This window comes from Macrobrachium rosenbergii, chromosome 5, assembly GCF_040412425.1.
Source record: "Macrobrachium rosenbergii isolate ZJJX-2024 chromosome 5, ASM4041242v1, whole genome shotgun sequence".
Classification (NCBI taxonomy): domain Eukaryota; kingdom Metazoa; phylum Arthropoda; class Malacostraca; order Decapoda; family Palaemonidae; genus Macrobrachium; species Macrobrachium rosenbergii.
Window position 1 is genome coordinate 66,004,184 of NC_089745.1, and position 144,179 is coordinate 66,148,362.

Sequence of the window (144,179 nt, forward strand, 5' to 3'; positions counted from 1 at the left end):
GTTCCCACTCCAGAATATTCAATGTGTGTCATCTAAAAGGATTTTTCCCTTATGATTATTATTGATCAGTATATTGTGCATTTAAGGTAGTACTCCCCCTATTTTTTATGAAATGGACAATTAAGTGCTTTGTGCAGATAATTATTACTTTACTGTAGTTGTTCTTTGGCTTAAGTGTTATTTGGAATTGTTTTTGTTAACTTTTCATGTGGCATCTTGAGTTGGTTTAGGTTACAACCTTGGTTTTCGTTTTTACAAACGGATCCTGGAAAAAAGGAAGAGTACATAATGAAATTTATTTCCTGGTGTTACAGTGACTTGTATATTTAAAAGTTATATTGATTCTTACTATAGCCATTATCTTCCATAATATTAGTTTCACTTACTATACTACTTTACCATTTTGCATGTTTAATTCATGAGAAAAATTTTATTCAGTCTCCAACTTCAATTATTATTTTAGCTGTCCATTGTCATTTAACATACCAGTGAGAGATCACATCGTTCATATTGCTAAATCTGCCTGTAAAAAGTTAGTAATGTTTTGTCATGGACTGGTATATTCTTATTTTAGGTATTAATTGTTCCAGTGTTATGCAACTTTATATTATGAAGATTTTTGTTTATAAGATTACAGCTAGCTTGGAAGAACTGCTAAAAATGCCCAGCAGTAAAATTCTCTCGTAGATATGAATAGACTGGAGTGTAAATTGATCCTCATCTTTTCCAGCAACCAACCAGTGGTTTGTACCTCCAGTCAAAGGTGACGTACCACCAGGATGTGCTGCATATGGGTTTGTGGTGGATGGCACACGAATTCTTGTATTTGGTGGTATGGTTGAATATGGCAAATACAGGTTTGTATCGATTACTATTTAACTTACTTTAGAAGCAAATGCAGTACTTAATGTGTTTTATATGGTGCAGGAAGAACTGAAGAGTTAAACTTTGAAGAAGTTGTAGCTTCTGGGCTTAATGTAAATTTATACTTGATCAAGAAGGAAATTAGAAAGTACAGTTGGATATAAATATATCATTGCTTTTTGATTTGACTTGTTCTTCTAGCTTCCTGGACTATTGATAAAACTATGACAGACAATACAAATCTCAAGTAAGGTAGTTTGATAGAGCATTTGCATACTGTATTAGAAACTGAGTGTTATGAAAGGGTATTGTAATTTAATGATGCACAGCACTAATTTCTCTGGGCATGTGAAGTAAGGATGCTCAAAAGTCTCCAGCTGCTTTTATTACAAAACCATTGAAAACAAGGATAAATTGGGAGTTTTATATAAGTAACTTACCAACAAATTACATAGCTATAGTTTCTGCTTGATGTGGCAGCTCAAAATTCGAAATTCGTGATAGTGCTCTTTTGTTTTGGGTGTAGGTATGCTGCCCTGCCCACTATCGGGGGAGAATAGGTACGACGTAGCTAAAGAGCTCAATATATTTGTGCTGGTTAATGACTGAACACCAGTTATTAGCAGCTCTTGATTCTTTTTCGCCTGATGGTCGGAGTGAAGTACTCTTTGCTTTTGGTAGTGCAGCTATTTAGCTTAGGCAGAATTTGGATTTATATCTTCGATTGTGACTTGTTTTGACCATAATGTCTGACTAGTTTATCCAGCATTAGGTCTTGCAGCAAAGGCTGCAAAACTGGACTCACTTCTGCAAAATATGACTCATACCATTTGTAGTACTTGTAGGGGACAAATTTGTTCTCCAGATCTGAATTGGGACGAATGTAAGGACTGGGATAGGGGGAAATGGAAGACTTTACAAACACACTTGGACAAATTGCAGCGTGACCGAATTAGAAAAGCTACATTTAGGGCTGAAGCTAAGGCTTCCGCTAGTACAGGTCATTCTCCAGGGGTTGTTATTGACACCTGCAATAGCTTTCTCTCCCATTTCCAGTCCTCCAGCTTTTCCTGTCACTCCATTACCTAGCTCTCATTTTGCTGAACCCAATGCCACTGCCAGCTTAGAAGTACGGGTAGATAAAAAATTGTTTACTTTTTAATACTGTTTTCCCAGATGGGGAATTCTGTTAAGGTCCTGATGGACAAGTTTAATAGTGTAGTGTCGAGTGAAGTATCAGTGGAGGTGGCGACTGTTCGTCCCACCGATGCTGCTAGACCAAGGTCCCTGCTAAACTCCCCTTGCTCACATGGGAGGAAGCAAACTGGCAGTCCAAGGGAGGTCGGTGGGGTTTGCCCACGAGCAGTCGTCGCCTCATCCGAGCCTGTTGTTCGATCCCAGGCTGCGGAAGAATGCCATTGGAAAGATGTCCTAATGGATGTGCATGCCCTATCCTCAAGTGAATCAGATTCTCCCGCATCAAAGAAGTGCGCGGGGACGTTTCACGAAAGTATCGAGGCCATTGAAAAGGCCGGGTGCTTCCTTGGATTCAGATTCGCCCATGCCTCGAAAGTGAGCGGTAGAAAGATAACGTAGCCCTCTCCCTTCTTGTAGTTTTTGGGAGTTGCTAACGAGAAATTCTCGCTCCCATTCAGGTGCGAAAGTGCGTTCTAACCCCAAAAGAGTGTGTGCCAGTCTGTCTTTGCAGTGCCAAGTGTCCGAGCGGTGCCCAGTGTCCGAGCACACACTGTATAAGCGTACTTCAGCTGAGCGGCCATCGCATTGAGCGTGCAGTTTCTGCCTTCCCAGTCGGTGAGTGCCCAGATTCCAAGTTAGAAGAACCAGTGTATAACAGCTCAGAGTTTCAGCATCAGTTCGCCGAGCGCCATCTTTGGGGTGCCAAGTGTCCGCAAGTACCCCAACTGCTTCAAAGGAGTCGCAGGAGTCAGTGTCTGCTTTGACAGCGCCCAACGCCCATGCGTCCAGCCTCTGGGGGCGCCTTTCTCGAAGCTTTCCCTAGTGTTGATTCTTCAAGAGAATTTCTGTCTGTGATCCAAGATCCCTCGTTGGCACCGCTTCAGCTCTGGCTTGATAAAGTGTTGAACCTTCTTCAAAAGCCAACTCCCATAGTGCAGGAGACCGTGGAACCCCTAGGATCACCTGCTTTGTCTGTTGAGGAACCTGTGGAAGAGGAAAAGCCCACTTCCTGTTACTCGGCACTACTCAGGTTTTTTCCTAGTCTGCTACCTGTCATTCTTCTCTCCAGCTGTCCCTTCATCACCGGGTTCGGCCTACTTGATGCGACAACCACCAGGTACAGATAGACTTCCATGTATGGTATTATCGTCTTCGTCAAAGAATGCTTTCGCTTGAATGAATGCCTGGTTAGCAGAGAAGAGAGAAGTCCGAAAGGCAGTGTTCTGTTCTTCCCCCTCTCATTTGATAAGGCATAAGTATCTGTCTTATGCAACTGGAGAAGCTCTGTCCTTGGGAGTCTCTGCCTCCTCTCAAGGGACTTCTCCAGTAACCTAGATGCTTCTCGTCGTTCTGCTTCCTCGTCGGCCAGAATTCTCTTCACAGCCTCAGAGTTGGATTATTTACTGAAAGACATCTTTAAAGTCTTCGAGGTCTTCAGTTTTTTGTATTGGACGGTGGGGGCTCTAGCCAAGAAAATTGAAGACTGTACGTCCCTTCAAGAAAACTTCGCATCGGATTGTCTGGGAGTGCTGGGGTGCTCTGACAGAGCCGTAAGAGATGGAGCTTAGAATTAGCAACCATTTTCATGACAGGAGTCCTCAAGAAACGAGGCTTATGGTGCTTGTTTGCAGCAAAGGGAGTCATCCCATCACAATGGTCTTTGCTTCTGTTTGCCCCCCTGGACAATAATAGTCTGTTTCCGCAGGACATCCTGGAGTGGGTTTCAGTAGGGCTACGGAAGAATTCAACTCAGGACCACCTCACTCAATCCACCAGAAGGACTAAGTTCCCCTCACGAGCCACTACTTCCAACACTTCTACCTGAATGTCGTCACCCTTGCAGCAACAGCCCTTTCGACGTGCCAGAGGCCGTTTCCAGTCCCGATCTAGAGCCAACCTCCAAACTTCCAGACCAGCCAAGAAGCCCATTAACAAGCCAGCACCTCGAAAATGAGTCTTATGCCCTCCATATTCCAGTGGGAGCAAGACTTTCCCATTTCTGGACAGAATGGAACAAGAAAAATGTGGAGCCGTGGGTGCTGAAAGTATTGAAAGAAGGCTATGCTATCCCTTTCAGGGAGAAACCTCCCTTAGTAACCTCTTCCATCAGCTTGACAGCCTACTTGGTAGACTCACAGAGGTTTGCTGCCCTATTTCAGGAAGTATCAGCCCTTCTAGAAAAGAAAGCTGTGGAATTAGTCGAGGATGTGAACACGGGGGGTTTTACAACCACCTCTTCGTGGTTCCCAAGTCATCGGGAGGATGGAGACCTGTCCTGGACGTCGGTGCCCTGAACCTCTTTGTTCAAACAACGAAGTTCAAAATGGAGACAAGTCAGTCAGTATTGTCGGCCATCCATCAGGGAGACTGATGGTTACGATTGACATGGAAGATGCTTACTTCCACGTTCCAGTTCACCCGGACTTCAGAAGGTACCTGAGATTCGTGTTCCAGGACAGAGTCTTCCAGTTTCAGGTCTTTGCTTCAGACTCTCCATGGCCCCTCAAGTTTTTACCCGGGTACTCGCTCCCCTGGTGAAATGGCTACATCTTATGGGGATAAACATCTCTCTGTACCTGGACAACTGGCTCCTACGCTCCCCCTTGAGATCGCAGTGCACAGAGGACCTACAGAAAACTCTTAGTCTCTCTCAAGAATTAGGCCTTCTAATAAACTTCAAGAAGTCAAAGCTAGTCCCGACTTAGTCTGCTTTATATTTAGGGATAGTGATAGACTCTCTGAGTTTTCGGGCTTTTCCATCCCAACAAAGGATCCTAAATTGTCGCAGAAAAGTCCATGACTTTGTAACTCGCCTCTCTTGCTCAGCCAGCGAGTGGATGGGTCTCCTGGGAACCCTTTCTTTCATAGAGAAGTTGGTCCCATTAGGCAGACTACATACAAGAGTACTGCAATTTTACCTAAAGGCAAATTGGAAAAGGAAGTTGTTCCTGGACTCGTTCGTTTTCAACATCACTCTCCAGATAAAAGAGGACCTTCAGTAGTGGTTAACGGAGAATAGATTTGCGACAGGAAGGTCTCTGGCTCCAGCGAACCCCAACCTAACGTTATACTCAGATGCTTCGGATCTGGGTTGGGGAGCTATTCTCAACGATTTGGAGGTTTCAGAAATATGGTTGCCTGCAGAAAGAAACCTCCACATCACCGTAAAGAAATTAAAAGCGATTCATCTAGCACTGCAACTTTGCAACACAAACCTTCAACAAGACAGTGGCGGTCCATTCGGACAGCATGACCGCCCTGGCTTATATTAAGAATCGAGGAGGGACTCATTCTTGTACACTCTACGAAGCGACAAAAGATATTCTTCTATGGGCAAGGAGCAACAAGACCCAATTAGTGACCCGCTTCATTCAGGGCAGGATGAATGTCCTTGTGAACGAATTGAGTCGTGGCAAACAGGTCTTACCAGCGGAATGGACACTCAATCCACAGGTGTGCTTTGACCTGTGGAAGCTGTGGGGAAAGCTGTTGATAGACCTGTTTGCGACGTCAAGGAACCATCATCTTCCTCTGTATTGTTTGCAGTCTCCAGATCCACAAGCATGGGCAACAGATGCAATGCTGCAATACTGGCCGAACCTCAACCTCTATGCCTTCCCTCCCTTCAGCATGGTGAGGGAAGTATTAAAGAAGTTCAACGCACACAACGTGTCAGTAACCTTAGTAGCTCCCATTTGGCCACACAAAGAGTGGTTCCCCGATCTGCTGAGCCTTTTGACGAACTTCCCAAGGCTGCTTCCTCAGAAGAGAAATCTTCTCAAACAGCCGCACTTCCTCCGATTCCATCAAAGCTTATCCACTCTAGCTCTGACAGGCTTCAGACTGTCAGGGAGCTTGTCAGAATGAAAGGATTTTCAAGAAAGGCCGTAGAAGCTATTGCTAAGTGCAGGCGACATTCTTCTTCTGCAGTCTACCAGGCCAAGTGGACAGTTTTTTGGAAGTGATGCTGGGAGTGAAATATCTCCTCTTCTCAAACGTCTGTAGCCCAAATCGCAGATTTTCTTTTACATCTGAGAACATCGAAAGGACTCACAACATCTACCATCAAGGGTTACAGAGCGATGTTGAGTTCAGTTTGTAAACATAGAGGAATAGACCTGTCTTCAAACCAAGACATCTTCAACTTAAACATCTGAATACTAGTAAGCAGGCAAAACCCTTGGGAGTAGCTTGGAACTTGGACATGGTCCTCAAATGGCTGTCAGGACCGCCATTTGAACCTTTGGATTCATCGTCCCTTCGGAATCAGACGAAGAAGACCTTATTCTTGATGGCACTGGCCACAGCCAAGAGAGCCAGCGAGGTTCATGCCATCGATAAAAGGATAGGTTTCTCACAAGGCAATGCTGTTTACTCACTAATTTTGGATTTTTTGGCCAAGAATGGTGATCTGGCTAACCCTTGGCCTCACTCCCTTTCAATCAAAAGCGTCAGAAGTACTAGGCCCACCCGATCAAGAGAAAGTCCTCTGCCCAGTAAGAGCTTTGAGAATATACCTTGAAAGAACCAAAAACTTTAGAAGTTTGGCCCCTAATCTTTGGTGCTCTATTAAAAACCCCAACCATCCTTCGTCCAAGAATGCATTATCATTCTTTTTAAGAAACGTCATTTTGGAAGAACACTCTGGAGTTCAAGATGATTTACTGCCCTTGGGTAAAGTAAAGGCTTATGAAATAAGAGCCTTGGTGACGTCTTTGGCTTTCAGACGTAACTTGTGTCTCTCTTCAATTTTGCAAGCAACATTTTGGAGGTGCAAGTCAGTGTTTGCCATGTTTTACTTATGGGATATTGGAACAGTGTACGAAAAATGCAGTACTTTAGGTCCATTCTTCGCAACTGGCATGGTATTTGGGGATGAAGGATAGAAGGAACGCCTTCTTTTTCCTCTATCGACTCTCCTTGAATAAGGATAGTTGCACCTCTTGGGAAGTCTGGTGAGCACTGAGTCGTGAGCGTCACCCATCAGTGTTTTATGGGTTTGGTTAATATTTTATGGTGGTGTAGGTTAATTTTATCTGGTCTTTGTTGTTCTATTGTACTGTGCCCAGGGCAAGGGCATATCCATATATTGATTATATGTGGCCATGTTTGGATTCTAAGCTTTGGCAACCTGCAATTTACCTACTATGTTGGAAAGCACCCACTCAAGTAGAGGCGATCCTTGGCTCTACCGCCACGCCGCTACAGGGCGAGAGGAGCAACGACCAGAGGCACGACCTGTCTGCCGTTGCTCCCTCACCAGGTAAGGTTACAACAAGCATTTCAAGATGCCAGCTAATTTGCTATTCCAAATTATCCTCCATATTGAGTAGTTTTTTGGGTAGCATATGTCCATTCATCCCACCTCCACCCAGTGTGGGATTCAGCTGTGTAATTATTTGATAAGTTACTTATATAAAAATTACATTTTTATAATAAAGTTTTATACTTACAAAATAATTACATGATCAGAGCCCGCCCTCCTCCCCTCTCATGGACATTGAGCATAAACGAATTGAGCTCTTTAGCTACGTTGTACCTATTCTTTCCCAATAGTGGGCGGGGCAGCATACCTACACCCAAAACAAAAGAGCGCTACCGCAAATCTCGAATTTTGAGTTGCCACGTGAAGTAGAAACTATTGCTATGTAATTATTTGGTAAGTATATATAAAACTTTATTTTATCATAAAAATGTCATTTTTCAGATCTGATAAATTTCTTTAAATATGAACTACTGTATTAGTTTATGAAAAAAGTGTTTACTGATATTTTCAGCAATGAGCTGTATGAACTGCAGGCTTCCAGGTGGGAATGGAAGAGAGTTAAGCCTCGACCTCCTCGCAATGGTCCCCCACCATGTCCAAGGTTGGGCCATTCATTCACCATCATTGGCAATAAAGTTTATCTTTTTGGTGGTCTAGCAAATGACAGTGAAGACCCAAAAAATAATATTCCAAAGTAAGTAAGGCTTGACACCATGTATCATAAAGTTATAGTTTTGTAATAAATTCTTCTATTCTTATAATGGTAGAGCATGGTTTAGGTGATTGTATGACTTATCAGAATTTTTAAGTACAGTATTTGATAGGGAAGGTGTGTTGGAGAAATGGGGGGAGACCCAAGGGTAGGTGGATGGACTGCATCAAGGAAGGTTTAAGGGGAAAAGTTTTAGCAGAAGTGGAGGTGTATGTTGAAGAGATATTGCATATTATTACACTATTGTTATTATTAAGTACTGTAGTTTAACCAGACTACTGAGCTGATTCATTTAGCTCTCACAGGGCTGGCCTGAAGGATTTGCCTTGACTAAAAGTAGTTTAGATTTTATAAATTAAATTATAGCTTTTTAAAAAAATTTTTAAATGGATGATTGAAAATGGAGAGCCTGATGAAATTCCTTTAATTGAGTTGTTTCCAAAACTTGACATTCTTTATCAATTATATTTTGGACATTCACGTAAAAAATATTTTAACTGTTAGTGTTACTCTGTATTTTTTACATAAAGGGATTGGATCATCTGGGTTGTTCGTCAGATATCCATGAATCAAATGAATGACCAAATCTAGTTGGATCAGAATTACTTGAATTTGTTATTGTCAGGTTAATTATTCCATATACTCTGCCATATACTTAGTGTAATGGATTTCAGAAATATTATTTAATCACTGATAGGAACATCTACATGTGATCTTGTCATAGTAGTTGCAAGATAACACTCAGATTTATTGTTGTTAGTTGCTTTGATCAACCATGTTTTATTTTTTGTTTGTCTAAAAGTCATTTCATTTGCTGAATGTCTGTTGGTTTTCACATTGTAGTATAGAACCTTGATCAGTTCACATTTCCAATACTGAATTTAGCTTTTCTAATTGTTTTTGTTATATCAGAAGCTTTTAATGATAATACAGTTTCTTTTATTTTTATTTGAAATACAATTTATTTTATTTTTTATTTGACTGGAAGAATCCAAAGGGAGAATCAAGGTCATGCCAGAGGTAGGAGGTATACCATAAAAATAAAATTCATTTAGGATAGGTCCCCACTGTCCAGGGGAGCCCTACATGGGGAGGGCAACATTGCTCCTTTTAAAAAGGCAGCAGTCCTAGAGAACCCATCTAAATATAAACTTTACCCTCAGTGCCAAGGGTCATCAATCACTCTAGACTGAATTCAGTGCCAGGTTTGAAAGTAAAGTTTCCCCTTGCTTTGTCATGTCAGGTACTTCAGTTTTATAGGTGGAGAGGCGTGATGTCGGACCCCACCCTCCATCAAAGTTTCAAGAGATGAATTTTCTATAATCCTAATGGTTTTTTATTCTTTGTCATGAAGTTGTTTTGAAATAAGAAAAAAAATGAAATTGTTAATAAGAGAAAAAAAAAAGACTAGCAGTTAAGGTGCAAGGCTTCCTGGGCCTTGATGGTTAATGTCATCAAAGCACTGGAACATTGCTTCTTAGCTGCCATCCCCTTAAGCCTGTAGGCAGTGGGTCAAGGTTCTAAGGGGGATGAGATTACAAAAATTGGTCGGAAACATCAATCTTGCATAAAACTGGGAAAAGGTGAAGAGAGGCAGAGGTGGTTAGAAATGTTGTATGCATATAACAGTGAATAAATGGGTCAATCTAGAATACTTATAGTATATATGCCACTTTATCAATTCATCAGGATTAAATGGTTTTTATTGTCCCTCATCTAAAGCAATACATCTCACAACAAGGCTTTTGGTATACATGCGTAAGCAAGATATGTGGAGACTGGTTGTTTTCCTGGGCAATGCAATCCCCCCCCCTTTAGTTAGTAGCACCTTATATTGGTTGGATAAATCAGAATAGCTAAAGTATGACCACTGTAGCTTCATTTGGGGCAGATATAAAATCCTCTTCTGCTTAACGCATCCACAACTGTATCTTTTTGTATGAGGCGTGGTTCCTTCAACTTTGAATACATAGTCTTCTACAAGGCAGTGGAGTGCACTTGAGCAAGGGTGGCTTATAGGTTGTATATGGTGCCCAAGGTTTATTTGCAGGTGGTTGCAATATGAGGTAACATCATTCTAAGCTAGGCTGACCACTGTAAGCATAGCTAGGCATCAGATCCATTTCCTGCCCTACTTAAAACTCTATGCGCAGTTGAGTGCTTTCTCTGTGAATAACTGCAGTAGGAGGTTTAACAAAAATCCTTATTTCTTATATAGCTTTTTCTTGGCAAGTTTCATTAGTATCTAGGCTTAGCTGTCTTCTGTAAGTTAAAGCTGGGCTTCAACATCCATTCCTGCTGAACCAAGCACTCTGCTTGCAATAGCCCTTTCTTGCTGTTAATAACTTCAGCAGCAATCCAGAAAGAGATTTTTATCAGAAGGAATATTGAGACAACCCATAACCGGCCTGGGTTGTGATGGTAACTTATAATATGGATTAATGAGTAATCATCTCGATTCCATGAATTTTAAAATTGTTTTAACAGTAGGAGTAGTTGAAAAAGGTTAAATATTTTTCAGTTGTGAAGTAGCATAAACATTTAAGTTTAAAACCCATGTGAAAACATTACAGTACTTAGTATAGATTCAGTCACAAGATTTAAAATCCAGGTGGTTGAAGTCTTTGTATGCTGTCTCAAGGCACTTTAAGTCTTCAGTACTTGCTTATCATTAAATAATTTCATGGCTTTAGAATTCCAAATTAATAGGGAAATTATTGCATTAACAAAAATTTAAGTATTTGTACCCTGACATTTTGTGTGGCTTCTTGCTTCAAAATTGTAATAGTAATTACTCTTAATGCATTTGTCCATTCTTTAAGTGTTGTAATACTAAAAATGAACTCTTCAATACCCAACTCAGGTACCTGAATGACCTATACACTTTGGAGCTGCGGCCCAATTCCAGTGTCATGTCTTGGGACATCCCTGACACTTATGGTGTTCCTCCTCCACCGAGAGAATCGCACACAGGGGTTGCATATATGAGTAAAGAGAAGCCTAAACTTGTTATATATGGAGGAATGAGTGGTACCAGATTGGGAGATCTTTGGATACTTGATATCAGTAAGTAAATTAATTTTGTTCTTGTTGTTCTTGCTGAACAATAAGGGCACTGGCATTGTTTTGTTTCTGGTGACAATTAAGTTGGTGTCAATTAAAATATAGTAAGTCTGAAAAAAACTACAAGGGCATATAGTTAATGTTTCTAATGTTCTTAGAAGTGTCTATTTTTTTTTAGAGATATGTAAATATTTCTCTCTATAGTTTTGACAATAACTAACATTAGAAAAAAAATTGCCCATGGTAGTGTGTAATGTGTTCCAAAATTATACTAGAACACTTTTACCTAAACAAGCCAATAATTAACTGAGTAGGCTGTTCAATTACAGTACTTTGTAAAAGTCAACCAACCCTATAAGAGCAAAGATTTTCAGCTCAGTGGTCTGGTGAAAGAATTTTTCATTAATAAATCCTGCACTGTACTGAATGTAAAAAATGGTGGCACCAAAATAATAGGATTACAAATTATACAAGGCATTAATTTTTTATGCCTGAAGTTTATTAGAAGATAAAATTAGGAATAGAGGAAAGTGAAAAGCCATGTTGTAGATGGTCGGGTCTTAGAATAGGTTAAACATTTCTGGTATTTTTGGGACACACTAGACTATGAAGCAGGGATTGAGAAGAAGGTACCACAAGAAAATTGTAGCTGTAGCTAAGATGAAATGGAAAGTGATACCTATAGTACTGTTAAATTAAAATATCCTTGTTAGTATAGAGAGTAAAGACTAACAATGTGTACATGAGGCATTTACTGCTCTATGCAGTGGAAAATGGGTGCTTAGAGAGGAACTGGAAATTTTAAAAGTTGCCAAAATAATTTTTAAATCTGTGGCTGAAATGCTGTGGGAAGATCATGTTACAAATGAGCGACCCTCCCCCCCAAAAAAGATAATTTTGTTGAGATGGTTTGGGTGTGTGATGGGAATGGATGAGGACCAGTTATTCAGGAAAAACAGTGTACAGTACTTTGTAGGAAAATAGCTGGGTGAATATCTTTAGGAAATCAGGGAGATGGGGATTAGGTGATGACCTAGATACGGCAGAAAGGACTCTTTAACAGAGGAAAGAGGCAAGAGCTTGTTTGACCTTTAATCGCTAAAAGGAAAAGCTGATATAAAATTGGCAATGGTGATGATGGTAACTATATTACCTGTTGTAAAATAAGAGTAAACTTAGCCTTAATTCATGAACCTTTTCAATTTTTTTTTTTTTTTTTTTCTTCATATTAAAAGATGAAAAGACCAGAATAGTTCTTTGCACACTGATTTAGATAAGCTGTGGTGGTAAAATAATGATTCATAGGTTCTGTACTGTATGGTGCAAGTAATGTAACTTTATTTGTAAATAATGAAGTATAATTTTACTTATAGAACTTACCTGGTAGTTACATATAGCTGTCGTCTCTGACGTCGCGGCAGAATTTTAAATTTCGCGCTAGCGCTATAAACACCTAGGTGATCCCTCTACCAGCGCCCTCTATAGGTAACAAGGAACTATCCCAACAATGTTCTAGAACCCATTAAGTTTTCTGCCGAGACCAGCAACACGGTCTCGTTTTGTAGTTGAATTTTTGTCTGCAATTTATACTTAAGTATTTCTTTGTGGTTTTCTGCTAGCTAGCGCTTTGCAATTTGTGGTCGGAATTAATTCTTTGTACAATATGTCTGATTCTGGTTCTCAGTATAGATATTGTGCTTTAGGCTGTAGGACTCGATTGCCTAAAGCGACTATCGACCCCATTCAGTTTGCTCTTCATGTAGGGGTAAATTTTGTAATTCAGAGAATACATGTGAGGAATGTATGCATCTAACAATGGATGAATGGTCAGCCTTAGAGAAATATCTATGGAAGTTAGAAAAGGACAGAGTTAGGAAAGCTTCGCAGAGGTCATCATCTGCTAAGTCTGTAGGGCAGGTAATTCAATCTGTTAACCCCTCTCCTATTAACTCTCCTTTGTCCGATCCTGTTGATCCCAATCCTATCACTGTGTCAGAGTTAAAAGTCCAGATGGACACTAAATTTTCAGCAGTGCTTTCGGCCATCCAGACGATGGGCCAAGCCATTGAAAAGTTGGCTCCTCGAAGTGAAGTGTTAGTGGAGGAGGTGTCTGTTAGCCCACTCGTTCTCCCAGGTCTAGACCTCTGTCGGACTCCCCTGGTTCAGGAGAGGGCATGTCGAAAACTGAAAGGAGGCGAGTGGGGCTTGCTCCCGAACAGTCACCCCCTCAAGTATTCCTGTTGTGCAATCCCAGGATGCTTCCACGCACGCCATAGAAAAGGCGCTGCTGGGGATGTGTCTTCTAGTGGTGATGATTCTTTGACTCCTCCTCAAGTGGGCGCTTCAAGCATTCTTCTCGCCCTCTCAAGAGGTCTCGCGCCGTCTCTCCTGCAGCGATTCCTAAGAAAAGATCGTTGACGGATCCGCAGCGGGCTGTAGCTTCTGGGAGGATCCTGAAGCTTTTCCTCCTCCTCTTCAGTGGATCAACCCCCTCGTCAGGAAGGAACCTCGCGTACTATTGCTAGTAATAAGCGTGTTTTCGTACCAGGAGCGTCTACATCTCGTCCAGCTTCATCGCAGATAGTGCCTCCTCCTACTACCGGTCAAGTTACGGACAAATTGACGGCTCTTATTCAGTTCTTTTGTGGCGCTCGTGCTGCTTTGGGAGCACCTGTTGTGGAGGCACTTCCTTTGAATGCGCCACAAGTCTTGGCGCAAGAGCCTCCCACTTCGCATGCACCAGTGAAGAGCTCAACCAGGCGCTTCAGCATTCTTCTCTGGCTCTGGATACGCCACGTTCTGTTGGCGAAGCGCCACTTCAGCTTGGCGCGGCGCCACACCTGACGGATTCGGCGCCACATTGGCATGGTCGCAAGACTTAAGATTCCGTGCGACCTACGTTTCGTCAGGAAACTGTTCCTGTACACCAATTGTCTCCTGTGTCTTCTGTAGAAGAGGAAAATGAAGATGATGTAGAAATAGAAGAGGACTTTCCAGGAATCAAGGAGAAATCTTCGGGTTATAAGGAGTTACTCAAGTTTTTCGTGGAGAACTTTGGGGACTCTTTTAAGCCTTCGACTCCGGCATCTCCCAGATCGCAGTTTAAGAGGGATAACGCCTCGGATCCAGCTCCTTTTACACGCCTAGTTTTGGCGATTTCGGCCAAGAAGGCTATCAAGAAGAGTAATTCCTGGCTCTCAGACAAGAGAGAGCAAGGCAAGAGTATGTTTTGTCTTCCACCCTCCAGATTGGCTCATCGCAGCCGCATGTGGTACGAGACTGGAGAACGTTTTTCTTTGGGTGTGTCTGCCTCCGCTCAAGGGGACTTCTCCAGTCTAGTGGATTCAAGTCGTCACACAGCTCTTCAATCAGCGAAGATCTTTTTCACGCAGTCGGAGTTGGATCATCTTCTCAAGAGTATTTTCGCTGTTGTGGAGGTCATCAGTTTCCTTGATTGGTCAGTGGCGGCTCTGGCTAGGAAAGTCAAAGAATTGGACTTTCGGATGCGCAGTTGACTTTCACTTGGTGTCGACTCCATAGACAAGGGAGTATGCGATTGTGCCTTGGAGCTAACCGGTTTTTGCAACCGAGTTCTGAAGAAAACGACAACTCTGGTGCTCTTTTTTGGCGAAGGGTGTTTCCCGCAGCCAGAGGTCTGCTCTCCTCTTTGCCCCTTTGTCGAAGGACCACCTGTTCCCGAAGGAATTAGTTCGAGAGACTGCTGAAGCTCTCACAAAAAAGCAACACAGGACCTGTTGGCTCAGTCAGCAAAGAAACCGAGAAGACTACTCCTGTAACTACTTCCGCCAAAACTTGGTGTTTTGGACACTTCCAAGACGTTCAGGGCAAGTCTGCTTCTCGGCCCTTTTCCAAGTTTAGTGGGAAAGGAAAATCTTCTACTCGACCTTCCAATTTTCAACAAAAGAAATGAGTGTGCTGTCCTCCACATAGCAGTAGGTGCCAGACTCTGAAGTCGTTCTCGGAGGCCTGGCAAAGGTCACTCAAGATCCTTGGACCTTACAGGTGATCCGGGAAGGGTACTCCATCCCATTCAACAAAAGCCCCCTCTGTTGGACGCTCCAGTCGCTTTTCAAGCGTGCTCAACGACTCTCAGAAGTTTTGCGCCCTTGAGAAGAAGTAGAAGCACTACTAAGGAAACAAGCCATCGAATTAGTGCCGACCCCATGCTCTCCGGGGTTTTACAACCGCCTCTTTTTAGTTTCGGCGTCAGGAGGTTGGAGGCCAGTTCTAGACGTGAGCGCTTTGAACGTTTTTGTAAAAAGACGAAATTTTCGATGGAGACGACAGAGTCGGTGTTGGCATCTCTTCAACCTGGCGACTGGATGGTCTCGATAGACCTCCAGGATGCGTGCTTCCACGTTCAATCCATCAGGAATCAAGGAAGTTCCTGAGGTTTGTTTTCAAGGCAAAGTTTTCCAGTTCAGAGCTCTTTGTTTGGACTGTCAACTGCACCTCAAGTGTTTACAAGAGTTCTGTCAACGGTGGAGAAAAATCTTCACTTGCAAGGAATAAGGATGTCAATGTATCTGGACGACTGGCTTCTGAAAGCACACTCCAAAGCCAAATGTGTGGAGAACCTAATAAAGACATTATCTCTGGCAAAGGAACTAGGTCTACTAGTCAATGTTCCGAAATCGTCCCTCTCACCATCACAACAGATGGTTTATTTGGGAGTGAGGATGGACTCTCTGACTTTTCGGGCTTCTCCATCAATACGGAGAGTAGAGTCTTGTCTAAGCATGATAGACGACTTTCTACATTGCGAGGTTTGCTCAGCCAACCAGTGGATGAGCTTGCTGGGGACCTTAGCCTCGATGGAGAAGTTCGTAAAACTGGGGAGACTCAAGATGAGGCCTCTGCAGTTTTATCTACAAAGCCAATGGCCACATAAAACCCATCCAGATTCCTTTCTTTTCAAGATCTCAGATCGGATCAAGAAGGAGCTGTTCTGGTGGAATTCAAGAGAAAGACTAGAGGAGGAATTTCTCTTTTATCAAGAACCCAGACCTCACACTCTTGTCAGACGCTGGATCAGGGGTGGGGAGCGACTTTAGACAACAAGGAATGTTCGGGCCTGTGGCAAGAAGAACAGAAAGAACTGCACATAAATGTGAAAGAACTGAAAGCGGTACATCTAGCCTGATGCAATTTCAACAAGAGGTAAAGGCAAGGTAATTCTAGTTCAGTCGGACAACACGACAGCTCTTGCTTATATCAAAAGGCAGGGGGCACTCATTCCTTCTCCCTGTATCAGACGACCAAGGAACTTTTAGAATGGTCGGAAGAGAACGAGGTCACGTTATTGACCAGGTTCATAAAAAGGCGAGAGGAATGTAACAGCGGATCTCTTAAGCAGGAAGAATCAAGTCTTGCCCACAGAATGGACCTTACATCCGCAGGTTTGCAAACAGTTGTGGAATCTGTGGGGTTGTCCGCTAGTAGACCTGTTTGCAACAGACAGAACAAAACACCTCCCTGTATATTGCTCCCCAGATCCGGACGACAAGGCACTTTGGGTGGATGCAATGACAATGAGTTGGGATTGCCTGGAACTTTACGCTTTTCCACCTTTCAAAATTATCAGGAAGGTCTTGGAAAAGTTCAGGAACCACAAGAACACCAAGATGACACTAATCGTTCCTTTCTGGCCATCGAGGAGTGGTTCCCAGATCTTCTCCTCCTCCTGAGATTTTCCGAGGATCCTCCCGTCAATGAAAGATCTACTCAGACAGCCCCACTTCCTGAGGTTCCATCAGAACTTGTCCGCTCTCACGGCTTGTCGCCTGCAGACTGTCGGCGACTCCTCAGGAAGAGAGGTTTTTCAAAGGAGGTTGCAAAGCGCTATTGCGCGACCCAGAAGAAAGTCTTCGGACGCAGTATACCAGGCAAGATGGAATCAGTTTAGAGACTGGTGCAATAGACATGGAGTTTCGTCTTCTAAAACCTCTCTAAATCAAATAGCGAAGTTCTTGCTATCCCTTTATAAGGAAAAAGGATTGTCTTTGAGCACAATTAAGGGTATCGATCAATGCTTGCGTCGGTATTTAAGCACAGAGGTCTAGACATCTCGAACAATCAGGATCTAACGGATTTACTTAAGTCTTTTAATACCTCGAAGACGAAAGTTCCTAAACAAATAGCATGGAATTTGGACATCGTTCTTAAATGGATTTGTTCAGATCAATTGAACCTTTGGCAAATGTCTCGTTGAGAAATTTGACTAAGAAAACTATTTTCTAGTAGCACTCGCAACAGCCAGGAGGGTGAGTGAGGTTCATGCCTTGGACAAAACTATTGGTTTCTCTCAAGGAAAAGCTGTATGTTCTTCTTCTCTTAAGTTCTTAGCGAAGAACGAAGATGCGTCCAGACCATGGCCAAGGTCTTTCAGCATTAAGAGCCTTTCAGATCTTGTGGGAGAAGGAGAACAAGAGAGATTGTTGTGCCCGGTGAGAGCCTTAAAGTTCTATATTCACCGAACAAAAGGTATCAGGGGCTCTTGGAGAACTTGTGGTGTTCTGTGAGAAACCCGTCAAGACCACTTTCTAAGAATGCTCTTGCTTTCTTCTTAAGAGAAGTTATTTCAAGAAGCCCATGTGAATTGTCAGGACTCAGACATGGGAACTCTGAAAGTGAGAGCACATGAGATAAGAGCTGTAGCTACTTCTTTAGCTTTCAGGCACAATCTCTCAGTTCAAAAGATTGTGAATTCTACATTTTGGCGATGTAAGTCGGTCTTACATCGCATTACTTGTCAGAATTGAAGACAGATTTTGACAATGGCAGTACCTTAGGGCCTTTAGTAGTTACTGACACGGTGGTGGGTGAGGAGAAAGAGGGCAACCCTATGCGACTAACATTTTCTCCTTGAAGTTGGAAATTGAGTTTGGTTGCATCGTCTGTAGGTACTATGTTTGTTGGTTTAGGAGTACCTACAGTCTTTTTAATTTTGTGGTTGAAAGTTTTAATTTTTAATATTATGGTGATAGAGGTGATCCCTTATTGTTAATTTGGTACTGCGCCCAGAGCAAGGGCATACTAAGTCTTGTCCATCACGGCGTTGTCCTCTCGGCAAGTACTAACAGATTGTATCTGACACCCGGATCCTTTATATCCTGTCTATACAATCGAGGGATAAACAGACTACAGAGGCAGTAACCGCTGAGTCAGCAATCCTTCAAGGTAAGGAACTAAAATTCATGTTTTGATTTCTAACAATATATGTGGCTGACATGGTCCCACCTCCTCTAAAGGTGCCAATCAGCTATATGTAACTACCAGGTAAGTTCTATAAGTAAAAATGATATTTTTATGATAAAATAAGGTTTTACTTATACTTACCTGGTAGTTACATGATCCCTCCCGCCCACCCCTCTCATGTCAAGTGGGCTTAAAACTTAATGGGTTCTAGAACATTGTTGGGATAGTTCCTTGTTACCTATAGAGGGCGCTGGTAGAGGATCACCTAGGTGTTTATATAGCTAGCGTGAAATTTAAAATTCTGCCCTGCGACGTCAGAGACGACAGCTATATGTAACTACCAGGTAAGTATAAGTAAAACCTTATTTTATCATAAAAATATCATATTAGTAATGTTGGAGACTAAAGATAACCAGAAAATAAGCTCTGCATGAGTGAAATATTTAAAAAAAAAAAAAGACTTTTTCCAATCACAATGAAACCTTTCAACTGGGTGAAGCAGGTTAATCTGGTCATTATTGTTGATTCATTTACAAATACAGAAAGCTCCTTGCTTATTAAATTTCACACACAACATAGCATTCTCCAGCATTAATATCTTTTTTTTTTTCATTGTCAGGTTTATTAGAATGCAGAAAGCTTTTGTGCTTGTTGCTTACTTGTGGTAATAATACAACTGTAACATTATCAAGAATTAATTGGACCTGTTTCTCTTTTCAGATACAATGACGTGGGAGCGACCTACAGTCAGTGGTGCACATCCCCTTCCACGATCTTTACACTCTGCCACTCTATTAGGCAATAAAATGTTTGTTTTTGGAGGATGGGTTCCACTTGTTTTAGAAGAACTGAAGGGACCAAACAACGAAAAGTCTGAGTGGAAGTGCACCAACACACTGGCCTGTCTTAATTTAGGTAAATTTATTTAAAATTAAGTAACGTAGTGGCTACATTAACTATGTTTGTTCAGAGTTGATTAATGAGAGTAAGTCGCACTGCTTGATGTTAAGCCTTAATTGAGCAGTCAGTTCAGTGCAATTGAGCTCTAATGACCTCTGAATAATTAGTAGATTGTAGATGGATAGTTTTCCTGTAATTAAACTTTTGCAGGATAAAAAAAAAATCTCATATTTATATGCTTAAGGTTTTGCCGTGTTTGAAATGAACATTTTTAAACCAGTAATCTCTTGGTCATGTAAGGTTAAACAAGATGGGGAAAACATTTATTTTACACATGATGCTGATGATTTCCATGTTGTTCCGTGTCAAGGGTGGGGAACACAAAATGCAATTGCTCTAGCTAACCTTTATTGCTAATTTGGGGACGTCAGTCGTAAACTGATTAAGATTTATGAAATATGGGGAAGGTCACCAAGTGACATGCACTGGGTGTGTTAAATTTAGTATATTTACATGAAATCAACAATCAAGAAACAAATCAGCTCAACAACTAAAGGTAATCACTGTAATAATTAAGGTAGTAAATGATGCAATCTTGGACCCCACACTGGGTCTGGTTTACCGAGGTGGCAGTTTGGGTCAGATGAAGTGAACACAGCTCAAAAAAAAAAAAAAAACCTGAAACAGAGATGTACAGGAATTAATATTAAATCTAGCATGTATGCAGTAATTAATTAATTAATTAAATAGCCTGAATTGGCTGAAAGCTGAAGAATGGGCTGGATATAGCTAGATAAAGATTAGGCTCTTATAGGGGTTCCCAAGATGGCTCCCTGGATCACTTAGGAAATTTACTTAGTTTAACATTTAATTTAAGACAAGTAAAATGGCGGCCAGTGACAAAAGGGAGTAGGACGTGTTACTTGAGAAAAAGGGAATAGTATGGAGAGAATAGTAGGGTGGGGAGGATGGTACTGAATACAGAAGGGGACCGAGACCTGTCACAACCAGACACTAACCTGCATTAATTAATGTATGTGCTTCTAGCACATTTCCCATGTCGAATGTCCAGTGAAGGCAGTAGGAGATGGCTGTCAGTCTTTGATCACACCCCAAGCCATGTGTGTGATGGTAAGAGCATCGTCCAAGTAAGCGCTCCGGTAAAAGAGAGGCCAGAGGAGTGGCTTGCTCTTCTCTTGGCCAAGGTTGAGGGAAGAAAGACTGACCTGGTTACAGGGCATCTTTCTCTCACGTCAGCTGGGCGAGATAATGCCATCGCCAAATCGTCAGGAAATGCCTGGAAAGTGAAAGGGTCTTGGCAGAAACTGAATACAGTAGGGTTAAAAGTGAGGTCAAGGTTGGACAGCTGGCATCTCTGCGTTTGCTCCCATAGCGGCTGCAGATTCAAATGTTTTACTGTACTTTGAATTTATACTTACGAAAAGTGGCATAAGGCTGAGTTCATGACAATGTGTTATTGAAAACAAGTTTTGGCAAGTATTGTACAAGAAAGTTGATTTCAGGTAACAGTAGTGGCCATTAATATATCAAAATATTGCACTGGCACTTCAACTTGAATGGATCTCAGCCTACTGGATTTTGATACTTATTGGGTGGATGTACTTTTGCATTTTTGGTTTTGCAAATAAAGTGTATGGTTATTTTTTCTTGTGTGTTAAAAGTTCCGAGTACAGTGTTCAGTATAGTTTCATAATGTAATTAATCTGCTGTACATTAAATTTATGCTAAGAAATGAACCTTTCGCTTAAAAAGTGACTTTTTAAAATCAGGGTTCACTTTTTTTTCATCTGGTAATCACGCACTCAGAAATTCTGTGAAGTTTGGCTGAATAACCAGTTACAGTACTGTAAATCATTACGAATCAAACATAATAGCAATTCCTTACATGATTTATTGAAGTGATTTTGTTTCATTGTGTGACCATGTGCTCTGAAATTCTAAGATCTATGGTTAAAGAAGTGTAATTGCACAGTATGTGTACTATAGAAAAGAAATCATTGTTAATCAAAGATGTAAAATCAGCTCCTAACTTGAATTTGCTTAAAGTGTTGCACTATGCTTCTTTGTTTCATTGTGTTGGCATGCACTATGAAAATCTTAGGATTTGTGGTTAAAGGGAGTTCAGTTGCCTCAGCCTTCCACCTCCACTCACTTCGTTTGAAATATTGATGTCTGCACCATTACATACCAGAGCAAACACAACCTAATTGGGGCCCCTTTACTTGTCTCTACACATGTTCATGTTCATTCTCTCTCTCTCTCTCTCTCTCTCTCTCTCTCTCTCTCTCTCTCTCTCTCTCTCTCTCTCTCTCTCTCTCTCTCTCTCTCCCTTTCCTTAAAGGAAGTGCAGTTGCCACAGCCTACCACCACTACATGCTCTTGAGTTTGAAACAGCTTTCTGCACCATTACATACTTTAGTCACCACAACCCAAGTGGGGCCTCATTTCCTGTCCATATTTTCATGAGAATTGCATTATGAAACACCAGTTCAGCATCGTGTTTAATACAGTGATGCAACATTACATAAAAATATGTTTTTCATTTATTAGTGTGTGTGTATAAGTAAACACATGCAGCGCATTAAGATAAACAAGAAAGTGTGCATTTGCTCTTAATATTCTTGATCAAAAAACTAAAATTTTAACAGCTAGAGAGAAAGGCAAGCAAATGTATGGTAGTTGCGTAGTTCATGTCAGTGTGATGTGCGTGTATGCCTATTCATGAACACTTTTATATATGTGATGCTACAGTACAGTGTTAGGTACAATCCTATACTGCACTGCGTTGAACACGTCAATAAAAAGGCACAACAATAAGTGCGTAGGTTACCTTCATGCTATGATACGTGTATATATGCACATGCACACATACACAGACTTGAAAAGATAAAGATGTAACACTACATTGCTGTATTAAGTATAGTACTGTACTACATTAAACTAAGAAATTGTTTCTTAATGGGATGCATATATAAATATAACAAGTATACAGACTGAGAAAAAAAAAGTATATCTTAGTTTAACCAGACCACTGAGCTGGTTAACAGCTCTCCTAGGGCTGGCCCGAAGGATTAGATTTATTTTTACGTGGCTAAGAACCAACTGGTTACCTAGCAACGGGACCTACAACTTATTGTGGAATCCGAACCACATTATGACGAGAAATGAATTTCTATCACCAGAAATAAATCCCTCTAATTCTTCATTGGCAGCTCGGAGAGTCGAACGCTGGGCCAACAGCGTGCCAGTCGAAAGCTCTACCCACCCCTCCAAAGAAGAACTTTATATAACTGAAAAATGAATTTACATACAGCACAAAAGTGTATTAAACGTGTCATTAAAAATCTCAAACCACATTAAATACTTTGTATACAAAATTCGTGTAATCTTGCCTTTAAGACGACAAAATATTAACAGTGCAGTAGATATGTACACATCAATTAAATATCAAGCTGTATTTGATAAATATGGAGTAAATTTTGTATAATCTTAATCTTGAAGACAACGATAATTGTACATATATTAAAAAAAGGGAGCATGGCAAAATCCCTTAAAAAATTAAAGTAGGAACTTTTTATGTTGATTTAACGATAATAGTAGTACTGTATTCATATAAATGCAATTACACTTACTTTAACCCAGAATTTTAGAATTTCAGAGTGCATGCTCACACAATGAAACAAAAAAGCTGGGCATTATCACTTAAATAAAAATTTGCCTAAGGAACAGTTTTTATAAGTTCAGTTAACAATGATTTGTGGTTTGTGTGACTTCCTATTCAGATATACACTTTATTTAACTAACATCTCAGAATTAATGAGCACATGATGCCGAGATGAACGAAAAGTGAAACTCCCTCTAAAAAAATTTTTTAATTTAAATTTAATAAATTTGAAGTACAGTGTAGTTAGATTAACTCATGGTTACAATAGCCACACACATTTTAGTAACAAAAATAAAACACAAAGATCACATTGATACAGAGCACAGGTTCTATATGTTCAAACAGGAATGTATTGGTTGCGCACAGTTGTTCACTCTCTGATAATTCTAGTGTTCTTAGTTGTTTATTCTATTAAGTATGAAAGATCTTGTGCATTTAGTACAGCAGATAAGTAGAAAAATACTTCAGTTTGTGATATAATCATGAAATTTGGCACAAGTGCTCATTTTAACCCCCTCTTTTGAAAAATCTGGTGTCCACACAAAATTTCAATATGGCCACCACTTTTCAAGATGGCTGCTAGTTGTTTCGACATCTGACACTTTGAGTAAATCATTGTTGAAATAAATACATCAATCATTATTCAGGTAATATCTTCCTGGGTAGAAGAGTTAATTGAAGATATCACCAGAGCTCCTACTACTATATTTACCATTGTGATAAAAATGGCGTACAAAATGGCTGGCATGAAACATTTTCCTTGATAACTCTGCAACTAAGAAAGATAGACACATGAAATTTTTATCTATGCCATTTATGAGGTCAGAGAACCTGTTTCTGGCATTTCTATTGGGCTGTTATCAATATTACATCTTGGAAATGGACCCGATAATGCAACTGAAAAGTATACAAGCACAAGACTGTAATGGAGTATGATAACAAGGTATCTTATCTTTTTCGAGCACTGTCTCAATGTCTTTTTTTTTAAGTCTGAAATGAACTCAAGATTTTAAAGATGCATGGTGTCACCCTTTAGTGTGACGAAATTCTCAATCAGATGCACTGTATCTGAAACATCATTTGCAAACATTACAGTTTTACTGCACATTATGATTACACCTCACATTTGCAACTACACAAAGCTGTGCATGTAAGCCCAATCCTGTAGCATTTTTGACCTTGAAGGAAGTAGGGGGAATATTTGTGAAGAGTTGGGTAGCTCGGATACAGATTTTACCCTCTTTGGCCCAAACTGTACTGGCTGACGCTCTTTCAGGTTGTCTTTGGCAGGGTGCTGGAATACCGGTTCCACAAAAAGAGGTAGTAGCTGTAGTTGCTGAAGGGTTGTGATTGATGTTGTCCATGACCGTAGTGGTAAACAACCCCTTTCTCAAGACAGGTAGACAGACTACACCCTTTTCCACATACTGTACTTGGTGACAGTGGCATCTCCCAGTCGGGCTGATATCTCCAGCACCCTGTCATAGGAAATGCGCACGCCATGATCATGAAGCATTTCTACCAGGTTTCTCCTCCTGGTTTTGGCATAGCTAGTCATGCCCATGAACACTGGAAAAGGAATTTCCCTATCCTTTGAGTGTCAGTGTACACTTGCAGCTTCCTTCTGTACTGCAGGAGTTGAGCAATAGCCAGGTCTGACTCTGATGAGCCAAACTTTAGCTGTGACTTTATGTCTGCTCCATGTTTGACCATACTGGTGAACTGGAGCAGACTGAGGTATGGCATCGTTGATGCATCCTTCACCAAAGGTTCCATCAAACCTGGACTGATAATCCAGAATACGCTTCCTCAGTATCTGTGCTACTTTAGCAATCGCAAGTGTATCTGAGTAGTCAGATGCCTGAGATAGGGCTAAAGCTACATCTATTTGCAAGGCAAGTAGCACACTTCTTCCTTTCTTGAGTGCTTCTAATTCAGGGATTTCTGCTAACAATTTATCCTTTGATCTTGTATTTATAGTGGGTGAGGCAATGCCCAATTGTTCCAGGCGCTGCTGTTATAATTGGGGTATTTCTGCAAGAGGAAATATGGCAGGACCATCTGAACTCAAGCTGGTTTCAGTGATATAATTAACCAGCTCTGATGGAACCAGTGGATATACATCTGGCTCTTCACTGTGACATTTTTCTTTTTCAAGATTTCTAAGATGGGACCTCTCCCTGTTGTAAAGGCCAGGGAGACATACAAGATGGTATTTCAGCTCTTGTGCAATTGCATCACCTGCACCTAGTTATGCCAATAATTTAATCATTAATCGGCCGGTTTCCATCATTAATATATAGTGTTTGTTAAAGGATGCTCATGTAGTCTCCTGGGGAAAAAAATTTTTGTTCAGTGACCTTAGGTTTTGTACTTTTCAAAAATGGCATTTCAAAATGCATCTCAGATGAGATTTGCCACACATATGGACCTTCGATAAAAAATTTTGATTTTTCAATTATTTTTCAGATATGATTTTTTTTTTTAATGAAATTTTCAAAAAATTACAGAAAAAAATTGCCAAAAATCAGAAACTCAAAATATTAAAAATCCTGTGGCTTTGTTTTAATCTACCATGTTTCATGTTATATTTAAATTTCATTTAGATTGGTCCAATACTAAGGGAGGAGATGCATTTTAAAGTCAAGTTTTAGTTACATAAAAAAGTAAAAGGGACTTCAAAGACTGTGACCCTTAATTCTATGGTTTTAATTTTTATTTTTGGTATAATTAATGCAAAATGATTATAAATAAGAATATTAATTGATTATTTATGTGCCTAAGACACATTCTATAAATTTTAGGTTCCTGGTCCCCTTGATCTTGCTGCAAGGTATTACTGGGTATCATAGTTAACTTTTTTTAGTGTCTCAATCCATCCCTTGCCAAATGGATCCTGGGAATTACTTTACCACAATTATGTTCGTGATTATGATTCATCAAGTCTTGCTTCACTTATTATGATCATTTTATTTTCAGGATCGTCTATAATATCAGCCTAAACCTTTCATTTTCTTATCTTTGCCCTTTAGTAGTGACAATAAAGAGGCAACATTGGTTGGTCTCTGGTCAGTCAGTCTTCTGGGCTTTTAGCCTCTCTCTCTCTGATTCCCCTCTATGGCACTAATTTCTTGAATTCTTTCTTCTACTTCTCGCCTGGACTTTTCCACTTGGCTTTTCGGCATTCTAGAAGCATGAAGTGAACTCTTGACCTTTCAGGCACGGTGAAAAACAAAAACACCGGGAAAATACAGAGTTCAGTCAAGGCTAGCGGCGTGAAAACGTTTTCTGGCACAACTTAAGTCTGGTATGACACATTGTCATGTAGGAATAACTAAAAGGTGCCAAGTAGGGATATTATTGACAATATATTTCATTTCAAAGGAAGTTTTCGGTCACCCATCGCAAAAACTATACCAGACTAAATCATTTGAGCTACTGGTGTTTTATGGGTATATAGTTATTCATTTGAGGCCATAACTAGAGAAATAAGGCAAATTTTAGCATAATATTTCTGCACATTCTTGAACCAGGCCATAGAATTTTTTCAGCAAATCGAATTTTTAAAGATTTTTGGGCTTTTTACTTACCCCTTAAGCTGTGTGAGCTCTCATGTAGTCTCCTGTTGAGATTCATGGTCATTACTTGTCAAACATCTGATACAGATGCCACTTTTTCACAAAAAATGTCTAACATGATTCTATCAGCATGCTTTTCCTGTATATACCTTTTTCTTCACTTTCATGCACAGCAAGTTAATTGATTATTAAACGTGACCCTATTAGATTTTTTGCATTTTTGGGATGTCACTGCCTTGAACTCTTGCTAAAGTTAATCACTTGGAACAATGGCTATTGGTTGAAATCAGCGTTATGATGTACAGAGGCAAGATTAAACTGACATTTTTCTTGTCTTCCTGGCAAAGGCAACATTTGCTCCAGTCACAGCAGTGAAGAATTTACACATAATGAGCTCTTGACTAAGGCTGAGGGCTATCCTTTACCACCTTAATCATTCACTTGGTTAAATAAAACTAAAGTTAAAACCACACCTAAATTATTCATCCAGTGACTTGCAAACTCCCGTTGATCTGCACACCAGGTAAGACATTTTTTCCATGCCCCACTACTGAATCCTGAGATGCTGATTAATTCAGGTTTTTGGTGCTGCCTAACTAGATCTATCAGCTGGATACCATCTAATTGATATGGGGCTATTAGACAATTTGGGACACTAAACTACTAAACTACACTTTTCTGCTAGGTACAGCGTAAGTAAAGCAAGATTAGCTGACACTGAACCCCATGCTGAAAAGCAGTGAAGTCACCAGTGTAACATTCAAAACAAATGATAAAACCATAAATTAACATGACCAAACTATTGTACTGAACAGTGCATTTTTCCATGCCTAAAATCCTGAGATGTGATTATTTAGTTTTGGTCATCTTGAAAAATGGCAGCCATTTTGAAATACATTTTGTGCTTGGTGACTGCCTAAAATGGTATAACCAAAACAAATGTTAAAAAAATGACCAGGTTATGGAAAAATATAGTGGCCATCTTGAAAAATGGCAGCCATTTTGGAATTTTGAGTGGACACCCAGTAATGTTCAAAAAATGGGTTATGGAAAGGATATGTGCTAAATTTCATGCTTGTATCATTAAGTGAAGTATTTTAGTGAAAAAATTATTTTATCTGCTGCACTATTTGATGTGTTCGTTCCATTGTCCAGTGACTCTAGTGTACTCAGGAAATTATTTGATTTAGTATGAAATGTTTTCACTTTTACTGACTGATGAGTCTTCTAAGTAATGAAATCCGATAAGTTGAGGTACTTAAAGTTAAGGTGCCACTGTACCACCCTCCCAGAGGATTATGGTGGAATTTAAAGGTACAGGTGAAACTGTATTGCTGCTTCATTGAAATGCTAGCAAGGAAAATGTAAATAAAAAATTGGAAATTATTGTCAAGTTGTATGGAATGGTTACGACCCAGTTTCATACCAACCCCCATATTTAGTAAAAAGTTCTCTTAGAAGTATTTTTAAACAGTAAAGATATTGAAAGAATGAGCAAACAAAATCAGGAAAGAAGTAGATTGCCTAGTATGATGAATATGAAGTGGGGCTTTTTAGCCAAATGTGGCTACATTGAGGGAGTTGGTGTCACTTTTAAGGCTGACACATTGAGTGAGTTATAGCCTATGGGGGTTGGGGGAGGGAGACTAGATGCCATGCTTGCAACAGTACCAGATGTTCCATGGAAAACTGTAGCACTTACAGGTTGTTTCATTATTGACCTCAGTGTAACAATACATAAATATGCAAAATCTTTTTTATATACAAATTACCCCATTATTTATGAGGCAATTTTGCAAAGCAGGTATACCAATTAAATTGAAGTGAAAAGTGCTGTTATTCAATTGTAGCAGTTTGTTTCCAATACATACTGTATACAGCATTTTTCCTTATATAACAAAATATAAATTTCCAAAACCTTTGCCATTATCTGAACATTTTTTCTGATGGGAATATAAAACTATGGTTTTGTAAATGGAGTTCGTTGTGCAAGGTGCGCTTTGGCTGTTACCAACTCAGAAAAATAATATCCTATTGCATAGGCCAGTACTCTCATGTGACCTCAGGTGGCTTAGCCTGTCCACTATGTTCTCAGTTGTCACTGCATGTCTCCTGTTTTCATTGCTGAGATTTCCTTTGTGCGTGCCACATGTGGGAGAAGACTGTTCTTTATCTTCCCTGCTAACTGTGATTTCAAGCGCCTTACAGTAGCCAAAGATAGCTGATGCTGTTCAGTTGGCTACATTTTTAGAGGGAAAAGAGGTCTTTTTGGTGCTTTTTCCTTTGGGTTTGCAAGCCCCTTGGTCAACCTCCCTTTGTGTGTCTTGTTCTTTGTGTGTGAGCCCATGTGTTTGGTATGGCTACAATGGGAGATATTAAGCCCGAGTTTGGGCGTTGTGTAGGGAAAGAGAAGCCTTGTAAATTATGTCCCCTTTAGCAGTTGATCTGCATTGTGGGTGTCGTGTGTGTGAGGGGGAAAGCGTGTATGAGAGAATACATATGATGAATGTGAAAACTCAGCAGTTTCAGAGGACCCTGTATGAGAAAAGGAGATGGAAGAAGAGGCTAGGTCTTCCAGAGAGGCTACTATGAGCCCTTTTCCAGTTCCTCTTCCAGTTCCAGCATCCCCTTAGGACCCCCCCCTCTTTTATGCCTCCTACGACTGTGACGCTCCCCCCATCATCAGGTAGTGAACCCCCTTTGGGAGAGGCTATATAGCAAGTTTTGAAGTGTGGCCAAGCAGGGCCAGACAGGTTAGTTGCCTTCGCTAGGAGATGGCCAACTCCCTATTCTGGTTCTTGGCAACTGGAACCTAGTTCTGTAGGAAGAGTCATACCCCTTGACTGCAGCAGTGAGAGGCTTGAAACAAGAAGGTTCATCACCATCCAAGAAGAGGTTGAGAATGGACTCGATGACATTCTCCTCTCCACTATCAAAGTATCAGCGTCTGGAGTGAGGACTCTTGGCAGCAGCACTGGAGACAGGTTGCTGAGAGAGGGGTCGCCATCTATTGCTTCCACTACCTCGTCGGTCATCTATTCTATGGCCTTCCATGCTGAGGACCAGTGGTGTATGGATGTTTTGTCATCTAGGAAGGGCCAAATGGTAGACTGGAGTAGACAGAAGTGTATGTCAAGGGACAGCGTGTGCTCTGGCCAAAATGTTGCTGACAAAAAACTCAAGAAATATAGGCACATCACACCCAAGATGAAGATGAAATATAAATGTATTGTAAGTGACACAACGCTTACAAGGTGCCCTGAAGAATGAATATTAGTCGAGTATTTGCAAGGATCAGGGGTTTGGCTAAATATGTGACTGGAACTGTTTTCTTTGAAAAGTTTGTTTTTGTTCATCTGGATGTGTTCATACTGTTTAAAGCTATTTTGTGATTATTGGTACTGTAATAAACCATATGATTTTTATTGATAAATAAAGTCCTAAATATCTCACTCTAGCTTCATGATAACCCTGGTTGAAGAATTTAAAAACTTTTTTATGAAAAACAATACATTATGGTTTATGTAAAATTTTAGATTGAAAACCTGATTGAAAGTTATATATTTTGTCATTGTTAATTGCTTTATTTCTACCTAGGCAGTTAAGGAAATTGTAGTAAGACCTGAGTAAGTTTGTGGTTTTGGATTTTTTTTTTTTTTTTTTTTTTTTTTTTTTTGAAGAAAACATGTCTTGGGAAAATGCAATGATGGAGAAATTTGAAGACCAGATGCCTCGCGCCAGGGCTGGGCACTGTTCAGTTGGCATTCACTCGCGTCTCTTTGTTTGGTCGGGAAGAGATGGCTATAGAAAAGCTTGGAACAATCAGGTTAGATCCTTCATTTTTCATATTGTTAATTTTTCATTCAAGACAAATCATTTAACCAAGTTAGTTCTTAGTTGTGTGTTTTATTTTTAAAGTACCATCCTTACAGAACTGTTTTATTTTCTGTTCATCCCCAGCAGGGCTTTATAGTGAGGGAGTGTGAAATTGTATGGCAATTTTGTCTTTGAGAACAGTTGTCTGTTCGTATATTGTCACTTACCTTAATACTGATTATTAATCTGCCACCGAAGGTTGTTGTGTGTGTAGTTGGACTTCTGTGTTTATATTGTATTTTGGTTATATATCAAATTATGAGCATAATGGTGTGATTTATTTCTTTTAGTTGCCTTATGATTTTAACAGATTGAGTCATGGGCTGTTGAAAATCACTGTAAATCTGAGAGATTTACTTACTTTAGACACTTGAGACAAAAAGCAGTTTCTCTTAAGGAATGCAATTACTTTGTTAGCTTTCATAAATAGTAGGTATGTTTGTGTGTGTGTGTGTGTTTTTTAGTATGTGGTTATAAGCCCAGTTGTGACTGTATTGTGCTTGTTGGTGTTGGTCTTTTGCCAGGAACATGCATGTTCAGTCTTTATTAGCTTTAGTCTTGGGTGTACTGTATTCTGAAGAGGTTTCTCTTATGTACTATAGTAGTATCCTTGTCCTCCAGGACACAATTGCTATTATAGTTAACCCTCACGTTTTGCAAGTTTTGAGTTTGTCTTTGATAGTGAAATTTTCATCTATGATTGAAATATTTTTTTTTTGAGGCTTGTGAACTTTTGACTAAACCCACAGGTGACTTGAATAGGTTGGAAATGTAAATAAAACAAAAACTTCAGGCCATGAATGCATACTTCATTCAAAAGAATGGCAGTTTATATTCTGGTGAGCTTATACTGCACCTTCTCAACTTTTCTCATTCCAGCAGGTAAAAATCATAAACCATTTATTATCCCTATGTTTCAGTAGTCTATGCTGCAATTTAAAAAGGGTGAATGGCACCAAGGGTAAGTGCATGGTTTATTTTTACCAGAAAATGGGTTTACAGAGGAAGTAGGTGATTTTTGATTGGATGATCACATCTGGGGAACTCTCCTATTAGCTGTGAGTCTGGCTGAGCAACAGAGGCACTGATTGGCTTGGGGGTTAGAAGGGTTCTGCTCGCTTGCTGCTTGGAGAATAGGGCAGCTGTTGCCTTGTCTCATGGGTGCTCCTTGTTGCTCTCCTGGCAGCGGTCAGGAAGCAGATCTGGGTAATGTTAAGTGTGGGTTTCCACCGAAAAATATTGATAACCTCCTTGTGGAGTAGGCAGCGATGGTCCTTGTTACCATTAAGGATTGTGTTGTTCCTCATGATCTGTTGGCATGAGGGTACTGTTGTGTTACCACATGCAGTGTTTATATGCTGCCCTTTCATGCAGATGGACTATGAGGAACACTGCAATCCTCAACAGCAACAAGGATTGCTGCCTCGGCTGCAAAGAGACCCTCGCTATTCTTTGGTTGAAACCCACACTTTAATGTTACCCAGGGGACCCTCCTCCTTCCAATCACCATTAGGAAAACAATGAGATGCACTCCTGAGGTAGTGCAACAGCTGCCCCCTTCTTGAGTGTCGAGCCCAGCCAATGAGTGCTTTCATATCTCGACCAAACTCAGCCAATAGGAGAGCTCTCTGGCCCTACTCATACAATAAAAAATTGGCCTCCTTTGTAAATCTGTTTTTGTATATGTAACTTACCAAGTAATTACATTATTTAAAGTTTCACTTGCTGGTGGCTTAAAAATTTTGAAATTTGCTGTAGTGCTAGTTTCAGTGTAGGTGACTAGACCCAGCCAACTTTCAGGTTAAGAAAGGAACAACTTCAGCAGAGTGCAATTGTTTTCTTCCAGCTCTCAACTGATGTTCAGTTGTGAGCAGTCAGCGTAGATTTTGATTTTCGACGCTTTTCCATTTGAGATTCTTCTTTTGGTGAAGTATTGGTAGCCTATGGCTCTGTATTTATGTTAGGTTCCCTTAGCAAGACCATTTTTTCACAATTTAAGACTTTTTTTTTTTTTCTTCAGTCTGACATCAATACTCCTGTTGTTGGCTTTTCAGATTTAGTTTGTCTGACTCTTGTGAAACTAGCTTACATTATTGCAGCAAAATCTGCAATACAAGAGTTACTAAAGTGAAGTATGACTCCCACACCATATGTACAGAGTGTAGGGGACAAGAGTGTGCAATTGATCGAACCTGCGACAAATGTTCAGAGTGGGATGCTAAAAAATGGAAAGTTTTGGGGGCCTCATTTAGCAAAACTGGATAGGGATAGAAAACGTAAGGCGGCCGCTAGAGCCGAGAATAAGACAGTAGACAGCAAGACTGTAGATAGTTCTGCAGTCTTCTGATGAGAATACAGTCGTTCCTCACCATATTGCGGTTCACTTATCGCAGTCTCACAGCATCACAGATTTTTTAATTTAAGATATGTAAATTTGTATCGCAGGATCTTGTGGCATTTATTATTATTATTTTTGTGGTAAAATAAGCATTTTCTAGCCTACATTTTTATTTTCATGACTAAATACATTTTTTATGATAAAAAATGATTTACTAATATTCTATATATTTTTTAAAAATTACTTACTAATTTTCAAATATTAATATTAATGTAAACAGCAAAAAATATGTAGAATGCTATAAATGAAAAGCCCACTGAATCACAAAACAGCCTACCAATGTACATAAACACCCCTGTCTCTCTCTCTCTCTCTCTCTCTCTCTCTCTCTCTCTCAGTACAATCTTTTTAATGAAGAAACAGCAAAATTTCAATAAAACTTTAATTCACTTACAGAATTAACTACTGTATATTGATCTATTATTATTGTAATATACTGTATGTATAAAAAACCATTGTCCCAACATCTGTAATTGTTTTTACTGTAGGTTCATGTTGCCATATTTTTTTTCTTTCTCAGATTTACTGAACCATGCTCCGATACAAGTTTAGTAGTTGACTCTATGATTATTTCACATGTGACAGTACACAAGAGAATATTTCATCATTGTTGAAGTTTCATTTCTAATCACTGTAAAAATATTTAAAATCCAAATTTCATACACAAGCAACCCAAGGTTACTATATACTCTGTCATCCCCAGCTTGTCAAGTCAAGACTTAGTATCATCCCAAGCTACTGTGCTGAGATTTCGTTTATTCGTAGTAAACACCAGTTCTCTCTCTCTCTCTCTCTCTCTCTCTCTCTCTCTCTCTCTCTCTCTCTCTCTCTCTCTCTCTCTCAGTGATTGTTTTATCGTAAACTTTTATGTAAAAAATTCAAAATAATAATTCCATTAATAAATTTGTTTCTTTTAGCAACTGAAAAATTATTTTCCTAATTCTTTCAGTAGTAGTGAGCAGCTTCAGTCAGCAGATTCTCAGAACATAAACATTACAAATGTGGGACAGTTGGTATTTTATGTATATTACGATGATAGCACATCAAAATAGTAATACAGCATGCTAAATGGATTCTATAAGTGAAATTACATATTATGTGTTTACATTAATATTAATATATGAAAATTAGTAAATCATTGTAACTTACTACATACACAAGAGAATTTTTATCACTGTTGATGCTCTGTTCCGTGAACTATTACGTAGGTTCAAGAGTATAGAAAATGTTTAAGTGCATAGGAAGTGTTTGTAACAGTGTGGGAAAGGCTAATAAGAGTGTGGGAACATTTTATAAAGGTGTTGGAAGGGTTTCTAAAGCCTTAAAATTATATACATACAGTAATACCCCGAACTTGCGTGATTCGAGTTGCGCAAATTCACAGACATGCGAACTTTTCATCGGAACCTAACTAATTGTCATACACGAGTTTTTCTGACACAAAAATTTTTGAATACTGAGAAACAATGCAAAAGTGTTAATGTTTAATTTTTTATGTAATTTATAAGCTTTCAAGCTTTATGTAAATTAAATATTAAATAATATAAAAGTAATAATTTCTCTCTCTCTCTCTCTCTCTCTCTCTCTCTCTCTCTCTCTCTCTCTCTCTACTGAGATGAGAGAACTTTTATGGTACATGTATATGTTTGTTTGTTTTTATGATAAATAAATTTTTTACCTAACAATAAGTACTAATTTTCAGAAAATAATAATAATAATAATAATAATAATAATAATGATAATATAACTGTACAAAATTTGTATGTGATATGCATTTTAAACAAACAGATATTTTTCCCTCATCTTCTGTAAGAAGCTCTAAGGCAAAAAGCTGTCAGACATGTCACTTTAACATGACAAGAAGGGAGGGTTGTTGCTGATTAGCGGTCAAAGGTTTCTTGTAATTCTCTCTCTCTCTCTCTCTCTCTCTCTCTCTCTCTCTCTCTCTCTCTCTCTCTCTCTCTCTCTCTCTCTCTCTCTCTCAGTTCTTCATTGGAGGGGTGGACGCTCCTAGACAAAGGTCACTGGCGTACTCTCCTACACATGGAGTAGTCATAACAGAAGCCCAAGGGAGGTCAGTGGGGCCTGCCCACAGGCAGTCGCCCCTTCAGTGGACCTGTTACAGCGTCCCAGGTTGCGAGAAAGGATGGCCGTTGGAAAGGCATCCAGATGGGAGTGAGTAGGCTGTCCTTGAGTTCCGAGGCTTCCAGCCCTGAGAAGAGGCGCCAGTGGCACTTCAGTGACGAATTGCAGCCACTGAAAGGCCTGCGGCGGATAACGGTCCACTCCCCTCCAGTGCCTTACAAGAGATTTAGAGAGCCCCTGCAGAGAGCAACCGGGCTTCCAGCAGTGTCCGATAACTCAATAGCACCCGAATGCTCAGTAGCACCTAAGCTTCTAGATACACCCAAGCGCGCTTTAGTGAGCAAGCTCCTGTCGGTATCCGAGCCCCCTACAGCGCCCAAGAGTTCAGCACCCAGACGGACTTTGCATGCTTTGGAATACTCGTCATATTCTCCAATGCGTCTGGTGCCAGATGGCAAACGCTTGGCCACAGCTATCCCTTCGATTCCTGCGGCTGATACTATGGACCCATTGCTAGCACCGATTCAGCAACAGCTGGCTGACATCGTAAATCTTCTTCTGTTCAGGCCCCTAAGGAGTTGCATCTACCCCATTTCTTGTTGGACGGGTCGGTATAGTTCTCGGCTAGCACTCTGCTGGGATCACTTTCGAGTCTCCGGACGGCCAATGAAGAATTAGAGGAATTTATTTCTGGTGATAGAAATTCATTTCTCGGTATAATGTGGTTCGGATTCCACAATAAGCTGTAGGTCCTGTTGCTAGGTAACCATTTGGTTCTTAGCCATGTAAAATAAGTCTAATCCTTTAGGCCAGACCTAGGAGAGCTGTTAATCAGCTCAGTGGTCTGGTTAAACTAAGGTATACTTAATTTATTCCTGTTTTATCAGATGAAGAAGGTGAGGGAGATTGGGGCTCCCTCCATCAGCCTATGCAGCCTTATAGACGTACATACTTGCTGCAAAACTTTCCGGGATTCTTCTTGCCTGTGGCCCCGACCTCCCTGTCTTCAACTTTCTTCATAAGTGACAAGCCTGCTGACTTCTCCAGGCTGCAAAAGATGGTGCTCTCATCTTCTGCTAGGAGGGCTCTCAGTGAGCTGGACAGCTGGCTCTTGAAGAGAGAGCAGGGAAAATCTTCATTTAGTTATCCTCCCTCCCATCTTGTGCGTTGGAGGTATTCTTTATACGACACCGGGGAAGCTCCCCCTCTGGGACTGGCTGCCTCCTCCCAGGGAGACTTCTTGGGACTTACTGACTCATCTCGGAGGTCAGCCTTCGCCGTCGCTAAGGTGATGTTCTCCCTTACAGAACTCAACCACCTTCTCATGAATCTTTTTAGAATTTTTGAAGTGATAAGCTTCTTGGATTGGTCAGTGGGTGCATTAGCCCGAAAGATCAAGAACTGCTCTTCGTTACCTGAGGAGATCACAGCAGATTGCTTGAATATTCTGTCATGCACTGATAAGGGCATCAGGGATGGCTCTCAAGGGTTAGCCTCTCTCTATGCCGTGGGAGTACTGAAAAAGAGAGAGCTGTGGTGCTTGTTTACCACGAAGAGTGTCACTGCTTCACAGAAGTCTGCCCTTTTGTATTCTCCTCTTGACCGCTAGCACCTCTTCCCTCAGTCTACATTTAGCGACATTTCGCAGACATTTCCTCGGAGCTTCAGAAGAAAATCACACAAGACCTTTTAGTTCATTCATCTAGATGCCCCAGGGACCCTTCGTCTGCGAGTACCATGACCATTTCTCTCCTTAGCTACTGCCCATTCGCAGTAGCAGATCCAGAACCCAGTCAAGACCTAGGATGAACCTGCGATTCTCATCTTGACCTTTTAAAAAGTCCTCCCCCAAGCTCTCTGCATGGAAACAAGTCACTCTGTCATGTCGTCCATTCATTGGGGCGACTGGATGGCAACCATAGACATGCAGGATGCCGGTATCCACATTCTGGTACACCCGGAGACCAGGAAGTACCTAAGATTTATGTTTCACAACAGAGTGTACCAGTTTCGAGGGTTATGCTTCTGCCTGTCGACCACTTACATCTAATGGGGATAAACATCTCTCTCCTTTTAGATGATTGTCTATTTTGATCACCATTGAAGGAGAGGTGCATGGAGGACTTCTGAAGACCCTTCGCTCAGCACAGGAGTTAGGCCTGCTCATCAACTTCCAGAAGTCCTAGCTGGTTCCATCACAGATGATTCTCTGTTTGGGGAGGATAATAAATTCTCAGAGTTTTCAGGTTTCTCCGTCCCCCAAAAGAATTCCGTCGTGCCTGAAGAAAGTCAACGAATTCCTCGCCCATCAAACCTGATCGGCCAACCAATGGATGAGCCTTCTCAGTACCTTAGCCTCCATGGAGCAATTTGTCTCCCTAGGAGGGCTCCATATGAGAACTCTTCCAGTTTTACCTGAGGGCCAGCTGGGACAGAAAAGCCCATCCAGACACATTTGTCTTTCCGATCTCACAAGAAATAAAGGAGGATCTCCTGTGGTGGAAATCGGAAGACAGACTGTCAGAGGGGAGGTCCCTTCTTCCTTTGAACCCCAACCTAGACTTTCATATAGACATGTCAGATCTAGGTGAGGGGTACTTACAGGAAACCAAGAAGTGTCCGGAACATGGTCCCAGGAGCAGATTCACTGGCACATCAACTTTAAGGAACTGACAGCAATTCGGCTGGGCCTACAACATTTTGCGACACTTTTCTAAAATCAAGTAGTGACCGTACATTCAGGCAACACCACGGCACTGATGTATTTAAAGAAGCGAGGGGGGGGCTCATTCGTTCTCCCTTTTCGAAGCGGCGAGAACTCTCCCTTTATAGGCGGACCACAACCAAACCAAGTTGGTGACTCGGTTCATCCAGGGGAAACTTAATGTCCTTGCAGACGGGTTGAGCCGTCACAGACAGGTGCTGCCCACAGAGTGGACTCTTCATCTGCAGGTGTGCGAGGATCTGTGGAAGCTGTTGGGGAGATCTCTTATAGATCTGTTTGCGACATCCAAAAATTATCGTCTCCCAGTATTTTGTTCGCCAGTCCCAGACCCTCTAGCATGGATGTCGGACGCCATGCTACAAGACTGGTCAGAAAGATCTTTATGCCTTTCCACCATTCTGCATGATATGGGAAATTCTCAAGTCTGCAATCACATGAACTTCGTGATGACTCTAGTGGCCCTGTTCTGGCCGTGGCAAGAATGATTGTGACCACAGTGGCCAAGTCTGCCCAGACAGCCCCATTTCAGGCGATTCCACCAAGGATTGTCCACTCTGGCCCTGACAGGGTTCAGACTGTCAGGAAACTCCTCAGACAGAAGGGGTTTTCAAGAGTGGCTTCAAAGGCAATTGCAAAGTGTAGCCGCCCCTCCTCCAACAACGTCTATCAAGCCAAGTGGGCGATCTTTAGAGCCTGATGTAGAAGACATGACATCGCCTCTTCTAAGACATCTGTAGCAGATACTACAGACTTTCTTCTGTATTCGAGGACATCTAGGGGCTTTTCCTCTTCTACGATCAAAGGATACAGGGCAATGCTGGGTTTGGTGTTTCAGTACAGAGGAAGGGATCTTTCTGGTAATCAAGACCTGTTGACCTCATAAAATCCTTTGATACCTCCAAATCTAAGGGACTAGAGGCTGTCTCATGGAATTCAGACTGGTTCTGAAGTGGCTCTCGGGACCCCGTTTCAAGCCTCTTCGTTCTGCTTCGCTATGAGACCTTACTAGGAAGACCCTCTTTCTTTTAGCATTAGTGACCGCCAAACGGGTCCGTGAGGTGCCTTATGCTCATTCACCCTGGGCTTTTTAGCTAAAAACAAAGACCCAACCAAACCCTGGCCTCATTCTTTCACTGTTTAATGCTTGATGGAAAAACTGGGCCCAGAAGAGGAGGAGGAGAGAGTTGTGTGCCCAGTGAGAGCACTTAGGTAGTACTTGCACAGAACGGAGAAGATTCAAAGTCCTATGAGCAATTTATGGTGCTCGTTTAGAAATCCGTCTCGTTCCCTGTTGAAAAATGGCTTGTCATTCTTCCTGAGGGATCTGATCACCGAAGCCCATTCTCAGATTGGAGAAGAGGTCTTAACATCCGTCAGAGCCAAGGCTCACGAGATCAGAGTGGTCTCCACGTCATTAGCCTTCAAACGCAACCTGTCTCTATCATCAATTCTCCAAGTGGCTCATTGGAAGTGTAAATCTAGTTTTGCCACCCATTATCTTCGTGATATGGAAACCATTTTCGATAATTTTAGTACTTAGGGGCTGTTGCCTGTAGCTGGCTGGCGTTGGGGGAGGAAGCGTGGGAAGCTTTTCTTCCCTCCTTTTCTCTTCGCCTTGAACTAAGTTATTGAGTTGTAAGGGGAGCCTGGGGGTACTGTGTACCTGGAGTGCCCACCAGTCTTAGTTTTTAATGGGTGGGTGATGGTTTTTTCATTTTATGGTTTAGGTTATGTTCATGTTTTTAAACCTGGTCAATTGGTTGGTTGGTACTGTGCCCAGGGCAGGGACAACTGACCACTTGTATGCTTTGTTAGTCACTGGGTTCATCCCCTGCTGCAAGCCCCCACTGATGTAGAGGTGTGTCTGATCAGTTTGCCACACCCTACAGGGTTAAGATGAGCACCAATTAGAGGCAGTATCTACCTGCAGCAGCTCTCTTACCAGGTAAGGAACAACAAGCATTGTACCAATGCTAATAATTTCTATTCTGTAACTTACTATCATCCATAATGTTTTAGGGTAGAAAAAATCCATATACCCCACCACCGTGTCAATGTGGGATTCAGCAGTGTAACTACTTGGTAAGTTACATATATAAAAATGACATTTTTATGATAAAATAAAGTTATATATATACTTACCAAGTACAGGCAGTATCCGGTTATTGGCAGCCTCGGTTATCAGCGATCCGGTTTTACAGGGCTTGTCTAGCAATGAAGATAACTGGATTTTCAGTGCTGATATTTGCTGATCCCAGTTATCAGCAATGATAATCCCTGGTTATCGGCGCCGATAACCAGGGATCAGCGCTATTATCACTGATTTTCGGTTATTGGCGATTTTCAGTTATCGTTATGCCGTCGGGAACGGAACCCCTGCCAATAACCGGGGACTGCCTGTAATTACGAATCAAATGCCTCCCTCCTCCCCTCATATGGAAAGAAGGGCAAAAGCAATTGAACTCTCTGCTGAAGTTGTTGCTCTCGTACCCTGAGAGTGGGCGGGATCTAGTCACCTACACCAACATTAGCGCTACCACGAATTTCAAAATTTTTAAGCTGCCGGCAAGTAAAACTTTAAGCAATGTAATTACTTGGTAAGTATATATAAAACTTTATTTTATCATAAAAATGTCATTTTTGAATACAGCATAAATATACCTTGTATGTACCCCGTGTTCCATTCACCTTTTGTAACTTATGTGGACCACTGAGACATTGGGATGCTAAATAAACCTTGGTCAGCTACTGTAAGATTTACTTGCTGAAAAGAAGACACTATGTACTCCAAGTTGAAAAGGAGCAGTTGAGCTCAGTGGCATACATATTGCCATTGTTTTCAGTGAAATATGTTTCGGGGAGGGTCTTCCAAGATTTTACTGTATTTAGTGGTAAAATAGGCATTCTGGTCCATTTTTAATACAGTACTTTATATACAAACTACTGTAATCAGTAAATAAAATCCCAGTGCCTGGCTCGCAGACCCCAGACATCACCAACAGTGGAGAAAAATGTAAACAAAGGTAAAGCTGCAAGAGATACAATGTAGAGGAAACTACAAAACATTGTAAATACTTAAAAATATTTCTTTACAAACATGGATATTACTCAAGCTTACTAAAAAATCTTAAATTCTTAAAAAGTTCATTCACAAGAGAAATGTGGATCTGTGCACTTTGTTACGGGAATTCTTAAAAAGTTCGTTCACAAGAGAAATGTGGATCTGTGCACTTTGTTACGGGATCCCAGCATCTGTGTCTCAGCCCCTTGCTTCACTCATGTTTGTTTCACACTGTGATCAATACTAGTTTTTGCAGTCCTCATAACTTGGCTGTGATACAGTTGGTTTTTATATCGTTAGTGTGAAATAGTTGTAAAATCATCAATTTGTTCATTACTTGGAACCATAAAGCTCCTAGTGCTTTTAAAAGCGTTACCAGGGAGCCAAAGGAAGTGAAGACCCAGTGTTAAAGAGTTGACTGTGAAGTACATAAATCTCTCTCTGTAGGAGGAGTTACTTGTCTTTGGGTACAGGATTGCAATAAAAAAGGCATCATAATAGATTCAAATGCTATTTGCTATTTGAGGAAAGGCCATGTCATGTGAATCTGTAAGACAGATAGAAAGTGAAGTGTCTAATTCTGCTGACCTCAAACCTAGCAGAGTTTGGTTTTATTATTCAGAAGGTGGTTTGACTGCCAAATGTAAAAATTACAGAAGCAGCTTCTGCCAACCAAGCAGCAGCTAGAGTTACCAGACACCAAGGAACTTAGAAGAGCAAGAATTTACCAGAACCTGTATTCAGAATTGATGGAACTGTTCAGTTCTGAAAAAAAAAATGCCACAGACTATGTTTATTAGCTAAGAAGGAAGTTGAGAAAGGGGTTTTAGGGCAAGAAGAGACATGATTGATGCTGCTGTTTAGTGCTCATGCCATCAGGTTGTGAAAGGGCAGCGCAGGTTTATAAAGCTGCTAATTGACGAGCCTTGACGGGAAAAGTTAAATTTCAATTGTCAGTTTTTTGGATGCATAACAAGAATACCAGAACGCATGTTGAGTAGAGTGGTTTCATTGGTGCTTTGTCTTGGATGGCCACCCAGAATTCCATGAGCTCCACACCAAAGGTGTCGAAGTCATGCATTTGCCTCAGGTATCTCTAATTCAGCCTCTAGATCAGGTGATAATAAGGACTTTACATTTGGTACTCTATGGATAGAATTGTTCAGGCTATGAAGATGTGGTAAATGTAAAATTGCTGGTTACATTGATTCACTGCTAGTTTCATAATATTGTCCCTTGATGGTACGTGCCTTGAAAGTGAAGGATATGGTAGAGGATCCTTCCACCCACTCCACCCCTGCCATTATATGGAGCATATTGATGAAGAGGATGAAGATCCTGAAGTTCCACCTCCACTAAAGGGAGTAAATGATGATAATGCCATAGTTAATAAACATTTGTGTGTTGTGTGTGTAAATGTCATAAGTTTAATAACCTTACACCAAGAACTGCATCTGCAGGTTTGTGGTGTATCATCATTTTTATCATCATCCATTATTGTGTAATCATCGTTTGAAAGACCTAAGTGGGAGTGTTCATGAATTAGCGTATCCTAACATATGCTAAATGAATGGCTTTTTTAAGATTAATGTTTTGCAAGTCAGTGTTGTCTCTCAGATTTACTTATGCACAATAAAAACATAATCTAACTTACACAACAAATAATGAACTGTACACATACTGTAGTATCACAGTATGAGTACCACATATATTCGTGTAAGTGCAATCTCGCTTATCGTGCAACCCCCAAATTTTCACCCTTAAAAAGCGATTTTATCATGTATCGTGTATCGTGCAAGTTCCTTTTTTTGAGAGACCAAATTACTGTACAGTGTTTTCACACTGGTAAAAGATATATACGTAAAGCTTGTATTATGATGAAATCAGGTGAAAAAAGTGAATGAAATCTGATGATTTTTTTTTTTTTTTTTTTTTTTTTTTTTCACAAAAAACATGCCCCCAGCACCATCTGTTAATGAAAAAAATAACTAAATTTAATTTGCAACAAGACATATTCGTCATATTTCAACTTAAAACTCTTTGTATAACGAAAATTAACATTGTCTCATATAGAGGCAGTCCCCAGTTTATGACGGTGGCTCTGTTCCTATGCTGCGTCATAAGCTGAGACAACATCAAAAATTGTAAGAAAACCTTTAAAAAACCTAACTTTTAATCCATTGGGCATCTTGAAAACAATATAACCTGCATTTTTATTGAGTTTTTAATAAAAAAAAAAAATTGCATATTTTGATAATTCTGCCATTTTGGAGCCATATTTCTTCCGTCAGATCGGCGTCATAAGCACCGTAACCCCGAAACATGTTGCATTACTTTCTATCCTTTACCTTTTATCCATTCCCTTTGGTTGCTTTCCACCAAGCTGTTTAACTTCATTTTTATATTGTTCTAATTGTTATTTTCCCCTATAAGTCTCAAAATATGATTGAGGGTCTCATTAGACTACTGTACATTTAAATAATTCACTGAAGAGGAAACTTGGAGTTAATCAGCCTTGTCTGTGGTGACCCAAATTGGCATCATCTATCTTTGTGTCAGGCTTGTCTTTGATTCCACCACTACTAACAGATGATGGTAGATTGGTTACTGGACCTAGGGAGAAGGCTGAACTGCTTTATCGAGCTTTTGAAGCTAAGCAATCAGCCAAAGATGTCCCTTTCCCTGATACTGTCATCCAGAACCTATTCTTACAAAATTTGTATTTAGCTCTAGGGATTTTAAGAAAATTCTGGTCTCTTTCCTTTCTTTTTAAAAAAGTTTTTAGTGTTGTCTCCCAAGAATAGTAGATTTTATAGATGTGGATGTAGTATCTTTGTGAGTGACATCTGCAGACTGCAGTAACTATAGGCCAGTCTCTATTCTCCCTGTGGTCTCCAAAGTTGCTGAAAACCTTATTTTTAAGCTACCATATAAGTGTGTGGAATCTAAAGGATTGTTAGTTGATAGTATGCATATAGGAAGCAGTTAGGTATGGTACCTGCAATGCTCTTTTAGACATTTGCAAAGGAACCTTGATAAGTGTTTTGAGTGCAGAGGAATTCAGATGGATTTAGTGCTGCTTTTGATTTAGTAAATCACAAGGCACTTATTTATAAACTTCAGAATCTTGTAGTGTGTGGATATATTGCTATGGACAGGATCTTTAGTGAACCAAGACCTATTGTTTCTGGAGTTCCACGGGGTAATGTTCTTGGTCCACTGTTATTTTAAGTGTATACAAGTAGTATGGTTGTTGGCCTGGAAAACAAGATTGTTCAGTATGCCAATGATGCAACACATGTGGGTGTAGTCAAGTTTCCACTTATGAGTAATGAAGCTGCCCGCAGCCTCAATTGAGACTTGGTCTGGATCTGGTGGATGGAATTTTGCTGAGTAGTGTGAAGCTTCAACTACTGTAGGTGTAACTTTTGACTCCCATCTTACTTTTGAGAAACATATATTGAAAGTTTCAGCAAATGCCACAAAAAACTTGGGTATCGTTAGTAAGGCCTCATATATTTATCAGTGATAAAATCAGTGTAACCCGTTTTAGGTATTTTGTGCTTCCTTTATTACAATACTGTTCTCCAGTGTGGATGTCTATTTCTGCCAGAGATTAACCTCTTTTAGATAGAGAGGTTCGTGGTGGTAGATTTCCGTTTCCTAATAGTAGCAGTTGTGACTTGGATCATCAACAGATGGTCTCATTTGCCACTTTTTCATAGGTTGTATTTGAACAGAGATCTTTCACATTCACAATTGATCCCTGATCCCCTTTACCTGCTGAGAGCAACCAGATTCAGTGAAAAGCAGTAAATGTGCCTCACTGTTGAATTTCTGAGTTCCTGAGACCCTTTATTTCTCACACTGTTGAATTTCTGAGTTCCTGAACATTTCCACTGTTGCAGGGGATGCTGTGGGGATGCTGTGGAACTTCTCTGGTTCAAGCTACGATGCAATGCATTACTACCCTAATACTATTCTCCCTGCATTTTAATACATTTTTATCTGTTTATTGATTTATTAATCTATGTTTGCTTTTCTAATAAGTGGGATCTCTTCTTTCTATATTTCCCTTTACCTCCTCTTACTTTTTCCTAATGAACACCATTTTCTTTGGAAGCTTGAATTACAAGTCAGTGGCCCCTGTGGGGCTTGTTCCATATGAATAGGATTAATTTTCTGAATAACAATGATAATAAAAGTAGAACTGCAATATGGACTATTTTTCTGTTTTTATTCATTGTTAAAAAATAATACACGTGATATCTTGTCTTTCTGTCTACAAATGCTTAAACTCTGCAGTGACAGTGTGATATATTTTTTTTACTGTCTCTAGTTGAATGTACATAGCTATAAAATAATTAATTATATAACCGAATACAACTTGGAGAAGCTTGGTGAGGGGCAAAGCACAAATGGAGCAAGGTATTTCATTATTTCTCAACTTTGCTTTTAGGTATGTTGCAAAGATTTGTGGTACCTGGAGACAAGTGTTCCTGGGTCACCTGGTAGAGTACAACTTGTAAGAGCATCAACTACCACTTTGGAAGTCTGTTGGGGATCTACACCTACTGCAGATGCATATCTGCTTCAGGTAATTTTCCCATTTGTGTGTGATTAAAACCTTATTAGATTGGGTTGTCAGATGGTGGCTTGCCTACCTAAGATTTGTTACAAATTTATTACTTGAAGGCAATTAGCATAAGTAGGTCAAATTTCTTAGGATAATTTGGTCCAGTTCAAGATTGCACTTGTAATGTTTTCTTGAACATTTTAAATAAAGTACACTTTTAAAAACCAGTTGGATCAATAAAATTTCAGGAAGGTTTGGATGTCAGTCGCAAGGGAACTTGAATTACTCAAGAGCAGTATGGTTTACAATTTGACAGATTGAGTTATTTTTTATGGAGACTGCTCTGTCACTTAGGTTTCAATTTTTTCTCCCCCAACAGATTCAAAAGTATGATATACCTACACCTGTAACAACCATGTCCACACCAACAACCCCAACCAGCTCACCGGCTACTCCTAGTATACCTGCGTCTCCGGCCAACAAACCCATAACTCTAACTCAAACAGTTTTGAGACCAAGCACTCCGGGTGCCATCACCTCAATGACACCCACGTCTCCACAGACTGTAAGAGGTAGGTAAAGATATTTTAATATTTTAGGTAACACACAAAAAACCTTTTAACACAATGGGATGTGATTATGCGAAGCTGGCTCAGTTTTGCTCTCTTGGACTGTCGATTATTTTGAAAGCTAGAACTACAATATACCATGCTGGAGTATTGTTTTGATCTAAGCAGGCTTTGACATGTAATAAGACAACTACAAGCTGCTTACCTAAAGTGATATGAAATCATATTAGCAATTTAATCTAACTTTTGAAATTTGCTCCTCTGGCAGTTGATAAGTTAAAATTATTACCACCAATGGCAATCTGACGTCTTGTGGGCAACAAGCAATTTGCTACAGTTATTTTCATAAGACGCTTTTGATTATTCATATGAAACTAGCATATTTTAGAAATGCATTCTTTTAAAGTTTTTTGTGTCTTTTATGTTTACAAGTTTAATTTTTAATCCTAAGCACAGCATTAAAACTGTCCTTCAGGAGAGGTTTTGCCGAGTCAAAAGTACAATATTGTATACATATTTAGTTATTTATCATCAATGTTATATGTATAAGTATAAGCACACACAGGCAGTCCCCGCTTACCAGCGCCATCGGTTAACAGCATTTCAGTGTTGTGGCACTTGGCTAGCAATGTCATTAACTGGATTTTTGGCGCTGATCTTTGGTTGACAGCACTCTTAAGTAGGGATTTCGGTGCCGATCTCCGGTTAACAGCACCGTTAAGTGGGGATTTCGGTGCCAGTCTCTGGTTAATGGCACTGTTAAGCAGGGTTTTCGGCACTATAATCGCCGATTTTAGGTTAGCAGTGATTTTCAGTTAGCGGCGCTCGGCCAGGGACGGAGCCCTTGCCATTTACCAGGGACTGCCTGTATTGCTTTACTTTGCCTAATTGCACAGTTGAAGGACTCCGACTTTTAATTGGCAACCAGGAGTCCGACTTTTAATTGGCAACCAGGAGAAATTGTCTAAATGTATAACCTCAAGTGACTCTGACAAATTACTTATTAGTTTTGGAGACATTTCTTGACTTTTTCATATTGCATGTTCTAAGATATTTAGCAAGATTTCAGATGTAATTTACCACAACTTTGTCTGCTCACATAGTTATATGAATGAATGTATTTGTATTTTTAATGTTTTTTAGTACACTAGTCTTTTTTTCTACCAGACATAAAAGGTACTGTGTTCATGCATGCACCATCTACAGGTATGTTTCAATCAATAACCTCACTTGTGGAGAACCTGCATTGCTGTTAACAGGTCTTTACACAATTCCCCAGGTATTTATTTTGAGATTAGTGCTATACCACTGTTAATTACTAATTCGTTCTCCATTTCTACCTGCTACTTTACCTGTGCACTCTTCTCTTGCATTGACTGTATACATGGCCTGGCTTAAGGAAACTATTTCCTCTTTGACAGGCCTTATGCAGATGCCTCCGAAACACGATGATTATAACTTTCTGCCATATTCCTGCACTAGCTGCTCTTCCAATGACTGTATCTTCAGCAATGCTTGTTGCACCAATGACTGACAGTGTATTTACCATAATTGCAAACCCAGGTGTTAACAGACCTGCAGCCACAGCTGTACCCTAGCATTTGACCTGTGGATATCTTACGAATACCCAACATGATCCAGTCCCTGTATGTACAGAATTTTAAGTCAAACTAACAGTTAAATTTTTGTGTCCAAAATATAATAGAAAATGTATGTTCAATTTTGAAACAAATTTTGTCAGAATCTCCATGTCGGTAAATGCGATTATAACATTATGAAAAAGCTGTAATTTCATATAAGTAACTTACCAAGTAATTACATTGCTATAGTTTCTAACTTGCGCGGTAGCCTTTTAAAAATCGCGGTGGCTCTTCTATTGTTTTTGTGTAGGTGACTAGCCCAGCCCACTATCATGGAACAGTAGGAACAACTAAGCAGAACAACTCAGTTCGTTTCTGCTGGCTCTAGACCAAACATCGGGGGTTTGCTTTAGCTTTTTCATCAGGTTTTTGGTCATTCTTTACTGGAAATTGGTGAAGTATTGTTGCTTTTTTGAGTAGCCTTCAGGCTTTTTTAGCTGACAGTCAACATTGTAGCTTTTTGCATTAGATTATGTCTGATTCACATTCATCTGGTATTTGCTACTGTAGCGAAGGTTGCAAAACCAGACTTAGTAAATCCTCTTGTGATTTGCATATTATTTGCAGTAAGTGTAGGGGCCAGGTATACTAAGGAGAATACTTGTGTTGAGTGTAAGGATTGGAATGGGAAAAAGTGGAAGGTTCTTAAATCTCATCTAGGAGGGGATAGGAAGAGAAAGTTGGCGTCTAGAGCCAAGAGTAGAGCATCTCTTAGCCTAGATTCTACGCCTAAACCTAGATCAGAACATAGTCCTGCTATTCCTTCTTCCCTATTCCCACTTTTTCTCCTGTTCCTAGCCCTCCGACTATTAACCCACCTACTCCTGTACCTGACTCCCATGCTTCTGACCCTGATGCCATTGCCAGTCTCAAATCCAGGTTTGACAAGAAAGTTAACCTGGTAGTGCATACAGTAGCAAAGATAGGGGCATCCCTGAAGGCCCTAATGGACAAAGTGTTTCAAGATAAAGTGACAAGTGACAGTGTTGTGCAAGTGGAGGAGGTGGCTACTTGTCCCGCTGGTTCTCCCCTAAGCCTGGGAGAAGACATACTGGAAGTCCAAAGGGAGGTCAGTGGGGTTTGCCCATGCTCCAAGGATTCCAGCACTGAAAGGAGGCGCTGCAACCGCTTTCACGATTCGTCTCAACCACTGAAGAGGCACGCAGATGAAGTTGACTGCTTTTCTTTACTACCTGTTAAGCTATGTAAGGAGGCGACTCGCAGCCCACAGCCTTCCTGCAGCTATGTTGTGGATCCCTCTGTCTATGCCTTGACCCGGCTTCCTCCTTCTGCATGGGATAGTCTGGAGACATTCTCTCTTGAATGTCCAGCTCTTGAGTGCCCTTACTTGGCTTCCAAGCACCCAACGGACCCTCTCGGATGCCCGTCGACTTTGTCTAAGTGACCAATCCTCCTGAGCGTTTGGCATCGCTTCCTAAGTGCCCCATGCCAGCTCCCGAGTGCCCAGCGCCAACTCCAGCACCTGTCTACAGCTCCTGACCACCAAACGCCTGCTTTGGGCCAAGACCTTGCTCCTCCTTCAGCCTATGCAGCTCTTCATAATCTGTTGGCAAGCTTTCCTTCCTTTTTTGCACCACCTGCCCCGGTCTCACCTGCATTGACCTTCCTGATGAGGAGCCTCCCAGATGACATGTCTAGGCTCCCAAAGATTGGTCTTTCCTCGTCATCTAAGAAGGCGCTCAAGGAGATTGGAGATTGGCTTTCTGCCAAGAGGGAGCGAGGTAAGGCTTCCTTTGCCTTTTCCCCCCACATGCTAAGTCCATAGGAGATATCTTTCCTACGCCACTGGGGAAGCTCCTTTGAGAGTCACTGCCTCCTCCCAAGGGGACTTCTCCAACCACATCGATTCTTCGCGTTGGTGAAAATAATGTTTTCGTCAACAGAACTTGACAACCTTGTCAAGGACCTCTTCAAAGTGTTTAAGGTCTTCAGTTTCTTGGACTGGACAGTTGGAGCGCTTGCCAAGAAAATTGAAGACTGCAAGGGCTTGGAGGAAAGCTTTGTTTCAGACTGGCTAGGAGTCCTGTCATGTGCAGACAAGGCCATCAGGGATGGTTCTCTTGAACTTGCAGCTCTTTTCTCTTTGGGGGTTCTGAAGAAGAGAGAATTTTGGTGCTCCTTTACCACTAAAGGAATCACACAGACCCAGAAGTCAGCTCTCTTATTTTTGCCTCTGGATCCTCTTCACCTCTTCCCTCAGACCATAGTGAGGGAAATTGCTTTGGACCTCCAGAAGTCCACTCAGGATCTTCTGGCACAATCCTCCAAATGCCCCAAAGATTTGTTGGTGTTCGTTCCTAAGACTCTCTCTCCTCTCCAGCAGCATCTCTTTCATGGAAGTAAACACAAGTCTCAGCCTAGATCCCACCCCAATGTCCGGTTCTCAGCCAAAGCTATGAAGAGGGGCTCTTCCAAGTCTGTGCCTAAGAAATGAATAAGTAGTCCTGTGTGTGCCAATGGGAGCCAAACTTCTCCATTTTTGGGAGAAGTGGAGTATCAGAGGGGCAGAAAAGTGGATCGGAAAATCATTCGGGGAAGTGCTGAACAAGTTCCAGCCACATCACTACATTATGATGACCCTCATAGCCCTTTCTTGCCCCTGAAAGAGTGGTTTCCCGGACCTTTTGTGGTTATTGGTGGACTTCTCAAGACTCCTCCTCCAAAAACCATGGCTATTCAAACAGCCTCATTTCAAGAGATACCACCAAGTGTTGGCCACTCTTGCCCTGACAGGCTTCAGACTGTCTCGAAGTTTGTCAGAGCAAAAGGATTTTCAAGAGCAGCTGCAGAGGCTATTGGAAGATGCAGATGCCAGTCATCTTGCAGCATCTACCAGGCCAAGTGGACAGTTTTCTGCAGACTGTGTCTCAGACATGTCTCTTCTTCTGAGACATCTTTAACCCAAATAGTGGATTTCCTCCTTTATCTGATGACCTCTATGAGTCTGTCGCCTTCCACCATTAAGGGTTACCTAGCCATGCTTACCTCTTTGTTTAAACAGAGACCTGGATCTTAACCTCATCAAGACATTTGACACGTCTAAGCAGAAGGTCGATTTGGTCTCTTGGAACCTAGACATGGTGCTGAAGTGGCTAACAGGCCCTTCTTTTGAACCCCTTGTTCCGCTTCCCTAAGGGATCTCACTTGGAAGACTCTTCCTTGTACAGGCTTTGGTTACTGCCAAACATGTCAGTGAGCTGCAGGCCATCGATAAGAGGGTAGGATTCTCCCAAGGAGATGCAGTTTGCACCTTTACCCTAGGTTTCCCAGCCAAGAATGACAACCCATCCAAGCCCTGGGTTCCTTCAACATTAAGAATTTAATGGAAATCCTTGGCCCGGAGGAAGAAGAAAGGGTTCTTTGCCCCATTAGAGCCTAAGGTATTACCTCCACAGGACTGAGAAGATCAGAGGGCCATCCAGCAACCTCTGGTGTTCTGTTAAGAGTCCTTCCCACCCTCTTTCTAAGAATGCATTGTCGATCTTCCTGAGAGACCTGATTTATGAGGTGCTTTCTCAGATTCAGGAGGACATTTCACCTCCTTTCAAGGTGAAAGCACATGAAGTCCAAGCAGTGGCTACCTCTCTCGCTTTCATGCATGTGTCCCTTTCTTCCATTCTGCAGTCAACCTTTTGGAAATGCAAATCAATCTTCATGTCACACTACCTGAAAGAAGTTGGAATAGTGTTTGAGAATTGCAGTACCTTGGGGCCATTATCAGTGGCTGGCATGGTATTGGGGGAAGAAGCATAGGAAGCACTCTTTTTCTCCTCTGTCTCTCTGTCTTGATGTAGGATGTTGAGTTTGGATAGCCTGGGAGTACTTTGTACCTGGGGTACCCACCATTCTTAGTGGATGGGTTGCAGTTTTTGTCAGTGTAGGTGATAGTGTTGTCTGGTTATTTTTTATGTTGGTACTGTGCCCAGGGCAAGGGCACTTGTGTATGTCTTGTCAGCGATCAGGCCTATCCTCCGCTTACGTAGAGGCGACCTCTGGCTCAATCACCACACCACTACAGGTTAAGATGAGCCCCAAATAGAGGCAGTATTCACCTGCAGTAGCTCTCTTACCAGATAAGGAAATAACAGGCCTTGTTTCAATGCTAGCAATTTTTCTATTTCAAAGTCATTACCATACCTTAATGTTTTGGAATAGAACATGCCCATGTATCCCACCCCCATTCAATGTCGGATTCAGATATGTAATTGCTTGGTAAGTTACTTGTATGAAAATTATATTTTCACAAAATTAAGTTTCATATATACGTACCAAGTAATTACAGAAGCAGAGCCCACCCTCCCTTCTATGGACATAAGGTCACAAACGAATTGAGCTCTTCTGCTTAGTTGTTCCTACTGTTCCCTGTTAGTGGGCGGGGTTAGTCACCTACACAAAAACAGAAGCGTTACTGCGATTTTTGAAAGGCTGTCTCGCAGGTTAGAAACTATAGCTATGTAATTACTTGGTAAGTATATATGAAACAATTTTATTATGAAAATATTTTAATAAGTAAAATCTAAACTTGATTACTAATGAAAAGTCTTGCAGCCCAGCCTTATGAGAGTTAAGTAAGAATTAGCTTAGTGGTCTGGTTAAACCAATTAATAATAATTTGGTTTGAGGACACTTCACTACCTAGCCATAGTAGACAACGGTTACCCTCTCAACTTCTCGACAATGGTCACTGTACAGGCAGAGATCCATTTTCAGCCAATTTGAGGAATTATGAAGAATTTGATATTCTTCTCTTCAGTCTTACTGACTCCAACTTGCACCCACAAGCCGGGAAAATACCAATTGTGATGTCTTCAGATATTCACATTGTGACAGTCACTGTTCCAAGACAGCATCCTTCAGAAACCTCATCGGAGGCTTTGACCACTCGTGCAGTTGAGGGAGAGTGACTGGGATCATGGCAATAGTGACTGTGGGAAGACCTCTGATGATGACCATTTCTCCTTACTCAGTGGCTTGTATTGCACTGTGAGTTCTTATGCCAAGGATGTTGGCAAGAGCACGTTGTCTTCAGCCTGAGATGTTGCGAGAAGCATGGTGATAGCAGTTGTCCTAAGGACCTTGAGAGAGATTTACACTTCAGCTGACTTGGTTTGTATTCAACTTGGGTCTCCTACCATGCAGAAGCAGTCAATTAGATCCTCAACCAAGAAGAGTTCTAAACTTCCTCACCTGTCGCTGTCCCCCAGCTATCCCTTTACCAGCAATGTTGTCATCATCTATGTGATGGGTGAAAGAGGAGGAAGCTGTCACTGCCGAAGATTGTTTTGGTCTGTGAACTTGAATAAGAGGTCAGCTGATCTTTTACCAGTTACACTGAGGACTCATGTTGCTTGCAGATGCTGACCATGCCAAATGCACCCTCGACTCTTAAAAGGGCTTGCTGTGATTCAGAGAAGGGACATGTTATGCACATATTGGGTAGTGACCCTGGTATGAATTACCCCACCAAATATGTGCCTATTATGCACATGGGAAGCTTAAATTCCTTCCTAGTGGTTGCTTGAGGAGGCTGAATGGGGGAAAGTGTCCAGATTACAGTGGAATATGTCAAAGTGTGATGCTGTTTTTGACACTTGCTGATGTGAGGCTTAGAGTGGAAAGAATAGAAACCAGCACAGAGTATAACCAACTCTTGGCCACCACACTTTTTTTTTTTATGCCAGACCAGCAGTTACATTGTGTTTATCAAATTAAAGGCTGCTTTCACAGGTTTGACATTTTTATTGGCAGTAATGGCAAATGCGAAGCATGGTCTAGCTGCTTCTCCATCCCAGTCACTTTCCTTATAAGGGTTAATGCTGTCTGAGCACCTCACATGGTGCCTGGTAAGCATTAATAAAAGGTGTTTGTAGCAACCCATCATCCCATAGCTGTGCACTCACTTATTAACCTTTTTCTTTACCTCAGTTCCTGCTTTCTTTCTTCCTTTTTGTTGTCTCTTGACTGCTATTTCTGGTACAACTTGGGTTTTTCATTTTCACTTTTAGATTCTCGTACATCACCTCATTTATTGTCCGAATCTTTATCTTGCTGTCCAACTACTGCAACTTCCTCTTTTTACTGTCTTCAGCAATAAATGGTAAAAAGTGCACCAGTGCTTGGCACTACTGTGTAGTTTACATGCTGCCTGAGATAGACATCTCATCAATTTCTTCAGGAGATCCTTGCTGTGTCTAATTGGCAGGAGTGTGTTGGGTGCAACCAGTTTGCTTCTCATGGAGGGGGACATGCCATCCTCAGAGATAGTGAACGCTAGAAGGATGGTGCTTTTGTTTGGTTATGTATTCATATGGTCACATACCTGACAAATTTGCTGATGTAGAAGAGAGTAGTGGCAAATAAGGAGCTCTCTGATCTAGTCCCTTCAAATATGAAGGATCTTGGGTGTCTGAACTTTTTGACCCATTCCTGTTTTCAGAGAGCATTGTATGGGAGCTCTTGTGGATAGAAATTTACTCTGACAGTAACCAGGGTGTGATCTTCAACATAAATACCACTGTCTTCTACATGTTACCAGGCAACACCCAGTAGACTGACCAATGGCCAGGACAATCTGATTTTCCACATTCAAGGCAACAAAGGACACCAGACATCCCTCTACCACCAGCATGATGGCTCCAGGAAGTGGATGGCATGCACTGATGGTTCTGCCAGTGGGGTTTGCCTCTAGAAATACTGGAGATTGCAGCAAGAGAATGGAGCAGAGCCAAGGGTAGGAGATGTCATCAATCTGCCATTGAATCTTTCTCAAGACAATCCCCTCACTTGTGCCTTAGCCAGTAGACTTAAGAACATCTTTGGCTTAAAGAGGTGCCAGGACTTGGCTGCGAGGTGAGGTCATTGATCTAATAATGGCCAGTTGAGGATTTATGGTTTGAAATGCTTTGGTTTTTATGGTTACCTGTTTTTGGTGTAGAAGGTTGGGTAAGGTGGGACTCATCATCCATCCACCTCATAACTACTTCAACTTTTATTCATGATACTCAAGAAATGTAGACCTTTTTGATAATTGCTAATACCTCTTATACCTTTTACAGACTCTTTATGTTTTAGGTTTTGACTGTACTTTTTACAAGATATAAGCTATCAGAGATTTGGTTCCTGACTCCTCAAAGTCTCCAAGTATAAGCTTATTCAGACATGCCGAGGCCATCAGCATCCATTTTTCTTATCTAGTTGGGGCATATAGATGATTAATGAGCTTGTGATGAAACAAATTACGATTAAAACAAAAGCTTTTTCATACAAACTCATTAATTGTATAATAAATGCTTCCTTCTCTTTCCCCCCAAATCTTTCTGCCTCACATACGGCTTATATGAAAAGTTGGGTGGTTGAGATGTACTTGTAGATCCAGATGGTGCACATATTGAGAGACCTATCTTCTTTCTAAAAAACAAAAGGCAGATAAATCTAGAAACTTTTGGTACATGAATATGTATATATTTACATGAATATGTATATACTTACAGTACATGATTAATAGGTTTGTATGAAATATAAAAAAAAATGTTATTCTAAGTACAGTGAAAACTTATTTTCATTATTAAACATTAACAATTGTAATTTAGCAGAATATGAAAAAGTACTTACAATAAAATATAAAGTAGACTATGTATTAGTTTTAAATATATTTAGTACAGTGATTTCTGGTATGTTGTATTTCAGCAGCTGGAGGGAATATTGTTAGAGTGCGAACCCCAGGGGCTGGTCAGATTAAAGTAATAGGGGCAAGTGGACAAACAACACAAATACTGAGGGCTGGTCTTCCAGCGACGACTGCCACCTCCACTGCAGGGGGAATGTCAGGCATTGCTGCCTTGGCAGCAGCAGCAGCTGCTACCCAGAAGATTACAACCAGTACTGGAACAGCAACGTCCCCTACCTCTGTCAAAGTAGTGCAGCCTAACACCTTAGTAACCTCACAGGGAGTTAAGGTTGCTACAAGTCTTGCAGGGCAAACTGTCAGATTGGTTTCCCCTTCTTGTCAGGTAAGAAGATTTTTTTTTTTTTTTTTTTTTACAAACTTTCATTTGTAATTAGCAATTTTAACACTGATGAAGCTCACAATGATTTTAAATGCAGTAATTTGTTTATCAAAGTTAATAGTTTAAAGTATTTATGACTGGTATCCTTAAGGGTGGTTGGTTCTGCTTACTGGGTGCTTTGGATTGCATCCTGTGGATAGTGCTAAAGATCTTGTGTTTTATCCATTCAGCCCCAGCTGCTTGCTGATTGCCTTCATTTCCTCGTCAACACTGTAAAAAGGAACTAAACAGTTCCGTTTTACAGAGTTGTGCAATTTTCTGACTTAGTCCTCCTGTATTTTCAGCTAGTTTGGTTTAATTATTTTAGAATAATATTACAGTAATGTCTTTGATAGCTTGGTTGAGTGAAAGCAGTTAAAATCAGAAAATTTCACCTGAATTTTTAAAATTCTCACTGAATTACTCTTGTTGTAATGCAAAAATTTCATATTTTATATGTTATATAATTAGCGCACTGGAACTTTTTATTAAATATCCTGTTCAGTGCATAACAAACAACACTGGGTTGACTATTTTGTCATTTATCTCTCTGTCTTTAACATATATTAACTAATCCCTTTTTTCTTATATTGGTAGTCATAATATATACAAACTGATGGTAACTGGTCATAATCTCAGTTGAAGCCAACCAGTCATAATTCGATCTGGCTATCCTTAATAGACACTATAAATGTAATTTGGTAGACTTGTTAAACTAAATAATAATTATAGTAACGAAAACCAAAGTATGTTTTTATACTAAAAAATGTTTATTACCATACAAGATTAATTATTGTTGAATTTTGTTTGTAGTTTTTAACTATTCCCTAGCTCTCTCCATTTTGCCATCTGGCTTTTGAGACAGCTCCATGGAAGTTTAGATGCAAGCCTGTTTGGTCTGCTGAAGTTGAAGTAATATCTTTAGTGAAGAAAGTGTATTATTCATATTTCTTTACCATTTATATTTCAGTAAACTAATGAATGATAAAGATTAAATTTTGATATAAGTAACTTACCAGGTACTTACATAGCTATACTTTCTAACTTGTGCAGCAGTCTTTAATTTAAATAACATGGTAGCACTTTGATAGTTTAGTGTAGGTGATAAGCCCCGCCCACTATGGGAGTGCTGGGAATGACTTAGCTGGTAGAGTCATTCTGTTTCTGCCGTGCTCTCGAGTAACATCGGGGGTTTGCTGCAGCTTTTGTTTACTGATTTTGGTTATATGGCTGGATTTTGGTGAAGTATTATTGCTTATTTGAGTAGCCTTCAAGCTTTAATAGCTTTCAGGATCATTTGTTCTAGTTCTTGGTTATTATTGTCTTTTCAAGTTCACCTATTTTTGCTATTGTAGCGAAAGTTGCAAACCAGATTAATCAGTCTTCATATGATTCTCATACAATTTGCAGTTAGTATAGGGGGAAGAATATAGGAGGGAGAAAACTTGTGCTAAATGTAATGGTTAGCAAGAGTAGAAGGTACTTAAATCTCAACTAGACAAGTTAGAGAGGGATAGAAAGGAAAGTGGTCTCTAGAGCCAAGAAATGAGCTTCCCTTAGCCTAGAATTCTACCCTATCTTAGGTTAGAAGATAGCTCTGCTATTCCTTCTTCCCTCCTTCCTGCCATTTTCTCCTGCTACCAGCCCTCCTACTTTTAATCCACCTACTCCCCCGCCTGGCTCCCTCGCTTCCGAACCCGATGCCATTGCCAGTCTCGTGTCTTAAGTTTCACAAGAAAATTATCCTTCTAGTGTATTCAGTGGCGAAGTTAGGTGCGTCACTGAAGGTGTTTATGGGAAAGTGTATTCAGATGGCGCCACTTCCTGCAGAGTGACAATTGAAAGTGTTATGCAAGTGGAGGAGGTGGCTTCTCATCCTGCCGGTTCTCCTAGATGAAGGTCTTTGTCCTTTTCCCTTAAACCTGAGAAAAGACATGCCTGAAGCCCAAGGGAGGCTGGTGGTGCTTGCCCACGGGTTGCTGCCCCCTCAGTTGAACCTGTTGCGCATTCCCAAGCATCGGCAGACAGCCACTGGAAAGGTGTCTTGACAGGAGTAAGTGTTATGCAAGTGGAGAGGTGGCCTCTCGTCCTGCCGGTTCTCCTAGACAAAGATCTCTGTCCTGCTCCCCTAAACCTAGAAGACATGCTGGAAGTCCTAGGGAGGCAGGTGGGGTTTGCATGGGTTGCTGCCCCCTCATTCGAACCTGTTACACGAATATCCCAGTTTTGACAGACAGCCACTGGAAAGGCATCTTATTTTTTATGAGAATGCTTTTGAATCATAGTATTAAAAAAGCTCAGTCCCAGAATTATCGTTTAAAATGTACAATAGTTGGAGAAGGTATCGTACATTGTATCAGAGGCAGTTTTATCATATGTAGGATAATTATCGTACAAATGCCGGTGCAGTGACATCACTTCCGATGATTCTGACATGGACAGGAGGTGCAGGAAACGATTCCTGGATTTCTTTTTTTTCCCCCCACTTAAGACTCTTCAGATGATGTGGGTTGGTGTTTAGATCCAATTCCAGTTAAGTGATATAAGAAGGCTAATACTTCTCAACCTTCTTGTAGTTTAGCTGTAGCTATACAGGACATAGCACCATCTCTTGAGTGCCCGGCACAGTGTTACCAGACCTCATTTGCCTTTTAATGCTAAATCAATCATGGCGCACCCACTTCTGAGCATCAAGTGCCCACTCCCAGGCATGTTTTTCCACTTTTGTTGTTACCTTTAGAGCAAGATGAACCGTCATTGACTCCTTTTAAGCAACAATTAGCTGGAATAATGTTATCACTTCATCCACCAGAATTTTCCCAAGGAAATGGGAGATTGGCTTTCAGCTAGAAAGGAGCAAGGGAAAGCTTATTTCGCCTTTCCTCCCTCTCAACTAATTCAAAGATATTTGTCTGTCGTCACTAGGGAAGCTCCTTCTTTGGGAGGCGCTGCCTCCTCCCAAGGGGACTTACCTGTTCTCATTGACTTCTTGACACACTGTGGTCTCATCGGCGAAGATAATTTTTCATCGACGGAGCTAGGCCACCTAGTTAACCCTTAAGGGACGGCATAATTTATCAGTGTGCAGCACCCCAGACTGGGGAAACTTTAAGGTTGGCAAAATAAAAAAAAAATCACATCAATGGAAAGAGAATGACATGTACATTTACACTGTATAAATAAAAAAATTTAAAAAAATTTTCCCTACCTTCCACGAGAAGTTGAAAATGACTATTTATAACCCCTTGTGGGGCCTCTTATACAAGAGTCGTAAATTTTACCAACTTATATGTTTTTTTCTAATAAATAAATTTATTGTATTTTTTAAAATTATTATTACTGCTCATACAATATCAAAACAGATAAGAAATAAAAGCAGTAAAAATTTTTTGCACATTTGTCAAAAAATATTCATGTAAATTTACGAGAAGGAAGATTCAGTAACTTTTTTTTTTACTTTTACATGTTTTTTCTAATATTTCTTTGCAATTTTCTTTGTAAAATTACATTTACAACCGACATTCTATTGTAAAAGACAAAATAAAAAAACAACAGCAACCCCTTTGTATATTTACAAGCAAATTTACAAAAAGACTCATGAGAGAGAGAGAGGCAGTACTTTCTCCCTTCAAGTCTGAAGCATTACTGATGGCCGTGAAAAGATGTCTGTGATAACTGGCCCAACTCTCACATCAGTATAAAAGTTGCCATCAGTGAATTTATAGCATATAGAAGTATTGGCACCTCTATCTATAGTCATTCTTACACTTAAAGATGTGTTAGTGTGTGCATCTCCTTTACTCCATGATGAGCCATTCTTGGCACCCATTAAACAGCAGTTAGCTGAAGTTATGGTCTTTCTTAAAGAAACTCCCTCCAAGATGGTGCTCTCTTCATCGTCCAAGAAAGCTCTGAAGGAAATTGATGAGTGACTTTTAGCTAAGAGGGAGCAAGGCAAGCGTCCTTCACCATTCCTCCTCCTCGCGTAGTCCGTAGGAGATATCTGTCCTTCATTACTGGGGAAGCTTCTTCTTTGGGAGTTGCTGCTTCCTCCCAAGGGGACTTCTGAGGCCTCATCTGATCTTCCTGACGCTATGAGTTCTCGCCAGTGAAGATTATGTGTCTGTCAGCCGTACTTGACCAGCTTGTTAAGGACCTCTTCAAGGTGTTTGAGATCTTCAGTCTTTTGGACTGGATTGTCGGAGCTCTGGCTGAGGAAAATGAGAATTTCAAGGAGTTAAAGGACAACATTGCCTTGGTCTGGCTAGGAGTACTACCTGGAGCAGAGATGGATATGTTGAGGTTGCGGCTCTTTCCTCCTTGGGAATATTAAAGATGGAATTATGGTGCTCCTTTACAACTAAAGGGGTTACACAGACCCAGAAGTCAACCCTTTTGTTTTTGCCATTGGACCCATATTTCCTTTTCTTGCAGGGTACTGTGAGGAAAATTGCTTCGGACCTCCAAGAGGAGTCCACTCAGGATCTACTGTCAAGAGCAAGAGACCTTCTACTGTGGACCAATCATATTCGAGTGATTCTAGTCAATTGATTTGTTCAGGCCAAACTAGAGGCTCTGGCAAACAAACTGAATCATTGGAAGCAGGTCCTTCTCACCAAGTGGACCTTGCGTCCCATGGTCTGTCGGGATCTGTGGAATCTATGGGGCAGGCCAACTTTGGACCTGTTTGGCATCTCAAGGAACCATCATCTTCCTCTCTTTTGTTCTCCAGCCACGGTCACTCTAGCATGAGTATCACAAAACCATGTCTACTCAGACAACCTCACTTCAAGATATTCTACCAAAGGTGGTCCATTCTTCCCCTGACAGGCTTTGGAAAGTCAGGAAGCTTGTCAGAACAAAAGGGTTCTTTAGACATGTCACAGAAGCCATTGCAAAACACAAGCGTCAATCTTCTATCAGCGTCTACCAGGCTAAGTGGGTGCTTTTCCAAAACTGGTGTCTCAGACACGTCAATTCTTCTGAGACATCTGTGACCCAGTTGCAGATTTCCTCCTTTATCTGAGGAAATCTAGAATCTTTCGTCCTCCTCCATTAAGAGATATCAAGCTGCTATGCTAAACTCAGTGTTTAAGCTCAAGGGCCTAGATCTTTTGTCAATCCAATCTTAACAACCTCATTAAGTCCTTGGATATGTCCAAGCAAAGGAAGGAAGATCTGGTGTCCAGGAACTGGGATGTAGTGTTGAAGTGGCTGACAGTCCCTCTTTTGAACCCTTACATTCCTTTTCTCTGAGAAACCTTTCTCAGAAAACTCTCTTCCTTGTAGCCTTCACTACTGCTAAACGTATTAGCGAGATCAAAGTCATTGATAAGGGAAGGTTTTCACTAGAAGAGACATGGTTTATTCCTTTCCCTGTGATTTTTAGCCAAGAACAAGGACCCATCCAAGCACTGGACTCATTCTTGCTCTATTACGAACTTAACGACATCCTTAGTTGTGAGGAATAATAGAGCTCTTTGTCCTGTTAGGGCTTTCAGGTAATTACCTGAACAGAACTGAGAAACTCTGAGGGTCACCCATTAACTTCTGGTGTTTTGTGAAGAACCTGTCTCGCCCTCTGACTAGACAGCATTGTCTTTCCTCTGGAGGGACTCAATTTCTGAGGCGCACTCTCAGAATTAGGAGGACATTCTGCCTATTTTTAAGTGAAAGCTCTCGATGTCAGTACAGTCTCTACCTCATTAGCTTTCAGGCACTATATGTTCCTTACTTCCGTTCCATAATCGACCTACTGGAAGTGCAAATTGATTTTTGCATCTCACTAATTAAAAAACAATGTTTTTAATTGTAGTACCTTGGGACCATTATCAGTGACTGGCATGGTGTTGGGTGAGGAAGCATAGGAGTTTCTCCTACCTCTCTTCGCCTTGAAATGAGGTGTCGAGTTTTGGGGAGCCTGGGTGTACTTTTTACCTGGAGTACCCACCATTCTTAGCCGATGGGTAATTGTTTTATGTCAATGTAGGTGACAGCATTGTCTGGTTATTTGCTATGTTGGTGCTGCACCCAGGGCAAGGGCACTTATGTAAGTCTTGTCAGCAGTCAGGCCTATCCTCCGCTGCAAGACTCCCACTTATGTAGAGGCGACCCACGGCTCAACTGCCACGCCACTACAGGTTAAGATGAGCACCAACCAGAAGTAGTTTACACCTGCAGTAGCTCTCTTACCATGTAAGGAAACAAGTATTGTTTCAATGCTAGCCATCCTTTCTATTTCAAGGCCATTATCACACATTAAGGTTTTGGAGTAGGATATGTCCATTCATCCCACCCCCTATCAATTTTGGATTCAGCTATATGAAAATTATATTTTTATAATAAAATTAAGTTTCACATGTACTTACTTACCAAGTAATTACAGAATCAGAGCCCTCCCTCCTGACCTCCAGTGGACATAAGGGCACAAACAGAATGATGCTACCAGCTAAGTCATTCCCAGTACTCCGGTAGTTGGGGGGCCTTATCACCTACACTAAACTATCGAAGTGTTACCATGATTTTCAAATTAAAGGCTGCCACGCGAGTTAGAAACTATAGCTATGTAATTACCTGGTAAGTATATATGAAACTTAATTTTATTATAAAAATATAATTTTTATGCTAAGGCCACTTGTTCAGTAAACTGTAAATAACAGTACAGGTTGGCCATCACTAATCCGGCATCATTGGGACCTAGAGGGTGCCGGATTAGCCATTTTACCAGATTAACCATTTATTAGGCTAGAATACACGAAACACAGTAGCTAAGCACCTCATCCTAGAATTAAAATATCCCATTAATCAGTACAAGTTGGTTAATAAAGAAAAGACAATTATCAAATACAGTTGGTGCTCGAGTTACGATAATTCGACTTACGATATTTCGAGTTTACGATGGATTAGCAATTAATACCGATACAAAAATATTTAGGAAATATTTTTAGATTTCGCGCAAGCGCAGGCAGCAAGAGAGACCAACTTCTTTTTCTCCATCTCTTTATTCATCTGCTAGTTAAAAAGGTAAAAGAGAATGATAAAAGTATTGTTAGTAACGTTATACTCTTGCGTAAATGCGTACAGCCATAAACAACCGAATGGGAAACTGTTGTTTTGCTAATAATCGTCCCGGATAACAACTGTTATGCTTGTATTTCAACCATCGTACGGTTAAACAATTACTGTAGTTATGTTACAAATGATGTTAAGTACTGTACAATAGGACTGATATATTTTTTACACTATACCCTCATTCGCTTTGGAGAAAAGATCGGCAAGGAAATATACTGCTACAGTAACTTTATGCTGCAATTTGTAGCTGAAGCTGAGGAAGCAATGTTCAAGCTGCTAATGACTATAGATTATCGTGCATCGGCAACATAGATGAAACTTGACCGTAAATAAAATTGGAGAGAATGTATTTTAATCAAAACTACTGGGCATGAAAGAATACAAATTACTGCTGTTTTCACGCCGATAACAGATAAATACATAAAGCTCGTATTATGATGAAATCAAGAGAAAATGGCGAATGGAATCTTGATTTTTTTCTTACACAAAACAAACATGCCCCCAAAACGGCCAGCAGCGATTTCCACGAACGTCACATATTAACGAAAAAAATAGCTAAATTAATTTCACAACGAAACGTATTTAAGTTATATTTCTATTTAAAAACATTTCGTATAACGAAAAATATCCTTGTCCCAAATAAAAAAAGTATCTATTCATTTACGATTACTAGAAGCAAGAAAAGCTCTCTGAACTGAGTTAAATGCGTGAAATAAACACCGCGTTATCGATTCCAAAAACAAAACAATGATCGCAATTTATAATAAAAAGCAATATGAGAATATACGCAATTGGATACAATGTAGTAAAGCATAACTTTTAAAAGATCCATGAAAAAGATGCACATTCGTTATGTTGATGTTTATATAATACTGTTAATATGAATAGTTAAGTATAATGTAGGCTAGGCCACCATATATGTAGCCTATAATGATATACCATAGCGTAGGCCAAAAGACAATAATAAATGTAAAAAATGGAACAGCAAAAGCATGCCTGTGTTTACAAACACCTCCAGTTTGTTGAGGCAGCACACTGCGCCACCAAATCGAAGCGGCGGGCGAAGCGAGTTAGCGCAGCAACCGGGAAATTTGAAAATTAGTGCGAAACAGAAATTACTGTAGCGAAATTTGTGCCGGATAACTGATTGTTCCGGACTACTGATTGCCGGATTAGTGATGGTCAACCTGTACTGTACTCTTATAATACAGTATTGCCACCACCAACAGAACACTGCAGTTGTACTACATTTTTAGGGCAATCAAACTTTTCTTAATCACTAGATTAAGAGAGGGGAGAATATCTACTTGTATGATTAGAAAAGTTGTAGATAAAGCGACAACAGGGTACAAAAAGACCACTTGTTCTTATCAGCAGTATGCTGGAGAAACTTTTTATTTTAAAGTGTATAAGGGTGGTGACTTGCAAAATGTTTAATTAGTGCTTCTTGGTAACTATAGTTTTCTGTAGTATTTAATAATTACTTCTAGTTATGGAGAAATGTATCCTTATGAAATCACTGAATGGACACCCAGTAGGGGGTAGTGCCATCAGTGCACCTCATGTGATACACTGTAGGCATTACTTAAGGTTCTTTACAGCATCCCTTTAGTCCCAGGCTGCAACCTCTTTCATTCCTACTACTGTACCTCTATTCATATTCTCTGTCTTCCATCTTAATTTCCACTCTCTCCTATCAATTGTTCCATAGTTCAACTGCAAAGTTTTCCTCCTGTGACACCTTAAAAACCTTTTTACTCTGAATTTCCCTTTCAGTGTTGAGTGACTTCACAGGTCCCAGAACTTGACCTTTGTCCTAAATTTTATATTTCATTTTATTCCCTATGAAATTACATTTTTAATATCGTTTTCAGGTTTTAAACACTCAGGGGGCAACTGTAACTGGGCAAGGAGGAAAACAGTTCATTTTACAGAAGAGTGGAGTAGCTGGATCACAACCTCAGATTGTTACTTTAGTTAAGACTAGTAAAGGTCTTACTCCTGTAAGTACAAGAGAATGTGCCTAATTAGGGTTTTTGTAATTGCCAATAGTTGCTTTCATCCTCATATAGTTGTTCTTTGTCTTTCACAGAGATAATCTTTCTTTAAAGTACACTCAGCAATAGTAATTTTTTAAAGCATGCTCAGTGCCACAAGCATATTTAAGTGGAGATTTGTCTTGGAGGTAATGAACATGGTAAGCTGTTCTGTTCATTCATATAGAATTTGATGAATATATAACATCAAATGCATAATTACTGATAGGAAAGGGCAGATGTAACTATGAAAACTATGAAGAACAAACTTGGTTCTGGATAGTGCTGTCAAAAAAACCAAGAGATGTTTATCATCCAAGGCAAAAAAGATAGTGGCTAACGGAAAGAGAGAAAATAGTTACTTGGTAACAGAATAACTTAGAAATTGCCAAAAATCATGGGGATAACATGAATTTCTGTCACTTGCCAATATTCTCCATAAATCCCTTTGTAAGAACAAAATTTGGAAAATAAAGGAAAAGGACAAAGTTGGGATATACAGTACACACATCATCATTTGTAACAATTGTAATTTGGCGTATGTTGGGGGGGAGGAGAATGGAAGAAATCTGTACATATATATAACCAGAAAGCAGTGCCTGTAGTTATCTATAAATTTATACAAACCAGTTTATAATAAGTAGCTTTACTTTACGTGATCCAGACCCAGTTGTGTAAACTTAACGAAAAAGAAGAAAAGTCCTCCTGCGCTTACCCAGATAACACTCCACTGTCCCACCAAGCAATGTGTTATTCTTCTGTGTTACTTCTGAGTTGGTTATGCTTCCCAGGATTAACACTTGTTTTCCAAGCTAATTTGCTGATTTGCCATTCTTTCCTGATTACATTCATATTTTAATTTATTTTGCTTTTCTTTAAAGTGTGATGCTCAATGTTAGTGAGTTTACTGCTATGTTAGAGCCCTTTGCCTCTCAGTCAGTGACTTACTATATTGCCACTGATTCTGGCAAGTATTCTTTTCAATTTTCAGTTATAGTTTACATTATTCCATCAGTAGGTAATTCATGCATAAGTCGTCATTATTTGGGATGAATCTAACCTACTGTTAAGATAGCTTAAATCTCCGCGCCGATAGGCGATAGCATTCCAACAAAAGATCGAATGGCTGCCCGGATGACTGTCTAGTAAACCTGTTCTCCACCAGGTTTGTTTCGAATGTTTTAGCTCGTGTGAGAATTCTTGCTACCATGTGTATAGGCACTTGTTGGTATTTCATGGCTGTTTGCTGCTATCACGGTACTGTACATTTATTTTTCCTCGGATGCTTCCATTGGAATCAAGGCTTAAGAACGTCAGCCTTTGTAGGAATGATTGTGTTAGCAGGATGTTAATTTTTTAGGAGATACTGTTTATGCTGGCTGCAATAGTATAAAGATTGATCTTGAGAAAAGATGTGAGGAAGTAGGGATTTTTGAAGGATTTTCCGCTTAAGTTCTTTAGTATAGGAAGAGAAGTGAAGCAGATAGATTGCAAAAGAAATTAGTTAGGTCAGGTTATCAACCTGTCATTTCTCCCTCTTCTCCAGGTCCTTCACCTATAGTTGTCCATACTCAGTCTAGACTTTTCCTTTGCTAATACTTTTGTTAGTACTGATACTTCCTCTTTAGCTCTGCCTTCTGCTCCCCTTTCGGTTCAGGAAAAGCATACTGTATTTATAATTTAGAACAGGACGAAAACCTTATTTTGGTTAGCAGAGAGTTTGTCTGAATTGGTTGGGGAACCGGTCCGGGTCCCCCCCATAGTGTGCAGTCATTTTCACTTTCCCTCATAAGTGGTAAGGTGTTGGTGCCTTTGCCCATCTGTATCCAGAACTTAGGACTGCCCTGCGACAGTTGGAAGAGCCTGCTGTCAGGGGACTGGGTCGGTTCTCGGGGCGATGTGGTTTTGTGCCCTTCATCACCCGCCTCTCCGTTTTTTAACTCTTGAGTTTCGTATAATGCGTTAGCTGAAAGATAATTTTAGAAAACGTTAATCTTCACTACATATGTGACTTTACCATCATCGGCACAAAGTATTAGGTTGTTAACACTGGTAGGACTAATTATATAGGTATAGACAGTTTTATTAATAATAATGTCTGCAGTGAGTTGTACTTATTTTGATGTTATGTCAACTCAGTCAATTGTTTAACCAATCTCTTCATCTTTTGTTTATTCTAAATCCTTGTCTGCTAGCCTGTTCCTCTTTCTCCATCGAAATGCACTTGTTTGCTCTTTACATGCTTTTTCTTCAGCTATGGGCAAACATCTTACTTCTGCCTCGATTAATGTTTCTCTTTCCAAATCTACCATGGTTACGGTTTCTACTGTTGTTTCAAAGCTAGATATTATTCTAGCTACTTAGCTTTCTAAGGATGTGTCACATGGGAATGCTCTCAAGTCTGTTGACTTGCTTTTGGATGAGGCGGGGGAGTCGTTGCACCTCCTCTCCCCCCTCCCTCCCAAAATTTCCCATTTTCTTGGTGCCTCGTTTTCTTTCGCTCAGCTTACTGGTGTGGGCTTGCCAAGTTACTTCGGACTGCATTTCCCTGTTGGCCTTTCATCGTAGATGCGGTACAGGTACTTGGCTGCTGTTGCCTCCTGTCTCCCACTATCTGGCGGAAGAAGAGTTTGAATCGGTGGATCTTCAGTTTGATCGGCATTTGCTGGAGCATTGTGCTCCACCGTATCCTCATTTAGTTAAGGAAAGAGACCACATAGAGAATAGGTCTGTGTTGTCAAGTATTTCGGCACCCTTTAAGTATATTGAGAAAGAGATCCCAAGATTTCTCTTTCAATTAAAGCGTGTTTCGTGAATTATCTAGTACTCTGGCGCACAAAGCTCCCTATAAGTCTGCCGCAGCTTGTCTTCTGGTTTTTTATGAAGTTGCTTAGCATTGCCTCATTATACAGGCGCTTAATCGGTGCTCGTTATACAGGCACTTAATCGGTACTTAAACTCTCTTCGGTTGCAGATTCAGTTTTCTCTATCTCTTTCCTGTGAAGAGACAGACTCAAGATTGACAAGTGCTTTGGACATGCTGAAATGGAGTCTCAGTTTAGATTGTTGAAGTTTATCTTTTTATTGAACTTTTGTTCAGTATAATTGCCTCTTCTAGGCATCAACTCAGAGTGTGAGACACCAGCTTTGTGTGTTTGTGGCACTAGCTTAGGGAGTCTGGGAAGCCAGCTTTAAGTGTTTTTGGCGTCTGCGGGAGTTAGTGAGGAAGAATGCTAGTTTTCAACTTGCACAGTCAAACCCATTTCTGACACTGCAGGCTAATGTTCTCATGTTTATGCTAACTCGGTTTAGAAGAAGTGAGAACACTTGTTCCTATCTGTAGTATAGGCTTATGCTGCACAGGTTAAGGCAATAAACAATTACCGTAGCTTATGGCACAAATGACGTTAAGTAGAATAGGACTGATATATTTTTACATTATACCCTTATTCTTTATGGATAAAAGATCCTCAAGGAAATTTACTGCTAAATTTAAGCTGCAGGTTGTAGCTGAAGCTGAGAAAACAATGTTCAAGCTGCTAATGACTATACTGTAAATTATCGTGCATCGGCAACATAGATGAAACTCGATCATAATTAAAATGGAAGAGAAAGTATTTTCATCAAAACTACTGAGCATGAAAGAACACATTACTGCTATTTTTACACCAATAAACAATAAATACGTAAAGCTCGTATTATGATGAATCAAGTGAAAATAGCGAACGGAATCTTAAATTTTTGTTACACAAAACAAATGCCCCCAAATGGCTATCATCAATCGTCATCTATTATTAACAAAAGTGAATTAAAGCATAACATTTTAAAAGATCCATGGAAGAGATGCATGTTTGCTTATGTTGATGTTTGTATAATACGATATGCAAATATGAAGTACAGTATAATGGAGGCTATGCTACCGTGTATGTATACAATATACCGTAGTGTAGGCTAAGCTAATTCTTGTTTGTTGTTCAATTTCTCTTTGTAATGAATTATCATAAGTCACTTTGCATGAACCTCCAGAATTAGCTGATATTAATAATTACTAGACTGTGTATGTAAAGAGTATATTTTATAGTGTAGGCTAGGCTATGTTCGAGATACGTTTTGGTATTTCTTACGTTTTTCCAACAAACGATGGTTTTTTTTGGAACCTAACCCCATCGTAAGTAGGATAATACATGTAGAAGCATTTTTAGTTTTTTTTTTGTGTGTGTGAACTATCAAAATAGGCAGTTCTGAATGTTTTAGAAGGGTTCTAAGTATTAGCTGGTTTTAGCTATTCGCGTGGTGTGTGTTACGCATCCCCTGTGAATACGGGGGGTTTACTGTATGGTATAGGAGTGTACCTTTATATCATAAAGGTATTTATTTTTAGTGACTGTCGTTTTACATGGCTTTTGGACTCGGGCACAGGGGTCCCCTTTTGCCGCTTTTGTTTCATTCTAGCTGAATTGACGCAGCTTTCTCCGCAAGGCTGCTCTTTGCTATACACATATGAGATCCTTGCTCCCTGATTGGAATCCAACTTCTGGTGGCAGTAATATCCAGAAAGGATTCCAGATCAGGTAAGAATGTTTTGGGTTTCATGCAAGAAACCTTTTGTCAGGCTGCACTACCTACCATCCTCTTCTCAATGTGGGAATCAGCTGTCTTTAGCAGTATCATCCCAAATAGTATAAATTTTCATACAATTTATTATTATTTGGATACTTACCTACTGTTAAGGACGCAGGTTCTCCATCTAACCCAAAACCGTTATTTATCACTGGATCAATGTAGTTTTTTTATATGTTATACCTACTTGTACAAAGATAAATCTGTGCGAGTTTCATTGAATTCGGACTGTTATTTTTTTTTTTATGAATAAAAACTATATATCAGAAAAAAAAATTAAATTCTATTTTTCTCAAAAAGTACTGAATAGAATTAATAACAAATTTCCATGAATCTTGTTTATTACAATATAAACAAAATCTATGAAGGATTTTTCCATGTTTTCAATATTTTTTTTTTTAAATATATATATAAATATACATTTTTTAAAGTTTGAAAAATATAAAAATTGAAAATAAACTTTAGAAAAACTCCTCCATACGAAATATTGTTGTAAATTTATTCCTCTTTATAACGATGTATTTGGATTTGAAATCGGTTGATAAATAGCGGAGAAAAATAGCTTGAATGTCAATAAGTATAGTTTTGAGATATCGATGCCCAAAGTTTGAAGTGAGATTATGAAGGAAAACAAAACATTATTGCTTTCATTAGCAGTTGTCGCTATTGATACTTATTTGGAACTACTCTAAATTACTTGAAGAACAACTACCTTTCTTACCCGATACAATTTCTGCTCATTACCGCAAGCATGGCCCCAAGTCCCCGCCCTAATTAGGGGTATTAATCACTCAAGGTGAGGGTGTCAGGAGGTACCACCTCCTTCCTTGTCGCCTGGTTTAACTTTTTTATGGATTCTAAAAAGCTCCTCCCTCATAATCTTCACTTTTTCTTCTTTTTTTCTTCTGTCTCTTATTCTTCGGTTTTCGTTTCCTGATTCTTTCGTTATCCAGACTTTTAGTGATCTCCTAATTTCATTGCTTGTGCCAAACAAAGAGGTTAGAAGATTACTTCTCTCATAACCAAAATTATGTTCTAGTGTAGTCACTTTGGCTGCAAATATGACTCTTTTCAGGCCAAAAAACTTTACCTTAGGACATTTCATCCACAGTCTACTGTGAATGGACTCATTTGGATTTTGTGTCCATCCAGGTAGGCATCTCTTTAGAAGTTCTGGATCACTCATGTCTCTGAATACCTGACGTATGTGGCCAATCAGTTCTTTAGGTATATTTCTCAGGGTGTTTTTTCTAGTGTCATGAGAAGGTGGTTCTTCACCTAAAGCCTGTGCCCTGTTGTAAAAACACCATGACTCGGTGCCTTTCGGACACATTTTATGACCACCTGGGTCTTTGTCAGATGATATCATATGGAAATATGTTGCCCAAACTGCCCTCCTCATGATATCTACACTTGTATTAGTATGACTTCTCAGGGCCCTTCCATAACATCCTTGAATGTATTCAATGAGCTTTTGTGTTAGGAGATTTCTTCCAGAAAGCAAGCTCATTTTCCTGAGCTTTCCAGTTTTAGTCATCGTTATCTCACTCAACTCTTTCTTTAGCTTCATCAAGCGATAACCCATCCTCTTCTCCGCATGGTTTATACATTCTTGTTTGCTTACTTTAACACTGATATATGGGCCTTCTCCATTATTCAGTTGACATACAGCTTTATAAGCACTCGAGTCTCCGCTGCACAAATCTTGCATACGAAACCAAGATTTTCTGATCGAGACCACATTCTCACTGCTTGCTCTGCTTCCATACTTCCTGATTTACCATCAAAATTTTTCCCACAGTCATGACGTTTTTCCTTATTCTCAGAGCACGCTTTACAATAGTTACTGATCACTTCAAAATCTATTACTGTACCTGTAAATACTTCAATAACAAAACCAACCCCACATGTGACTTATGCCCACGAGTAAGCCAGGTGCCACAAAAGACACATCAATGTTTATAACATTATTTTCGTCTGGCACTGCTCCAAGTTTCTTTACATAAAAATCATATACAAACTTATGAGCCTTAGCCTGCATTTTCATGAAATGTTTTTATTGCATTTGAATATATATTTGCTGTATCTATTATATGATCCAGCACTAAGTGGATCACCACCAATCAAACCTCCCATTTTTCTTAGCCCTGCACGACCAGTGCCATTGTTCAATGAAAGAAAACTTCTCGCAAATTATTGTGTGTGTATTGTTGATGCTTTTTCCTTTTCCATATAATTTTGGTGGAACTTGGTTTAGTACTCTATTACACGAATTACACACAACTTCAAAGGTAGTATCCCATCTGTCCTTCTTGGTGACTATTTCTAAGCTATTTTTTTTACATTTTCTCTTTGGACATTTTAATACACTTACTAATGCTTTTAGCTGTTCATTACTTATGCAATGAATATCATCATATTCCTTTGTCTGATTTTCCTCATCCTCGTCTATTGACATCAGCTGAGATCGAATTTCTAGAAGAGGAAGGCGGCAATCACCATTCAAAGTAGGCCCTGATGATGATGATGATGATGATGATGATGATGCAGTAACTTCCTCACAGACAGATTCCTCAACAATATCTTCCATTTGGCCTATTTGCTCTTGTTCATTTGGTAATGACGAATCACTAACATTTGGGTCACGCATGGCACCAACATCACTTCACTATCGCCGCCATGCGTCTCATGACTGTCCTCACTCTTGACTGCTTTATGCTTATTTGCCCACCTAAAATGAGATGCCACTGTCATATTTTTTCCTTCTGGCAGCTAAGGTACTTCTTCTCAGTTTGGGCATTGTGGAAAGTTAGTCAAGAACCCGTATTTGAAAACTCGGAGGGTAAACACAAAACAACTCAGAGGGTAAACAAAACCACACAGAGTAAACAAAAGCTTCGTGACACTTCCGTTTCACGAGGAGCACTGAAATGATAGGTTAGTCATTGTTCTAGCTGCTGTGTGATTTACAGATATGATACATTGCTGCCAAACGTATTTAATATATAAAAAAATAATTGAAAAATTACGTCTCTATGCAAAAGCAATGCACAAGATTTGAACCTTACATCGTCTGCATTAGCAGACGATGCAGTTAGGGTGACATCACCATTTAAAAACCGATATATCTTCTTTATATATAAGAATTATTGCCTGAAACTTCTTGAGGGCATGTACGATATGTTTGCGATAGATACAAGTAATATCTCGATTTTCGGTATCTGAAAGTTTTTATGTGTATACCCATGGTGGACTGCTACCTTAAAGAAGACTCCACCCAGCCTCCCCTCAACTTAGTGGGCAGTCATGAAGAATTCTGACAAGCTAAAACATTCGAAACACACCTGGTGGAGAACGTGTAATAGACAGTCATCCAGGCAGCCATTCAATCTTTTGTTTGAATGCCAACTCACATATCGGTGCAGAGATATAAGCTATCTTTAACAGTAGGCAAGTATCCAAATAATAAATTTTATGAAAATTTATATTTTTGCTTGATTTTAAAAGGAGCTGTTAAGAGTGATTTTTGTCATTGCCTAGTCCTTTGGTATGTTTACTAGGTAAATATTTTGCTCTTTCCAGTTCACAGTAACGGTTTCCTTCGGATTTCTGGTTGTTCTGAGCTGCACATTACTGACCTTTTTGTTTTTTATTTGTAGTGCCTTTAGTTACCAATATCAATGTCTATATTCAATGTGAATGATTTTGAAAAAGTTTTATATTTGCAAGAATGAAAAGTTTTAAAAATTACCTTTTTCAAAATGTTCTGGGGGTGAATGACTTCTGAAAAACATTCTATCACATACAGTATATTAGTGTGATTGAATAACTTGGAGGCCAGTAGTCTTTCATATTTAGTTTTCTCTTTTGTACTATTAATGAGGGCATGGTGTCTATAAATTAAGAGCATAGAGTGTAAAGGTCATGGAGCTTTGTAGCTGTGATGTTTGTAGACCATGATTTTATTAAAAGTTAGTGGTCATGTACATTTCCATTATGGAATTGTTTGAAAAATAATTTAGAGTACTACCAGTCGAATATAAATATAATTCTTAAAGTTCTGAGCTCAATGAGAAATGAAAGATGTATTGAAATTCCCAACAGTTGTCTTGCTGGAGTCCATGCTTTCAATATCAGGAAGTTGATACTATGTGTTATTTTCATAAGAAAGAACATGATTTAGTTGGCTTGATACTGCCATCAAGTTAGGTACATGCAAAATTCTCACCAGCACATGGTTTTGTTCTTAAGAGCAGTCAGTATAAGAGTCCCATGTGTTTACTTGGCATAACTATTATTTGCTGTGTCCATGTGTTCCACACTTTGTTTTGCTTGTTGAAAATTTGTGTGATAATTGCATGTCATCCTGCCAGGCCTTGATTGAATAGATTAACTGTTTTATTCATTTTTAATAATTGTACTACTGACTTTCTGGATGTTATTGAGTTTGCTTTGATTATCTTACTTGCGATATTTCTACATGGAAATCATGATGCTTTTAAACACAAACTCTGATTCACATTAGTTTTTCCGAAGTGTAAAGTGTCCATAGTAGCAGGATTTGAATTTTTATTTCGAATGTGTGATGGAAAATATAAGTTTAAGAAAGACTGAACTCCTAGCTATTAGGGCAAGGCGAAGAGGGAGGTATGTGAACACTATATTATATAAAGCTTCATTTTGTTTTCTCTCTCCCCCCATTTTGGAAGTTTAGAACCTTTTTACCTTACCACTGCTTCTTCAGGCCACATTATCCTGTAGATATGAATTATATGTTCAAGAATTTCATTTTTCTTCCACCCTTGCACGTTAATTGCTTCACATGATGGTACTGCTGTAGCTCATGTCACCTGTTGTTAATGTTGCTTCATATCAATCTGGTGCTACTCCAGCTATTGCCACTAGTATTCTTAGAATCATATTTAAGTATCACTTGTTGTACTCAGGACTTTTCCTGGAGTGTTTCGAGTGCTGGTTGTGAGAACATTCCCCCCTTTAAAGGGCAGACATTATTCAATGGGTGGGAAGGACTGGTTACAACTTCTTGCAATACTAGGGTGGCCACTGATGTTCATCCCTGCCAGACTGTTGCTGGGTTCACTTCTCACACATTAACAGACATACCTTAGTTAACAAACCTCTACATTAACAGAGTTTGTTTAAAGGATTTTTTTTTTTTTCCAAGGAAAAATTTTTGCCATTTATGGACTTTCGTTTGGTTAAAGAGTTAAGCATGTGTCCGGTTCCCAGATGACACAAAGGAAAGAGCTCAGCTTGAGTTTGGGTCTTGCTCAGAGCACATCACTGCTAAACCATCTTTTTTGTGTATGCATTTTGCTATTCTAGTGCAAAGTAACTTGTACTGTATGTAAGTCACACCCCATAAGAAACCTATTGTAGAGATGTCAGCAAAGCTGAGCCTGTTGTAGAGGATATTGTGTCTCTGGACTTCAGGGTCAGTGATGATGGTGAGTTAGTGGAAGAACACAAAGCAGAACTCACCACAAAACTGCAGGACCTTCAGAGGGAGTAACAACAGACAACAGCTGGGGAATTGTATTCAGAGGAGGCAGAGGAAAAGAAGAATACCCCTAGATCATTATAAAAGAAATTTATGCAAAATGAAATGAAGTGCTAAGTTTAAACAAAAAATATTACCCTAACAAAGCCACAACTTATAAAACCTGCCAAATGACAGCACTGTCTCTCATTTTAAGAGAATTTTAAAATGCAAGCAAAAATGAATATCATATGACAGGTTTTTAGTGAGAAAGAAATACACTGAATCTCGGAAAGAAAGGGGGAGAAAGAGACAAGAGAAACAACCCCAGAAGCACAGTTGCCTGCCATTGTTATGGAAGGGGACTTGCCTTCCAAACAATAAATCTCTCCTCCTCTTCACCTTTCTCACCACCTACCCCATACACCATCAACTCTCCCATAATTGAGAGCAAATTTCCATTTATTTTATCTGTGTACTTTGGTTTTTTTGTATAATTTTACATGCCAGCCTTAAATTCTTGTTAAACTGCTTTCCTGTGTTGTATTTTTGGAGGTCTGGAGTGTATTAACTGAATTCCCTAGTATTTCTTTTGGAAAAAATTCACACAGTGAAAGGGCAGCATTCAGAACGGATTAAGTCCTTAACCGAGGCACTGCACCACTCCAGCAACTCTTCTACCCCCAAGTCCTATGAGACCAAGTGGGCTGATTTGATTTATGGAAAGTTCATCCCACTTTGTTTCTCCCCATAGGAGGTAGTGCTGTCAGTGCACCTCACATGTGCACTGTAGGCATTACTCAAGGTGTTTGCAGTATCTCTGGCCCCTAGCTTCAGCAACTTTTTAACACTTCGTCTATTTCTGTTTCCTTTATTTCTGCCTGTTGCCCAGCCTCTCTTCATTCCTTTCTTCCTGCCTGCTGCCCAGCTTCTCATCATTCCTTTCTTTCTGCCTGCTGCCCAGCCTCTTTCATTCCTTTCTTCCTGCCTGCTGCCCAACCTCTCTTCATTCCTTTCTTTCTGCCTGCTGCCCAGCCTCTTTCATTCCTTTCTGCCTGCTGCCCAACCTCTCTTTATTCCTTTCTTTCTGCCTGCTGCCCAGCCTGTCTTCATTCCTTTCTTTCTGCCTGCTGCCCAGCCTCTCTTCATTCCTTTCTTTCTGCCTGCTGCCAGCCTCTCTTCATTCCTTTCTTTCTGCCTGCTGCCCAGTCTCGCTTCATTCCTTTCTTTCTGCCTGCTGCCCAGCCTCTCTTCATTTCTTTCTGCCTGCTGCCCAGCACTCTTCATTCCTTTCTTTCTGCCTGCTGCCCAGCCTCTCTTCACTAATATGTCTTGGTAGAATTTTGGGGTTTTCCTTCATTTTCACCTTTAAATCCTAGTACTTGAAGCGATTTATTTTCTGGATCTCTTTATCTTGTGGTCCAACTAGTCTAATTCCTCTTTTTCATAGTGTTTAGCACTGAATGGCAGAATGTGCCCCAGTACTTGGCTTTGTTTCCTGAATTTCAGGATTCATTCTTTCTTCCTTGTTTCTCCTTCCTAATTTTTTTTTTTTTTAAGGAGAAAGAACTTTTGTTTCATTACAACCTTATTCATATATATGCATATATTTGTCCAGAATGTTCTCAAGTGTAGTCTGGTAAACAGAGGGTAGTGTCTCCATGCATGCACCATTGAATCTACAAGTACGTTTTAACCAGTAACCTCACTTTTCATGTATACTGGCTCTGAGGCAGTAAGACTTGAGAGGCTGGGAGGTGGCAATCATTTGTTTATAAATGAGTATGTATGAAATAAATTGTAATAAAGATATTGTTTGGTATCTCCCATAAAGAGTTGACTTTATTGAATACCATAAAAGACATTTCCAGAATATTGGCAGTTTTTTTTTTTTTTTTTTTTTTTTCTCTTTCATAAGATTCACTTGGTTCCTCATAGTGTCAGATCTCTTTGAACTTCTCAAGAAGACAACTTAGCTTGCATTAATTATTCAAATCATTTTTTTTTTTTTTTTTTTTTGCTTCAGTTCAGTCCGTCAACATCAAATTTTTACAGTTTATGTATCCTAAGGAAACTAATTTATTTAAGAAGTATGTAGTTAATAATTTAATTTCCCCATGGCTTCAACTAACTTATTTAAGAAGTTTGTGGTAAATAATTTAATTTCCCCATGACTTCATTATAAGAACCCAGTTGTCAGACCAACAGGATTATATCTTGGAATAGTTTTAAATCTTTTCAATAAATGATTTAATTGGTATTTGACGACAAAAAACAAATATCCCCATGTATATTTAAGTTTTGAGGAAATACGTTCATACCACACACTGCAACATCTGTTGAAGGAAGGTAAGAAGGCTTACAGTCAAGTCCATTGGAATACTTTGCTTCTGAGAAGATTGGACAGGATGATGGGTGGGTGCTTGCCATGTGAAATTTGCGGAAAACTGTAACTTGGTTGATCACATAATATTCATAGAGTGTTGTCAGTCTTACAGTTTTCCTACTTCAGTTATGTCACCCATGAGCTTTTGATAAATTTTTTATTGACTGGGTACAGGCAGTTTCGAGATATAGTTGAATAGTTTGCTCCTAATACCATAAGTTAATAACCTTCATCTTTCACATCTCATGCCCTTCACATTACATAAAGGAAATATTGTTTGGAACACAACACACTATAGCTTTCGAAGTGGGAATTCTTGCCATCATTTTAGTCCCTCTGACATGGTCTTGAGCTAACAAATCTTGCTAACTTTGTGTTCACTTCAACAAAGCAAACTGGATTGAGGCAAGTGAGGAAATAGAGACACGCCCCCATTTATTGGCTGTTCTTCATCCATCTAGAATCACAATTTTTTTTTTTTTTTTTTTTTTGAAATATTTGATAGTCATCCCATTGCCATAAAAAAAAGGTCAAGCAAGGTAATGATTTTATTTTCATACCAAAGCAGGCAATCATCATGTTTCAGTTTTATGATGCTGGTGATAGAAAATTTTGCAAATTGTAAATTTGTTTAGATAATTCTGTGCGCCACTTTCTGACATTAGACAAAAAACATTTTCTTCAGTGTTTGGGAAATATTTTATAATCTGTTAGAAAATAAGCTCAAAGAAATCATTTAACTTCTTTCTTGCAGATGTCCAAAGTTAATCTTGTTCAGAGTAAACCTGGAGTGGGTGGACAGGGAGCAACTATTGTAAAGCTTGTGACAACCCAAGCAGCAGGTGCTGGAAAACCCATCATGACAACATCTACAACACAATCTGGCCAAATCCTGAGCCTTCAAGGAGGCACTCCAACTACTGTCAAGACTGCTGTACAAGGCCAGAATATTGTTATAGCAAAACAACAGGTATGTGTTGTTGCAGTTGATACTACACATGCAATGAATTCTTTGCTGCAATAATTTTACATTTTCATGATGAAATGTGTAGAATTTTAAAATCCTGTAAAATAAATTTTTGGCATTGTGTTACATAATGTTTTCAAGTTTTTTTCATCAGATTATTGGTTAAAAGGTAGTTAACTAACTTTTCATTTTCAGTTATATTATTTTGTAACTTTCTGATGAAAAGCCATGTATAAAGCAGAACTGTATTATTGGGGTTTCTCTAGCTGGGTACTACAACTGTTGGAGGAAAACAGACTATAGTCATTACCAAACCTGGAGCAGCTGGTGCAAGTGGGATCAGACCACAAACATCCCAAATTATAGTTGTAACAACTGCTTCTGCTATCAGAACGCTACAAACCACTACTACTACTACATTAGCTGGAGGACAGACTGCTCAGGTTAGTAGGTAAACTAATTTTACAATAGCCTGTCTTCAGAAATCCACAGAACGATAGACAGTTGAGACATAGTCCCTTCCCTTACCATCACACTTCCTAACATTAATGTTGTCCCCTTAAATGGTGTTGTAGGTGCCTGCTGGTGGTGGTGGTATGAAAATGGTAGTGGTATCGTCTGGGGGTGCTAGTGGCAGCACAACTACCCAGTCTGTCACAAAGCCCATGACCATTACAGTGGCTGGGCAGGCAGGGCAGCAGGCTGGTGCCAACACCAAGACAGTCACCATAGCTGCCAAGTCTGGCACTCCTAGTACCACCACAACTCTCCTCAACACTGGGTCAGGCCAGATCATTGCTGTTCCTGCCCAGGGTTTGCTGCAATCAGGGCAGCAGGTGAGCACATTATCATCAGTCCCCAGTTTATTATCACCAGATAACAAGCAGCCCATTTTTATATATATAGGAATTGTGTCCTTGAGTTAAGCTTAATTAGTTCATTTATGTTGAGCGCCACTTAGGTAGGGTCTCTGAAGTGGAGTGGGAATTGTTACTGAAATTTCAAGTTACCTACATTAAGAAGAGTTTAGTAGGATAACCACTACTTATGCTGGTTTATGAGAAGTTAATTTCATAACTCTGGTTATGGTACTTACTCTTGCATTATGATTGGCAAGTCATGTTGAAGTTTTGTTATTGTTATAAAGAAGTCATATTTTTATTGACTCATAGTGTCTGGCCATAGGATTTGTTCTTTAGAAAGGATGGAAATTATAAAAGGTAAAGTTAAATAGGAAAGTTAGGTGCGAAGAGACTAGTGTAAATGGGTAAAAAGCAGCAGGTACAAAATAATGTAGCTGTAGTTCAAGGGATGTTGCAGAGAGCAAACTTTTGGACATTGCATTTATAAACATTTTTTTAATTTTTAATTCAAAGAGAAAAATTAAAAGTAGTTTACTTTTAAATTGCAACATTTTTACACATTGCAGCATTTTTCACGATCTCATTAAGGTCCAGATGCTTGGAGGACAGTGTCAGGGTGATTAAAACTTCTTATTAATGACAAATAACTGGGGGAGTTTAGTTGAAGGAAAAGACAGAAACATAGGGATCATAAGGAATTAACCAGGGGAAAATTTAAAGTTGATGGGATGTGTATGTTGTGTTTCATAATTACATCCAAGCTAAATGACTGTCCAAATGACAATAAGGCATTCAGTTGGTTGTATAATTGCATTTTAATGTTGGGGAAGAAAGCAACAGTAGTTTTATAGATATACAGTTATCATATTTTTATTCAGTATCTTTGTATCCTATTACTCTTTTTTTTTTTTTTTACAAAAATTATTAGGAAGATATCAAATTAATCTGTGTGTATGTCACTTAGGGATACAGGATCAGGAAGTACAATGAAATAATAAGGGATCAAAGTGATTTCTAATATGTCTCCATGGGTTAGAGTTGGCAAATCATTTAATGGAAAAATAACAACTTCAGAGAACAATTTATGGTAAAGAATTTTGCAAAGTTGCAAGTAAATATAAAAATTAAAGAAATGGGTTGTTTGTGTGATGGTACAGTATTTGATTACTTAATAGTTCCCTTGCAAGTAAATATTTTTTACTAAGTAAAAATAGAGAAATTTTAAATAATGGTAGTTTCAACTGTCTCACTGTCTCAGGTTTGATAATTTTACTAACATTACTAAAAGATTGAAACCCATATATATCCAAATATATTCCCAGTAAAGGTGATTGGCAGTGACATTGATTTTTTAAACTAGTTTTTGCCTTGTTCTTTGGGGTTACATTTGGTTCTGCACTTAAAATAATGATCAGTTTTAAATTTTTTTAATTCTCATCTATTTGTAGGTCTAAGTTTTAATAAGGTAAATTATTTTTATTTACAAATCAGAAATTGTTGTCTAAGATAATAGGACATATTTGCAACATAGTTTGTATATTGACATTGATTTCTTGAATGTTTGTCATGTCCCTGCCAAAGTATAAGAATCACCTTGTAGTATTAGTTCTTTTACACTTAATAACCTTGTAAGCTAATGACTGATGCTAAATATACACCTTTCAGTCTCTTATTTTAGTGAACTTTTGTCAGTTTTGTACATAGACACTTTGGAAATTCACATTAAAATGTGCAAGTTAAGTATTTTAGATAATTATCATAAGAATTTCTGTAAGTGTTCCCAGTTCTCATTTAACAAAGCCTGTATTTTGGGATAGACTAGTTATGAAAGTCCTGAAATTGATCTTAGTTGGCACACTGGGAGTGAGAGTACAAAGTAAGGCAATTTTGTTGTAACACCCACACTTGTTATGTAGTGGTTATGTTTTTTGTTTACAGAAATTGTTAAATGTTGCAGGTTCTGTATTGTTTTAATCTGATGGAATGAAAAGTAATTTTAGAATCTACATCTGCTTTTTCATATTGAGGAAATAAATTGCCTTTGATCTCTGTACTCAGATGCCTGTTGAAAGTCCATAAATGGCAACAGAAGTAGCACATAACAATTTTTTCCAGATGCGTCGGATATACTAGTCCTAACAGTTTATTTTTTAAGGTTTCACACACATGAATGGCAGGTTTGTATATTTTTAAACTGTACTGCAGCAGGTATTGTTTACTTGGCGTAGTTAAAGGTTTGTTTGTTAAAAAGAACATTACAGAATTGTTTCAAAACATGAACTATACATTATTTTGGGCTATAGTTTATAGCATTATATATAATCTTTTGAGGGATCATAGATGTAGGAAGTTGTGTTCCTTTGTAAGACTCCAGTCCTCATCCCTTCAGATTTTATAATTTTGCAGTAGTAAAATAAAATTATTGAAAGTAATTTTATCTTTTGTTAGTTGTGTAGTAGCATATTTTGACAGTTCAGATACCCTAAAAAAATTTCCTCATTGATTTTTCACATTTTCCCACGTGTCCTGAATTTACCCAGGTTCACCCATCTTTTTGTCTGTTCATAGAATGGGTGTAGTCTCAAAATGTGTGCTCCCCTTCTGAGATTCTGGTATGTTTTAGCTAATGACCTCAGGTATCCTGCAATGATGTTGATAGAACTGTTCAGTTTCCAAGGTGTTTTCTTCACAGAGGATCATTATACATGTATCAGTATTTATTCATAATTTATTTCCTGTATTCTGTCATTAGTCATCATTTCAGCCCGAAACATGCTCAGTAAGTGATAAAAAGAGTGATTCATCTTTGGGAAAATTGATGCCATGATTAAAATCCTAGAAAGCAGTTCCAGGAATTAAACAGAAAGAAACATAACTTAAAAGTTATGAAAACTAGTAACAGTAATTACAGGTCTTAGCAACAAGGGTCACCAAACCTAGAAGCAAACTTTACTTTATAAAATGAAAAACCACTAAAATGAAAAACCACTACAAACTACCAGTTACCTTGAAGAATAAAGATGGAAAGATGATGAAAATGGATGGCACAACACACAAAATGCAAAAATAGCTTAATCTTTGGAAAGCATTACAGAAAATGCTTGAACACTGCTGAAGCACACGAGAATAACTACTGCTGGGAATGTTTTGTGCTTGGTTTAGGCATTTACAGTGGGTGTGACTGGAGAGCCATTGTTTGGAAGAAAGGTTTTTTTTATGATTATTAGGTTTGTATGAACATGTTTTATTTTATAAAAACTTTCTTTAATTAAGATAAAAAGAGTGCCATTCCATGCTGCCTGTGATGTCCACAACTCACCTGCCTTGTCAGTACTTTACCTGTATGCTCAAATCCTGAATTTTCAATTTACCAGCCTACATGTTCAACCCATGTTCTGCTTATTGCTTGTCCTGCAGATGTGATTGCCAGTGAAACTTTCATGATTCACATTCAGACACATCTGAGTCATGTTCACTGTGACTGTTACACCTCCTCCTGTAGTGATTGTGTACACCTCCTCCTGTAGTGACTGTGCCATGTTTGTCCTGCAGATGTGACTGCCAGTGAACTTTTATAATTCACATTCAAACACATCTGAGTCATGATCAGTGTGACTGTTACACCTCCTCCTGCAGTGACTGTGCCTTGTTAAGTGACAAACATCTCCAGCAGTACCTTCTGCATCAATGATAGCCTGTACCAAATATGACCACTTGCCAAATTTTGACACACCTGTGCCACCTGCTGTAGTTTGAAGACGTTCCACTGGCCCCATTCTGCCATGATTACCCTCTTCTGATGTCCTGGCATCAGTGACCACTTGCACTTATGTCAAGTCTTTTCATAGGTGTCACTGTCAAGCAAAAAGGGTGCTTGAAGTGATACCAGCATTCTTATCACTGCTTCATCACAGAGTCTGCCAGCTATGTCTGCTCCTATTGCCAATAGTGATTGGGATTGTAAGGGAAAATGACCAAGGAAAGAATTTTGTCCTTTACCATTCCTCTTCTTGTAAGGATTTTAGTAAGAAACTTGGCAGTAGCTGTTAGCCTTGAGCCTTGATGAGGGATAACAACTCTTCTTTGGGCTCTGTTCACCTATGTCACAAACACGGTGTTTTTGTAACAAAAACTTTGGGCTCGGTTCACTTATATCAGAAACATGCAGTTCTTGTAACACAGAACCAATTTTTTCATACTAAAGTTTACCTGAAAAGTGAGGTTGTTCTTGTGCATAAAGTTTACTTGAAGAGTGAGGTTGTTTTTGTGCATAAAGTTTACCTGAAAAGTGAGGTTGTTCTTGTGCATAGGAAAACTGCCTTCTGTCTGACTAGACAAAATGCTGGTGAACCTGAAAGCATTCAGGATTCCAATATGGATATAAATTTTTTAATGAAAAGAGCTTTTGTAATAAAAAAGTAGTGGTCATAGTAGAAATGGAGGAGTATTGTTAGAATAGGTGTTATCTTCCCAGCCCCTTGAATTTTGCTGCCTCACTAACAGTTTACCTGAAAAGTGAAGTGATTTGTTTACACATACCTCAGGATTGGAGGACTTGTGCATAAGTTAAGTATACCTTAGTTTAACCAGACCACTGAGTTGATTAACAGCTCTCCTAGGGCTGGCCCGAAGGATTAGACTTATTTTACATGGCTAAGAACCAATTGGTTACCTAGCAATGGGACCTACAGCTTACTGTGGAATCTGAAACACATTATACCGAGAAATGATTTCTATCACCAGAAATAAATTTCTCTAATTCTTCATTGACCGGCCTGAGACTCGAACTCGGGCCTAGCAGAGTGCTAGCCAAGAACTCTACCAACTCGTCCAACGAGGAATTGACTTATGCATAGCAAGACTACCTTCTGCCTGACAGACAAAATGCTGGTGAACCTGAAAGCATTCAGGACACATATGTGGTCATAAATGTGTTCTTTTCATGAAAAGAGCTTTTGTAATAAGTAGTGGTCACAGTAGAATAAACGGAGAAGTATTGTTAGAATAGGTATTATCTAAACCAGTGTTCTTTAGTTTCGAAAACCAAATTCAAAATATTGCTAGTGGAATTTAAATGTGCTTCCTGCATACGTGGTACATTTTTTGTGCCCAGTATTTAAACCATTTCCTTATGTACATCCCTCATCGGTACATTTTTTAGTCTTGTGGTTTTGAAGTAAAGGTCTAAGTCAACACTGTGAGAATTAATTGAATTTGCTCAGTGGTCAGTGATAGAGGTTTTTGCTTTCTTTGTATTATTGCAATTTTTGGGATAGTTAAATTAGTTCCTCCATGTGTTTCTGGTCCTGTCTAGTGATTAGATAAAATACTGTGGTGTGACATCTGTAGTAATCTCTCCTTTATTGTTCAGTGATATTTGAAAATGTTCAGAATTTTTTTGAAGCCTCCATGTGAGTTTTAAAGTTCTCATATAATTCCACAATGCTTTTAATCGTACTCATTTTATGCACCTAACTTGTATGACAGAGACCTCGTTTTATGCAACATATGGATAGGTTGAGAAATTTTTTAGGCATACTTCAAGTAAGTCCTATTTCTAGTTTATACTGTATATCATGACTAGTTTGTGAAATTTACTGAGGTCTTTTCACATAACCAAGCAAGATGAAATAGTTAAATTATGAAATTTTCTTCTTGAAACCATGTTACATAAGGTGAGATTTAGACTCATCAGAAATTAATTAAACTTTCATCGTATTTAATATTGTAGCCATATCTGTTCCTAATTCATTTCTGCATATGAGAGACTGGGTTCCTGTAGAGGGACCACTTTGCCTTGCACAGGTCACTAGGGATAATTTTAAAGGTTTTTTGTTCCCATTGGCTCCTGCTGGACTTTCTGCCATTTACACTTCACTCATTTCCCACTTCATTGTCCTAACTTCTTTAACTTTACCTTTTCACTTCTCATACAAAACAGATCCCCTTCAACAATAATGAATGTAAAATATAATTATTAACCAATTTGAAGAATTTCCAAGTTTCCTTGTGCTAGCATCAGTTAAACCCTTAATTTATAGGGATTGGCAAAATGATTGGACAAATATACCCCCACAAAACAAACTAAAACAAATTAAGAACGAAGTTAAAAAATGGCATTCTTCTACCCAAAAGCAAAGAATCAATGAGGTTATTTTAACAAGACTCAGAATAGGACACTCCAGACTCACACATGGTCATCTGATGTCAACTCTTTTCAAACCCAATAACTTGTGAAAGATGTAACATCCCAGTAACAATCAAACACATCTTGATTGACTGTCCCAGATGGCATCATGAAAGAAAGACTTATTTACAAAATAAATCAATAAAGGATATTCTAGCAGAAGGTAATAACTTTTCAATTAATAATATCATTCTCTTCCTAAACAAAATTAAATTGATAAGTAAAATATAATCTTCCCCTTTTTTTTTTTTTTTTTTTTTTTTTTTTTTTTCCTCCCCTTTTTTTTTATTATTTATTTATTTAGTTAACTACTTAATTTTTTTATGTACTCTTTCCCATTCTTTTCCCAGCCCGAGAAGAACCTAAAAGAGTTCAGAGGTCTGGTTAAACAAATCATTTATAACTAACTAACCATGCTTCCCCAAATTTACTAGATTAACAATTAGGTTTATTTAGTCAAAGAAATTCTAATAATGTTACAGGCTATTGACTAATTTTGTAAAGTTTCAACCATTAGTTAGTGGCTTTTAAGTCGCATTCATGCTTTGTTTTTTAAGTCGTCATTGTTGTACAGGCTTTATTTGATAAATTGAGTACACATTTGACTAAATCAGTTTCTTCTTTGGTTGTTTATGAGATTTAAAGTTCCTTTTTTAACAGGTTTTCCACAGTACAGTATGTTGGAAAACCTCATGTCTCTTTCACTATTTTGAATTCCTTCCATTAAGTTAATTATTCAGTAAGATTGATAAAATTATCATGTAAGGTTATCATATGGAGCTTAAAATTCAGTGGTACTTCCTTATGAAGATTGTTTTTTGCAGGCATTGACTATTGGAGGTAAACCTGTAACAGTACAAGTAACAACTGCGGGTGGCCAGAAAACTGTAACTCTGGTGACTTCGCAAGCAAGTAACAGTGCAAATTCAACTGCAACTTCTTCGAGTTGCACAACTACTTCATCTGCAAATCAGCCTTCCACTTCAATCACTGGTTCTGGAGATGGACCTGTGACCTCAGATGCTGCTTTAGCAGCCTTGGCAGCAGAAGCTGGCCTTATTATGCCAACAGGGGAGGGTGAGCAGACTGAGCAGACAGCTGCAGTAGCCTCATCTTCCCAAGACCAGAATGATGCAGCCAGTAGTTCAGCACAAAACTTGTCAGAAGGACAAATCGTGGAAGGCACGCCATCTTCTGAAGCTGCAAAATCTAATGTAAGTACAGAAGTAATGGAAGATACCGAAGTAAAGAAAGTTGAAGGAACTAACACAGCCTCAAATGACAATGGAGAAAGTACAATTAAGCAAGAGCCAATGGATACAACAGAAAATACTGGAGAGATCAATAATGCAAGTACTTCAAGTGGTGAAGGTGGGGAGACCACAGATCCTTTAGCTACCTTGGCATCTGCAGCTATTAATTCCTCTATGAGTACAACAACAGCCATAAAGACTGAAGATACAACTACTACTCTTGCAAATGGCATTAAGCAAGAGCCAGTAAGTGATTTTCTTATAAAGCATTTTAGAATTAAGTGGTACTAGAATGTTTTGAGAGAATATGTTAGGTTAGAAATTAAGTAAATCAGATTGGTATGATAAATTCTCACATTAATACCTTTAACCAGGAATATTTTGATTTGTATAAATTTCTTTACAGGGTGAACTAAAGAAGCCAGAGACCGAATGGTATGATGTGGGAATAATAAGAGGGATTGTGTGTACTGTACAGGCCTATTATTTACCTAGTGAAAGTGATTCCCACAAGAATGAATCTTACACTGATGCCGAAGGTGAAGTCACTGAAAGGAAAGCAAGTGGCATAGAGGTCAAGCTACAGCCAGGTACTGCATATAAATTTAGAGTTGCAGGAATCAATGCTTGTGGCAGAGGGGCTTGGAGTGAAGTGTCTGCCTTTAAGACATGTTTACCAGGATACCCTGGTGCTCCATCAGCTATCAAAATTTCAAAATCCTCTGAAGGAGCACATTTATCTTGGGAGCCACCTCAAAATGCAGCTGGAGACATTGTAGAATATTCAGTATACTTGGCCATCAGAAATGCAGCTACCCAGCAGCAGGTGGGGAAAGTAAGAAAACTTAAGATTATTTGTCATTTAGGAGTGAGACCTTGTCAGTAGCTGTGGAGTAGGTCTTTAGTCCTATTTTTCAGGGTCACCAAAGTGCTCTTATTGCCAGAACTAGCTGTGGTGATCAAAGAATTTTGTTTTAGTCTTTTTTGTCCAAATTACAACTTTCAATTATTAACTTTTCAAACCATAAAAATAAACTACTCAATGAATTTTCAGTTACTGTATTGTGTTTACCTTATAATTTTCTTGGCATTCTTAGTATTTATATTTAGCCTCCCTTGTATTTTCATAGTCTGATAATTGAAATGAAGTAATTATGTAATCATTACAAAATAGTGTGTGACTATTAAGAGGCAAATTGTGTTACAGGAGACTGGCAGTGGTGGTGCTCACTTGGCATTCATGCGTGTATATTGTGGCGCCATCAATCAGTGTACAGTTTTAAATACACAGCTAGCAGCAGCTCATATTGACACCACAAACAAACCTGCCATTATATTTAGAATAGCAGCAAGGAATGACAAAGGTTATGGTCCTGCTACACAAGTGAGATGGTTACAAGGTAAGTTAATTTGATTGTAGTCTTATTTTTGAAATGTTGACTAATTTGTTCATTCTTAATTTCATTGCATGTAGCTTTTTATGAAACTTTTTGTGTTGCAATAAATTTTTTTTGGTAGTTCCTTTCATTATTATATTTCTCTAACTGATTTACTGCGCCTTATTCTAAGTGAAGTGCTAGATGAGGGCAGTACTGTTCTTAATTTGCTACTGCATAAATTAAGAGAATTGTTAATATTGTATAGGAATTTTCAAAATGAAATTATTTCAGTACTTAACATCTAGCCATAAGTTTACTGATGTGCCAAAGAAAGAATTGTATTTATGCCTGGTTGGGTTAGTAGGCTGTCTGTTTTCTACCTTCTCACTTGCAGGTTGCTCAAGTGAATTTTCAGTTTTCCAGTCATTCTTTTCTTTGCCCGCTAGGTTGTGGGAAGGTTGGGAGGGTTGATGAATTTTTAGTAAGCATTAAAATGATTTTATTATGAAAATTCATAAATCAGTCAAACTTACCAAACATTCGTCTAGCTGATGTGGGTGGAGGGCTAGTGTGTCTTTAACAGCCAAACAACACAACTGGAAAAAGTGAAACAACACCATCCATATGAAACTCTTGTCTGATAAGGAATGTTCAGAGTTAATTAATGCCTCATCAGAGCTAATGGTATTATCAGGGCTATTCTAGCTACAGGTAACAATTATATTGAGAGACTCACTAGGTGCCATGGGTTTCAATTATACAACAAAGACAACCAATAAAACCAAAAATATCTCGCTGAGAAGTTATGCTGCTCATGTAGTCAGTACCTTTGTATACCTCACAGATCAAAATAAACCAGGATTTTAGGAAAGTAGTGACTGCCCTTGGGGTTTAAGCTGCAGCAGGCAAAGGGCTTAAAATACAATTTTCAGTATGTGAATTGCTACTGAATTGTACCTCCACAGAGGAGCATTCATTACATCAATTAAAGATAAATTCTTAATAAAGTTGAAAAATGTAGCTGCAGCTTTTATTACACTAATTAAAGGTAGATGTTCATCCTATAAATTAGCATGAGTTGCTTCAGTTCTTTAATTAAATAATAGATTGCTTTGTTAGATGTAGTCTTTGTTTCTTACTGCCACACAATAATTTAATTACGCCACATCTAGTCCTTTCTAGGTTAGAGACTGAAACAGATCAGGTAAATGCTCTACACTTAAAATCATTCTTTATCCTAAACAGTGGTTAAACAGTGGTAAAAAGTTAGAATACCATTGCCAGTATAATCCCACCTTAGCTGACCAAGCTTCTATTTCACTCGCATGTGTGGCAGTAACAAGTTCAAAAGGAAGTATCAAATATTTTTTAGGAACCACAATTTCTCAAAGACTATAGTTAGTTTCATCTTATTTGTCCACCCACAGGTGAAGATGTGGCACATGTGCATGTGTAACAAGTGATTGACCAATCAGCATTTCCAATATTGGCTTAATGTGATAAATATTAAAACTTATTATAAGAACCCTCACACCATCGTATATAATTCGTAAAAATGTCAGTTTGTATTGATAATATGCCAATACAGGCATTCAAAAGATAAGCCTGTATCAGATTGTCTAATTCAAATCAGTCATGATTGAAAGATGGCTTTCTGTAATTAAGTTTTATCTCTTGTATAGCCCATTTTACACAGACATATGTATACAAACTGTTCTATTTATTAGATTTACTTATTCAAACTATATTCTGTGTACAATTTCATTAGTATATACATTTAAAAATGAAGTTAATATATTATATTATGATACCAAAGTTGTAGTCATGTCCAAAAACTGGAAAAATAGCCTGCAATGGTGTTGACCACTTGAACAGGAACCATGGACAAATGAAAGCTAGGCCTATGATATTGATTTTCCAGATATTTTATTTTACTGGCCTTCTTTTAGGGACAATGACAGTCAGAATTACTTTCTCATTGCAACTTTTATTATTTTATCTAAGGATCATTCCTAATGCCTTACAATAAAAGAAAAAAAAGCGTAGGCCATCCCTATGCCATATGTATGTCATTAACACAATAAGGATGACAGGAACCCATGAGATTTCAAGCTTTTGCTTGGTAAGTGCCCAGTCACTGAGTATTATAATGATTTGTATACTCAAGAGGAAATTACATGAACATGCAAGGTATTCTGAATTGAAAACCACAATATTGCCATATATTATCTGAAATTCCCTTCCTTCCAGCCTTGCTGTGGCTGTTCTATTCACCCTCCCACTAACAGCATCGCAGACTACAGATCATGCTATTTTGCTTATTAGCCTACTCTTGTAATTTACATGCAAAAAATTATTAAAATGCTTTTTATTCGTACTTGCAAAGCCAGATGTCTTTGTATTTACTTACAGTGAGATGAAACAATTATTGATTTCCCATTGTTCATTTGTTTGACCTGCATAGACTATTTAATACAAGTTTGCTGTTTATGTGCTCGTATTATATTACTGTACTGATATAAATCGGCATGTTTATGATCTATAAAAGGTGTGAGGGTTTTTGCAAATATAAGCATTCAGATGTGTTACTGAAGAAACAGTTTGCATTTTTATCCCAGTAAGCCAACAATATCAGAAACATTATTGTCAGACAAAAAGAGCTAGCTATGCATATTGTCACATCTACCTAAAACTTACATTAATGAGCGGGCAGATGGAATGAAATAGACTATAATTATCCAAGTAGATCCTTGATCCTTATCATAAAACAAGTCTATGTTTATGTATGAAAACCAAGGCCAATGTTGATCTATAACCCTTAATGACGGGGATGGATGACTTGGTGCCGTAAGTCTAAAAAAAAAAATACACTCCTCACTATTTCCAGTGGAAGGAAAGTTGTCAAGAAAAAACTATAATAGAAGACTCATGACATTAGCAAGCAAACAATCTCCCAAACCCATATTGGATCTTAGAAAATTAGGTCTGCACCCAACCCATTATGTCACTTTGAAGGCCACATTGGACATGGATTTGAATGAAGGTGTATTGAGTATGTTGGCAGTATCTTAAGCCACTTGCCCCTAGCAGACAAAATTTGATAACCGATAAACTTTTCCAAGTGTAATATTATATAGATGATCACAAATTGGAAAAAAAGTTACCACCTGCAATGAATTTTCTTGTTAGCTATTAATAGCATTACAAATCACATACAACAATTTGAAATTAGGCATCTTATTTATGGACGACTGCATTATTCTACACTGCCTCTAACTTATATGCCTAATATGTTTTTGATATTGCCATCATGAAAATAAATACCAGAGCTTGTTAGAAGGCCTCCTATTTTATCAAGAAAAAATGAAAGGCATAGTTTTTTTTTAGCAAATCAGGTGAAAAAAGAATTATGATATTGAACTAAAAATGGTAAACAATATAATACCAATCTCTCAAACTGTAAGATTTTTGGATTTAATTTTAGATATGTACTTGAACTGGAACACATTGCGTACATAAAAGCAAAAGTTAAAATGTGTTAAACTGCTACCACACACAATTTTGGGAGCTTACTGATCAACCATGATGTTATTTGTAGAAGGCAATTGTTCAATGTATTTTGGGTTATGGAAGCCAAATACAGCAGATAATTCAGCATCCAACTGTACTGTATCAAGAAGCTTAGATTCAGATTCATGGAGAGCTCAGAATTTGCATGAGTTTTCAAGTTCACCAAAATTAAATCTTTTCTTGTCACAAGTTGTGAACCATCTCTCCCACAGTGACACAAAACACTTGAAATCTTAAGCTGAATGAAGCAACATCGTTAGAGCTACATTTGCAAAAGATCAATAAGTCTGTTATTGTTAGTTACTATGGGAAATCCATTAAGTACTGAAGGCTCAATAGTATTCCCTTGACAAAACTCCAGAGCCCTTAGAACAGTTATGTACAATTCTGTCAAGTTTTTTCTTCCCGCTTGCTATGTGTCGTCTTTTGAATAAATTATTAAAAGAGCCTTGTAACTTGTAAATACTATACAGCAAGGAATGTAGCAGTATAAGTAGGAATTATAAAATATTATTATAAGAAAAGTACCATGTGCACTACTTTTCAGTATATGTATATAATACAATTTTCTGCCAATTGTGTCAGTATTGAGAGATGCCAATTTTGCACTATAGTCAGGCATCTCCACTTTAAAAATCTAATAAACATAGAGAGAGAGAGAGAGAGAATGTTGCAGCAATGTTTTTTATTTGGTGTGGCATGGCAATGAACAATTTGCCAAATCATTTCACTCCTAAAAACATAAGCTACTTTAGCTTGGGTGATTGTTTGTATATTAGTTGAAACATGGTTAAATATGCAGTGCAGTGCACGTTAATTATTGATAAATAGTTTTATTCATCACATTTTTTAAGGAATTTTATAAAAACTTGGAATAAAATGACTCAAGGCAAGAGATTAAGAGGGAGTACGCTGACAGATATACATTAAAATGATTGCTCACAGAAGCTGCAAATTTACATGTAACCAAAAAATTAACAGACATTATGCTGTAGTGAAAATCAGTACATTAACATGTTTTCATGTCATTTGTACATTACATGTAAATGCACTGCTGCAAGCAATCATAAATTTCTGTGTCTGATTACTTATCTTTCTCTCTTGCATTGTGTATGTTATTCTCTTAGTTCTGATTAGGTAATATCCCTTTATCTATCTATAATAATAATTTCCAAGTGGAGCTTATCCTCTCTGGGGTGAAAATAGGGAATCTGGGAAATGCAAAGGCTTCTGGGAATTCCAAAGGCTTCAAGGGATTCCAAAGGCTTCAAGGGATTCCAAAGGCTTCTGGGAAATCCAGAGGCTCTTGGGCTTCTGAAGGCTTCAAACAATCTACAGGCTCTGTAGCCTTTGGATTTCTTGCACAGTGCTAAAGAACAGAGTTTTATGCAGATGAAAGGCTTCGAAAATTTCTTTGGGGGAAGCCAATGTTCTTGGAAGTGAATTTAGGAGGCTTTTGGGGCTTCCGAAAGCTTCAAGATGATCTCCAGGCCTGAGAAGGAATGGGATTTGGTCCTTCCTGGAGATGAAAGGCTTCGAAGATTTCTTCGGGTGAAACGGACCTGACAGGAGCTGGAGACGGCTTCACAGGATCCTGGAGTCTTTAAGAATTCAAGAGAACGTTATATGAAGGTATACAAGGGACAAAGTCATGTCTGAAGGAGGCGATGTGTTTGAAGGCACTGGTCCCTTCAAGGTCATGCATTTTAAGCTCCTGCATTGTTGTGGATCAGTGCCTCTTGCCTGCTCTAAAAGGTAGCTGATGGCATAGCCCAAAAGAAATTAAAATATCGGCAGCAAAACCCTTGGCCCCATGATCTCAGCAAGTCTTCTTCAACGGCAACATTGTTACACTGACTTGAGGCTGCTAAAGAATTCCAAGTTAAGTCCAGAAGATTCTCAGAAGGTGAATCATCTTTTCGGTCACTGCAGACTGATTGTCCAAGTGAAGCTCTTTTGTCATGGGACTTCAAAGCAATTAAGGATATTAGTGTTTGCATTGTATACTTTGTGCTGATGATTTATTTTGAAACAATGTATTTTTTTAATTTTTCATTTTTCCTTACCCTTGTGTTAGGAATCTGATACAGGTTATTATTAATGATTTAGTCCTTCCTGGAGATGAAAGGCTTTGAAGATCCGACAGGAGCTGAAGACAGCTTCACAGGATCCTGGAGTCATAAAGAATTTAAGATGTTGCAATCCAATGGGCATTTCTCCAGAAATGCTTCAGGAGCTGAAGAATGCTTCAAAGACTGCCCTCCTGCCCAGCATGGCAAAGTGCGCACCATCTCGCTTGTTAATTAAATAATCATGTAAACTTTCAAGTCTTAAAATGTCAGAGCCTTTTTACATATATGTAAAATTTATGCCAGTGAAAGTTGATCAGTGTAATAGTAGACTCTCTGTCAAGGAACACTGTACAACAGCCTCGACCGAGTGGATGTTAGACAATCTTAACTAATTGCCAATGTGCTTCCACATCCAGAAGTGGAGCTGTTTGCCACATGTAAGAACCACCAACTTAGTACATGTCTGAACCTGGACACTCAAGCCATAGCAAGAGATGCATTCCTACAAGACTGGAACAAATGGAGGACAATATACCTTTTTCCTCCATTGTCCCAGATTTCGAAGGTTGTGAACAAACTCCTAACCTTCAACGGGACCTAATAGCCCCAAATTGGCCAGTCGTTGGTTCCTATTGCATCAACAATGGGCAAAGAATTCAATTCCATTACCGTCCGCTGTTGTATCCTAGTAGGCATCCTCCTTTCTGAGCCGAGACTTTCACGTGTGGATTTTTAAAATCTTGTCTACCATGAAAATTATTCACCCAACATTATTATGTACCTAGTGCAGGAACTACAAACATCATCTCTTCGACAGTACCGGTCCTCATGGAAAGTAAGGTCAGATTATATCCATGCTGAGAGCCCAGTTGAAACACTTCTACATATATATCTTTTTGAAGACAAGTGTCTTGCTGTTACAACAATCATGACATATAAAGCAGAATTGTTGGAACCCATGCTTTATGGATTTTATATTGATTCTAACATAGAAATTGTTACTTCCTTTCTCTGGTTTTTTGCATTGCAAACACCTGCTCCTGCAAAGTTCCCATTACCTGGCCCCTGAATAAGGTGCTTAGACTTCTGTCAACCCTCAGTTCAGTGGGCCCAATACAAATACAACTCACGTGCTGCAAAAGGCAATCTTCTTGACTGCTTTGGTATCAGGAGCTCGCATTAGTAAACTGGGCTCCCTTAGACGGGGGACAAGCTACATCACTCGTACAGTTAGCCGTTATTTATTATTTTCCCCAGGCCAAGAATGAGAACCCTTTAAAGAGAAAATCAGCTATTCTGATAAGGGAACACAATTTGACAGAAAAAACATTATGCCCGGTTCAAGAACGTAAGTTTTACCTAGAGGTCACAGCAAAGATCCCAGAGGGTCCAATTTTCTCACCCTCTACATGGGCTGAGAATAATTTTAGTGTCCCTTATTCAGAAGGTGGACCCCACTCCTTTCCTAAGTCGCATGATATCTGGAAGGTGAGTACATAATTAGCTTTCTCCAGAAATTCTTCTTTTGGAAAAAGTCTCCAAGTGTACAGGGTGGTCATCAGAAATATAGTATTCCTAAAACATTATTGCCACAAGCTCAAACAAATTTGACTGCAATGTGTATCAGTAGGTGGTATGGTAAGTCCTGACCTCATAGGCGCTATGGTGGGAAGCCAGGGGTCTTCTTGATGTGGTGGTTATGCTAAGATATTGCTGGGAAAGGCGCAACAATACCGCGACCAAACCCAGCATATTTAGGTAAGTCACTTCAGAACTACGTCTTAATTAAGTTCTTGTTAAGTTTCATGTTCTTTGTTGCCAAACTGTATGGGTATCTGGAATAAAGAATGTGGTTTATAACTTGTGGCTTAACCTTGACTGAAATTTGATCTGGGTTGTTGGAATTGAATTTTTAGGGCTAAGCCATTTTGTCACCTGTCAGTTTCTTTTGTAAGCTCTGAGGATGAACAGTGGTTATGCTATCAAAAAACAGGTTTTGACACAGGAAAAGCCTATTGTTGGTAGCCTATGCGAGTCCTCAAACCTACCCATTTTCCCTGACTAAAAGGCATGGGACTTGGGTGAATAATTATCTTGCGTAGACCTGAAAAAGGGTAATGAGTGAAAGGGCTGACGTGTAGTGTATTGTTGCCATGATAGATGGCCGACGTGCTGGGCGTTGTTACCACAGCTGCAGGTAAGGAATGGGAATTGAACCTAGGCAGCTGTTGTAAATAAGAGAAAGAGCCCTCTTGTCTTGAGTCACTATGTGGGGCAAGACCAACTAGAAGAGAATTCTTTGAAATTGGTTAGTCTATCTTATGGAGCCCCTCTTGGGACCCTGAGAGTAACTCCTTTGAGGGCTCACAGCAGGTACCAAAAATAGGTTTTTCCTATGTCAAAACTTTTTTTTCTCTCTCTCTCTCTCTCTCTCTCTCTCTCTCTCTCTCTCTCTCTCTCTCTCTCTCTCCAATATTTTAAAGTTATGAAATTTTTCAAATGCAAAATTTCACCATACTGTATCTATCAAGTTTACTATTAGTAAACATCCAAAGGTTGTAGTACATTTCTTCCAAGAGTTGTAGTATATTCCTGTGTTTGATTTTAATTTTTAAAATGTGATAGTCAAAACATTAATAATAATAGTAGTAATTACAAAATTTAATGTTGGTATGTGAGGTGAGATCACCTGTACAGTGTATTATAAAGTGTTCTAAAACCAAATGTTGCCAATATAAAATTACATGGATATCCAGGATTTTCTTAATGTTGACTCATTGTTGAAGTACCTGTCAGTTCTTTGTTACATAACTTTTGTAAGACTTGTTCTTTATTGTATAAATATTTGGAAGACTTATGGATCTTGAAATTTAATTCATTTCCAGATTCTGTGACTGGAAATAGTGCTGGAGGAGGCCCAAAAATTGTTATGCGAAGACCAGCTTCTGACAACAGATCACCGGTGGCTGTTAAAAAGTTTAAAGCAGATGATTCTGCACTATAGTAATAAGTTGAGATCTTTTATTTTAATGAGTAGAAGGATTTTTAAAAAGCAAACCATTTGGGCCCTTGAGACTAAAATTAATCAAGGATATTAACCTAATGATATTGTGTGGCTAGATAGTGCATAGGTGTGCACTTTGCCGAAATGTGTTGATAACACAGAAGTATCTAGGTAATTCCCAAATAGACTTGGTGAAACCCCCTTATGAAAGGTAGCCAAATTATGCAAAAGATGGATGATATTCTTGGCTGTCCCTTTTGTGTAAGGTATAGTTTTTTTTATAATTAATGTGTATTGTCATGAGATAACAGGAAGTTTTCTCTTTCATATGCACCTCTAATTGTATATACAAATATATATAAAAATATATATATTATATATGACTGGCTGTTTTTACAGCTAGCAAATGCAAGTGTTGTAACTTGATGATCTGAACCAAATATGTTGTTAAGTGATAAGTGGGTTCTGTATAGCCCATGATTTCATTTAATTTATATATACTGTAATGTACACTTAAGGTCCATCCAAACAACTGTTAATTTCATGTAAATGTCAGTGTCATTGCTTTCTACCTTTTTAGCCTGTAAGTATTTTTAAGGCATTCATTGAATGTCACAAACACGTTTTCCAAAGTTAAGAACTTTGTAAGGATCCGTACTCTGTCTTTTGTCTTTTTCACGCATCTCAGAGGCTAATATTTTTACCATGAGAGTCCCCACCCTTCCTCTTTCCTACTCTGGATGCTTGGAATTGACTGTAAATTTGCATTATAAAAAGAGGTTAATTTTCAGTAAACAAGAACATCAGTGGGTGAACTGTGACTCCTGTATTTTTTTCCATATTCATTTTAATGGTTTAGTTGGTTATTTACATAAAAGCCAGATACAGTGGGTGGAAGACAGTAAAAATAAATCATTACTGTTTCTAAGTTTCTCTGCAATTAGTGGCCAAAATACTTCCATCATTTTCTTTAGATCTTCCTTGTGCTCTATTGCAGTGCAGTACTTAAGTTTTCCTTGCACAGTGTTTTGGCATATGCTCTCCATTTTTATTCCCAAAGAAATTGCTTATTTATTTATCTTTAAATTTTCACATTTTAAAGTTATACTTTTAGATTTTCTGACAAAAATATTTTTAATGTGCAACCATTCTCAGTGCATGTTGATTTTCAATATTTTTTGTGTCAATCTGCAGTTTCAGTTTTGAGCACAAATATATATATATATATATATAGTTTTGTTGTCATGATTGTATATATTCTCACCCTTGAGCATTTACTTGGGCATATGTTTCAAGAGTTTGGGAGTTGTTTCAGTTTACTGCAAAAGAAAAATGACAAAAGGTATTTGCAAACCTGTACACCTAGTTTTTACTTCAGGATATGAGGCTCAACATTTTACTTCCAATTGTGCTTGTACAGTACTTGCATCAAGGAAATCTGAAAAATCTATTTTTTTGTAGATTTTTCACTGCCAACTTGTGTTTATTTTATTATGTTAGTGTTACTTTTAGCGTTTAGGACCTTTAGAACTTTGTCCTTCAATGACAAGGATCATAATGAATACTGTGTGTACTGTTTGTTTTCATGGTTATTTTTCTGTCTTCACAAAAGTAATTTGTCCTGTTTCTCCCTTGCTCCTAGTTTTGTATATCATAGTCACTGGTATGTCTCTTTTCTACAGGTGTTTCTCTAAATTATGTTTTTTATATTTTTGTTTGTAGTACATGTTCCTGTTTTTCATGCACTTATATATATAATCCTCAATCACTCGTAGTTCTAATTTTCACATGATAACATAGCTGTACTTGGAAACTTATTGTCGTGTCAGTTGATTATTAGAAGCAAGGGCTTATGCTTTTCTGTTCAAAAAATCTGATCACTCCATTTCCTGCATATCATATTTTCTTAAAATAGGGAAAGCATCGACCCCACTATATTTATAGTTTACATCAATCATTGTAGATACCATCCCCTTGTAAGATAACTGAGAACAAGCTAACTGTTTTTATAGTTGTAGCATAGATTGTTAAATTGGAGGCATCCCCTGCTTACCTAGTTGCCCATAAACTTTGTGTTGGGTTTTAAATTTCAAGGAAAGTACAAACAAACAAGTGTGTAATGTCTTTCTAGATTTTGGCTGGCTAGCGGGTTCATGTGCCGTTTTCCACTTTCTTCCAGGCCTCTCAACATGCCTCTTGCCAGTGACAATTAAGAGCTTAAAGAATAGTGTATTTAATGGAAGAATTGTATTTAGTTCAAAGAAGGTAGATTGGGGTTCAACTCTTAAATTTAAGAGTTTGCTTCTCGGTTTTCTTTAAAACAAAACATTTAGTAATTAGGATAGTACAGTCTATTGAACTCCATTTGAAGCAACAATGGAGGCAATCTCTTTGTAAATAAGATATTCTAGTGTTTATTTTCTAATTATATGAGAGAGGAACACAAGGTTCAATATGCAGTGACAGCCTGGATGGGAAATGGCTCCAGTACCTGACCAGATATTAACACATTATTGGTGTAGGGTGGGTTTAGGTCATCATACAGCATTCACATCAAACCCATCCTCCACCAATGTATAATTTGCTAACACAGTTTCTCTAGGCTGTAAGAAATGAGCAATGAATATAAAATGTATGGAAAGTGCTTTTAAAACTTTAATATTTTATTTTTCAAAAAGTAAGAATAAATGAACTATTGAGATAGTGAAAAAAGTTGTTTCTTTGTATCCTTATTATTTTTCAGAGGCAGACAAAGAATGAATACATGATAGTTTGATCTTAAGCTGACTAACCAGCAAAAAAAAAAGACATGAACTGTGTTAAGCAGTTCAAGAATATATAAAATTTATAATAAAAAACTATAACAATTAAAACAAATTTTTGTAAATGCCAATCATTCCAATAGAGGTATGTAAAAGTGCAAACTGACTTCCAGGTAGCAAAGAAAAATTTACCTCCAGTTCACAAAATTCAACCCCTGACATGTCAGACCAGGAATAGGTCTGTTTATATAGCTCAGGATATCAATTCTACCTCATATTTTTCACTGTATCAGTTCTTGCACTACATATACTATGCAAATAGTTTAATCAAAACAGCTTCAAACTTTGACATTTATTTTGGTCACATTCAACATCACACTTTTCTTTCATAAGGAGAGGTAGCAGTTTTGTACAAACCCACATTATTGTTGTTATAATTATTATTATTTATTATTATTATTATTCAGAAGATGAAACCTATTCATATGGCACAAGCCCACTGACTGATGGGTTCTGGCACTTGGTCTTCAAGACCTAAATTTCAAAATCAAGCAATCACAAGGGCCACTGACTCATGATTCAAGCTTCCAAAGATGATGGTGTTCATTAGGAAGAAGTAAGAGAAGGTAAAAGGGAAATACATAAAGAAAAGATCCCACTTATTAATAAAGGAAAAAATTAATGGATAGATAAAAATATATTGAAATGCAAGTGTTAGGGTAGTAATGAATTGCATCTTCGCTTGAACTTATAAAGTTCCAGTTGCACAACATTCCCTGGGAGGCTGTTCCACAGTCCGACAGTGTGAGGAGTAAAGGACCTCTGGAACTGATTAGTTCAGCTGCACAGCTACTGCATATTGGCGCTGCTGTCCAGCGAATCTGGTTGCTCTTGGAAGGTACAGGGGATCAGGGATCAATTGTGAATGTGAGAGATCTCTGTTGTGAAGAAGTGACGAGACCATCCGTCTATGGGCCAAGTCATAACTGCCACTATTAGGAAACGGAAACCTACTACCATGAACCATGACCTAAGGGATAAATCTCTGGCAGAAGCAGACATCCACACTGGAGAACAGCTTTCTAGTACAGGAAGCACAAACGACCTAAAATAGGTTCTACTGATTTTATCACAATACCTAACTTTTGTGCAGCATTTACTGAAACATTCATTAGATGTTTCTCAAAAGTTAGATGTGAGTCAAAATTTACATGAGAATGCTAATCAATAGTGTTTTTGTTTTACTTGAGTTCAGCCTCATACCCCACCGACTACACCATTCACTAATCCGGTCCATGTCCCGATTGAGGCTAAGGGCAGCTTCATTTCTCATAAGTGGAGACCTTACTACACCTACAAGTATTGCATCATCGGCATACAGAACAATCTTGTTTTCCAGGCCAACAACCATATCACTTGTATACACTAAAAATAACAATGGACCAAGAACATTACCCCGTGGAACTCCAGACACAATAGGTCTTGGTTTGCTAAAGATCCCGTCCACAGCAACTCGCTGCTGTCTACCTGTAAGGAAATCTTGAAGTAATCATAAAACATGTCCAGCCACTCCAAGTGTCTTAAATTTATAAATCCACCCACTCCAAGATTCTTAGATTTATAAATAAGTGTCTTGTGATTTACAAAATAGAAAGCAGCACTAAAATGTATTTGAATTACTTTGCACTCAAAACCCTTATCAAGGTTCCCTTGCAAGTGTCACGTCAAGTCTAAAAGAGCATCGCAGGTACCTAGCTGCTGCTTATATGCTATACTGACCATCAGCTAACAATCCTTTAGATTCTACATACATAGTGGCCTTAAAAATAAATTTTCAGCAACTTTGGAGAGCACAGCGGGAATACAAATGGCCTGTATATACTGCATACCTTTCTTGTTTCACCAGCAAGGCAATCAAGAGGTGGGTAGATGTGGGATTTTAATGAACTTTGGGTTTATATATGTAGATTTTTATGATAAAATAGGTTTTGATGTAGGTACAACCTATTTTTGGTAGCTGCTGTTCATCCTCGAAGGAGTTACAACTCTCATGGCCCCCATAGGACTCCATAAGACAGACCAACCAATTACTTAGAATTCTCTTGATCCAGTGATGAAAACACATACCTTGTATTTGTCTAGAATGGTTAAGAAAAAGCCACTATATTCTCTTCAAGTTGCTCTCGGCCAGAATAGTGCTTGTTGACACAGTGATAAAATATAAAGGATTCAGGACAGGAGGCTCTATCTCCTGTCCTACAACATCTGCCTCGGCTCTCTCTGTCTAACTCGCAGAGATGTGACAACAGCATATGTTGTCCATTTTCCTCATTACACGCCAGGTCTGTGCAAGATAAAAGTTCAACTCAGTCCCATGTCTTTTTGTCAAGGAAAGTGGGTGGGTTTGAGGACTCACATCTGCTACCAAAAATAGGTTTTTCCTATGTCAAAACCTTTTTTGATAGTGTAACCACTGTTCATCCTCACAGGAGCTTACAAAAGAAACTGAATTAATCCCAAAAACCCAGATCAATTTTGGGTCTGAACTATAGTTACAGGTTATTAAACATTTTCTTTATTCTGGATACCCATAGTGTTTGGCAGTAAAGAACAGGTAACAACACACGAACCAATATATATATTATTCTTTGTGGTTCGAAGGTGGCTCACCTAATTATGTCTGGTCTGGCTGCGGGATTACTGCACCTTCCCCAGCAATATCTCAGCATGACCACCACTCTCATGGCAATAGTGTTTCAGGAATTTTTTATTCAAGGTAAAGCCTCAGGTTGTTAACTGTTTCCGTTATTCCAGATACCCAATAGGGTCTGGCAATAAGGGGCAGGAAATGCACACAACTTATCCCTTGTGGTTCTACAGTGACTTACATAATTATGTTGGGTATGGCTACAGGATTACTGCGTCTTCACTGGTTCAGGAATACTGCCTCTAACAGCCACTCCGTACACTCCAAGACTTCTTCAAAGGAAACATTTCTGAAGAAAATTAACATTGTACTCGCCTTTTGGTTGTCATGCAACTTAGGAAAGGAGTGAGGGTCTGCCTTTCTAACAAGGGCCACTAAAATAATTGTCAGCCCATGTAGAGGGTGATTTGTTTGTGCTAGGGTGTATGAAAAATAGGACCATCTGGGATGTTTGCTGTGACATCTGGGTAAACCTTAAGTGCTTGAACCGGGCACAATATTTTACATGAAATACCGAGTTCCTTTATCAGAAAAGGGGATTTTCCCTTTAAAAAGGTCCTCATTCTTGGCCAGGAGACAACAGTAAATGAGTTTTGAAATGCTGACCTTGTCTAAAGAAAGCCCAGTACGCTAATCCGAGCTCCTGATACCAAAGCAGTCAAAAAGACGACCTTTTGGAGCATATGAGTTGTAGTTGTATTGGGCCCATGAATTGAGGGGATGACTGGCGTCGGACAACCTTATTCAGGGACCAGGTAATGGGAAGCCTTGCAGGAGCTGACCTTTGCAGTGTAAAAGACTGGAGGACAGAATTAACAATTGCTATACTGTATTAGAATCAATTCCAAAACCATAAGGCAAGGGTTCCACCAGTGCTGCCCTGTATGCCATGACTGTTGAAATAGAAAGCTGCTTGACCTCAAAAGATAATAAAATGTAAAACTGTTTTAACAGATTTCAACTGGGCTCTCCGTGTGGAGATAATCTACCCACATTTTCCATACGGACTGGTATGTCGGATAGGTGAAGTTTGTAGTTTTTGCACTAGGTACCCAGCAATGTTAGGCAAATAATCTTCATGGTAGACTAGATTGAAAATTCCATGTGATAGAACAATGGACGGCAATGAAATTATTCTTTTGCTAGTTGTTGAAGAAATAAGGAACCAATGACTGTTTGGCTAATTCAGGGCTACTGGAAGGCTGTTCCATTGAAAGCTAGTGGATTGTTCAAAACTTTCAAAATTTGGGACAATGAAGGAAAAAGGTATATCATCCTCCATTTGTTCCAGCCTTGTAGGAATGCATCTCTTGCTATTGCCTGAATGTCCAAGTTCAGAGAGACATACACTGGAAGTTGATGGTTCTCACATGTGGCAAACTGGACCACTTCTGGACTGGAAGCTTGTTAGCAATTACTGACTTGAGAGGAGCTCAGCATGAGCCTAACCTCTTGATATAAGATATCGTAGTCATATTGTCTAGGACCAAGAAAATGTGGGTCCCTTTAGGAGGTTTCAATTTTCCGAGATGAAAGACAGCCAATAGCCCCAGAAAACTGGTATGACACTCCCTTACAACAGGTGACCATCTTCCCCTAACTGACAATCCTTCCCATGGCCTCCCCAACCAGTCAAGGAATCATGCATATGCATTATCATTAGTACAAATGGTGGAGTCAGGTCAGCCTGTTTGCCAGAGACCCCTTCCAGGTCCACAGACAGAGCGCCTTCCCAATCTCAGATGAGGGCGATCACAAAGCCTTTTCCTGGCATGTGAGAGCCTGACTGTTTAAATCCTTCAGTCACAATATCAGGATTGGATGTACCATGGACCCAAACTGTAACAGGCCCAGATTTCATTCCAATTGTTGTCTGGAAAAGCTGGGCTGTGCAAGTAATCTCAGGTTCTTAAATCCTACAGTCACAATCTCAGGATTAGATCTACCACGGACACAAACTGTAATGGGCCCAGACTTTGTTCCAATTGTTGTCTAGAAGAGCTGGGTTGTGCAAGGAATCTTCTCAAGTAGTTCCTTATTCTGGTCTGAGTACTGTTGGGAAAAGACAGCTAGACGCAAAGAGTAGTCCAACAAAGTCCCAGCCTCAGAAAAAGTCTGCTGGATATACGGTGGGACTTGTTCCTATTAAGAAACCTGACTGGAGTCTGTCAACTACCACCCTCAGGTTTCGTCATTAGCCAATCATCTAGGTAGGCCAGCAGTTAACATCCTTCATTCCTGAGCAGCCAATGATCTAGGTAGGCCACCAGTTAACATCCTTCATTCCTGAGCTCCCATGAAATAAATAAGTAATGTGTATTTAAAAATTTATGCAAACAATTTGTTTGTTCAAACTTGACAGGTTAACGATCACCCTTCTTTCGGAGTAATCTTTCTTGGGGACGCTGAAAATTGGTGGCAAATAAAGTCACCTTTCTCTATGGCTCTTTTTTAAAAGGGTTCTGGTTTTTGTAAAAAACTACTTTAGAGGACAAGGAAGGTGAGACCATCTCTATCCCCCATTGAAAATTATAGCATGTACAGTACTTCCACAACTCCAACTATGCAAGTCCTACGGGACTCCATCTCTTCCCTTCCTTGTAATATGCAGTCCAGGAGCTGATTTTTCTTTTCCCTGGTAGGATGTCTTGTCTGCTTTAAGGGATGTTGATGCTATTGTCTTTTCTTCTCTTGCTGGAGGGGTCCTTTAACAGTGATTGGAGGTTTGTAGGGCTCTGATTTGCACCAAGCTTTCTCAGGCTAAAGAAGAGGAAATTCTCAAGGTTACTGTTACCAGATCCCCCTTTTTCAAGAACAGTATATATTGTGCAATTTTGTTGTTGGGTTCGATCAATGCATTGTCCAGCAACAAATTCTTCAAAAAGGATCCCAACAGATATGGGATAAATACAATAGGGAAGTTATAATGGGCAGCAAAATATTCTTCCAAGCCTTAATGTGACGTTCCAGAAGGTCACAATGCTCCCAGTAGGGTCCACAGAAGTGTTCTGGCCACTGCAGTGAGCATTGTTCTGGAAGCTCTTCAATAGGTGGAGCCTAGCATAAAATTCAGTCAAGGCTGTCCTAAGGTTTTTCTCCTTCCTCAGAGAACACCCACGCCACTAATGGACTAATTACGGCATACCTTCTTCAAGTACGTTCTGGCATTCTCAAACTGTATTCAGAAGTCATTAATGGAACCACACGGCCTATAGTTTTGACTTCTGACGGGCCCCAAACACCATTAACGGACTGAATACGCGCTTATTTCGCGTTTTGGTGCGAGTCAAAATGTCAGACACTGAGGTAGAAAGTCATTCTGAGGAGACACATCCTCTGCATCCCCCTCTCGCCTTCAAAGGCAGCAATAACCCAGGCGATGAAACTGCCACCGTTCTCGCAGCAAAATACCGCATCGTGGTTCCTGTGGGCAGACGTCCATTTCCATGTAGCTAAAATCACAGACAAGGAAACCAAAGCGGATACCACCACGACAATGCTGCTGGAGGAGGCCTTCAACAGAATCACCCCATGATTGGACTAGTAACCGGGCAAAGTCAAGTACGAAGACCTACGAAAGAAACTCACTGACACGTACTCCATGCCCGTCCCAGAGAGAGCCCAACACACCCTTGACCTGATGAACCAGCCCCTGAGGGACGCATCACCCAGGGATGCCTGGGACGAACCACGAGGTCTCCTGATGCTGCTGGGCTTCAACTCAGACGGACGGAGGAGGGAGATCAGCTTGTCGCGGGAAATATTCCTATGGCACCTTCCGCAGGAGGTGAGGGCACCAACCATGGAAGCAGACGCGCTTTCGATTGACAAATTGGTGAGCCTCGCACACAAACTCCACAAGGCCACCAAGGCCTCCAAGCACGCCGCAACACCTGCAGCCTGGTAGCAGAAGAAGCCAAAGGGGGGGACACAAACGTGGTAAACAGGAAGAAGGTGCTGCCGCAGCAGCAGAAGACAAGGACAAATCCAGCCTAGTGTTACTTCCATCAGAAGTTCAGAAAGGACGCCAAGAATTGCAGAGCCCCCTGTTCTTTCACAAAAAACTAGGAAGGTGGCCACCCATAGCAGCAGTGGCTGCAAACCTTAGAGAATCCCAGCCAGTAGGATTCTTCATCCACGATGCCATATCAGGACAACAGATGCTGATAGACACAGGTGCTGTGCAACGGTCGGTATTTCTGCCATCGGGGGAGGACCGCGACAGCACATCCGGCGCCACAGCCACACTAGTGGCCGCAAATGGAAGCCCCATCCGCTGCTATGGAACTCGGACCCGCAGAATATCCATCCTGGGTTGTTGTTGTTGTTGTTGTGGTTCCCCAGACTCTGTTATGCCAGGAAGCCTGCACCGCGCAAGAAGGACACCACGTTTACTGGATCTGACCATAACTGTGTGGTAGTGTGGATGTTGTGTTGTTGTCTAAGGGCTGCCAAGTTAGGGCAATCTACTAAGAGATGTGTAATTGTGTAGGGACTAACTTGGCAGAGTGGACATATGTCTGTTTGGGTGTTGTCTATGCGGTGTTTGTAGGTGTTTAGTGATTGGTGATGACCACAGCGAAGTCGAGTCAGGTGTACTCTCTCAATCTTGAGAGCTGTGTTTCTGTGCTGCTTATGTTGGGTGGGGGGTGCTGAGTATTTTGTTGTTGGGAAGGTTATTAAGTGCTTGTCTGGTGAGGTGAGTATGGATGTGCTTTTGTTTTGTGTGTGATGTTTGTGGGTGGTGGTATAGAATTCAAGATATTTGTATAGTGTCTGTGTGGTGTATTCGCTATTTGCCTGTGTGTTGGAGGGTGGTCGTGAAGGTAATAGCATGGGCTGTTTGTGTTGTTTATGACCGATGCCAAGAATTGTGTGCCTCTCATGTCTAAGTGTTGCCTGATGGTGAGAATCTTGGTTTCGGCGTGTAAGTGTTCTATTGGTGTGGATTGTGTACTGCCAAGGATGATTCTAAGAGCTGTGTTTTGTATTATTTGTAGTTTGTTTAGTTGTGTGTTGGATATGGCAGGGTGCCAGACTGGGCTGGCGTAGTTTATTATGGAGCTGATGTTTTGTTTGTATACTGTGATGAGCGTTTCTTTTTGTTGTCCAAATGTTGTGCCTGTTAGTGATCTTAGTGCATTTAGTCTAGGTCTGCATTTCTTGATGATGTTACTGACATGTGGAGCAAATGACATTGAAGTGTTGTATGTGACTCCTAGGATTTTTGTTTCGTGTGTGTGTGGAATTGTGGTGTTGTTCAGCGTTGCTGTGGGTCTGTACTGATGTTCTTTGTTGTGACTAGTGAGTAGTGTACTTGTGGATTTTGTTGGTGCTACCTGTAATCTGTTTTGTGAGCCAGTTTTCAAGTTGTGTTATGTAAGTCTGTACTTGTGGGGAGCATACGTTTTTGTCTGCATGTATTGATATGATTGTTAGATCGTCTGCATATGAGATGTGTATGTTGTTAGGTGGTGTTGGTATGTCATGCATGAATAGGTTAAAAGTGTTGGACTTAGGACGGAGCCTTGTGGGGCGCCGTTCGGGAAGTTTCTGATTTTGGATGACTCGCCATTGTAGTGTACAAATGCTTGTCTGTCTGTTAAGTAATTGGCGAGCCAGCGTTTGGTGTTGTTGTGTAGTGTGGTGTTGTAAACTTTGTTGATGAGAAGTGGTCTAGAGATGGCGTCAAAGGCTTTACTTATGTCTATTGTGATTAGCAGTGTTCTTTGTGGTGGGCGTCTGAGTTAATGCCATCTTGTATTTTTGTGTGTGAGGTTGGTGAGTAGTGTTGCTGTGGAGTGGTGTGGTCTGTAGCCATGTTGAGAGGGTGACAGTGGTATGTGTGGTGTGGTTTTGCGTAAGATGAGGCGTTCTACTACTTTTGATGATGTGCAGAGTAAAGTTATAGGTCTGTATGAAGCTGCTTGTGTAGGTGTTTTGTTTGGTTTTAGAAGTGCTATTATTTTCCCCAGTTTCCAAATGTGTGGTATAATGCAGTGTGCGTATGAATAGTTGGCTATGTTTGTCAGTGTTTGTGTGCCATGGGGACCTAGATGTTTTAAGTGAATGTTTGAAATGTTATCGATGCCCATGGCTGCAGAGTTTTTAAGTTGTTTAATGATTCTAGCAGTGTCTTCTGTTGTGGCTAGTATTACTGTGTAATCTAATGGGAACTGTTGTTTGCGTCTATAGATGTGTCTGTGTTCTTGGTATTTGCGTAGGGGGCTGATTTTTGCGTAGTGGTTTATTAAGATGTTGGCTTGTTGTTTGCGTGAAGGGATCTTGTCAGATGTGGTGATTGAGGCGTGACTTTGAGTGTTCCCACTGTTTGAACTAGTGAGACTGTTGATAGTTTTGTGTAGTTTGGATGGGTTGGTTCTATAGTCTAGTGTACCTTGAAAAGTTTGCCAGTTCTCTCTGTTTTTTAGTTAATTTGGTGTTTATTTCTGTGTTTAAATCATGTATGCGATTTGTTGTGATTTGTGTGTGTGGGGTTGGTGTTTTTCTTAAATTGTTTCGTTCTGTTATGAGTCTGTTTATGTCAGGCGTGAAGTTTGGGTTGTAGTGTTTTCTGTTGCCTTTAGGAACGTTTCTTTTGTCTGCATTGTTTATTGTCGTTGAATTGTATTGTTGTATTGTTTAGTGTCTGTGATGATGTTGTGTGTGTGGTTTAGCTCCCAGAAATGAGCCTCAGTGGTTTCCAAGTACTCATCCCAGGCAGCGCGCTTGTAGTTAGGGATGGTGTGTCTTGTATGTGAGAAAGTGTCATGTGTGGTTCGGAGTTATTAAAATAGGAAGGTGGTCTGATGATAGGTCTGTTTGTGTTTTCCATGTGATTGATGGTGCTATGTTGGGTGAGCAAATGTTATGTCTGGGGAAGTGAGACTAAAGTTGGCTTGGTGTGGTATGTGTGTGTGCATATCTGTGTTGTTTAGTATGTATAGCTGGTCTAATTGTGTTGAGATGTCTGTGCCTCTTTGTGTGATGTCTTGGTGGGCATACCAGTCTGTGTGTTTGGCATTGAAATCTCCTCCCAGAAGTATATCTGGGAGGGTATTCAACGCCTGCAGTCTAATTGTGAAGTTTGCTGGTAAACCCGGTGAATATTCTTGAGGGATGTATGTGTTGATGATTGTGATTTGTTTATTGTGCCCTATTTTGATATTAAATGCTTGTAGTTCTGTATGTCTGTCTACTTGTGTTAGTGTTCTGATGTGCTGCGTTTTTTCAATGTAGGATATGTTATGGTGTATGTATGTGATGAGGCCTCCGCCATCACCATGTTGTCTGTCTTGTCTGATGGCTGTGTAATTTGGTATGTTGGGTGTTTTATGTGTGTTTCAGTTTTGTTTCTTGGATGATGGCTATGTGGATCTTTTGTTTGTGCATGAAATGTTTTAGTTCAATGTGTTTGTTGCGAATGCCGTCAATGTTTAATTGTAAGATGTTTATGTTGCGGCGATTATGTCTAAGTGTGTGAGTGCATGTATTTAGTGGTGCATTTCTGTGGGCGTTAGGTGAGTGTGTGCTATGGGGTGTTGGGGTTTGTGGGGATGTTTGATTTGTAGGAATGGGTGATGGTGTTCTGGGACTGGAGGAAAGTGTGGTAGATGTGGGAGATGGTGATCTGTGTGGTGTTGGTTGGTTGGTGTTTTGTTGGATAGGAAGTGCTTGTTGTGTATTGTTATTGTTTGTTTGTGAGTGTGTGTTATGGCATATGATGCACTTCCAATGTACATTGTAGTCTTTTAGTGTTCTCAGTGTGGTGCACCGAAGGTGTACCCACCCACCACACAAGTTGCAGTGGACTGATCCACCCCCGGCGCGAGAAGCTGTGACTTGTGTGCTGCAGATGGGACATGTGTAGGGGCCTGGGTTTAATTCTATGTCACCGGCTAGGATTAATTGTAGGGATATAGTAGCCGGGTTACCATATCCCTTCAGAGAAAAACTGAAGATCCAGCTGCGCGGGGCCACCCTGGCCGCGGTACCCTGCGGAGCATTGGGGAGCCACTCCTCCTCTTCTCCCCTCCCTTGTCTTCGCAGTGGGGTTGTATTGTGGACGTTTGATCCAGGCGGCCGTCGTTCCACCGCCGTCTGGAGAGGTCCCACGACGATGACGCGTCCACTCCGGAACCATCCTGGGTCGTAAATATGAATGGCCCTTCATCATCGCGGATGTCAAGTTTCCTTTACTGGGCACCGATTTCCTCGCACAACACAGACTGCTGGTAGATGTTGGCTGAAAACGGCTGCTGGATACCGGAACCTGCTGCTCCTGACCGCTCTCCGCCGGACCGGGAATGCCCGCCACATGCTCCATCTCATCAAACAAATACAGCGCCCTCCTGCACGAATTCCCTGATGTCTTCAAGCCAGAACTGTGTCAGGTGCCAGATACCCAGGCCAAGCACAGCATCCATCGCCACATCACCACCACAGGCCCGCCAACACATGCAAAGTTCTGCCACCTGCCACCCAAGAAACTCCAGATGCTAAACGAGCACTTGCCAAAATGGAAAGGATGGGTATCTGCAAAAAGGCATCGAGTCCATGGGCGTCCCCCCTCCACATGGTGAAGAAACCAGGCAGTTCCTGGAGACCCTGTGGGGACTATCGTCGGCTGAACCTAGTGACAACACTGGACCACTATCACCTGCCAAACATGCAGGACCTAAAAGGCACCCTGCACAAAAATGGATTTGCTCAAGTCCTATTTTCAGGTGCCAGTACATCCCAACAACATTCCAAAGACAGCCATCATCACGCCGTTCGGGACATATACCTTCTCCTACTCCACCTTCAGCCTCAGGAACGCCAGAGCCACATTCCAGCGCCTGATGGACAGCATCTTGGGGGACTTACCTTTCTGTGTCTGCTATGTGGACGACATCCTGATCTTCTCCAGGTCCCTGGAGGAGCACCTGAGTCACGTCCGGGCTGTGCTGAAAAGCCTTCAGGAGAATGGCTTGGTCGTCAGATTCAAAGAATGTACCTTCGGAGTGGAGAAGGTAGACTTCCTGGGACATGAGGTCTCTCCAACGGGTGTCCGCCCCATGGCCTCCAAGGTGGATGCAGTGAAGGATTTTCCAACACCAAAAACAATCAAGTCACAGCAGGAGTTCCTCGACATGGTCAACTACTACCGACGATTCATGCCGGACATCGCCTGCATATGTATCCCCTAACCGGAGTGCTGAAGGGGAAGCCAAAAGCATTGACTTGGGAAGTCCCGCAGCAAAAGGTGTTCAAACAGCCGAAGGCAGCCCTTGCCGAGGCCACCACCTTAACAACCTTAACATATCAAGACCCCACCGCCCCCGAGACTTACCACCGATGCCAGCAATGTCGCTTGCGGAGCCATGCTGGAGCAGATAGTAGATGGTTCCCCCGCCTGCTTGCGTTCTTTAGCCGCAAGTTAAAGCTGCCGGAGACCTGCTACAATGCATTCGACAGGGAACTGCTGGCAATCTACCAAGCCGTGCGGCACTTCAAGCACCTCTTGGACTGCAGCCCATTCACCATCCTGACAGACCACAAGCCGTTGGTACATGCGTTCACGAAGGCGGGAGATGCATGGTCAGTAAGATAGCGATGGCACCTGGCTGCTATCTCTGAATTTGGATGCACCATCAGTTATGTCCCCAGTAAGATGAACCCGGTAGCCGACGCCCTATCAAGGATTGAAATAAATTCAGTCCAGCTGGGCATAGACTATGAAGACCTGACGAAGGAACAGGCCACAGACCCGGAAACGGCAGCTTACCACACAGCACTTACTGCACTCAAGTGGGAAGACGTGCCGTGGGTGAATCCAGATCAACACTTCTCTGTGACACCAGCACAGGCTGCCCATGCCCCCTGATACTCGAATCACGAAGAAAGCAGGTGTTCAACATCATCCATGGGCTGTCCCATCCATCAGGATGAACAACAACGCGCCTGATGACAGAGAAATTCGTGTGGCACGGGATCAGGAAGGACGTACGAGAATGGGCGAAGAACTGCATACCGTGCCAGACAAGTAAGATCACAAGGCACACGGAATCGGGCATCAGAGACTTCCCTCACCACGACAAGACCACTCCACAAGATGGCCGGAAGCAACCCCAATGGCAGAAGCATCAACAAGTGCCTGCGCAGAAGCCCTACTATCAAGTTAGATAAGCCATTTCGGTGTGCCGGACGATATAACTACAGACAGGTCACCGGCATTCTTGTCGGAACTCTGGGTCTCCCTGGCATGCCTGATGGGGACAACACTCCACAGTACGACAGCATACAACCCTGCGGCCAACGGTATGGTGGAAACGACTCACCGTTCATTGAAAGCAGCTCTGATGGCACGTTGCGCTGATGAGAATTGGAAGGCACAGCTGCCCTGGGTCCTGCTGGGTCTCCACACTGCACCAAGGGCAAGCGGCGAGGAATCTCCTGCAGAAAAAGTCTACAGCAAAGCATTGGCCGTACCTGGAGAATTCTTCCCCATGGAATCAGACGACCCGGATACACACCTTCCAAGACTAAAAGAAATTGCAAAGAAGTTCACACCCTGCCAGAAGACTTTCGAGGACAGGACCCATATCTTCAGCCCAGAAGGCCTGAAAACCTGTACACACGTCTTCATGAGGAACGACGCCCACGCCATACAGAGGACCATACCGAGTTGTCAGTGGAACATCCAAGGCCTACCTCGTCAACATCCATGGGCGGGAAGACTGGATATCTATCAACAGGTTTAAAGCCAGCCTTCCTAATGGACAGTGGAACCCAGGAGGAAACTGGCAGATGTCCCAGAATTCCTCCACAAAACAAGACCTCTGATGAAGAGATCAGCATCCCGAAACGAGGCCGAGGATGTCCCAAGGGCCGCTCTAAAGATGTTATAAGCCAGGCAAAACCACCAGACGACTCAGCAGTCAAATCCACCCCACAACCACAGATATAAAAAACTCGGGGTCAGCTCCTGCTCCCAAGAAGATACCGTGATTAACATTCAACAGGTCTTCCAATCATTATTTCATAATAATTGTCTTGGTGGGGGGGGAGTACTTGTAAAGACGTCTTCTTTACCCACTAGTTACGATCATGTGCAATGATATATGAATAACATAAATATAAGAGAAAAAAGAACAGAGAAGAGAACCAGTGATTATATATATATATATAAATATATATATATATATATATATATATATATATATATATATATATATATATATATATATATATATATATATATATATATATATATATATATATATATATATATATATATGAAGTTTTAACACATCAACATGATTCATATACAAGCATTAAGCTACAAACGTCCTTCAATGTCAGTTAAAATGACAAATATAAATAATATATTTTCATATGTTAGCCAAATTTTTTATTATCAACTAAAAAATTCCTTCATATATATATATAAAAAATATATTATTTCCGGTGTATATAAGAATTGTATTAAAGGACGTTTGTTGCTTAATATTATATATATATATATATATATATATATATATATATATATATATATATATATATATATATATATATATATATATATATATATAGAGAGAGAGAGAGAGAGAGAGAGAGAGAGAGAGAGAATGGAATAATGATGAAATGAACAGAGAGAGAGAGAGAGAGAGAGAGAATAATGAATAATGAAGCGAACAGAGAGAGAGAGAGAGAGAGAGAGAGAGGGAATAGCAAAACAGGATGTGTTATGCTCAGGTAGTCAAAGCAGGGTGTGAGTATAATCTACTGAAATCGTTAAAGGAATTTTTAAACAAGCTTGCCTATGCGCTTAGCTGTTCACTCTCGCCAGAAACCAAGACTTCCAGTGACGTCATAAATTGTTAGATAAGCCTCAGCCAATTAGACTTCTACCAAGGACTGGACAGAAGTTATTGCCCGCCTATTGTAGGATGGGCATTCCATTTTTGAAAAACCTTCAAAAGGGAAGGAAGAGAAGCAGAGAGACAGAGAAGGACAGAGAGAAGCAGAAGAAGAATAGAGCATTAGTGGAGTGAGATCATAGCCTCACCAGTTGTGGGTTGAGAAGAAGCAAGGCTCACACTTTGATTCATACTTTGATTCACTTCTTTTTGTAAATATAATGTATCTTTTAATTAGTGTGTTAATGAAGTAAGAAAGCTGCACTGTCTTCCTAAAACCTCCTGGGACTCAAATGCTACTATAATAACAAAGCCAGAAAAGATAAAGCATCTATAAAAAAATAATAAATTTCTTTACATGGGCAACCAATAAAATAAATCATAATAAGTTGAAGGTGGTAAAGAAACATTACAAAAAGAAATGCATAACATAAAAATGGTGTCAGCTATAATGGAATCCGCAGAAGACGTAAATAAAAGTGCAGCGTGACAAACGAACAATTAGCATACACACTCAAGAAGTTAAAAACAGAACGAAGTGAATCATAACAACTCCGCTACAAACATCGATGGTTGAAACAGAACAGGTGGCGAAGTGAATCATTACAAATTGACAAGCAAAACTCAAGAATTTTAAAAACATTCCCCGCTGTAAACGTCAACGGCCGAAACATTCGAAGTGAAATAATAAGACTTATAAACATTACCACTCAAGAAAACCCACAACTTAGAACTATTTTTCCCCTGAAAAAAAAAAAACGTGAAGCAACAACAACAACACAAACATTAGTGAATCATGAAAACAACGCCTTTGTGTTGGTAGCTATTGACACACACACACAAAACCGATTTCAATATACAGTCTGTTAAAACGGATGAGTACATTTCACATGTACAACAATACATACATTCCCATTAAAAATCAACATTACTGTGAATTCTAAGAAGACGAATCCCTGAAGGTCGGCGAAGCAAGAAAGAGACGATTTTATTCGAGAACAGCAGGATAAGATGCGTCTACAATGGACGAAAACAATGCCTTTGTGTTGGTCGCAGAAAGGAAGGGTGAAACAGTGATAACAAGCAACAGTTAGGCTGAACAAACAACCGAACTGAAGTAAGTCGTGATTGGAAAGTTATTATTCTCTCTCTCAGTGAGTGTATTTTGAAATTATCTCTCGAAAGGTATAAGACTTTTATAATAATCTCTCAGAAGGTATATAACATTTATAATTCTCTCTCCAAAATTTTTTTCTTTTTTTTTTTTTGAGGTTTGGTAGATAGGAATTTTTAATAACATAACATTCTTTTGATGAAATATTTTTTGAATACTGTTGTGTATTTGGGTATGAATTTTCTTATGATTTATAGAATACCATTGTAATGCAGGATTCGTTTGATGCATTGAGGAATGCTATTAGAAATAGACACCATTGAAGACCAACAACAGTTAGACAAAGTCGAATTCCCGTGCCAAGCTCACGAATATCATTAACTCAAGGAAGTACTAACACAAGTAGCAATAATAATAATAATAACAACAATATTAACACATTTCAATTTAGAACAATGGCGCAAGCAGCGATCATTACGCAAACCACACAATTCTGTGGAAGAGTTGAAAGTTCAAATCCTGACAAAAATAGGCTAGAATCCTATTCTGTGAACCAGTGGCTAGCTGATGCAGACAGTTGCATATCAACAAGGGGAATAACAAAAGAAAGAGCTAAAATTAATGATGCCTTGCTTTTCATTAGTTCAGAAAGCAGTGATGCACACAGAACTTTGAATTCAGTTTGATTCAGTATAATAACAACATACACTGAATTTAGAAGAATTTGTTTATCAATCTGGGAACCAGACACAAACCTCTTGGAGATGTGGCATGCCTTCCAGGACCTCCTCCTCCTCCCCGAGACTGACAGCAGCGGCAGGAGCAAAGAGATTAGCCTGCCGAGGGAGATCCTCCTGCGGCAGCTACTCCCAGAGGTCCATGGGCAGATCACAGAACCATACACCCTGCCGGTCGAGGACCTGATCAAAGTAGTGCAGCCGCTGACGGACTCCATGAGGGCGGCGAAGCGGGCGTCCACGCCTGCACACCCCATCAACTGCCTCCAGCCGGAGGACCCCACCACAGAGGACATCAACGCCATCAACAGGAGGAGGCCACCCCACCAGCAGAAGAAGGAAAGGCTGGGGCTTTGCTATTACCATCAGAGGTTCGGTAAAGCTGCCCGAAATTGCAAAGCCCCCTGCCTTTTCTCCCCTCCAAAACACGGGGGAAGTGGCAGCCACCCTCACAGGCTGCCATGGTAGCAGCATCCAAAACACCCAGGGCCCCCGCACCAGTAGGCTTCTACGTCTGCGACGCTATCTCCGGCAGGATGATGCTGATCGACACTGGGGCCATACGGTCAGTGTTCCCACCTTCCAGAGAGGACTGCAGACGTCTGCTGGACCTGGCTGCCTTCCTGACGGCCGCCAACGGGTCCCCCATCCTCTCCTACGGCACCAGGCTCCTGTCGTTCTCCATCCTTGGCCGGAGGTGCAGGTGGAACTTCATCGTTGCGGATGTTAGGACCCCGCTCCTGGGTGCGGACTTCCTCACCCACTTCGGACTGGCAGTCGACGTCGGCCGCAAGCGCCTGCTGGACACGAGTCCTGCCAGTCCTTGCCCTTGTCGCCTGGTCCCAGGGAGCCCACAATCTGTTCCGTCGCTCCCCACCAGTGCGGCTCAATCCTAAAGGAATTCCCGGAAGTGTTCAAACCCGAGCTTTGTCAGGTGCACGGGGCCCCTGCCAAACACGGGATATATCATCACATCAAGACAAGGGCCCCCACGACACACGCAATGTTCTGGAGGCTTCCCCCACAGCGCCTTCAGGAGGCCAAGAAGGCCTTTGCCGAGATGGAATGGATGGGCATATGCAAGAAGGCTCCCAGCCCATGGGCCTCCCCCCCTTTAACATGGTGCAGAAAGTGGATGGCACCTGGAGACCCTGCGGTGACTACAGGTGGCTCGACCTCGCTACAGAACCTGACCACTACCCTCTACCAAACATGCGGGACCTAACGGCCTCCTTCCACAAGGCCAAAATATTCTCAAAGTTAGGTCTCTTGAAATCATATTTTCAGGTACCAGTAGCTCCAGAGGACATCCCCAAAACCGCCATCGTCACGCCTTTCGGATCCTACGTCTTTGCCTTCTCCACCTTTGGCCTGAGGAACGCAGGGGCGACCTTTCAGAGACTGATGGACAGCATCCTGGGTGACCTGAACTTCTGCATCTGCTACGTCGATGATATCCTAATTTTTTCCAGATCCCACAAGGAACACCTACGGCACATCCGGAAGGTCCCACAGTGCCTGCAGGAGAGTGGCCTCGTCGTCAGGTTCGACAAGTGCACCTTCAGCATCGAAAAGGTGGAATTCCTAGGCCACAAGATATCCCCAGGAGGCATCCGCCCAGTTTCATCGAAAGTAGAGGCCGTCATCAGGTTCCCCACCCCTACCTCCATCAGGGCAGTGCAAGAATTCCTTGGAATGGTCAACTACTACATGAAATTCATCCTGGGGATTGACCACACCATGGCCCCCCTGACGGAGATCCTCAAGGGCCGTCCGAAGACCTTAGAGTTGGACCCCGACCAGCAAAGGGCCTTCTCCCTGACGAAGGCCACCCTCGCCAAGGCAACAGCTTTGGCCCACCAGGACCCCAGCACTCCCCTCCAGCTGACAACGGACACCAGCAACGTCGCCTGTGGGGCCGTCCTGGAACAAGTTGTCAACGGAGCCCCTCAGCCCATCGCCTTCTTCAGCAGAACACTCAGCCCCACCGAGTCCCGCTACAGCACCTTCGACAGGGGACTCTTTGCGGTGTACCAGGCAGTACGCCACTTCAAGTTCCTCCTGGAGGGTACACCTTCTTAGTTTGGTCGGACCACCAGCCACTGCTCCACACCTTCACGAAGCTGGGGGATGCATGGTCCTCCAGGCAGCAGCAGCACCTCACGGCCATCGCGGAGTTCACCTGCACCATCAAGTACCTCCCCAGCAAGAAGAACCCAGTAGCTGACGCCCTCTTGAGGATCGAAATCGATGCAGTGCAGCTCGGGATCGACTACGAACACCTCGCCCATGAACAGGCCGCCGACCCAGAGACTCCAGCTTACCGCACTGCCATCACGTGGCTGAAGTGGAAGGACGTGTCCTCGGCCCTGGAGGGCCAACACTGCTGAGCGATGTAAGCATTAGCCACCCCCGCCCACTGGTGCCCACCTCCCGTTGTCGGCTGGTCTTCGACATCATCTACGGACTGACCCACCCCTCCGGAAGAACGACAGCCAGGCCGCTGGCGGAGAAGTTCGTCTGGCACAGCATACGGAAGGACGCGACAGCCTGGGCAAGGCAGTGCATACAGTGCCAGGCCAGCAAAGTAGGGAGGCACACCGAATAGGGGGTGGGCGACTTTCCCCAGCCGGGAAGACGTTTTGGGCACATCCACGTCGACGTAGTGGGTCCTCTTCCCCCATCAGGAGGAGCAAGATACCTTCTAACAGTCGTCAACCATTCCACCAGGTGGCCCGAAGCTACGCCCATGGAAGAAGCCACCTCCAGTGCGTGTGCAGAGGCCCTCCTGTCCAGCTGGATCAGCCGATTCGGTGTCCCGGACCATATAACTACGGACAGGGGCCCCACTTTCCTGTCTGAGCTGTGGACCGCCCTGGCATGCCTGCTGGGGACCACTCATCACAGCACCACCGCCTACAACCCCGCACCCAATGAAATGGTGGAAAGGTTCCACAGGTCCCTGAAGGCGTCCTGCATGGCTCATTGCACCTCCGAGAATTGGAAATACCAACTGTCCTGGGTCCTCCTCGGGCTGAGGACTGCCCCCAGAGCCAACGGCGACCCGTTCTCAGCAGAAAAGGCCTTCGGGGAGACCCTCATAGTCCCGGGGGAACTCATCACAGAGGACCAGGATGACTTAACAACACAGAGGCTCCGCGAAAGGGCTGAGAAGTTCGCCTCCTGCTGGCAGACATACACCGACAGGACGTCCCCCTTCATGTCTCCCGGTCTGTCCTCCGCCACCCACATCTTCGTCAGGGACGATGCCATGCGTCCACCCTTAACCAGGCCCTACAGGGGGCCTTTCCTCGTGCTTGAGAGGAACAAGAGGGCATTCCGGGTAGCCGTCCACGGGAAGGAAGACTGGGTATCAACAGACCGCCTCAAGCCCGCATTTCTGGAGGAAGACGTCGGGGGCACTTCCCAAAGCCCCCGCAGGAGGTGGTGCCCCCACAGCCCGCCCCGTCTGCAAGAAAACCTCGTGAGCGCCCCCAGAAGGCCCTGGGACCAGGCAGGAGGGCAACCCAACACACCCATCTACAGGGCACCAAAGACGACGACCACCCCCCTAGGTTGGCATCGAGAAGGCGGGGCCCCCTCCGCCGCCCCAGCAGATACCTGCTTTGATCAGACGTTACCTACTTCTTGGGGGGAGGGGGGGGAGTATTGTAAAGTCCCTGCTCAACGGGCTCTCTATGATGAACATCCTGTTTTCTGCGGTGCCTTCACATGCGACCTAAGGTCGGACGAACACAATCATATTATCATTATTGTGAATTGTATATTTATTATCTGTTCATTTGCCCTTGTACCACGTATATGTGAAAGAGTACTCTTATGTCCAACCAGTTATTGTTAATCATCATGTTTTCTGTATGTACCTGTCCTGTTTTGTGTAGAGAAATAGTATGACCTCAGGTCACATGTAAATTTTTGTACCCTCGGTCTCTGCATATACACAGACGTCCGCCCGCCGTTTTATAAGCGGTTCGCTTCATCAATAAACCAGCAGTACTTGTCTTCCTGCTCATTATTTCCCACCTCTCTCACAAATCTACACACAATATGATAGAAGATTTAAGAAAAACAAACATCACAATAAGAAATAAGAATGCTTCTGGTGATGAAGAAAATTATTTAGTTAGTTTGAGATATGTTTTAAATTATTTGTCATTTGGAAAGATGTATAATGCACTTGGAGAAAAAGAAAAGAAGGCTTTCAAGAAAGTTAAAATTGATCCCAAAAGTGATAGCCTTACAGCTTTAATATCAATGAGGAAAGAAATCCAGAAGAAAGAGATAGATTTTTTTAAGGAATTTATAGGAGTAACAGAAACACAAAATGAAGGGAAAGGCAGAAATATCCATGATTCATACAAAAGAAATAACAAGTATAATGATAATTCCAGACAAGTAGGGAATAGACAAAATTCCTTTCAAAGGAAATATGCACAAAGTACTAGGAAAAGTGGAATCCGAACCAGAAAGGAAGACACAATCAATCGAGGAATGGACCATTCTTCGGTTCACCAATAAGATATCATAATGGTCAATATTCAAACACAAATAATTCAAAACCAGAGAATAATTCAGCTCAAGAAGCTAGATCAAAAATAACATGCGAAAACTGCGGGTATACAAATAATTCCACTAATGAATGCAGAAAGCCTAGAATCTGTGCAGTTTGCAAAAAGATCGGGCATTTAACTAAAAACTGTTGGTTCAATAATAAGGAGGCCAATTAGAGACGTTATAGAGGTAAGCAACAGTCGCCCAAATATAAATAAATCATCCAGTCAGTGACAATTAACCCCTTTACAGAGAAAAGAAAGTAAATCCCTTCAAGGTGACGAAAGAGAAAGAGGAGAAACAGTGGGAAATGAAGGTTCATTCGCATTTTTCTATTTACACAACAAGGAAGTAATATTTTCCATGAAAGAGGAAGAAAGAAACAGAAAGGATCTGCCTATTGTAGAGATTCCAATAAATGGAAAGACATGTACTATACTCATTGATACAGGTAGTACTGTAAATATAATTGATAAAATCACTTTAACAAGATATTTAGGCATTGCAGAAACTCAGATTCAAGGTCAAAGTAGAGTAATAAAAGGAATAGCAGGGAAACATTAAAAGTCTAGGAAATGTGAACTTAGAAATAGAAATTTTGTCACAAATTTATTGAAAGTTTTCTAGTTTTAGAAGGCAGATTTTTTCCCACACAAGTATTGTTCTCATTTAATTTAACGAGATGTGGAATAATATTAGATAGTAGTGAAGGAAAGATTAGCCTGAAACAGGATAATCAGAAGAGCGCATATTTTACGTCTGACGAAGAAAAGTTTCACCCAAATCTGATCAATCTGTCTTAGACAGTTTCGACAAGCGAGACAGACGTACAGGAAAAGCAGATAAGTAACCAGAACAAGCAAGATAAAATAAAAACAGATAAAAAAGAGGAATTCCCACAAATTCAGAATACAGACCTGTTGAGATGTGCACATACAGTTGATATATACTCTGATATAAATAATTACTCAGATATAAATAGGCTAATTGTGATGACCAAATCACTGAATCTAACGAAAATCAAGGCGCTTATACTTATAACTATAGCAATGTATTAATGAGTTGTGAAAGTGAAGGGAAAACACTAAATGAAGTATTGCTCTTAGATATAATAAATAAATCAGATATAAATAATATAATAGAAGTAACAGAAGAGACCACTGGAGATGCAGAACTTTGCTATTTTTCAGACATAGAAGAAGAAGAAATATGTTGTGTTAGCACAGCTGATGATGATAAAGTATAATTTATACTCAACAGAGCAGTAACTTTGCATCCAAAATGTTTAACAGAAATATATTTGAGATCAAAAGAGGATGTAAAGGATAAGGATGTTCTATTATTGAATGAAGAATTGCCAGATTCTATCAGAATGGATAATTCACTAGTCCGCATGAATGGAAATAACTGCGAAGTTTATGTCCAAAACTATTCAGATAACAGACTAACACTATACGCAGACATTGTCTTTTCCATAGGAATTCCTATTGACAATCCTTTACTAACAGTAGAAGAAAACGCATTTTTCTCTATAAATGGCCAAAACTCTCAAATAAATCCAGAAGTAAATAATACGGATTTTCCAGAAAATAGACACAAGTTAATTCAGGTGTTAGAGAAATACAGAAATGTAATAGCTATAGAAGGAGATAAACTAGAAAGGACAAATGTTCTACAACATAGAATTTTGTTAGATGATGGAACCAAGCCATTTTTTATTCCTAATTACAGATTACCAATAAGCGAGACCCATAGTTGACAACGTGATAGAGGAAATGAAAAGAGATGGAATAGTGATTCCTTCTAAATCTCCATATAATTCCCCATTGTTACTTGTTCCAAAGAAGGATGGTAGTTGGAGACTTGTAATAGATTACGGGAAGTTAAATTCCAACATAGTTCCAGATAGAGTGCCGATGCCGTTAATCCAAGATATATTAGCTCAATTAGGAGGGGCCAAAATATTTTCATCCTTAGATTTGCTTAGTAGATATTGGCAAGTACCTCTAGATGAAGAATCGAAACAATTCACAGCCTTCAGCACACATAAAGAACATTTACAGTTTGAAGTAATGCCATTTGGACTCACATCAGCCCCATTAACATTTGTCAGATTAATGTTACAAATTCTAGGAGATACGGAAAATGTTGCGGTATACTTGGACGATGTAATCTTTTTTAGCAAAGACTTAGAAAGTCATCTCAGAACATTAGAAATGGTCCTAGAGAGATTAAGAATTGCAGGACTAAAAATAAAATTAAAGAAATGTCAGTACCTCATGAAATCCTTAGAATACTTGGGTCATGTAATTAGTGAAGATGGACTGCGCATGCAGGCAGGTTACAATAAAGGCAATAATTGATTACCCAGCTCCCACTAATTTGAAAGCATTCAGAAGGTTCCTAGGTATGGTAGGTTATTATAGACCTTTTATGAAGGGTTTTGCTACCATAGCCAAACCTTTGACAGAATTAACCAAGAACGATATTAATTATGACTGGAAGGATGAACAAGAAACAGCCTTTCAAACACTAAAGAGCAAAATGACCAGGAACCCTGTTTTAGTCTACCAAGATTTCTCCAAAGACTTTTACTTAGCTTGCGATGCCTCAAGTACAGGGCTAGGAGCTGTGTTGTTACAAAAGGCCAAAACTAGAATGAGGGCAGTATATTATGCTAGTCGAGTTTTAAACCCAGCAGAAAGAAACTACAGTACCACAGAAAGAGAGTGTTTAGCTTTATATTGGGGTCTAAAGAAATTTAGACACATACTCTTTGGTCATACGGTTAATGTGCTTACTGATAACAAACCCATTTGTGACTTATTTAAAAAGAGAGCCTTTCCCAACAACATGAAGTTCAATAGATGGTTTATTAGTGTATTAGAATTTGCCCCAGAATTCAGATATATTCCAGGGAAAGTTAACACATTGGCAGATGCATTACCAAGATCGCAAGAAGAAACAAAAATGTATTACCACTAATACCTTTTGTTTTAGTTGTCAAGTAGTAGATTCTAGAAAGAGTAAAAATACAACAAGAAAATGATGCAGAAATCAGACAAATAGTAGGACAGTTAATACTAGATGAATCCTTAAAACCTGCTTTTCAATTAATAAATGGATTGTTGTATAAAAGGCCAACAGAGAAGAATGGTTGTTCCCGACTATACATCCCAAAAACACTAATCAGAGAAGTTTTAGAACTAACACACTCATATAAGTTAGCAGGACATCCAGGAATTAAAAAGACAAGCAAAATCATAACCAGAAATTATTTTTGGCCACACTGTAGTGAAGATGCCAAAAACATTGTACTAAACTGTAGTTTGTAATCGACATAAAGGTAACGTAAATCTTAAAGCTCCACTTGAAAAATATCCATCAGAATTAAATCCATTTCAAGTAGTGACTATGGACTTTTTAGGTCCATTTCCGAGGACTATTAGAGGAAATAGACAAATATTAGTCTTCTTAGACTATCTAACTAAATATGTAGAAATCGTACCAGTAAGAAACAGGGATGCAGCCACAGTAGCAGAAGCTCTTAAATCTAGAATTATCACAAGGCATTCATGTCCACAAGTTCTTCTTTCTGATAATGCTGCTGAATTTACTAGTGATCTTTTGAAGAAAATATGTGAATTTTATGAAATAAATGTGTCAAATAACCACTTATAAACCAAGTTCTAATGGAGCAGTAGAACGAACTAATCGTAAAATAAAGGATATCCTGAAAACTTTAGTGAGCCCACGGACAGAAGATTGGGACTTAGCAATAGAAGACGTACAGTTCACATTGAATAATACTGTAAATGAGACAACAGGAAAATCCCCACATTATTTGCTATATGGTTATCAGAAAAGAATGCCTATCACATTATTTGATGATGCAACACCACCCAGACATATTTATAACTATGATGACTATGTTGCATGGAAGACCAGGCGTACTTACGAGACAATCATGAAAACAAGGGAAAAATTAATAGAGGTTCATAACACTCATGCCATATATTATAATAAAGGTACCATTAAACCAGACGTTACAGTGAGTACTCAAATTTATGTACAAAATCATGTTCTATAAGGGCCAAATGTAAAGGTATCTCCCAAGTTCACTGGACCATATAGACTTGTAGAAGTGTTAAAATTAAACAAATATAGAGTAATTAATAAAAGTGATCTAAGGAAAAAGTAGTTCACTGGAATCATATAAAAGTAGTAATGCTGATGTCTTTGGATATCTTTCAGTCTCGATGGCAAAGTAATGCAGCCGTGCTAGCTGTGTAGGCTAACTCCGAACTGCCTGTAATGGGAGCAGTTCCTCATTGGGCGGGAGGGTTCCGTTCTCAGCTAGCACTCTGCTGGCCGCGAGTTCAAATCTCCGACCGGCCAATGAAGAATAAGAGGAATTTATTTCTGGTGATAGAAATTCATTTCTCGCTATAATGTGGTTCGGATTCCACAATAAGCTGTAGGTCCCGTTTCTAGGTAACCAACTGGTTCTTAGCCACGTAAAATAAATCTAAACCTTCGGGCCAGCCCTAGGAGAGCTGTTAATCAGCTCAGTGGTCTGGTTAAACTAAGGTACACTTAACTTTGTAATGGGAGCATAGCCAGAAAATCCTCGAGTTGACAGGCTACTTTAACATTGATAAGGATTTCCCTTTAATGACAGTAGCTTTGTAAACAGGTACTAGCATTCAATCCACGTCAACATTAAGGTCTCAAAATGTGAACGCCGTTACGCCATTATCCAGCGACTTGTGCTTTCCTGCCCGAAGTTCTCGGGCTCCTCCTCGCATCATAGAGAATACTCTTGCGGATTTAACTTGATTTGCTCAACCTACCCTAGTCGTAACAACATTGACTGCCATTGACCCCAGCTAACTCTGAACGCTTTGAAATACAAACAAACTTGTAGAAACTAAAATAAGGACCATTACCGCTTTATGATTATGCAATAATAATCCCGTTCATAGAGGAAAATGAGTAAGTATTGTCGTCGTGATACGCAGTAATACAACCAGCCAGTCCCCGTTCTATCTTCCAGATCTCTGTGAACGAATCCATCTGAGAAATTCCAGTTATTTCGGACAAGCTTGGTGTTCTTGAGCATCTGAACGTTTTTGTCTAGCAGATTTAATATATATGATATAATTTGCATTGTATTTTCATATTCTAGAGTAATTTTACCGAGATTATGTGTTTTTGGTAAAAAAAAATTAGAAATTAAATGAACGAAAGCTAAAGAAAACTGTATCATCACTTTTCTTGTCGATAGTAGATGTCCTTAGTATGATGTTAGGAAACATGATCAATGGGTCATATCCATAAATAGTAGTAATGTATAAGTTAAGTATACCTTAGTTTTATCATACCACTGAGCTGATTAACAGTTCTCCTAGGGATGGCCCGAAGGATTAGACTTATTTTACGTGGCTAAGAACCAATTGGTTACTTAGCAACGGGACCTACAGCTTATTGTGGAATCCAAACCAGATTATAGCGAGAAATGAATTTCTATCACCAGAAATAAATTCCTCTAACTCTTCATCAGCCGGCCGGGGAATCAAACTCCGGCCAGCGAGTGCCAGTCTGCAGCTCTACCGACTCACCCAACGAAGAGCTATGTTAATTAATTTGCAATTACTACAATAACACTGCCTTACAGGATTTGCAATACTCACAAATGCTTATTAACTCAATTAAGAGAAAACTAAATGAATATCCATATTGCATAGTTCAACACATTTCATAACCTTCGATTACCCAGTCTATTCCCAAGTACCAGGTAAAGGTTATGTAGCCTATAGTGTGAGAGAGGTGCGAAATAATGAGCAGGGAGACAAGTACTGCTGATTTATTGATGAAGTTAACTGCTTATAAAGTGGGATGAGGACGTCTGCGTAGTTCGCAGAGGCCGCTGGTACAAAGATTTACAGGTGACTTGAGGTCAAACTAATTCCTTAAAAATAGGACAGGTTCATACAGAGAACATAGCGATAAACACCGTCTGACATATGAAATAAATAACTTGTTACTTGTACAATCACTCAAAAATGTTTTGCAACATACTTCAAAACTTTTCGGACAACAGCTTATAATAGCGACATTTGGCGCAATTTGGCAACTCAGTTGTATGCGCGTGAAACAACTGAACACTAGTGGTGGGTCTGAGAAATTACCTGCAGTTTCCCTTAAACAGGGCTTTTTCTGATACTGCTTACTGTTGTCATACTTTACTTTGTAAAAGGATGTTACTATAATACTTCAGAGGTCATCGCTGTTCTTATATTTTAATATTTTCATCTCCAACTGCCATCACTATTGTTGTTTTATCTCCTTCATATGTGTGAACTTTGTAGACAGGGGCCTACAACTGTTATAAGTTGAACTATTAGTCTTATTAACATCAACAAATACAACTTTTGTAAAGATTTGCTTGCACATTATTATTAATCAAATTTTTGAATGACTAATCCTATGTATACTGTGAACTAGTGAAACTTAATATAAAATATTCTGAACTAGACTAACAGATTTCACGTCTGTTTTTGTAATACACAGAATATAATCGCCTGGGCGTGCACACACACACACACACACACACACACACACATATATATATATATATATATATATATATATATATATATATATATATATATATATATAATATAATGCCATTATCATGTGTAATTTCTCATTTCTTTCATTGCTACTTAGGCCTATCATTTTGATGGCTCTTATGAAGTTAACTGAATATATAACGCCTATTTTTGTATTTCTTATTATCTAAGTTTCTAAAGAATCAAAATTAGCAAGAAGTTCAACAACATTAATTTAAATGCTAAATGCCAGCAGTGAAGAAGACTACCATGCTCATCAGTGGAGAATGTCTCCTCATCGCGAAAGATGATTCTTTCAGAAATCATCGGCCACTGGATTATATTAGAACACAAACCCTAGCCTCTATTCTTTGTGTTCCGCTGATATGAAGTGTTTCTTGGCAGGAGTATGATGAAATAATATCTTGGTCTCATGTAGCCTGTTACGGATGGTTTGAGCAGCAACTTGAAGGGAAAGCGTAATGTTCTCTCTTTATGGCAACACTGGCTTGTAAGGGGAGTTAGGCGGAGCTCCTTCAGTGATCATCCGATAATGATCCTTAACAGTAGTGCAACAATGGGGTCGTCCTCCACTTTTTACAATGAATTTATCAATTTCCTCGTTCTCTCTGTTGTTTTATTCCTCTATACATGGCTGTTTTATTTACGTTAAGCTGCCGAGCAATATCTACAACAGAGACATTAGTCTTATGCAAGCTAATGATTGTGGTGCGGCTGAGTCTGTTGCCCATCTTATCAGTGCAAGTGACAGAGTTTAGTTTAATTTTCCTGCCCGAGTGTGGAGTCACACGATAACATATGACGTTACGAGATTTTTTGTTTTTTGTTTTTGGCAACAATAATAGTTGAATTCTTTCTTTCTTTATTTATATATAATTTCATTGATGATTATTCAATATTACTTTATTAGTCAATAAGCTTTTATCTGGATTCGAAATATAGTTTCTTCTTTGACTCTTTTGTCCAATCATCTGAAATGAAATTTTTCAAAATGTTTTGTCATTTTTCATAATATGAATTTTTCACTCACCATTCTTTTTTATATTGTTAACCGTATGATTAATAACCAAAGTCGAATAAGAAAATTACATTTCCTTGTAAATATCAAAAGAACAAATTACTGTTAGGTGAACGAAAACTTCTGGAACATATTGCAAAACATTTTTGAGTGACTGTGCATAATACATGATTGCTTGGAAAGACAACATATACACAGTTTACAATTGTGATGATAAATATATATTCCGCTCGACCTTAGGTCAGGAAAGGCACCACAGAAAATGGGATGTTCTCCACAGAGAACGCATTGAGCGGGGACTTTACAATACTCCCCCCCACAAGACGGAGGCAACGTCTAATTAAACCAGGTATCTCTTGGGGCAACGAAGGGAGCCTCTCGTTCTTGATGTCAACTAGAGAGGGTGGCCACCTTCCCCGATGTCCTCTGCAGTGGTTTGTTGGGGTGCATTTCCATCAGGTTTCTGGGTTTTCTGGGGACGCCCTTGCCTTCTTCCTGAGACCGGGGTTGTTTGAGGGGCTGCCGTATCCTGCAGGAGATCTTGGGGTCTGCCTCCGTTGCCTCCCTCCAGGATTGCGGGTTTGAGATGATCTATTTACACCCAATTTTCCCCGCCCATGGATGGATATTCGGAATGCCTTCTTGTTCCTTTCCAGGACAAGGAAAGGCCCCCTGTAGGGCCTAGTCAAGGGTGGGTGTACAGCATCGTTCCTGACGAAGACGTGGGTGGAGGAGGACATCTCGGGGGGCATGAAGGGGGCCATCCTGTCAGTGAATGTCTTTTGGCAGGGGGCGAACTTTCCAACTCTGTCTCAGAGCCTCTGCATTCCCATGTCGTCCTGAAGTTCCACGCTGGGTGAGCGGGTTCCGTTCTCAGCTACCACTCTGTTGGTCACGAGTTCGAATCTCCGACCGGCCAGTGAAGAACAAGAGGAATTTGTTTCTGGTGATAGAAATTCATTTCTCGCTATAATGTGGTTCGGATTCCACAATAAGCTGTAGGTCCCCCGTTGCTAGGTAACCAATTGCTTCTTAGCCACGTAAAAATAAATCTAATCCTTCGGGCCAGCCCTAGGAGAACTGTTAATCAGCTCAGTGGTCTGGTTAAACTAAGATATACTTAACTTTTTTTTCCTATGTTGTCCTTGTTCTCTGCGACGAGTTCCCCTGGGACTACCAGAGTCTCCCTGTAGACTTCTTCTGCTGAGGAGGGGTCGCCGTTGGCTCTGGGGGCGGTCCTCAACCCAAGGAGGACCCAGGGCAGCTGGTACTTCCAGTTTTCAGAGGAGCAACGAGCCATGAGGGACACCTTCAGAGACCTGTGGAACCTTTCCACCATTCCATTGGCAGCAGGGTTGTAGGCGGTGGTGCTGTGGTGAGTGGTCCACATTAGACTTGCCAGGGCGGTCCACAGCTCGGACAGGAAAATGGGTCCCCTCTCTGTCATTATGTCGTCCGGGACACCAAACCGGCTGGAGAGGAGGGCTTCCGCGCATGCACTGGAGGTGGCTTCTTCCATGGGCATAGCTTTGGGTTACCTGGTGGAGCAGTCGACGACTCTCAGTAGGTATCTGGCTCCTCCTGACGGGGGAAGAGGGCGAGGTCGAGGGCATGGGCAGCTCTCTCGGAGACCGGCAGGGAGCAGGTCTCGACGAGAGTGGATTTCAGTTCTTGGAAGGTGGCGGGGACCGACGTCGTCATCAACCATGGGGCGGTCTTCTTATAAATCTCCTCCGGGAAGGCGTTAATGGCAATGTCCGCCTTCAACACTTCGTCAGTCAGGCCTGCTATTCTGAATTGCCCCTCGACCCTGTAGAACCAAGATGCTGCGTTCTCCCTGATGAATGGCAGCAGCCTTATGTTAAGGGCTGTCTTTGGTTGGTCCGTTGCGGGGGTCATCCTGTGGGGCGGCAGTACTGGTGTGGAGGTGCGTGCAGAAGGGGGTTTAAAGAGGGAGATGTCTTCCTCCGAGAGGTTTGCGGTAATTTGTACGTGGTTGGGAATGTCTCCATCCATGCTCTCTTCGCGTTCTCACTTGGAGTGTGTGGGAACACTCACACCAATACACGCTGGGGGAGCGTGCCGTGTGGGTCCACTAATGACGTTGGCGACCTACCGACGAGGGTCGGTTAATGCCCAAACACTTTGTTAGGGCACCGTAGTTAGTCCGTTAGGGGCGTGGATTAGGTTAATTGGGCCAAGACTTAGTCGCCGTTTGGGTCCATTAATGGCTCTTGGGAACCACTCCAGGGGTCACCACTGTGAGAAAGGTGCGAAATAATGAGCAGGGAGACAAGCACTGCTGATTTATTGATGAAGTTAGCTGCTTATAAAGCGGGATGCGGACCTCTGCATAGTTCACAGAGGCCGCTGGTACAAAGATTTACAGGTGACCTGAGGTCAAACTAGTCCCTTAGAAACAGGACAGGTTCATACAGAGAACATAGAGATAAACGTCTGACATATGAAATAAATAACTTGTTACTTGTACATAATACATGATTGCTTGGAAAGACAACATATACAAAGTTTACAATTGTGATGGTAAATATATATTCCGCTCGACCTTAGGTCGCAGAAAGGCACTGCAGAAACTGGGATGTTCTCTACAGAGAACGAGTTGAGCGGGGACTTTACAATAGCTGTCCTATAGCTGTCTTTGGCTCCTCCTGCTGCAGCCTCATAAATCTCGAAGTGTGCATTGAAACAAACAAACAAACGGTTCAGAGTTTTATATTATATACAGATAAGACTATCCATTAAAATTTTAAGGAATTAAAACTTTTCACAGGATCTTCAAACTAAGCACTTAGCTAGATTGGTGTTATGATGAGCAAAAAATGAATAATCGAACACAATTTCCAGAGCACAACCAACCTGGGGGATAGTGAACTCTTGGACAAACTAGACTGTGATGAGGAAGAAGGCCGCCATATGCTATTGTCACATGTCTGTGAGTGGGATGTTAAGAGAGTCGAGGCAGTTGTTGTAGGACAGGAGATAGAGCCCTCCTGTCCCGAGTCCTTTATATTCTATCACTCTGCCAACAAGCACTATTCTGGCCAAGACCAACTTTAAGAGTATTCTTTGTAATTGGTTGGTCTGTCTCATGGAGCCCTCGGGGGCCATGAGAGTGTAACTCCTTTGAGAGCAGATGGCAGTTACACTATCAAAAATGCAGCTTATCATAAAAATCTGCCACTGTCCTAGGAGGATACAGACCCTCATCATTCATGGAGACTTACCCCTTAGGTGGGAAATCAATGTTGATCTCTCACCAGATGTGTCAATTCTTGGCCAAGAAGGTGAGCAGGGGAAAGTTGAATCCTGTAATCTGTGTACCCTAGCATATGTGATGCCCAGAGACAGGACCCCAGACCAAATTGTAGCTTGTTGCCTCACTACGAAACATAGGAAAAACTAAAGCCGCCACAGACATGAAGCTCTATCCAGTAACTCACCTGCATCTGGCCTGACCAGCAAGAATATGGTGTGGCTGAAGGGATGAATATGACAGATAGATTGAAAGAATATCAGTTGCCCATCTTTCATCCAACCATTCGCTACTGTAAACCTAAGGCTATTATGTCCAAATGGAACTTGGTAGCTACACATGTTGAGTAGCCACCACAGGGCCTGGAGAACGTATCTAGGGACTTGTGGGTAGAAAGAGGTGAAAACTATTTAACGCCATCAAACACCTACCCTCAGTACCAGTGATATAAAGTTTCTCCTGAAAGTTACAGATGGGGCAATACCCGACTTTATGAGCTCTCACATAAGAATATCGTTGGGGTTCATTTCAAATGACTTATAAGCCCATTTTATGACCTAATGCAGCCAGAGCGAGATTGTGTTCTAGGATACTTCTTTCTTGTTTTTGCCAGTACAAATGAAGAGGTGACAACACACCAGTCTGAAGTGTTAGGTCCTGAACAGGTAGGGCTGTGCCATTCACACTGCAAACAAGAGTATCTTGTATTGAGTAGATCAACAAACACTTGAAAAGAGGCAAATGAAAAAGATTCATACCTGTTATCGGGGACTGATAGGTTGTTGTTTTTGCCACAAACTGGCACAAACAAAAACAAGTGATCCTCATCATTCTGCATGCTGCATTAAGGAAGAGAGCCATACCATCTGCCTGCTCTTCATTGATGCCAAAGATAGCAAAAAGCAGTCTTAGTGTAACATCCCTGGCTGAAGCCTCTATCAGGAGCTTAAAAGGTGTAAGAGAGGAGAGGTGGGGGCAAAACTGATCAAATCTCCTCATAAGCATGGGAATCTCTGGTGAGAATGATTGATACTCATGCAGTGGAAAAGTTGTGAAGGGTAGATCAGTAGTACCTTAACTGCAGACTCATAGGTAATAATGTTAGAGGTGAAACTAGAAAGTCCACAGGTAATCATGTCAGAGGTGAAACTAGAGTCCACCCTCTCTCCAACAGGAGGAATACCCACTGAACAACACCAACCGCAGAAGATGGCCCAGTGGGCTTTTGTATTTTCATAAATTACTTTCTATACTTTATCAATTTAATTTACACTTCCTCATGAATATTAAAATTGGGTCATATGAAAATGTTGCAGGCTCTGATAAAATTTCGCCAATCTATCCATTTCCTAAAGTTGATAAGCGATGTTGTTTATATTTTGGACATTCGCATAACACATGTTTAACTGTTATTATCACTTTGCATTCTGAGCATTCAGGAGGTGGTTCATGTGGGCTGCTCATTAATGTCTATGTTTCAGACGAGTATGACGTCTCTCTCTTTGGTATGATGAACTCCATTTTTTAGCTCCAGCTTTTATTTGCTTCAATTTATTATTTTCAGGTTCTCCATTCCATTTTTGCTATTTATTTATAATGTGTACTTTTATATGTGTTATATAATCGTTAACTGGGATATTTACATTCGCTCTTGTCATGTGGGCTGCTTCTTTAGCTGATTTACCAGCCTCTTCATTTCCTTTGACCCCTACATGGACAGGGATCCAACATATTTCTATATTTTTCCCATTATTACATAACTTATGGAGTAATAACTTTATTTGTTGTACAATGTTCTTTTTGGTTTGTAACTCTAAATGGCTTCGATGGCACTTCTAGAGTCGCTAAAAATTACGAAATTATTACATGAGGTTTCTTTAATTATTTTTATGGTTGATGCTATTGTGCATAACTCAGCTGTAAATACCGAGGCATTATCAGGTAGAGAGAACTGATAAATTTTGTCTTGGGATACTGCAGCATATCCCACTCCGTACTCTGATTTAGATCCGTCTGTGTATATTGCGTAATGTGGACCTTTTCGGCTTATATGCTCTACTGTATGTTGTCTATGGTGTTCTGGGGTGTATGAGTAAGTTTTTGATAAATATTGCGTGTGCACATTCTTATTTTATTCATAGTCCAAGGAGTAGGTAATTTTACTACTGAAGGCAATTGCACATTTATATTCAACGACTCAAACAGTCTTCTAACTCTAAGAGGGAAAGGTGGCGAGTGATTGTTTATAAATACGTCTCTTAATTCAAATAATTTTTTTTGTTGGAGAATCACTTGTCTGAATTCTCCAGGCACTCTTCAATGTTACAAACTCTCTATGGAGAGACAGTGATAGTTCACCACATTCAACTTGTAAAGACGAGGTTGATGATGATCTAAAGGCTCCTGAGCATATTCTAAGACCTTCATTATGAACTGGGTCTAATGTTTTCAGCATTGCGTCTGATGCTGAGCCATATATGTCGTTTCCATAGTTAATGATAGACAACACTGTTGCTTTATACAGTAAAGTAAGGGTATGTCTATCAGCTCCCCAAGTAGTGTTTGATAGTTTTTTAATTAGATTTAATGCTCTTTTACATTTAGATTTCACGTACGTTATATGGGCTTTCCTGTTCAAGTGAGTATCAAATACTAATCCCAAAAATTTTGCTGTTTGGCTAATTGGTATGCTATGGTTTCTGATTTTTAAATGTATTTCTTCATCTTTTTTCCATTTTTTATTCTTATAAAACATGGCTACTTGAGTCTTTTGTATGGATAATTTAAAGCTTACAGATGAGGCCCATTCATCTATATTATAGTTTTACTAATGGTTCGCTCTGCATGTCTTAAGCGAATGCTGAATAATATACGGCAAAATCATCCATATACAAGTTACTTTTAATTCCAATGGGTAGGTTATTACTGATGTCATTTATTGCTAAAGTAAACAGTGTGCCACTAAGGATGCTTCCCTGTGGAACACCATTTTCAAGTGGAAATTTACTTGACAATACATCATTAATTCTCACTTGAAAAGTGCGTTTTGTCAAAAAGTTTTGGATAAACCTGGGTAAATGTCCACAGATGCTGTTTTTATGCAATGTTTTAGTATTGCATATCTCCATGTAGTATCATATGCCTTTGCAATGTCAAAAAAGACAGCTAAAGTAATTTGTTTTCATTCAAATCCTCTTCGTGTGTGGTCTTCTAAGTTAGATAGAGAATCCAATGCAGATCTGTTACACTGACCCAAACTGATTGGGAGTCAAAATTTTGTTTTTTCGAATGTGCCATGTTAGTCGAGCATTTACCATTTTCTCTAATAATTTGCATAAAGAACTTGTTACAGAAATTGGTCTGTAATTGTTTGCATTACTAAGATCCTTTCCAGGTTTGGGGATAGAAATAATTATGGCTTTACGTCATTCATCCAGGAATAAATTTCGAAGCCATAAGTGATTATAAAACTAATAAATATGACTTTGCCAAAGTGCTAAGTGGCAGATCATTTCAAAACAAATATTGCCACCTCTAGGGGCAGATTTATTGCTGTTCAACAGAGCAAATTCCAACTCTTCCATATTAAATTTTTTATTATAATACATATCTTCTATGATTTCAAAATTTGTTGTTATTAATTCTATACTATTTTTCTTTGTGCGCAAGTGTTCATCTAAATTTCTATCACTACTTACTTTTGCTGAGTTTTCTCCTATTATATTACTTTTTTCTCTTGGATCAAGTATTCTTTTCCCATCTTTTAGTATGGCATGTCTAGGTGGTTAACATGGGTACCATTTATTTTCCTGAATTTTTCCCATACTTTTTATATGGGAGTATTATTAGAGATCAGATACATATTTCCTCCATGAAATGATTCTTCCTTGAATTACTTCTCTTTTAAATTTTGCAGATATTTTGTTGTATAGAGCTTTTAATGTATCAATTTCTAATAATAATATCGTTAGTTTTTATAAATTTTCTTCAAATACCGGTAATGTTTTATTTATTTTACTGAACTTTCTATTCAAATTATCTAATCGTCTTCTAATTTGGTGTTTTATTTCTATCAATTCTGTTAGTTTTTCAGACCACCATGGGACTTTGTGTTTTGCTAGAAGGGATTTTTTACTTGGGTATTGCTTTATCAGCAGCATTCTTAATGAAATCAACAAGAAATCTGTTTCATTATGATCTTGTACATACTCAAATGGTGGGATATTCCTAGTGTGGAATTCATATAGTTCCCAATCTGCTTTATAAATCTTATATTGAGGGACATGCTTGGCAGGATTATTTTGTATTAATGAAATTAATATTGGGAAATGATCACTGGTGTGCAAGTCATCAACTGTGTTCTAATGCCATCTGTCTACTATGCTTGTTGTACATACAGTTAAGTCTACTGAAGAGAAATTTCCATGTGTTTTTGAAAAAGTGTTGATTTCGTTTTCATTTATACAGCACATGTCATTTGAATCTATGAATTCTTCTCTTTTGCTTCCTGCTCTATTTGAGTTTGCACAATTACAGTCCCATATTGGGTTGTGAGCATTAAAATCACCTTCTATTAATGTAGGTTCTTTGGCATTATTAAATAATTCTGTAAGTTTATCAATGTTGTCATTTTTATTAGGCTGGTCGTATAAATTATAAATTACATAAATATCGTTTTTATTCATATTCTAATACTCGATATTTACAGGTCAGTAAACTTTACAGGAACTTTGTCATAGCATACTTTGTTATGTACATATATAGCAGTATCTAAATTTCCTTCTTCCTCTCGTTATGTTGATGTTAAGGTATATTTACCTGTTGCTGATATTGTTTTGTTGACATGTTTTAAACATAATATCATTGGTTCATATTCTTCTAGTAACGTTTGTATTTCTCCTAGGTATAATCTGGTCTGTAGACCATTTACGTTCCATTGTATAATATAGCTATTGAAAATATTTTGTTATAGAAGTCGAGTTTTGCTTTCTAACAACTTGGATTTTTTCTAATAATTTACTCACGACATTCATTTGTTTTTCTTTATAATATATTAAGTGCTCAATGCACAAGCAACCTTTTTCATGGGTACTCAAATCTGTGATTTCTTTTTTTCCATTTTTCATAAAATTTCTTATGTTTGTTATGCCATCTTTTGTTATGTTTTTGTTATTATTGCATGATTCAACAAAACAATCATTATATCCACATGTGTTTTCATGTACATTTCTTGTTTCATTTGCTCTTGTTCCAATTATTGGTGATGGAGTAATCTCTTCTCCCTTGACATAATCATTGTTATCTATGGTATGATTCTCTTCCATTTCTTCAGTGTTTTGGATATCTGTATCCATAGGTTTTACTATTATTTTAGGAGATAAAAGTATATTTTTAGTTTGTTTTTGTTCTTTCTTCATATCCTTTGTCTTTGGTTTAACCGGTGTTGCTCTAATAATAGCTGGTTTTTTGTTTTGGGTAGTGTTCTCTCCAAAGGTCTCTTTTTATCTTTAATTACCAGTTCTTCACAACTTTCCTATGTTAACTCCTGTAGTAGTATCTTCTTGTGCTCCTATTTGCACTAACATTTCAAATGAATTTGGTAAAATGTTATCCATATCCTTTGTACCTGTTTCTTGATTCTTTACCATTTTATTTTTTTTTCTGTATAGCATTAATTTCTTGAAATTTATTTAGCTGCATTTTATTACTTTTATCTGTATGTGATGAGGTTTTCTAAGCAAGAGGTGCTGGATGCACTGAAGAAGATGAAGAATGGGAAGGCAACCGGACCAGACATGATACCTGTGGAGGCATGGAAGGCTTTAGGGGATGAAGGAGTGGATATACTTTACGATCTTATGATAAAGATCCTTGAGCAGGAAAAGATACCAAATGAGTGGCATGGGAGTATACTGATCCCAATTTTCAAAGGAAGAGGAGATGTCCAAGAGTGTGGTAATTATAGGGTATTAAACTAATGTCCCACACTTTGAAGATACTGGAAAGGATGATAGATGCCAGACTAAGGGAAGAAGTAGAAATAGGTAAAGAGCAGATGGGATTTATGAAGGAAAGAGGAACAACAGATGGTATATTTTGTCTGAGACAACTAATGGAGAAATTCGGGGAAAAACAAAGGGACCTACATATGGTATTCATTGACCTTGAAAAGACTTACGACCGAGTCCCCAGACAAGAGGTATGGAGGAGCCTGAGGGAGTGGATGGTGCCAGAGAAGTACGTGCGATTGATACAGGAGATGTACCGGAATGTTATTACCAGAGTGAGGAGCAGTGTTGGGGAGATGGAGGGTTTTGAGGTGAGAGTAGGATTACACCAGGGGTCGGCTCTTAGCCCATTTATTTTTAACATAGAGATGGACGTTATCATAGAGGAAGTAAGGGAGGCAGTACCGTGGAACATATTGTATGCGGATGATATTGTCCTGTGTGCAGAGAGCAGGGAAGATCTGGAAATGAAACTGGAAAGATGGAGACAAGTACTGGAGGACAGAGGAATGAGAACAAGGAGATCTAAGACAGAATATATGTGTACCACCAATAATGGGGGTGATAGGGAAAGTGTTCAGCTTGGGGGAGAACCAATAAAGAGAGTTGAAAATTTTAAGTATTTGGGATCCTTTGTTAATGCTGGAGGACATATGGAAGAAGAAGTAAAACATCGGGTACAGGCAGGCTGGAACAACTGGAGAGCGGCCTCCGGAGTTCTTTGTGACAAAAGAGTACCGCTGAGGTTAAAAGGAAAATTTCATAAGACGGTGGTAAGAACAGCAATGATGTATGGCACGGAAACAGCAAGCTTGAGAAAGACAGAGGAGAAGATGATGGATGTGGCAGAAATGAGAATGCTTAGATGGATGGCTGGGGTGACAAGAGAGGATACGATCCGAAATGATTACATTAGGGGGTCTACTAAGGTGGTGGAAATATCAAAGAAAGTGCAGGAGGGGAGGCTGAGATGGTATGGACACCTGTTGAGGAGAGATGAGGACCACGTTGGTAGACATACTATGGGGATGGAGGTCCAGGGAAGAAGAAGAAGAGGGAGACCGAGAAAGAGATGGAAGGACTGTGTGAGGGGAGACCTACGTGAGAAGGGAATTGATGAGGCAGAAGCACAGGATAGAAATAGATGGAAACGGCTCATCCGAAACGGCGACCCCATATAAAAATGGGAACAAGCTGGGAAGAAGAAGAAGATCTATATGTGTTCTTGTTTCATTATTGGTTTTTGTTATTGAAGAATATGTATGTTTCTTAGCAGGATCTTGAATTCCTCTCAATTTCAATTATAATTTAGCCTCTTTATAGACATCCCTGTTCTTTCTTGTAACAGTTTTAATTCCGTATTGTATTGTATAAGTAATATATGCATTCTTTGGATCTTGCATGATGATTCTGCCACAGTTGATGCACTTTGGTTCATTGCACTTCCAATGTGTGGTATGTTCAGTAGATCCACAATAAGCCAATACCGGTTCATTTCTACAATTTTTCTTTGTGTGCCCATACTTATTGCAATTTTGACACTGCAGTGGCTTTGGGACATGGGTCTTAACTCACTGTTTTGGCCTAAAATTTTTATTTTTTGAGGTAGATCTTTACCCTCAAATTTTATTTTTGCTATTCTTGACATTTGTTTATTGCTTTTTTACTTGGTACAACATATACCTCATAATCCTGGACCTTGGGGTATCTCTTTTTGAGAGTGTCTAACAGCAATTTCTTTTCGATTGGTTCGTAGTTTTTTTTCAGGAAGTACAATAGTACCCTGAATGCTGTTCATTGTCTCGTGTTTTTCCACCTTTACGTTAATGTTAGCTATATTTTTCAAAGACAAATAGTCTTTGGACTGACTTTTTGTTGTGGCTTCTATAAGCCAAGTCTTCTTTATTTGTCTGAACGACATTTCTGCCGTTGGATGCAGATTTAATAGACAATTTTCTAATTTTGAGGCTGAAATGTTTTTGTCAGCTTCCATGGTTAGAAATCTTGACCAACTTCCACTCCCAAAGAGGGAGTCGAAGTGGGTCAAGGTTGGGTGAAGACGATATTTACTTCTTTTGGGTTTCTTCTGCACTGGAGCATAGGGTTCCAGTGTAATTACACTAGTGTTTCTTGGATTTTTCCAAACAAAGGTTGTCAGAAGAGGTTCCAGCTGTCAACAACTGTGTTGAGACTGTACCGTCAAAGGGACCAGGGGTACTTAAATCCTAATGGTCCCTATTCATAAAGATTGGAGACAAAAAAAAAATAAAAAAAAACATATACCTGAAAACCTTAAAAAGACATCATCAGCCTTTCATGGAGTTTATTCTTCCACCAATGGCACAAGTGAGAACCAACTCCCAAATGTCCACGTCCCTACCCTACCCCACAGGGGATGGCACAACATGATTACAGTGGCCCAAGTGTAAGCCAAAACTGCTTGCTAGGACTGAGAGTATTACAAGAATACAATCATCCCCACCCTAATCGTGTTAGGGCAAACCAGATAGAATGCCGAGAGTCCTATCCCCAGAACCAGAACCCCCTGGAATCCATGGTCCAGCCCTAAAAAATAGTTCCGCCTTGAGCTATCAATCTGATAACTCTTAGGTCTGAACATCATCAGGCAGTTGATGGTCCTACCACAATTCCCAATATTTAGCTTCTGATATAAACCCAATCCCAGCTATGATACCTTTTCCTATTTAAAAGGTCCAATAAATTTTAGAAAAAGTGGAAAATTCCACAAAAATTAATCCAAACAAATATATAATCATATGAAACTCTTGGACTCAAACCCAGGAACAGATTCCCGGGGTTCAAGAGCCCCCTCACCATGTCAAGGTGGTCCCACATCGAGGGGACCCAATCACTGAGGTACAGTAACAGATGAATCTAAATTGACACCAGAATGAACACTCGTAAACATCTGTGCAGTAGCTTACCTGAAGAAAACTACTTATGACTAATAGCCTATTCCATTGCAGATGCAGCAGAGGAACTTCTAAAGTCTGGATGGATGGGTATCTGAAAATACTCATCCTTCAGATCTAATAATAGCATGAAGCCTCCCTCTCTGACAAAAGCCAAGAAAGAACATTGGGTTTTTCTCTTAAAACAGAGAGAGATCAATAACTGGCCTCCGCTCTCCAGTGAAAATGGGACTGTAAAAACTGAGATTGGTCTCAAATGACTGCTGGTGCATCCTTTTCCAGCACTGTCAATCCCCCCATTGACAGAGCAGATTTCGATGAATTTGAACAGTGAGGAAAGCCATGAGAGGAAAGCCAACGTTCTTCCCTACAACACCAACATCCTCTTGAACTTTGCCTTTTCTCCTCTAAAGATATGCCAGAAAAAGCAAAGTCCATCATGTTTAGCTACAAGTTCAACCAGGGTAGAGCTGGACCAATGAGTCCATGGTTACTGCTTCAGATAAAATAAAAAAAACAGAAATTCTCCTTGCCCTAAGTCACTTCAACCAGAGGTTGTTAATCAGACTGCACAATGACAGGTCCACCTGTAGAGGACAGGTCTCAGGCAACTTCCACTGCCATATCAAAGGCAGGGAAGCAGTTGAAAAGTGCCAAGAGGCAAGCACGTTCTCTGGTTTGGAATCAAAGAGTTGACCTCATACACCTTCAGCATGCAGGGACCAGGGCAACCAATGGGCTGGTGTAGACTTTGCTGTGAACCCACAGGGTGAATCTGTGAGAAAGGGGTTGGCAATGGTCCTTGAGGGGAGGTCTGTAACTGTCCATAAAGACATGAATGATCCAAAGTTCTACTTCCTGATGCCACATTGCTCAACGGTGTGACAGGCATTCCCCAGTTTACAGCAGCAGGAGAGGAGGAACACTGACACCAATCTCATCAACCTCCTCCTTTTTTCCTCTTCCCTCTGCCTTGATTGAGGACAGGCTGGGAAGAAAGGAAAGGGGGAGGGATTGTGAAAGGTGAAAGGCCCAGGAAGAACCACATCCCTTCCAGAAGAAGAAGGCTACTGGGGACCTAGTCTGGCTTTTATAAAGAACTAGCCCCTACCGTAGCCTGACATCAATGGCAACTGTCCTTTGTGGGCCCCAAAGGAGCATTAAAAGGCAGTGCCCTTTTAAAGTAACCTTTATTACTTTTAGAGTTACCTTTGGTTACTTTAAAAGGGCATAAAGTAAACTTTGGTGTCAGCTCTCTTCTCCACTGCTGCCACATCAAACTGTTTTTAAATGTCGGATCACTCTTGAGAAACTAATCTGGAAGAAAACTATCAATACTATCTCACCTTTTCTGAATCAGGTTAGGTCACAAATTAAACTAATGGTATGAGAGGAAAGCCAACGTCCTTCCCTACAACACCAACATCCTCTTGAACTTTGCCTTTTCTCCCTCTAAAGATATGCCAGAAAAAGCAAAGTATGCCATCATGTTTAGCTACAAGTTCAACCAGGGTAGAGCTGGACCAATGAGTCCATGGTTACTGCTTCAGATAAAATAAAAAAACAGAAATTCTCCTTGCCCTAAGTCACTTCAACCAGAGGTTGTTAATCAGACTGCACAATGACAGGTCCACCTGTAGAGGACAGGTCTCAGGCAACTTCCACTGCCATATCAAAGGCAGGGGAAGCAACTTGTAAAAGTGACAAGAGGCAAGCACGTTCTCTGGTTTGGAGATCAAAGAGTTGACCTCATACACCTTCAGCATGCAGGGACCAGGGCAACCAATGGGCTGGTGTAGACTTTGCTGTGAACCCAAGGTCCATTCAATGGGAGACACTACATGTCTAGGAGTTGCTCTAAGTCTCAACAACTGCCTCTTCATCTCAGCCTGTATGGGCTCCATGGGAAAAAGACCATCAGGTAAAGCAAAATCTGTGACATGATGAATTAAAGCCTTTACCAAAGCATAGGGAGACACAGAAGCTCTTGTGATCAAGAGAACTTCCAAGACGAGCCTTAGGCACAAAATTGTGAACATAAAGTAAAAAAAGGTGACTGCATGCCATCACCTTCATCGCCCTAGTGCTGCACCATAGGGGTAGAACCAACCTGGCTAACTTCACCACCTGAATGCTGCAAGCAGGAGTGCAAACTGCCTGGCCTGTGTTGTGCAAAGGTCGGTGTAACACTGGCCACGTATGCTGCAAGCTAGTCAAACAGAATGGATAGATGCTACACAGGATTAAAGCTATCCTATAATAGTTCTAGAACTGATTGTGGGACTGTCCCTGGACTGACCATCTGGAGGGCTGACATGACAAGAAGTCTAGGAAAGGGACAACTCTCTCAACACACTTATGAGGAAGCTCAACCATGGGGAGAATAAAGGTTGGTTTTTCCTCCCTTTAAAAGGTAGTGCAGGTGACTGGGAGCAGTCATAAGTCACATACTAGTGAACGATTACAAGCAGACTTACAGCACACAGTAACGAGCAGCCTTTCTGACCAGAGCACCTACCTTGCTCAACAGCCATTGCAAATGGTTACTGATAACGGTTATGCACAGCAGAGGAGTGACGACTGAAAGACGACTTTATTATTATTATTAAAATAGTTTTACCAGACCACTGAGCTGATTATCAGCTCTCACAGGGCTCGCCTGAAGGATTTGTTTTTATTAATTGTTTATATTTTGTCAAATTACAATTTTCCACACATTTTATAATTGGATTAATTTTAAATGTTGAAGTTTCTGACAAAATATCACTGATTGATTTATCTCCAAAACTTGATGTTCGCTGCTGATTACACTTTGGACATTCACACATTAAATGTTTAATTGTTATTACTTTACATTAAGGGTTATGTGGGTTATTCATTATATGTTCATGCATTAAACGAGAATGGCTTATTCGGAAACGTGTCAGTATTACTTGAGTGTCTCTCACTCTTTGGTATGATGAACTCCATTTTCCAACACTAGGTTTTGTTTGCTATAATTTATTACTTCCTGGTCTGTCATTCCATATATTTTACTATTTTTTATAATACTTCTTTTTATGTGTGGTTATATAATCATTAATAGGGATATTTACATTCGATCAGGTAATATGGCTTGCTTCTTTGGCTGCTTTATCAGTCTCTTCATTTCCATTGATTCCTATATGGACAGGGATCCAACATTTATCTATAGTTTTCCCATTATTATATAACTATTGAGTAATAACTTAATTTGTTGTACAATATTTAATGATGTTTCTTTAATTATTTTTATGGCTGATGCAATTGCACACAACTCTGCTGTGAATACTGAGGCATTGTCAGACAGAAAGAATTGATACGTTTTGTCTTCGGATACTGCTGCATATCCCTCTCGGTACGGTGATTATCTGTCTGTGTATATTGCATAATATGGACCCTTCCAACTGATATGTTCTGTTTTATGTTGTCCATGGTGTTCTGGGCCATATGAGTAACTTTTTGATAAATATTTTAATGTGTGCAAATTCTCATTCTATTCATAGTCAAAGGAGGAGGTAGTTTTACTACTGAAGGTAACTGCATATTTATATTCAGTGACTCAATCTTTTAGCTCTAACTGGGAAAGGTGGTGAATGACTGTTCATAAATACATCTGTTAATTCAAATAATTTTTTTTTGTTGGTGAATCACTTGTCTGAAATCTTAGTGCACTTTTCATTGTTATTAATTTCCTATGCAGACTGTGTTAGTTCACTACATTCAACTTGCAAAGATGAGTTTGGTGATGATCTAAAGGCTCCTGAACATATTCTAAGGCCTTCGTTGTGAACTGGGTCTAATGTTGTCAGAGTTGCATCTGATGCTGAGCCAATATTTCCTCCATGAAGTGACTTCCTTGAATTATACTTTTAAAATTTTGCAGATATTTTGTTGTACAGAGGTTTTAATGTATCAATTCCTAGAAACAATATAGTCATTCTTTTTATAAAGTTCCTTCTAATATCAGTATTTTTTATTCATTTTATTGAATTTTTTATTCTAATTTTCTAACTGTCTCCCTATTGTATGTTTTATTTTTATTAATTCTGTCAGCTTATCAGATCACCATCGAACTTTGTTTTGTTGATTGAGATTTTGATTTTGGTAT

General features: G+C 39.9%; 1 protein-coding gene across 1 annotated transcript; it reads left to right on the top strand.

The window, feature by feature from the left end:
• The first annotated feature begins 721 nt into the window (after positions 1-721).
• Positions 722-96,767, top strand: Hcf (Host cell factor). Its single transcript, XM_067104524.1, has 16 exons — positions 722-857; positions 7,839-8,021; positions 10,903-11,105; positions 19,041-19,235; positions 30,164-30,309; positions 45,088-45,225; positions 45,584-45,776; positions 55,121-55,443; positions 64,425-64,553; positions 77,847-78,062; positions 78,326-78,502; positions 78,635-78,895; positions 85,934-86,608; positions 86,769-87,197; positions 87,570-87,762; positions 96,269-96,767. The coding sequence occupies exons 1-16, from the start codon at positions 835-837 to the stop codon at positions 96,385-96,387; spliced, it is 3,603 nt and encodes a 1,200-aa protein (XP_066960625.1). The 5' UTR covers positions 722-834; the 3' UTR covers positions 96,388-96,767.
• Positions 96,768-144,179: the final 47,412 nt, after the last annotated feature.

Bases quoted from the DNA above. Each gene is read 5' to 3' on its own strand.
- Hcf (XM_067104524.1), top strand. From the start codon at position 835: ATGGTTGAATATGGCAAATACAG. The intron at 19,236-30,163 runs GTAAATTTATTT...TTTTTTTTGAAG, and splicing joins ACTGGCCTGTCTTAATTTAG to AAAACATGTCTTGGGAAAAT. The intron at 78,063-78,325 runs GTATGTGTTGTT...GGGTTTCTCTAG, and splicing joins TTGTTATAGCAAAACAACAG to CTGGGTACTACAACTGTTGG.